Below are 123,162 nucleotides of genomic sequence, written 5' to 3'. Positions count from 1 at the left end.
GAAAGAAAGAACTTTCAGAGCGAATAGAATAATCTGCTACTCACTAGTTCAAGGCCTATGTTTACAGAAGGGACACTTCCAGTGAGATACAGAGGCATGCCTGGAATGGCTGCTCAAAAGAACGTCAAGTGGCCCTAAGTCACACTGCCTCTCAAAGTCTCAAGCAGCCTGTAAAAATCTCTCCAGAGAAGCTGAATCCACACACCTGTTGGTGAATCTTTCACTCCTGAGTCATTAAGTTCTAAAAATAATGCAATGGGTAGAAGGAAGTGAAATGATTTTTTTTTGGTACATTATACTGTGTCACATTAAATATAGTTGTTAATGTGTTTCCCTGTTTCTTTTTTAGAAAACTGAAGGTAGCAGAAACACCTTCCCATTTTATCATTATTTTTATGGAGAAGAGTGATTTAAAGCTGCTTTTCTGGAAAAATAACCTACTGTTAGTAAAAGGGTGACAAAATACATGTCAGGAGTGAAGAATTATAGATCACAACAGGGAAACAAATGAAATGTTTGTCTTTACAAGGACACTGACATTTCTCAAAAGTACTGAGACTCTTAGAAACAGTGGAAATTTATAAGTTTTTATCTTAACCAAGAAATAAATGGGTAACAAATTCTCTAAAATAATATACCGGTGACCTGTGCATTTTAGCTGGGGTGAGGAGGAAAGGATACTCTGTCCCCATGCCTCACCTTTCAGAGCTCTGGAAATAACTGCATCTGTGGGGACAGACTCTAGGCCTCCAGGTGAGCAGTGACTTCTGTTGAAAGCTAAAATGGAAGTTCTTTTCCTCCCACTTTGTGTGATACTAGGCAAGTCACTTTTCTTAGTGGGCCTTAGTTTCCTCGTCTCTAAAATTGGGAATGGACTACCTTATCTGAAGGTCTCTTTCTACCCTGAAGTTCCACGATGCAAAAATAATGGATGAGAAGACATTTTGGTGACGTATAAAGCAAAGCACAGATGTTCAGCCCTCTGTTAACAAGTGGCACCTAGCCTGCCTGTCCATGGATCACTGCAGGAGGCTGCATGCTAAAACCTGGCTGTTTCTTTCAAAGCCAGACCACTTCTCTCCAAGAAAAGCACCATCAATCATACAGCAGCAAGCAGGGTGGTGGGTGTGATCGGGCACGAAGGAGGGAGATGGGGCACACTCCTAGACCTTTTCTGCTACCTCCTGGCTGACACACAAGTATCTCCTTGGGTGTTTCCTCACCGTGGGCAACCCCGAAGCCCCCTTTTCTAACTAGAGATCATTTCATTTCTTCAGCTACCATTATAGGTTGTGCAGATGTCTCCCACATCAACATCTGCCACTAAACATTTTCAGCAGCCTAGAGGCACGAAGCAGTACAGTTGAAGACTGACTTTCTCCTAAGCCAAACTCATCCTTATTCTTCGCTCCTACCTTCAAACCTAGTCCTGTTTCCTAATTTCTGTTACAGGCATCAGATCTCACCTATTCTCTGCTTCAGAAGCCTCTGCCCACTTTCCTTTGCATTTCGTAACTACAATGAAGTCCTACTGATTTAGTCTCTTGAATTTGTTCTCCATCCCACCTTCACAGTCCTCTCTAGGGCCTTGATCCAGCCACTCCACCAAAAAGACAAAACTACTATTGAAGTCATCTTGTCTCCCCAGCTTCAGTTCATTTTCTATCCTAAAATGTCTTACCACGTGGCTACCCCGCTGTTTGCCGCAAACTCCTGTTTCTTACGAGGTTTTCTGTGACTTTTCTGTTACTCACTAGAGCCTTTTATTCATCAACGAATTCATTCCACGTGTGCATGGCCTCCTGTTCTCCCTGCTTTCCCCCTTCCTTTCTGCCATCTGCAGGACACATGTTTCCAAGGTCTAGGTCTCACCATCTAAGATGAGCTTTTCCTGATCCTTCCAGTCTATATCTTTGCTCTGAGTTCTTTGCCTCATCTTTCTGACACACAACTTTTCTATTCTGTCACCAATTTAGTCACGTTTCTAACGTGTACTTTCATGTTTTGACAAGAATATACGTTCTTTGTGGTGAGGGAGCCCACGGGAGAGGGCTTTAAAATTTGCTAATCTGCTCTTGTCATGAGATAAGAAAAACTCTTTAACACCTCAATGATTGAACACAGCTCACAAAAGGAACAGAAGAAATATGCAGCCTCAACAGTTAAGACATCTAAAAGACTTAAGACACCATTTTTCATCTATTAGGTTTTTAGGGATAAAGAACCACAATACAGAACTGTGAGGGTGCAGAGAAACAGGCAGCCTTCTGGTGGAAACAGCAATTGCTACCACCTTCTGGAGGATAAAGAAGGGAAACGTTTTAAAAACCGTTTTATATTCTTTGATCCACCAATTCCACTTTTAGGAATGCATCATAAGGAAATAAAAAACATACACAAAGCTGTATGTTTAAGGTGGCCACCACAGTGTTAACTAATAGGGCAACAGGTAAATAAATTATGACCCAGTTGTACAATGGAATATCATACAGTCATTAAAAATAATAGCTGAAGAGCAGATCTTTTCTTTGACTCCCCCTGGCCCCCTTCTAGTATCAGCATCCTGGTTTTCCTTTAGGGAACTGATCTTCCCCTTTCAGTCCATATGGTTTGGGTGGGTGTCTTAGTTTGGGTTCCCCAGAGAAACAGACTCTGAGATGGAGATTTTCATGCAGAAAGTCTGTTGTGGAGTGTGAAGATCAACACCTGTAGGGCAGTCCAGGAACTGGGGATTAGGCAGAGGGAGGCACCGAACTGTGAGGCAGCTGCCATAAAGGCCTCAGATGACCCCAGGGGGAGCTCTGAGCTGCCATCATCCTTCACTGTTGTGCCAGCTTGAGGCAAGGGGGTTGGGGTGCAGATCTTATGCATCCCACACTTCCGTCATTGGATGAGAGATGACCCTGGGAGGGGTGGCTCTCGGGCTAAGGGCAGTTTCCAGAGGGACTCAGCTGAGAGGCATCAGCTGCTGCTACTCCCGGCAGGTGGGGCAATGAATGCCTTGGTCCTAAATGGGAAATTGGGTGGCACACCACAGGGCCCACTAGAGGTGGGGCTGACCCCAGCCCACATCCTGCTCTTGGCCAGGGGCAGCTAATCCGGGCATTCCAACACCACACAAACGCTTGCCTTCAAATCGACTGGTTCAGGGGTGGACACATGACTCAATAAGGTCAGTGAGGTCCATTATGGGGATTTTTGCTGCAGCAATTAGAAAGACAGAAAAGAGGTGCTACTGCTCCTGGGGTTCCTAGGCCGGGGCAATAAAGCTTTCCTTCGCAGCACTAGAGGGAGTCTATTTACCATTGAAAAAAACAAGGCCAACACTCAGAAAAAGCAGAGCCAAGAGATGGAGAAATGAGAGCCCTACAGCTATTATTTGGGCAATTAAACCCATTACTTTAAAGTCCTTGGGCTTTTGAGTTACACAAGCCAGTGTATTACCTTTTTGCATTACTCAATTTAAGTGGGTTCTAACAAATACAATGGCGCACAAGAATAATCAGGAAATATTCATAATACATTAAGTGAAAAACAAAATCAACAAAAACCACACGTTTGGGTCTTCCCTGGTGGCTCAGCGGTTAAGAATCCGCCTGCCAATGCAGGGGACACGGGTTCGAGCCTTGCTCCAGGAAGATCCCACCTGCCGTGGAGCAACTAAGCCTGTGTGCCACAACTACTGAGCCTGTGCTCTAGAACCGGTGAGCCGCAACTACTGAGCCCACCTGCCACAACTACTGAAGCCCACACGCCTAGAGCCTGTGCTCCGCAACAAAGGCAAGCCACAGCAATGAGAAGCCCGCGCACCACAATGAAGAGTAGCAATCACTCTCTGCAACTAGAGGAAGCCCTCGTGCGGCAACGAAGACCCAACGCAGCCAAAGATAAACAATAAAATAAAATAAATTAATTAAAAAAAAACAAAAACCACGTTTTACATATAGTAATGATGCCAGTTTTGTGAAACACACTAATGTCCACTATAAAAAAAATGCAGCACAAGAGAAACAATGGTTACAGTTGAACGGCGAGACGGGAGTGAGGGGGGCTGAATTTAATTTTCTTCTGTATGTTCTGCAAATATGTCAGGGCCTGCGATTTTACCCTTCTTACTTTACTGACCCTGCCGAACCGCTAGGATTCCCGTCACACAGTCACAGGCTAACGCAGAAACCTGTTTCTGTTGCACGGAAACCCCATCGACCGTCCTCACCTACCCGAGGATAACTCCCTCGCAGGGCTTCGAAGCCTTCACACGTGGCCCCTTATTTCTGCCACTCGCTCCACACCTTGCTCCATCCACACGCAGTCACAGTTCCGAGTCTCCAGGAGAGCGTCTTCTCCTTTTCCATCCCCCACACCCACTCCTGCTCCTCCTAGAAGCTTCGATGTGCAGGTGGGCGCCCTGTGTGGGCCCCGCGACGCGGCTCGGGGGCCAGGGGTAGACGCAGGCGCCCTCCCGGCTTAGAACGCAGAGTTAGGTGTCCGTCAGCTCGAGACCCCAAGGTTTCGCTTACCTGTTGCGCCTGCCACTGAGGGGAGCGGCTGCCGGGCGAGGCCGGGAGCAACCGTTGGGCGGCGGGGCAGGCGCAGCGGCCGGCGGGCGGCGGGGCAGGCGCAGCGGCTTCCCCGCCCCGGGGCGGCGCTGGGCCTCGGGGCCTCGCGTCTCCGCCCGCCCACCGGCTCGCTCACTCGCTCGGAGCTCAGGCCGCCGCCATGTCTTCCGGGGCCAGCGTAAGCGCCCTGCAGCGCCTGGTGGAGCAGCTCAAGCTGGAGGCCGGCGTGGAGAGAATCAAAGTGAGGCCCGCGCCGGCGTCTGGCCTCGGGGTGCGGAGACCGCCCGGCCGTCCGCGGGCCTGGGAGGAGGAGGCCGCGCCCGGGCGGACAGCTGCGGGGCCGGCCTGAGCGCGAGCCGGGTGGCCGGACGCTGTGGGCGGCCCTGAGGACGGCGCCCGACCAGGCTCGCGGCTCGGCCTCGGGCGGCGGGAGTCCGCGCAGGGCCGGGCCCGGACCCCGGCGCCCGGGAGAAACGCACCTGTCCCCGCGAGGGCGGTCCGGGACCGAGAGCCCCGGCGCGGTCATGTTTCAGTGATGGGGACAATGACTTGGGGTGCCCGACGGACGCGAGGACACCAGGAATGCGGGCGACGTGCTGGTGGCCCCCCCGGGCTTGGCTGGTGCGGGAGGATGGGGTCCAGAGCTGCGGAGGAGACTGAATGGATGGGCCTCGGTGATGGGTTGATAGGATGAGGGGGGAGGAGGGCGCTGCTCGGGTTTCTGGCCTGGTGACAGGATGGATGGCGTTGCCATTCGCTACGGTAAGGAGGAGAGATGATGCGAAAGTTTCGGATACGTGGACTTTGAGGGGATGCCCGGGAGGTGTTTGGCTACCTGGGCCGAAGCTCAGAGAACGAGGCTGAGAGAACGTATAGGAGTGAAAGCTGTAGGGAGTGACCAGAGTGTGGAACCCAGGGACCCGCCGAAAGAGATGCCCGCGAGAAGGGAAGCAAGGGAAAGCAAGGGTACTGAAGCAAGGAAGGAGGGGTTTTCGCAATTCTGAGGCTTAGTCAACGTGTCCAGTGTTTAGTCAGTTGATTAAAAAGCATCTGATGTGTAATTGTGTTTACCAACTAGTATATAGCATTATTTGTAGAATGTGTGTGTGAATGAATGGACACTGCTGCGATAGTCTGTGGACCTCAGTAGTGCCTTTTCTTTGTACCAGGCCCTATTCTAGGTACTGAGAAAACGTCATTCTAGTGGGGAAGATAAACAATAAACACACTAACCAATAAATAAAATAATTTCAGAGAGTAATTGATGTAATTGATTCTAAAACAAGGTAGAGAGAGAGCTGTGGAATGCAGAAGAGGTTTCAGTGACATGTAGTAGTAGGTGCCGAATCTAATTTGTAATAGGATAGAAAGACTTTTTAAAAAAAAAAAATCTGGTTTTAAAGAGGAAACCTTTTTTTTTTTTAATTTAGGAAATGAAAAGTTGTATTTTGAGGTTGAGAGGAAGGAACACACTGTATTTTTAGGTCGAGGGGGAGAAACAAATGGAGAAGGAGAACTGGAGGTAGAGACAGGTAGTCTGTCTAAGGGGGTCTGGGGTTGGAGGGGCACCTTCTGAGGCAGGAAGAAAGGAGGAAGGATATGTGTTAACAGATGTTTCCAGATAAGGCCTTAATACCTTGTATGATGACAATTTTCTTTGTGAAATAGGAGGCCAAGTTTTCTTTTAAGGCAGAAAAAAGGGAACTTATGGTGTCACAAGCGCTGAAGATGAGGGAGAGAGTGCTGTTGGGAATGGGAGAGGACCCCCTAGCAGGCACAATCATAGACACTTTGTGATTCTGAAGACCCAGCTACTGTGAGATTGATTGTCCTACTTTTTTTTTTTTTTGTCTCCAGCAGTATTTGGCTGCCCAGGAATCTGAGTGCCCAAGGTGAATGGTAGTTGATCCAAGTAGTGGGTTAGCGGGGGAGTTTTGCCAGAAAGATAGAAATGGGAGTGGAGAGCAAGGAATTTGAGCGTCTGGCCGGAAAGAGGCTGAACCCAGGCTGAATGGAGAAGGAACAGAGCCAGCCTCCCTGTGATGGGCCAGACAAAAAAGGAAGAGATGTTCCCCCTGAGGTCAAAGAGCAGGTGTAGTGAGGAGAAAGGAAGCAGCACCCTGGATGGGCAGGAGAGATTGTGATCGGAAGGCAGGATGTTGGAGTGTGAAATTACAGATGTGGAGCAGTTACAGGTATTGGCTGTAACTACTGCTGTTGAGGAGAAGGTTGTTTGAAGAGAGGAGCTCAGGGAAATGAAACTAGGGTTGTTGGAAATGTTTAAGATGATGTGGGGACCTGGAGTGGAAAGAAAAACTGTGAGCCAGACGCCTGCCTACCCTGTGCAGTAGCTGGGGAAGGTATTCTTATCTACATTTAAAAAGTAGTTACAGGTGGTGAAACTGAGACACAGAGAAGTCAAGTGAATAGCTCAAAGTCACACAGATAATAAGCTTATTTGCAGAGTGTCCTCATGGGAGTATGGTTTGGGGTGCTTGGCAGGGCTTTTCTCAGGCAGCACCTTAGGGAGTCACAACCTTCCAGGGTCTGGTTTGACTCATATCAGGGCTCAGTGACGGATGGAAGTTCTCAGCACACCCAGAGACGTCTCCTCTTTCACAGACTTGCTAACTGGTAAATAAACCGGAATACCAGTTTCTTAGCATATGATGGAGGGCACCCCCTCCCAGTGCTTCAGTGCTCAGTATCCTTCCAAGGACCCCTTCTTTGCTTTGGAGAAGTCTCTCAGAAGTTGATGGGTCAGCCTGGGCTCAAACCAAGGAAAGTCATATGATTTGGGTAGGGATTATCCCACCTCCATTGGGAGGATACAACTTCTAAGGGTTTGGGCTTGTATTCTCCCAGGCCAGAGTTTTCCCCTTCAAAGTGCTAGAGAAATGCTGACCACTTTACTCTTCTCTCATTTGCTTTGCATATCCCTCACCTTAACTTTTTGACATGTTCTTTAGGCTAGGGTGCAGTTAGTCCCATTTCTCTGGGAGTCCTGGGAGACAGTCTCTTTCCACCCATCATGTGTGGAGTTCACTCGTTCCCTCTGAAGCTGAGATAATAAGTATGAGCATAATTGGTTCCAAATTTCTTTTGAATTAATAACATATATATATATAATCAGTAATTCCAATTATAATTAACATGAAAATGTCAGAACTTCTGTTGAGGGAAAGGCAAGCTTAAACATTAGTTTGGCAACATTATATTACATGTTTATATGATATAAACTGTCATTACATTAATGAAACTAAAATTCCTAAAGTATTCTAGAAACTAGATAGTAACTGACACCTAAGGAATCGATTTTTTCAGTTATTTGGAAGCTTGGAAAATTAACACAAATTAGTAGTAATACTTGAACCGCAATCGGAACATTTTTGTACAATATGGGTGAGATTTTATACAAAACACTTTTTCAGTACAAGAAAAATGGAAAGCAAGGAAAGCCTCCAAGTACAAATATCCATCAAATGGACGCTAAGAAGAAAGGTAGAATAATATAGTGTCAATACTGCCTAATACATTCTTCAAAACTTAGTGGTTTAAAACAACCTTTATAAACTCGCAATTCTTGGATCAACAGTTTAAGCTGTGCTCAGCTGTATAGTTCTGTTGGCCTTTGCTGGGCTCTCTGTGCATCTGCCATCAAATGGAGGGTTAGCTGATGGCTGGATGATCTAGGATGGCCTCACTCATATGTCTGGAGGTTAGTAGGCAGGTGGCTGGGGTTTGGCTGACTGGTTCTCCTCCACAAGACCTCCAGTAGGCTAGCTTGGGTTCATTTGATGGTGGTCTTACGGTTGCAACCATAGCAAGAGAAGTAGCTGCAAAGGCTTTTGAGGCCTAAGCTTGGAACTTGCCCATTATTTCTGCCATTGTCCTGGTCAAAGTAAGTTTCAAGGCCAGCCCAGATTCAAGGGGTGGATAAAGACTTTACTTCTTGGTGGTAGGAGCTGCAAAATATTGTGACTGTTTCTGCAGTCTGCCACAAATGATTGCTAACTAGTGTCAACACTATTCTAAGTGTTTTACTTGCATTAACTCATTTAATTATTACATCAACTCAGGAAGGTAGGCACTGTTACTAAATACATTTCACAGATGAGAAAACAGGTACTGAGAAGTTAAGTAGCTTGTCCAGAGACTGCACTCTTAACCAATAAGCTGTTCTGCTTCAAAAACACGATAGAGGGCTTCCCTGGTGGCGCAGTGGTTGAGAGTCCGCCTGCCGATGCAGGGGACGCGGGTTCGTGCCCCGGTCCGGGAGGATCCCACGTGCCGCGGAGCGGCTGGGCCCGTGAGCCATGGCCGCTGAGCCTGCACGTGTAGAGCCTGTGCTCCGCAATGGGAGAGGCCACAGCAGTGAGAGGCCCGTGTACCGCAAAAAAAACAAACAAACCCCAAAACAAGACAAACATGATGGAGGGACCTCGTCACTTGTTTTGAGCAGACCAGATAAGGCTCCATCCAGCCTTGTAAACATTAAAATAGTCTGTTCACATGGCAGACCTGGATATATCAATGCATGCTTTATAAGTGAAAATTTGTAAAGGGCACACTAGGATAAGCTATTTCTTTCAAATTCAGTCTCAAAACTAGGATTCTAAATGGATGAAAGATACGGCTTTATCTTTCCTTTGTTGAGTAAGCCATTAAACCAAAAATACCCTAAATCAAGGTTATAGAAATTGTAACCTTTCCTCTTTGGAGTTCAATTATTAGAACTTTCAGCAAAAAAGACTATTGGAGGTTGCACAAAGTATGACCTTTGTCAGGTTGTATGATCATTTTTCGGAGTCTCAAGTGACTGCTGGATGGATCTGGCTGTGAGCAGCGTGTCAAGCTCTTGTCCCTTTGTTTCAGGTCTCTCAGGCGGCAGCAGAGCTTCAACAGTACTGCATGCAGAATGCCTGTAAGGACGCCCTGCTGGTAGGTGTTCCAGCCGGAAGCAACCCCTTTCGGGAGCACAGATCCTGTGCTTTACTCTGAAGACTGGTGAGTAATGATACACCAGGCCGTCTTGGGGCCATAGCATTATCATGGGGCTTCCCAAAGGACTTGGGCAACTGAGTTTTAAATATCTACCGTTCTTGGGGGAATTAAAATAAACGCAGCAAAATGCACAACTTTACCTGAAGGATGACTCTCATCTGCTGCTTGTGGAATATATCTAATTAGAAGAGTCTCAATGCTCTTTGCACTAACTCATGAGATGCTAATATCCTTGTGTACTTGAGCTTTTGAACTGAGCTGGCCAATAATAATTTCTTGACCTCAATACCATCTTCTCTGTCCTTACACCATCCTGGAGTTGTGATTTGTTGCTTGGTGCTATCAACTGACTTGTTACTCTTGGGACTAAGGACTCTCCAGAGGAGACTTGGTCCCATCACCAGCTGTGATTTCTTTCCTAGAAGCTTTCAGAATGTATTTCTGTGTTTTAATGGAGGAAGAAATGGAGTAACTGGGGAAAGTGTGAGTAGGGTTAAAAGAACCTTAAAAATTTATTCTTGAAATGAAAACACCTCTTTGGTGGCCTATAATAAATTTCCTGGATTCTAGTGTGTTGTATGGGGTCTCATTCACATTTTCACTGTTTTTTTTGGAGGTGGGGGAGCAGGGCAGGGCATAAATTATTAGAGTCTTTTGGGGCCAATATATTTCAAATTACATGTTCTAAGGGGTGTTTATACAGGAAGTAATCATCTTAGGTCTTTTTTCATATACTTGAAAAGGAAATTATTCACATTAACAAGAAGGAAGTAATCATACTATCAGGTACTATTGTACCTTTTAATGGAAAATGTTCATATTTATGGTATTAAAATAATAGTCTTCTGCTGGCATAGCATTTTTCTTTTTACAGAGCACTTTCATGGGTCCTACTTATTCAATGGTTGTAGTTTGGATTTTCTGGTATTAACATGTTACTTTCTTCTTTGAGAACCCTAAAGTGACCTATGAAATGATGACGTTAATTTTTTTTTTTTTTTTTTTTTGTGGTACGCGGGCCTCTCACTGTTGTGGCCTCTCCCGTTGCGGAGCTCAGGCTCCGGGCGCGCAGGCTCAGTGGCCATGGCTCACGGGCCCAGCCGCTCCGCGGCATGTGGGATCTTCCCGGACCGGGGCACGAACCCCCGTCCCCTGCATCGGCAGGCGGACTGTCAACCACTGCGCCACCAGGGAAGCCCGATGACTAGTTAATTTTATGTATAACTTTTACTAAATGAAAGCCTACCAAATTCTCTTTCCAATAGGGAAGAAGTCCGCTGAGGAATGCTTTCAAGCACCAAGTGATGAATGACTGCCTCCAAATCTCAAGAACGCACTTCTCCAGCCAAATGACTTTTAGATATTTCACAGGACCTTTCCTGTGGCCTGGTCCTTTAGCCAAAATTCTATGGAAATTTATGAGTTTCTACTCAAGGAAACTGGGTGAAGGAGTAGATTTTAAAAAATAACGGCCTGGTTCTTTGTTAAGTGCTTTATACTTAAACAAAAACCTTACCACCAAATATACCAAAATACACCTCTTTCATTAAGTGAATTACTAACGTTTCTATACCTGGAATGTTACATATGTTTTATTTACTAGATGTTTACATTTTTGGAAGGAAAACAGTATTGTTTGTTAAAAAAATTAAATATTTGTAATTTGTTGTTCCCGACTAAGATTTTTATACCATAACAAAATTTGTTCTTTTCTCATGAATTTATAATTTCTAAATGAAGACAAGCAAGTATAAAATTGGGGAAGAATGGGCTTTATTAATCAAATGATGTCTTGATTTTTCTAAATGAGAAGATTGTTTTATTTTTAACACTAAATATGGGAGCTGTTTCTTAGCAAACTTGTTTGAAAGGATTAATGTTGTGTTGTGTATTAGATTGCCCCATCCTGTATATGAAGCAGATTTGATCTTTGTCTTCTTAAGTTTCTCTATTTTATAATGGTGGTTTTACTTAAAAAAAATACTAAATTATTTCATGTCTTTAAACCAATGTTTAAATGTCATCTACAGAATATTGCAAATGATTAAAAAAAAAGTGATGGGAAAATATTACAACCTAAATGAATTCTCAATGTCACAAGTGTTTTACTTTGATGATGTGCCTTTGATTTAATTTGGGACACTTAAAAGAATACTTTATATGTGTTTGTTATAATCTTTGAAGAGCTTGGAAATAAAATTTCTGCTTAATTTCTGCTAATGACAGCAACATTTTGTGTCTGATTTTGTTTTAAGGCTTCATAGATTTTGTTTGCTTGTGAGATTGAATGCTGGTAGTGGGAGGTGAAATTTTTGTTTACAAGCCCTCACAGAATTTTGTGAAAGATAGATATATGTATAACATGCAGAAATATCTCAATTACTGGCAACATTTGCTCTTTGAAATAGCTATGTATAAATCCATAAATAAATAAATGAGAATATATTTGAACATAAGTAGTGTTATAGTAGAGAATGTAGAAGTCATAAGATGGAACTTCTTTTACTTCCAGCCACTAAACTTCCAAATCTAAGTGATCTGAATCCCTTCCATTCGGTCAAAATTCAGGTGTCATTTTTCTAACCCTCTTATTCTGTGGATCCGTTTCACCTCTGAAATGTCACACCATCAGTTAGCCCTTTTCTCCTTTATCTTCAACTTCTCTACTGCATCCTTTTATCAGCATTTAAACATGTTCCATTCTCCATCTTAACAACAAAAAGCATTAAAAAAAATCTCCATTAAAAAATAAATTTTCGGGACTTCCCTGGTGGTCCAGTGGTTAAGACTCCATGTTCCCAATGTAGGGGGCCCGGGTTCGATCCCTGGTCAGGGATCCCGCATGCTGCAACTAAGAGCCTGCATGCCACAACTAAAAGATTCCTGCATGCCGCAGCTAAAAGATCCCGCATACCGCGACGAAGATCCCGCGTTGCCGCAACGAGGATCCCGCGTGCCGCAACTAAAATAAAACGAAAAACAAAAACAAAAAACAAATTTTCAGCTATAAAAGATGAGTATATCTTAGAAATCTACTGTTCAGCACAGTGCCTATAGTTAACACTGCTGTACTGGATACTTTAAAATTTGGTAAGAGGGTAGATTTTATGTTAATTGTTCTTATGACAAAAAATAATAAGGCAGGAGGAAACTTGGAGGTGATGGGTAAGTTTATGGCATAGATTATGTTAGTGGTTTCATAGGTGTATACGTATCTCCAAATTCATTAAGTTGTATACGTTAATTATGTAGAGCTTTTTATGTGTCAAAAAAAATCTCTTGATTTCACTTTCCATTTGGCAAAAACTTGGTAAGATAGTACAAGAAAACTATAGATATCTCACTTATGAGTATAGATACGTCTTAAATATAAGCAAGTCAAGTTCTGTAGTTTATCAAGAGAAGATACAGCCTTACAAAGCTAATTCAACATAAGCAAATCAATGTCATTCATTACATGAAGGGTTTAAAGGAGAGAATGTTTACATCATTTCATTTTTTCATCTTACTGCATTAGCTAAGACTTCCAAAGTAGTGCTGAATAATAGTGGTGATAAAAAGTATTTTGTTTGTTCCTAATATGCTGAATGCTTCCACATTTCACCATGTAATATGAAATTTGCTGTTGATTTTAGTAAACTGTCTTTATCATCTTTAATTTCCTTCTCTTATTTCACTAATTCACTTAGTTTTTATTCAGAACAGCTATTGGATTTCATCAAATGACTTGCTGGCATAAACATTTAAGAAGAAATAATATCTGTATTTATGGATTATATAATTTTACACTTTGAAAACTCAGTTTAGTAAAAGAAATACTTAAATTTGTAATATTACAATTTGGGAGGCTGGCTGGATACAAAGTATATATAGAAAAATAAAAAGCATTTTCTACACTGACAATAGCTAGTTAAAAATGGAAATGGGCACAACTTTGTAAATCAACTATAATTTTAAAAAATAGAAATGGAAACTATCCCATTTCCACTTTAATGACAAAACTATAAAAAATACTTGAAAATACATTTAACAAACGTGCAAGAATCATAAAAGATTTTACTGATGTTTATAGAACAGGGTCCAAATAAATTTCAGGATATTAGGACAATTTCATTAAAATGCAATCTTACTAAAATTTCTATAAATTTAGTGGAATTCCTATTTTATTTTTTAAGGGAAACTGGTTAAAATATCTAGAAGTTTATATGGAAAATCAAGTGTCCAAGAATAGCTTTTAAAACTGTGCATGTGGACTTCCCTGGTGGTGCAGTGGTTAAGAATCTGCCTGTCAATGCAGGGGACACAGGTTTGAGCCCTGGTCCAGGAAGATCCCACATGCCACAGAACAACTAGGCCCATGCGCCACAACTACTGAGCCTGCGCTCTGGAGCCTGTGAGCCACAACTACTGAGCCCATGCACCACAACTACTGAAGCCAGTGGGCCTAGAGCCTGTGCTCTGCAACAAGAGAAGCCACCGCAATGAGAAGTACATGCACCACAGTGAAGAGTAGCCCCCATTTGCTGCAGCTAGAGAAAGTCCGCATGCAGCAATGAAGACCCAATACAGTCAAAAATAAAAAATAAATAAATTAATTAAAACAAAACAAAATCGTGCATGTGTGTGTATGAAACGTGGGAGGGTGAAACTTGCCTTACCAGATACTAACTTACTTTGAAGCTGCTGAATCACAACAATATGACTTAAAAAAACAAAATATTCAAAACAAAAAATTCAAAATAAACAATATTATTGTAGTATAGGACTAGACAAATAGATGATTGGATGGATCATAATAGTTCGGAAATAGACCTGACTTTTTTTTCTATTCAGTGGAAAGTATAGTTAATTTAACAAATAGTGCTGGCATTATTGGCTATGCATTTGGAAGGAAATAAAATTGGTCCTGTATTATACTATGCAAAAAAAATTCCATAGGTTAAAGAAAGGTGATAAAAAAGCATTAGAAGAAAAGTTAGGAGAATAGTTGTGTAACTTCAGGGTAAAAAAGGGCTTCGTAAGCAAGGCAGGAAACCCAGAAATCAAAAAAGAGAAGATATGTATACTTGATGATCAAATTAAATTTAAATAAATAAGCAATTTAAATACATAATTAAGTATGGAATTTAAAATTCTTGTACGGTAAAACTGATAAACCAAATAAAAAAGCAAAAGACAGAAAACGTATTTTTTTCAGCTTTCATTTTGGATTGCTACAGTTTGCACTCCCCATCCCCTCCAACCTAGGCTACTCCATTTATTAAAATTGTTGGATACTTTGCTTTAGGGCAGGCTTGTTATTTGGGGAGAATAACTGGGCTCTTACTGTGAGAGGCAAGGCGTGCGACACCCTGGTGTTGATCCCCAGTTGTACGCTGAGTCTCACTGACGAGGGAAGGAGTATCTTATGTCCACCCACAACTGGAAGGGACAGCTGATGTTCTGATGAGTCCTACAGTGTTTGGGCTGGGCCTAGGAACTTGGGGGTAAGGCCACTCAAAAGCCCTCAAAGGTGAGCATCACAGCTACCAGTCGTAGATCTAAGGGCAAGTAACTCCCCTTAGAACATGAAAAACCTCATGGGGAAACACTCTCAGATAATCGAAGTTTCCATGGCAAGAGCCAACCTGGGAAGCTGGGCCTATTCTAAATAATTCCATGTGATATGGTGTTTGGGAGAGGATCTTGGAGGCTGGACTGACAATTCTGACCCCCTAACAAGGACCTATCCAAACCCTTCAGGCTTCTCCTATGGACCAACCCAATCGGTCATGTGACAGTCGCTCCCTGGGAGTGCTCTGCTGAAGCAGAACTCATTTACTTTATCCTCTGTTCCCAGGCTACCAACACAAGACTTGCCTCCCAGTAATACCTCTGATGGGCAACAGCACTAGAGGCTGCTCCAGACCCAGGCAGAATGAATGTGTCCTTAAACACCGAGCATCGTTGAGAAATACAGGCAGGAGGACTCAGACGCTTTCACTCTATTTGGTGAGGAAGCAGGGGTGTGGGTGTTGATAGCTTGGCCTAAGCTTGCCCCAGTCTAGGGCCTATAAAGAAACTCCTCTCCTCTGCAAGCTGATTAAAGATGGGATCAAGGGACTTCCCTGGTCGCGCAGTGGTTAAGAATCTGCCTGCCAATGCAGGGGACACGGGTTCCACCCCTGGTCCAGGAAGATCCCACATGCTGCGGAGCAACTAAGCCTGTGTGCCACAACTACTGGGCCTGAGTGCCACAACTACTGAAGCCTGTGTGCCTAGAGCCCATGCTCCACAACAAAAGAAGACACCACAATGAGAAGCCTGCGCACCACAACAAAGAATAGCCCCTGCTCGCTGCAACTAGAGAAAGCCCAGGTGCAGCAATGAAGACCCCATGCAGCCAAAAATAAATAAGTAAATAAATTTTTTAAAAAAGTTTTTTTTTAAAAAAGTTTTTTTTTTTTTTTAAAAAAAGATGGGATCAAGGAGATCCGCAAACTGGTAAGACAGCCTTACCTTAGTTTAGGAGAAATCCTGCCAAAACTTTAAGAAAGCACAACAGAAATTCCAATAAAATTTCCAGAAATACTTTCCTTTTGAAGTCTCCACCCTCCACACACCCAAGCAAAACCAAACATCCTATAAATAAAAGTGTAATAAAAGAGTAAGAGAGTTGGTTTAAAGTCAAGTTAAGCCAGTTTCAAAAAGGAGGACGTGATTAACAGTATCAAACACTGAAGAGAAATCAAGTGAGGTGATGTCTGAATGTCCTTTGGGTCTAAAAAGGTAGAGGTCAATTTTGGTAGTAACAGGGTGATAATTTTGGAAGCCAGGAGAGAGAGAGAATGCTTGTGGTCTTCAAACATTTTTGCAAAAAGATGTCCCAAATCCATGTACCTCCATTTTAGAGTTGACATGTAAAAGTTTCATCAGAACTTTGAATAGTTGCAAAGAATAAAATTTTATTAGAAATATTGACATTTTAAAATAAAATTATTACATCTTTCTTTTAAATGTATTCAATGGAATACAAATACTAATTAGAAACCTACAATCATCCATGTAAAAATATACCAACTCTCCTCCCCAAATGTTGTACCAACAATACACGAAAGCGTTCTTTCTCCCATATGCTGACACTGGAATTCTCAAAAATTTTGCTGATCTGATATGTGAAAAAGCAGTAATTTATTGTTTTAATTTGCATTTGCCTAATAAATAATGAAGATACATATTGTTTCAAATGTTTATTGGCTATTTTTGTTTCTTCTGTGAAATATCTATTCATATATTTTGCCCATTTTTCTATTAGGTTGTCTTTTTTCCTATCAATTTGTAGGAATTCTTTGTATATTAGGAATGTGTGCCCTTTTTCTGTCATGTGGGTTGCAAATATTTTCTCTCAGTGGTTTGTTTGAAAATTTTGTTTACGAAGACAGCATTTAAATTGGAAGTTCTTTAACTTCAATTTTGCCCTAGGTTTTAACTTTCTTGGTGGTGGAGGGTTGACTGTGGTGATCTTCACTTCTGGACTCAAGAGGGTCAGACTGAGATGGAGGCTCATTTCAAAGGCTTTTTGCTGGAGGAAAGGTGGAGGCAGCAGGCCCTTCAGGAGACAACAAACAACCCTTTGATATACATCGGCAAGGTTTTCTATTTATCTTAAAAAGAAAAAAAGGCTTTTCATGTTTCGGTGAATCTGGGAGCTATTTGGATCTTATAACAATATTATGTTAATTAGAATACTTACAAAGATATAAACTATAAGGCAAGATATATATTATGAAAATTTAATGTAGAAACACCGAGAACATCGAAGAACAAGTGCATTTTCGTTGATTTATGAGCAAACCTAAATCATTTTATTACTAGTTTATCATAAAAAAGAATGAAATGTGGCATGAAGCACTATCGTTTCTTTCAAAAAAACCTCAGACGAGTTTGTCCATCACGTCTACCAGGGACTTTTTCATACACTAGACGTCGTTTTTTGAATGGTGGTAGTTGTGAGCACGTGAAATCTGTTAAAAGGAGAAAAACGAAAACCATTTTATTGCTGATAATAATACATATAAGTATTTTTTTTCCAGCTGTTCAAGTGGATCCTGTCTCTTCATCATCTATTTACAAAGTGTTAAAATTTCCAAACTGAGATAAAATAATTATTAAAAATTACATTTTTTAGCATATATGTGCTTGTTCTTAAAGGCCCAATACTGATTAGTGTTAGATACATGTATTTGTATTTGTATGCTCATGCCTTGTACAAACAATTAAATCTCCCTGGATTTAAGACTCTTGCTTTTAAGTTTTCCTTCATTAAGCCTGTTTCTTAATGCATATCTGTAATGTTGTGAAATTTATCCTGAGCTCTGATATATGATAGGTAGTGATCATGTATAGACTCATCTTTTATGATTGTATTTTATATGACACATTAGCCTGAAATATTCTAGATTTGGATACTTATGGATATTGATTCATTAAATCAATAAAAAGGGAGGCTAAAATATTTAAAACAGTAGTAATTATTCCTGGCCATATAATCTCAATGGCAAGAGTTGGATGCCTTTATAAGCAAATTCGAAAGGGAATGCAAGGCTCCCCTGGTGGCGCAGTGGTTGAGAGTCCGCCTGCTGATGCAAGGGATGCGGGTTCCTGCCCTGGTGCAGGAAGATCTCACATGCCGCGGAGTGGCTGGGCCCGTGAGCCATGGCCGCTGAGCCTGCGCGTCTGGAGCCTGTGCTCCGCAACGGGAGAGGCCCGTGTACCGCAAAAAAAAAAAGATTCTTGTTAACTGTTTGAATTAAGTTATAAAAATAATTCCAAAGTGGAAAAAAGCAATATTTTTAAACGAACATTATTTATATGATATATGATTTTAAAATATATTTATAACTAAATTAATGAATTAAAATATAGGTAGACATTGACTATTCCATCTATATCCCTAAAACCTTAAATAATAAAATTTATTAAAAAATAATTTCTGAGATCTTCTTATTGAAAAATTGGGTTATCTCATACACTGGGATGCCCTATGTTAAAAAAATATACAGTAATTCACATGCTTAATTTGTTCCAGGGTGGAAAAAAGATGAAATTTTCATCCAGTTCATTTATGAAGCCAGAATTACCTTCATGTCAGACTGTTACGGAGTACAAATAGAGCACAATAAATTAATTTCATTATGAATGTAGATATGAAAATCAAATAAATATTAGCAACCATATTTAATAGCATATGTTAAAAAATCATTCCTTAAAAGCCAATTAGGGGGATATGGTGATATATGTATACATACAGCTGATTCACTTTGTTGTACAGCAGAAACTTTAACACATTATAAAGCAATTATACTCCAATAAAGATATTTTTTAAAAAAGCCAATTAGGTTTATCACAGAAATGACAAAAATGATTATTAGTAAACCTGTAAACATTTACATTAATGTCAACAGAGAGAACATGTTTGATTTTCCCCAATAGGGACCAAAAAGAGTTTGAATAAAATTCAGCATCTATTCCTCACAAAAGTTCTTACAAAACTAGGGATAGAATATTTTCCCTTAAAATCAGGGACAAAACAAATTATGACTATTAAATGGGACCAAATCCAAGTTTTGTGAGTCTGGGACTTACATAGTTTGAGTGTTCCTCTTTTAATAAAACAAAGAATATAAGATTTTCTGGGCCCCTTTTGGCCTCACAAAATGGCCTGGGCAAAAGAGGAGTTTTTTTTTTTTTTTTTTTGCGTTACGCAGGCCTCTCACTGTTGTGGCCTCTCCCGCTGCGGAGCACAGCCTGCGGACGCGCAGGCTCAGTGGCCATGGCTCACGAGCCCAGCCGCTCTGCGGCATGTGGGATCTTCCCGGGCCAAGGCACGAACCCGTGTCCCCTGCATCGGCAGGCAGACTCTCAACCACTGCGCCACCAGGGAAGCCCAAAAAAGGAGTTTTGAAGCTTCCAGCTTCTCCTTTCTTTTTGTTTTTTCCCCATCATAGTAAGGCCACCTTTGTATGACCATCAGAACTTAATATTTTGTTCTAAATGCTTAGGCCAAGGCAATAAGAAATAACACAGAAATAAAAGGTATAATTACCAGAAGTGAGAAAATAAAATTGTTTTAAAAAATTGATATGACTAAATGTTCAGAAACATCAATTGTAAAATAGATAGCCAATAGTAGTATCTATTTAATAGGATTGTCAAAATTAAATCCACATAAAGGAAATATAATAAGTTCTTAATAAATGTTAGCTCATTAAATATCCCCGCTTGACAAAGAGGCTACTTTCCTAATTCACTAATTTCTTTATTTAATCTTTGTTAATTTTAGTCTTCTGCTTGACTTAGATTTGTTCCATGTTTTTACTTGTAACTTCTTAAGTTAAATGCTTAGTTCATCTAAAGCTATGAGAATTTGACATATTTTCTTTGCCTTTATTTTCTTAAAAGTCTATAATTAGAATTTTGATTTTTTTTGATGCCAAAGTTATTGAAGATTCTTAAGTGTAGTAATTAAAACAAAAATTTTTTTAACTTGGAGATGAGTCTATCTTTAAAAATTACACTAGAGAGTAGTTTTATCAACTATAGACAGTATTACCTGTTAATGATTTCTTGTCTCCTGAGTTAGATGAAGATACAGAGTGCCTTTTCTGTCCTAAACATTTTCCAGCTCTTTGGTAGAAATAAAGACTGTTGAATTCTTTTTGACTTACATTAGAATCAGAAGCACAAAATAAATCCAAACTGGGGACGGATGGTAATTCTTTCCAGAAAGTCTTTTTAGTCTCAGCATTTGAACTTTCACATATGAGGCCTTCTAACTCATCCGATAGACATTTTTGCTGATTAGTGAATAAATTATCTTTCTGAGAGGACCATTTGTCACATGTATTCTGCTCTGCACCATATTGTAAGTTGAATGAGTGATTCTGTTGTTGCCATACATTTCTTTTAAAGTTCCAATGAAGCGGAGATTGAGAACTCTCTAGTGAAAAGACAGGGGCAGACAATTCTTTGTTTGTAGGTCCTTTTGCTTCATGTGTTTCCTTTTTCTGATAATTTATAAAGTTAGGGGTAACTCTCTTCTGAGTGTCAATTGGTGATATCATGGTTTCACAATTCATTGCTGTTAGACCCAAAGAAAAGACATCTGACTCTGAATCATTCTGGTTCAGAAAGGAACTACCAGACACATTCCTTGCTTCTATATTAGTCAGGAAAGAATTATTCTGCATTATGTTAGGGTTACAACTGGACACTTTCCAGTAGCTGGTCTGATTGTAAGAAGTCACAGGTGGTAAAATGCATGGCATTTCTTTTAGTTTCATAAGGGAAGAGTTATAATTTGAAGTGGCGTTTGTGTCTTCGTGCACTGTCTCTCCTAAGTCTGAATATTGGTAATATTCATTATGTTCTTGAATGACAGAATCTGAAGAGCCAGAAGCTGAAGTCTGAGAAGTAAAGGCACTAGTTTGATTCCTATTTTCCTGAGGTGATGAAATTTGAGGTGATTTTGTTACAGAAGGACTAATCTTGAATAAGGAAGTGATGTCACAAAAATGCTAAAAAAATTTTAAAAATTAATTAATATAATAAAAATACAACATAAACATCAGTCAAGTAAATATAAGTGATGACACTTATCTAAATGGAAATAAGAAAAATATAAATAAGTAGTCCATCCAAAGGTATTATATTGATCCATGTAGTGAGAACATAATTAGGCTCCATTAAAAGAAATACATTGTAATTTGCATCTATTTTCTAATCACTTAAAATAAAATTTTTAGTTACACAATTTACATGAATACCATTTCCTTCATAAAAATTAAAGAAACTTACTGATAAGGCTAAAGTTCTCTTTAGCTACTACTATAAAGAGGGGCTTCAGGATTATTTGGAAGAGATAATGTAAACACGTATGAATAGAGTGTGTAATTGAATATCTGTGGGCAGTATAACACTTCAAAATGATTTGAAGTGTGATAAATGATCTGTACAGAATTATCTATATAAGATAGCTTTAAAATATATAATGTGACTGATGACCAATGAGAATTCTGTATGAAATTTAGTTTAAGTAAATCATTTCTTTGCTCTGTGAAGTCCAAAACAAACTTGGATAACTTCATTTTGAAAACCCTTATGGTAAAAATAGATACTCAAATGCAAAGGAAATAAATTCATAGAAGAATATGGATCTTAAATAGCTAACCTTTAACACTTTTTCTGGAACTTCAGGTAGGAGTTCCTGAAGTTCACAAAGAGTTGCTAATAGTATCCAGTTCAGTGAAGGTCCTTTATTTAACATGAGCTGAGCCACCAATGGATTAACACTTGGAAAATCAAGTAAGTACATTTCTTCCTAGAAAAAAGTGTAAGGAATAATCAGCCAGTGTTTTTTTCTTACTCTACTCACTCCAGCAGATTAAAATTTTTCTTGTTGCACCTACCACTCAATTTGAGATGCTTGGGGGAAAAAGTATGGCCAGGAGGAAGGAAACTTTTTTGTCAGTAAAGATTCATACACCCAGAATTGGGAAGGATCTTAAAGTTCATTCAGTCTAATCACTCATCCAAAGAGACTCATTACAGTCCATTTCCTTCAAACGACAATCGTTTTATCTAATGACAGCTCTTCTACCTTTCAGGGCAGGGTTCCCCAGCCCCCCGCCCGCACAGCAGGAGGTGGCAGAGGGCGGAGCAAAGCTTCATCTGCCGCTCCCCATCGCTCGCATTACCGCCTGAACCATCCCGCCCCACCCCAGTCCGTGGAAAAACCGTCTTCCACGAAACCGGCCCCTGGTGCCTAAAAGGTTGGGGACTGCTGTTTTAGGGTACTTAGTTATATAGCTCAAGATTTCTTTAGCTCTCCCTTTGTAGACCATATACTATCATGGTTTGGTTAAATGAACCATGTTTATGATATCTAACAGATGTTATAATTTCAGGAAAGGCTTATTGTGAAAAGTACAGGAAGAATTACTATCAACCAGAACTGACCCTGACAGTCTAAAAATACACATTTTCAGAGAGATCTCATAAATGTCTAGAAATGTAGCAGCCATCTTTATTGCCAAATTTCTTTCTTTCTTTTTTCCTGGGTTACACTGGCTTTTTGCACCCTCTTTTAGTTTATCAAACGACAGACGTGAGTAGATTGGACGTGCCTTTGTAGGAAGGAAATTGCACATACATATATGTCATAATTAATTATACCCATATTGTTGATAGTGTTATGTTCTGTTAGGCATGTAAAAGTCCTGTGATTTAATATATATGACTATTTTATTTATTTGTTTTATAATTTTATTTTTTCCGTAGGTAAAATTCAAAAGGCACTAAAAGGTATACAGTGAAAAGTCCCATTCCTACTCCATTACCTCAGTTCTCTCTAGAGATAATTAATTTCTTGGTATCCTTCCAGAGATATTTTATACATTTAAAAACAAATACATATAAATATTAATTTCCCCTTGTTTTACACAAATGGTAGTGTACTGCATGCTCTGCACTGCAACTTTCATGTTTCACTTAATATATTTTGAAGGTCATTCCAAGTTAGTACATAACGATCTTCATCATTCTTTTCTCATGGCTTCAGGATTTGAATATATTGAAAATAAAGGTAACAGAAACACTAGGTTGGTATGAAAGCCTGGAAATATTTATGCTTAAACAAAAGGAATTTCTAAAAATTAACTATTTAATCTTATAAGTATTTCATAACTCTACTTTCAATTATATAATTGAGTTACTGACAAATCACAGAATGATAGAATTTTGCTATTCTCATACCTACTATTCTTGAATGCTGAAATGTAGGAATTAGAAAAATTATTATATTTTTAAAAATATTAGACATTGAAGCCATTAGATCACCTTATAATAAGTTAGATTTGAAAGTTCATTATAAAAGATCCCATTAAAATAGTTCTATGAGGGACTTCCCTGGTAGTGCAGTGGTTAAGAATCTGCCTGCCCTCAAATCAACTTCAGGATTTTAATGTACCTGTTTACCTTTTAACAGGCCAAGAGCTAAGGACGGTTTTTACATTTTTAAATGGTTGGGGGGGGGAAAAGACTATTTTGTGACATTTGAAAATTATATTGAAATCAGATTTCAGTGTGACCAAATAAAGGTTCTTGGAAGAATCCGCCTGCCAATGCAGGGGACAGGGGTTCGAGCCCTGGTCCGGGAAGATCCCACATGCCACGGAGCAACTAAGCCTGCGAGCCACAACTACTGAAGCCCGCCTGCCTAGAGTCCATGCTCTGCAACAAAGAGAAGCCACTGCAATGAGAAGCCTGTGTGCCACAACGAAGAGTGGCCCCCGCTTGCCACAACTAGAGAAAGCCCACATGCAGCAACGAAGACCCAACACAGCCAAAAGTAAATAAATTTATAAAAAAACAGTTCTTTGAGATTGAAAAATACTCATAATTCTGGAAAACTGTCTAAATAAATGCTGTGCATTATGGCTATTGTTACATATATTCATGCAAGCATGATAGAACAAGAAAATGCTACCAGAAAAAGAATTCAAGTACATGTATTTATATTTGCTTTGCAAATATCTAATTTATATATTAGGAAATAAACCTTAGATGGTGAGATTTCAAGCCAGGATTTATCCAACCATTCGTGAGGATCCCTCTTCGAGGTCATTAAATTGTGGTCAGCAATTTGTCGAATTAGCAGTGCAGTCTCTTCCACTCCTGGGGCAATTAGAAGCTAAAATATATTTTTTATGTTAGATTATAGGAAATACTAGGAAACAAAATATATCACTCAAAAATTGTTTGCAATTAGGAGAAAAAAACCCCCAGAAGATTCTAATCTTTGTACACTATTTTAGATATAATTTACTAATTTATCTATGTGAAATCCAGGATGTTTTATTTGTGAGGATAAACAATTTACTTTCCTTCTTTAAATATGATATCCTTGTAGTTTCTAATTTTTGGATCTAAATTGTTATTCTTCACTTCCATTTGGCATTTATTAATAAAGTCTTTTAAACGTATTTGGTGTTTTATTTCATCTGTATTAGAAAAAAAGCAATTTGGATGTCACTAGCAATAATTAATATTTTGCTTTTTCTAGGTTAAACTTAACAGTTCTCAAATAAAAATAAGAATTAAACAATAGTGCAAGATTTTTCAAAAACAAAGTTGAAAAATAAGGATATTTACAGATGAATTTGATGCTGTATTCAAAAAGAAGAATATGTTCTGATTTAGAGTATTCTTGGAATTGTTCATCCAATCTTGGCTTATTTGATGGTAAGATACCCCTGACAAAAATGTGTGATGTGTGTGTTAAACTTAACTCTAAAAAGAATTTCTTAATATGTCCTACTTCCTGTCTGTCTCTTGTGTTTTCCTCTATGCCCTTCCCTCTTCTGCAATGCCAGCCTTTTCCTTCCCCTTTCATTTCTATTTTTATCTTATTCTTCGTCTTTTGGCTTTGGTTGAAGGAAAGATAGTTCATGGGTTAGCAGTTTAATGTGGATAGAGAACACTGCCCTAAACAATCACATCTTAAAAATATGAATATTCTGTCCTGTAGTGGACATTTAAGAAACAAAGACTGTACAAACCTCACAAAATAATTATGACATTTTTTTTCTTCCACAAGAATAACAAATACGAAACTGCTAGCATATACCTGGGGGTATATGCATGCTAAAGAAGGATTTTCTTTTTATATGAAATATATAGAGTACACAGAAATACACTGTTTGATTCCAAATTTATTTTATTAAAAGTTTTGGACGTTTTGAGAAGATTTGAGACTTTTATTTAAATATAAATTTTATTTTAAAGAGCATAATTTTATAATGGTAATGAATATTACCTTAACTTAAGGGTAAGGATTCTGGAGCTCATGGCTAGACTTTGGGAGATTCAAGAACCCCTGCTAACATTGTTTTCAAAAATTTGCATATGTGTGTATCTAAGCATTTTTCTGCAAAGAGCATTCATAAGAAATTTATAGAATTTTTTTTATATTAAAGTAAAATATGGCATGACACTACTAGCTGTATTTTCTTTTAGTTTAAGAAAATGTACTTAAATTTCTTAATATTCCCTTTATGGCTAGGCTCTCCAGATGCTTGGAAATAAAAAAATAATCCAACCTGATGGATTTTTTTGGCCTAAGAGGCCAAAAGCCATATTACTAAATGTATTCTAAAATAATACGAGTCTAGGGAACCCCCTTTAATGTCATAAGGTCATCAAGTTAGGAGAATGGGAGACTTGAGTATTGGTGATACATTGATACAAGAATTAGAGCAAATTAATCATCTTGTTTCTCAAATTCCATGGAAAAGTGGACATACTTTTAAGATTATCATGTGAACTTGAAAAGCTTTTGGAGTAGTTAGATCCAGGTGGGAACAAACAATCCATTCCATTTCATTTGGAATGGATTGTGCCTGAGCAGTACCTCCTATTTCATCTCCAAATGCCTTCCTTGGAACATGTCCTCTGTGGATCATGTCACTGTACCTGAATAGGGTAACTTTCTGGTATCAGATACCCCATGTATAGATTTTTAAAATGATTTTCTAAAGCATATTTTGTATATGACTGCTTTCTATTAGCTGAAGAGAAAAGAGGCTGATTAAGTGGTAAAACCTCACTTGAATGAATAAATGAGACAAATTTATATTTATTTAGACAACTTTTCTAAGAATTTTACTTCTATGTTTAACATGCATCACAGGATCAAAATTATCTGGATTCTATTTCAAATAGATCATTTGTTGATTTTCTTAACAGGTTCTGCTTTCACTGAATTCTGTTTAGTAGATGTTTGTTGAATATTTTTACTGTGTACAAAACACTGTGCTAGATGTTATAGTTTTACAAAGAAAAGGGCCTAGTTCTCACCATCCAGGGTGGAGGATATATGAACAAACACCTCATATTATAATAAAGGTATAAAGCATTATTAGGAGGATGGGAGGAGAGATTCATCTTGAGAGAGTATAACTGGTGCAAACTTTTTAAAGGAGGTGGTATTTGAGCTGGGTAGAAAAAGTCAGAACTATGAAGACTGGCAGTAAGGGGATGGGGAATAGTATTTCTGGGGGAAGACAGGACAGAATCAGATGGCTGAGAGGTGGGGGCATATTCAGGAAAAGGTGAGTAGAATGATGTTAAAGGAAGGATTACTAGGGGTCAAATCATAGAGGAGTTTGAATCCACCTGAGGTTAACTCTATTTTGATGAAGTAGGAAGCTACAGAAGGTCTTTTGAGCACAAAAATTCAATTCAACAACAAATATTTATCAAGAGGCTACTACGTAGGCTCTGTGCTTGGTGCTAGGAAGACAAAAATGAAAAGCATGTTCCCTTTCTTTTATGCTTACAGTCTAGGGAGTGAAATATTCACAGCTGTATTTCAGAAATGTAATTGGTGTCAATATACATGATGCACGGGAGTGGGAAAAGAGTAGAAGTAAAGAGATTAATTAGAAAGTTACCTTAGAATGCCAAGTGAGAGGTGAAGGCCTGAATTTAGGGAAATAGCAATGGGAGTAGAAAAGAGAGGCATACTCTAGAGACACTGCAGAGTTAAAAGGAAGATTTAGCTACTGATTAGATTAGAATAGTGATGCCATAAAGTAGGTGTAAAAAACTAACAGAAACCTTAATTAAAATAGAGTTGGGAGACCAGCAGGAGGAGCTCTCATGCCCTACCATGATAGTAGAATTCAATAGGAAGAAAGACTTCCTCTTCTTTCCTAGCAAGAGCTCAGCCAATAAGAGGCTGTCACAACTCAGCCAATGAAACTCTCAACTCCTCCAATGGACTCTTTGTTTACTATATAACCCTCCCAACTTCCTTTTCCCCTCTTTAAAAGATTTCACCTCACCTTATTGTGCCCAGACTTGCATATGGCTTGCCATGGTTGCAGGCCCTGAGTTGCAATTCTTTGTTGATCCCATATAAACCCATTTTTGCTGCAGAAATAACTGGCAGTCTATTTGTTTTAGGTCAACATCAAGTTTGGGGGAGGATGAGAAGTTGTGTTTTGGATATGCAGAATTTGAGGTACCTGTGGGATATTCATGTGGGGATTTCCAGAAGAATTCTAGAATATAGGTGCAGACCTTAAGAAAAGTTAGAAAAATTTTAAGGATTTTCTTAAAAATGAAAGCTAAATTTGTGGGAATGTCTGAGTTTATTAAGGAAAGAATATAAAGTGATAATAGTAGAGGACTGAGCCCTGAATTTTGGGGAAATACATAAACTTCAGAGTGGGACATTGAAAAAAAGCCAAGAAAGGAGACTGATTAGAGATCACCAAGATATTGCTCTATTCATATGTCATAAGATTTCCATTTTACAGCAGATAAAAACAGTATGTCTCTCATAAGTGAACATTTTTGATCAAGGGATATTTATTTTTATTCATATCCTGACCTGTTTCAAAAAATCTAAGTAGTAATGAAGAGATAAAATATGAATTTAAATTCATTAAAGGCTTTTAGAGCAGAAATTTAAGTGGAAAGAATATTTGTTAATTTGAAACTGTTCTTTATATGGCTTTTAAGTGTTTTTTAGTTTAACCATTTAATGTTTCTTCTCACTGGGCAGTTGAGTTTCAGATTTCATAAATTTTGGCTTATGAAAAATACAAACAAACATATAGAAAAAGAATACCTTTACATCCAGTTCTTCTGATTTTAGCCCAGATGAAACCAAAGCTGCATAAATCAAAGCTAGGTGATGAAGTGTCTTTTCTGTAAGACAGTACCTAAAAAAAATTATATTATTATATTCTACTCATTTGATGTCTGACTATACTTATTAAAATTCATTTTATTTTTCACGTTTTATAAAGTTTTTAGAATAACCTGGCTAAAACAATGCTTGTGTGGCAGACTCATTTTTTTTGTCCACTCAGCACTCTTTTGTAAGAGCAGTTCCACCGCCATTCTTCAATAGTACCGTTAAATCTAGGAGATGCTGAGTGTGTGTGTGTGTGTGTGTCTGTGTGTGTGTGTGTGTGTGTGTAGAAAAGTTTAATTCATCCCCTTACTAGCCCCAGGGATGGCTATGTGACTGAAGCCTAGCCAACTACCTGGCCAAGGTATCAGGTTCAGATATGAACATATAACCAGAGCCAGGATAACTAGAATCCTCCCTGGGTCTTTTCCCTGAACTGTTAGAAAAAACACTCTTTTAAATGATCATTATATGACATGATAGAGGTGTTAACTAACACTAAGGTGGTAATTATATTACAATATATAAATGTATCAAATCAACAGAGTGTACTCCTCGAACTTACACAATCTTATAACTCAGTTATATCTCAGTAATTTTAAAAAACACTGCTATTTCCCTGTCTATAGTTATTAAGCACATCAGATGTGACTCGAGCTGTGGGTGGATATTCCTACTATCTTTATCCACTTTAAGTATTCCAAGCAACGAAAAAGAAATTTATTGGCTTATATTACTAAGGGGTCCAGGAGAAGACATTTTTGGACCCAGGGACTCAAACAATGTCATTGAGACAATGGCTCTCTTAATCTCTTTGCTCTTCTTTCCTCTGTTGGCTTCTTTCTCAGGTAAGCTCTTTTCAAAAGAGTGGCTGATAAGAGAGACACACTGTGCTTAAACTGTTTGTTCAAACGATATGGTTTCTATTGAACACCTGCTTTCTTTTTGGAATCTAGAGTTTTGATTCGTGACTAGCTCTTAATAAAAGCCCTGGGCACTGAGTGTCTGGCGAGTTTCCCTGGTAGACAACATTTTACAAACGTTATCACAACTCGTTGCTGGGGAAGTTAAGCATGTTCTGTGTGACTCTCCTAGTAGAGGACTCTTGGAAGCTTCCTCCTAGTTTCCTCTGGACTTTGATCCACGCCCTTTCTCCCTTTGCTGAATTTGCTTTGAGTACAAGAATATTTTCAGTGCTGTGAATACTCCTAACAAATCATCAACTTGGGGTTGTCTTGGGGACTCCTGACACATTTCCTCAAACAGGAACTAATGGCATGAACTACTAAAGTAATTAAAAAATTTTATTTTGTATTTTCAATTCTCCTCATTTGGTCAGTTGATTAAGATACTTTAAAAATGTTCCAATGATCTAAAAATATGAAACCAAGATACCTAGAAGTCTGAAAAGAATTACATTTTATAATAATATATTATTGTGAATAAATGATAATTCTATCCTGAACACAAAACAATCTCAGAGTGTTACATAATTAATTTTTTTCATGAACATCTGGATAAAAATAAGTGTAAATCTCCTATTATTATCTCTTGTACTTCAATTGCACCTCTAGGTGGATACCAATCTAAAAACAACTTTAAAAAATTTCACATCAATTATTTATCCAGAATACTTCCAAGTTCTTGATAAAGCTTAAAATGCTTTACAGCCTTTATTAATCTTCAGAATGAAGATTTTAGACCTGAATAATTTTTAAAAGTATCTTTATTGGAGTATAATTGCTTTACAATGTTGTGTTAGTTTCTGTTGTACAACAAAGTGAATCAGCTTTAAGTATACATATATCCCCATATCCCCTCCCTCTTGAGCCTCCCTCCCACCCTCCCTATCCCATCCCTCTAGGTGGTCACAAAGCATCGAGCTGATCTCCCCGTGCTATGCAGCAGCTTCCCACTAGCCATCAATTTTACATTTGGTAGTGTATATATGTCAATGCTACTCTCTCACTTTGTCCCAGCTTTCCCATCCCTCTGTTAGAACTGAATAATTATTTTAATTTTTCAGTTCTGATAGAAAGGAAAAACTATGTTAAGTGACTACTAGAGGTTATTGTTAATAGACGAAGGAATAAGAACCAAGTTGTTTGTATACTTAGATTCTAACTTACACTTATCCTCACATGATAATAATTTTATACAAAGAGCTTGGTACAGTAAGATAAACAAAAATGGAGTCAAACAAGAAAGTCAATAAAGGAAAAAAATCACACAGATAATGTAATGTTAAATAAGATAAGATACCTGTACCTTATCTAATAACTAAAGAATATTTTTGAAACTTCTACTGTGATGTGTGTGGTATGTGTAATGTAGTATTGTAGAGATCAAAAAAGTGAATAAGTCTAGTGTGCAATTTAGTTGGAAAGATTCATTCATTCAATCAAACAGTATTTACCAAGCATCTGTCATATGAAAGCAATGTGGTCATTGATATAGGGCAAGTGCCCCAAAATGATAATACAAAACAAAATACGATAATATCAAAGATGAGGAAAAAACAGGGAGCTAAGGAGTTGGAAGGTTGGAAAGGTTACAACTAAATATCTGTTTATATACAAGAGTGGGAGATACTGAAGAAAGGTTGAATAGAAAAAGTAGATAGGTCCTGAAAAATAGGCACAATTTCACCAGATGGAATAGCTGGAGGAAGGAAGGAATATCGTAGGAAGAAGAGAACTGTATGAGCAAAAGTAGAAGTAGGAAAGCAAGGAGGATGTTTGCAAGCCAATGAGCAGAACTTTTGATTGAAATGGAAAGCAGTGAAAAGTAAGCCTGAAAATATAGGTTAGGATTATATGCCAAAGACTTTGAATATTAGGGTGAGTAGTCTGTATATATTCAGTAAATAACGGGGAAGTCAGTAAAGGTGTTTCATCAGAGTGAAATAATAAGAGCCTGATTTTAGGAATATTAATTGAGTGTATGACAGATTATGAAGAGTAATGTTGAGAGTCATCTGGAGGTGTGAAAACCATTTGTTATAACAGTCCACATAAAATAATGAGAAACTGAACTAAGATGTTGGTAATATAAATGGAGCGAGGGGAGAGATGAAAGTCCAGTGGTTGAATCTATAGGATTTGTTTTCCAGTCTTGATGACTAAAAGAAAGGCAATGGTCATAAATAGCTAAAGGGCAGAAAAGAGGAGATACAGTTTTGGAGGGAATAGAGAATAAAATGAACTCACACTATGTTAACTTTGAGAGCCGGCGGAATATCAGAGTGTAAATATTATATAGAAAATTAGAGATATTAGGTCAGGAAATTCAAACAGAGACTGCAGCTGCAGATAGAAATATAATAATTATATGCAGAAAGACGATAACTGAAGCTAGCGGAGAGGATAAGATTTTTAATGGACAAAATAGAAGAAAAAAAGAGATTTCATATCTATCTGGAGACTGGGACCAGAAAGAAGAAGAGGAAAAGACAAGAAGTAGAGAGGTAGAAGATCAAAAACATTGAAGTGCCATGGAACTGAAGAGTTTCAAGGCGGAAAGCACTGACAATAGTCTTAAATACTTCAGAGCAGTGAAAGATAAAAATATTTTTGGATATGATCATAAGAAAGTCACAAATGATGAGTGACATCTGAGAGACAGAGATCAGAATAGAGATAGAGAGAAAAGCCAGATTGCAAAGAATAAAAGGAGAAAGTGAAAGCAGTATGTTCATAAAATTTAGAATGAGGGAAAGGAGAGACATATAATGATAATTTGAGCCAGTGTCTTGGCGTGGATTTGGGGGCAATTTTTCAGTTAAGCACATCAATGAAAGAAAGTATAGTAAGATGCTAGTTAGTTGGTATATCTAATAAAATTTTAGAGAGAAGTGATTTAAGAATGACATTTTTTAACAGACGAGTCCAGAATTAAAAATTAATAAAATATGAAACACTCACAGCAGCAATTCTTAGTGAGGTAGAGGTGGGGAGCATGATTTGCACTGACTGTCCAGGGGAAAGATATCATCTCCAAAATTCCGATTTGTTTTCCTATGGGCATGCCTTCACCTTGAGAATCCCTTACTTAAAGCAAACTAGATGAGCAAAAAGAAAATTTACATACCTACTTTTATTCGAAGAAGAAGATGGGATAACTTAAAAGATATATATGTGACTTTGGATGGAGACGTGTTTACTTACTCTGAGTTTAATGGTTTTTTGGCATATAAAATTATCCAACAATAGCTGTACTGGAATGATAATGCCATCAGTCTCATAATGATATTGTCTGATGCCTTCTCACAGTTTAATTCTTCTAGGTCCTACCAGAAAATAAATAAAATAAAAAGATTCACTAGGTTGACCAGTTGTTACAAAATTATTGTTGCCATATTTCTAGAATCTATGATATATAAATTATAACTTGAGAAGAAGCATGGGTATGGGTTCCCATTTTATGGAAAAATTAAAGTCACACTGGAAGTAGTAGGGGAAAAGCTACAGTAGTTGTAAAACGGTTAATGATAGACTCAGCAAGGGGGGTTCATGAATCTCCCAAAGTCCTAGACATGAAGCAAGCAGTCTACAGAGTGCTCCTATCTGGGCAGTTCTTTGTAGACAGGGATCTGGCTACTCTTAAGGACAAAAACCCATGGGATAATCTGCACTTAATGCTTACTTAAGGAAGATGAAAAATCAGCAGTTAATGAACTTATAGGAATGTCTTTCTAATGATCTAGAATCTCTTTTTTCCTTTAACAATATTAATTTTTGATAGAGTGAATAATTCAAGAAGTATTTTATTCTAACAGTAAGTTATGTAAGCATGGATTAAAACAGTTTTCCCAAACAGGATTTCCCTCCCACAAATAACTGTTATTTAATAACCTTAAATATGCAAGATACAATATTCCATAAGAATCTTTCTAACAGAGCTTTTTTGTTTCCGTCATATAATTCTTATAGTATTAACATTTGCTTATTAAATCAGACTTCTACCTTACCATAATATGTGCCATTAATTTATACTCCATACCATCAAACTGCTTTCTGCTCTCCACTCCCACACTATTAAATTAATTTCTTTGTAATTTGTACTCCAATCAAGCAAACATATCAGGGAGATTCATACATCTTAAATTCTAAAATATATGGATTTTTGAAGAGATTTTCTCTCTCTTTTTAAAAACTGACTAATTTATAGGCAATCCCCACTTACTTTAGAGGAAATCCCGTATTACCAATTACAGATTAATATGTTACCTCCTTTTAAGAAACACAGTGGCTAGAATTTGATTTTTAAAGTTTTCAACACTATAATTATTCTATAAATGTATTTAAAAAAAGGTCAATACATAATGTTAAAGATACTATATTTGCTCTATCTTCTTAAAGTACGTTAAAAATTACAAGGCATTGAAAAAGCTTGGTAATAGCCATTTTCCACGGTGATGATTTTAGCACTTATGGCCCATTTGCAAAGTTTTGGAAGAAATCATGAGTAGATTATAGTTAAGCTCTCTAAAGCTAATAGATTACATGGTTACACATGTATTTTAATATATTTGATTTATATTTTTTATTGTATAGTTTTACCTGCAAAATTATGGTGGTGTCCTCATCAATTGTCACCACTACATAATGCTCTGTACCTCCAAAAAGTTTCAGTGACTCACTGCAGCATCTCTCCACCAATGTGATATTATACCTGTAAAATATAATATTTTGGGGTGACAGATGGCTAAGAAAAATTCTTTAAGAAAAACTGTATTGTCCTCCTGCATATTAAATTATTTGAACTACTGTTCAAGTTTCATACCTCAATTTATTCCACTTAAGAAATTTGAGGAATGAAATTATGAATTATTCCATTTATGACAAATTAGTTGAGATATGTGTTGCCTTAGATATTTTGCTAAATATTACTGTACATGATACTATTATAAATGTCTTTCTTTTGTTTGTTTGTTTTTTGGGGTTTTTTCTTTTGCCCACACCCACGTGGCTTGTGGGATTTTAGTTCCCCCACCAGGGACTGAACCTGGGCCCCCGGCAGTGAGAGTGTGGAGTCCTAACCAATGGACTGACAGGGAATTCCCCTATTATAAATGTCTTGACCAATTTATTCTGGTTCTGTAAGTAATAATTCATGAAATTAAACATTGTGTTATGAGACTAAAACATTCTGCATTTATCAGAATTTTCTTTTTTCTCCTGAAAAGTTGCCTAGATTTAAACTATCTTTTATAAGCTCAAGTTTTCTGTGAATGCCCCACAGCCTTAAGATATAAAAACAAAAGTATGGAAAATAGATCTGCATTTTAATGAAGGTCACAGCATAATTATCCTTCCTTGATATATAGCCCAATGTCTAACCTTCCTGTGACAACTTGTACGCTATGATAGTGTTTTAGATCATTTAAAAATGCTCCGTGTTGGTATGATGTTAGAACTAAAGGTCTAAAAACTTGAGAATTCATTTAGAACTTCATAATCTTGCTTCCTAGTCAGTATTTAAAGTCCTCTAAATAAGAATACTCATTCTCAATAATATCAATGACCCAAAGACATGACCATGTAATTCACAGAAAACCCCCCCACGTAAAATCCTCATATTTGCTGGTAACAAAAGAAATGCAATTAAAAATGAATTGAAATAATAATTAACTATTTTTTCTCCACAAAATTGATATATAACCAAAAAAAGACAATATTCAATAATTATGATGGTGTACTATAGGGAGAGAAGTATAAGTTGACATAAACTCTATGGAAAACTATTCCTATGTGATATAATTCCAGGCTTGAATCAGAAAGAAATAGTGCCACATATATAGCATAATATTTAGCCAATTAGGGTATATACATCTTTCCTAAGTTATGAAGTCAATAACTTACTTGGTTTCTAACAACTGAAGTATTTCTGGAGTATTAAGAAGTCCTTCAGATGCAAAAAACACATATGGAATCTGAATTTCCAAAAGAAAACCACCAAAACTATCCAGCAAGGTGCTTCCTAAATATGAAAAAATTTATAAATATTTCTCTTTTTTCTCATCCCTCGGTTCTTTCTCTTTTTACTAAACATGAGAATAACAGGTGTATGCTCAAGGAGTAGTATAAAAATAAAACATATTCATTGTAAAAATATGAATTCAGAATAAAGAAAGGTCTGAAGAATAAAATAAAAATCATGTTATTCTACTCCTAGAAATAATAGTTAATAGAATTTATTAAAACTACTATATACTAAAAACAGAGTTTAACACATACTTCCACACTTTTTTCTGTATGTTTGCTTGTCTATACTTACACATGTACATTCACTTGAAAAAATAAGGAAAAGAAAAAACAGGATCATACTCTACCTGAATGTTAATATCTGCTTTATTCAATTAGTACATATTGGACATTTCCTGTATAAATATATATACTGATTTACATCAAAATTTAAAATTATGCACAATAATCCATAGGGAATGCTACAGATCAATAGGAAAAAGATCATATACCTCAACAAATAAGTGGACAAAGGACATAAACTGGCCATTTATAAAAGAATGGCTATACAAGATCAATTCACTTATGAAATGGTATGGATAATCAAAGAAATGCAATAACACAACTATAAAATATTATTTGCCTCTAATCCTTTCAAAAATTTAAAAGATTAATAATACCTACTTGTAGTAAAAATATGAGGGAAAGGATTCTCTCACACTTTCCACGTAAATATAAATTGGGATAGAATTTCTGGAAAGCTATTGGCAATATATAAATGTGTGTATACCTTTGAACCAGCAATTCATTTTACCCTGGAATTTTTACTTCTTACAACAAGTACATAAAGATATATAAGATATATAAACTACTATAAATCTTGTGGTATAATAGTAGAAAATTGAAGCATTATAAATGACCCAAATAAGGAATTGGTTGAATAAATTCAGTTTAAAGATGAATGTTTACCTTTTATCCTTTCTTGAACCCATGTTTTAATTATTTAATGAAGTTAATGCTTAAATTTCTGTATCAAAGATTCCAAAGTAATAATTATGGTTGTATTTTTAGAATTGAGTTGGAATGTCTCAGAATTCAAACTTCCTACTCATACTTGAGGTGGATGGAAAGTGACTTATGGCAAGTTTTGAATGAGAGATGCACTGGGACTAAAAATATACAGGATTTTTAATTTAATGGATCTGAGAATTCACAACCTTAGTCATGTGAAGCGTTACTGAGAAATACAAAGAAACCAAATGCTATGCAAAGTGGTTTAGACTCTTTGCCAAGCATTTGTGCATAATTTTTTGTTGTGTATTAAAAGTTCTCTGTGTCAGTCAACATACTATGACATATTTTTCCCTAAAATTCAATAAAAATATTGTTGCATAAAAGTCAGTTAGGATTAGATATAATTATAATTTAATAGTGCTATTATAAGTAAAATTTAGAAGCTAAACAGATGAAGACAAATAGAATCAGTAAAGGCTATTTTACAAAAGAGGCAAGAGATAGTTAAAGGTCTTGCTCAAGGTCACACAGTTGGTGGTGAGGTTAGAGCTTGAACTCAAGTCTTCTAATGCTATAGTTTATTCTCTTTCCATAGATCAGAAATAGAAAGCAGCAAATTTTCATGCTAATGGAACAAAAAAGGAATTTTGGTTTATATCCTTACTCTTTAAAACTGTGTCTGGAAGAATCACTTTAAAGGCCAAGTAAGGAATATTCAATTTTTCACAATGTTCAGCCCAACAAGAGTTTTCTACAAAATTGTATTCCACCACAAAAGAGAAATTACTCCAGGGGAAATCTGCTCCAATATATTGATTGTGTACAACTGCACAGAAACTTGTACTGAAGACAAAAGAAAGCCAAGAAAATAGAATTAGTCTTGGGTCATTATACACTTGGAATGCTAAAAGATGACTGTTTCTGCTATTTTATTCTTCTCTAATCTATGCCTACTTATCTTGGAAGGACACTGGCGTATTTTCTGTTGACTTGTTTTCCAATTGTGCTAATCTTTTTATCTTTCTTTTTGATGGTCATACTTAAAAAAAAAACAACAACCAGGATATAAAAAAACTGTGGACTATTTCACATCCTCATATGCAAGGGACCCTATTTTATTACCTGAGTCTTATCAGTAATACACAAACCACCATGAGAAATCAACCTCATTTTCTTATAAATGTGAGATTTTAATCTTTGAGAATCTATATAGTAGAATATTACCTGATTACTTTGTTTTTTATTTATTTATTTTTATTTATTTATTTTTGGCTGTATTGGGTCTTCATCGCTGCATGTGGGCTTTCTCCAGTTGTGGCGGAGGCTACTCTTCGTTGCAGTGCGTGGGCTTCTCATTGCGGTGGCTCCTCTTGTTGCGGTGCATGGGCTCTAGGTGCACAGGCTTCAGTAGGTGTGGCACCCGGGCTCTAGAGCGCAGACTCAGTAGTTGTGGGGCACAGGCTTAGTTGCTCTGCGGCATGTGGGATCTTCCCAGACCAGGGCTTGAACCCTTGCCCCCTGCATTGACAGGCGGATTCTTAACCACTGTGCCACCAGGGAAGTCCCTTCCTGATGACTTTGAAATGGCTTTTTTTTCCTCAATGGGCTTCATAAGTGATTTAACAACAAAAAGGTGGGTACTTAAATATCGTAAGTTTATCTTTCCCATCTTCGAATTTCATATAACATAGAATTTACTATAATTAAAATTCTCTACTGCTGCTTTCTATCTAGAAATAATTTCTACATAAAATAAGGCAAAATGAAAACATTTTTAGACAAGCCAACACTAACTTTATTATTAGCAGGCTCTCACTGAAAGAATTTCTAAGTGATGTACTACAAGAAGAAGGAAACTCAAAAGGAATGAAGAAAATATAAGAGACAATGCTGAGCAAAAACACTGGTTAGAAAGAAACAAGTGTAAGTCTAAATAGGTACTACTTGTACTGACAATAACAATGATAATTTGGAGATATTAAAGAAAGAATGAACTAAAATTCTGGACGACAGTAATACATAATACACAAGGCAATAAACTTAGTTAAAGCATTTTTCAGGAAGAGAGTGGAGACACTGATTAATTTCAGGTTTTATTAAACCTTTTTTGGGACTTCCATGGTGGTCCAGTGGTTAAGAATCTGCCTTCCAATGCAGGGGATGTCGGTTCAATCCCTGATTGGGGAACTAGGATCCCACATGCTGCAGGGCAATTAAGGCTGTGCGCCGCAACTACTGAGCTTGTGCGCTCTGGTGCTCACATACTGCAACTAGAGAAGTCCACGCGCCTCAACGAAAAGACCCGCATGTCACAACGAAGATCCCATTGCTGCAACTAAGACCTGACGCAGCCAAACAAGTAAATAAATAAATTTTTAAAAATTGGCTAAAAAAACTTTAAAAAGTTAAGTTCTAGGAGAAACTGCACTTTTCCCGCGGAACTGGTATGTCTCCTCCCCACAGATGAACAAATATGTTTTTACCCATTTAAAACACCTTTGGATTCCAGAAAATCTTTTTTGTTCGAATGTAAGACAGTCAGTGTCAAACCTGTTGGAAAAAAGAGTAATACAAAAAGTTTTTTTCAATATTTTGTTCATATATATTTTTAGGTGTGTCATATATTTCACTACCATAGAAATGAATTAAAGACCTGTGAACAAGGATTATTTTTCTAAGTCTAGGGAATCAGAAAGTTTGAGCCATGGGCACTGTTTCTGGTGTGTATGTATGTTGTGTGTATATAAGCCTGGAAATTCTGAATTTATTATGTAAAATAATAAAAGAGATCAAAAACTTAATGTTAAAATAACTAAATACTCACCAATTCTGTGCAGTTCATTTTATTTTGCTAAAAATTACGGTAGATTTTACCTTTTTTCTAGCCAAAAATTTAAGTACATAACTAAACAGCAAGAGACTATATTTCAGTGCAGTAGGAATTTTTTTTTCCTTTCTCCTTGCTGTATAAGAAAAAGAAGACTTCCTGGACACTACCTGTTTCATAGATTCACTCCTGCTTCTCAATTATAATTTAAATTACTTATTTATGTTATATTTTAAACCAAATATAATAAACTTAAAAATTTTATTATACCCACATATACAGTTTATTTTTGGTACACATAATTGATTTAAGAGTAGCTAATTCTAGTAAAAATAAATTCTATACTCTATTAGTGAACTTTTGTCAACTGTAGAGTTCCCAAAAGTGTGATATAATAATGGCAGAGTAATGTTTAATAATTTCATGTTTACTTGATATGACAGTAGTTTTGGTGATGATAAGAACGGACTTAGTAGTATTTCTCTTTTATAATTTATGAGGTCATATTATTTAAAACCTAATCTCCTTAAGTGGTTTGTACTAGCTTTGATCCCAAAGCAGATTACTTGCTGAGCACATTACTAGGATCTTTCAAACACGTGGAACGATGGAACCACATCTTTATTTTCTAACACTAGACAGAAAGAAAAGGCCTAGCTTCTAGATACAGAGGATAGTTGCCAGTTACAAACAGAGTAAAAACATTTTTCAGTATATAGAGTCAATATTTTTGTGTCAGCAGACCTTGTTGAAACAAAACAATAAGAGTAGTAATGATATAATCCCAAATGTCAGGAGAAATAGGAATGTTCGGCATGAAGCCTACATAAGAACCGATATATATACAGCAATAATTTGCCACTATATCTTACGTGACATCAAAGGAAAATGTGTCTCATTAAGTAGGTTTAAGTATTCTTTTCTGTGGGGCAGGAATATTTCCTCAGCTTCTTCACAAAAATATTCCTTTGGTTATCCAAATCCCTTTGTCTTATTAATATTTTAAAATTTATTTTTTAGAATTTTTATTGGAGTATAGCTGATTTACAATGTTGTGTTAGTTTCAGGTGTACAGCAATCAGTTATACATATACATATATCCCCCTTTGTTTTATAATGCTAACATTGGTCAGCGCAATATACACTACTATGTATAAAATAGATAACTAATGAGAACCTGCTGTATAGCACAGGGAACTCTACTCAGTGCTCTTTGGTGACCTAAATGGGAAGGAAATCCAAAAAAAAGAGGATATATGTATATATATAGCTGATTCACTTTGCAATACAGCAGAAACTAACACAACATTGCAACTATACCCCAATTAAAAAAAAAAGTTTCCAATTACCCTGATTGTCTAGACAACTGTGGCAGCTTCAGCTCCTCAATTGTTAAGTATTGCTCTAGCATTTTGGCACTAGTAAGGATCTTGTGATTTGGTAAATATGAATTTATCTTCCCAGGACTGGAAAACTGAATGAAATAATAAGATCCAAGCTTGAAAATTTGGACTCTAGCACATGATAACATTGTCAAGAAATAGCACCGTATAAGGCTCTGCTTAAAAGAGCTTTCCAGGGGCTTCCCTGGTGGCGCAGTGGTTGGGAGTCCGCCTGCCGATGCAGGGGACACGGGTTCGTGCCCCGGTCCGGGAGGATCCCACGTGCCGCGGAGCGGCTGGGCCCGTGAGCCATGGCCGCTGGGCCTGCGCGTCCGGAGCCTGTGCTCCGCAGCGGGAGAGGCCACAACAGTGAGAGGCCCGCGTACTGCAAAAAAAAAAAAAAAAAAAAAAAGAGCTTTCCATTCTCACATTACTATTGATATGTTTTAATAGTTTACTAACTTCACAGAGTAGCAGATATTCGTCACAATACTTGCATATATTTCAGTTAAATCTTTCTCACTAGTCTTAGTCTAAGTAGGGTATATAGGGAGGTATTCATTAGCTTATTCATTTATTCAATAAATCTTTATGAGGTGCCTTCCATGTTCCAGGCATTTTTGTGGGTGCTGGAGATACAAATCAGGGCATGGTCATTACCTTCCAGAAGCTGAAATTTTAGTGAGGAAAACAGACAAGATAATCAGTTATTATAGCCCAGGATGGTAAGAAGTGTCTTAGAAGGATGTACATAATACCCTGAGAGTAGAGAGGGAAAGTATTTAAATCAAGGTTTCCTAAACAAATGTTTTAACTAATTTTTAAAGGATGTGTAGGAGTTAGCTTCCTAAAGAAGAGAGAAGAGCATTATGATAGCAGGAACAGGAAGGGTAAAGGCATGGAGATAGGAGACAGCAAGATAAATAGTTTGGTAGGGTTAGAGCAAAGAAATATTTTGGGAGATGACAAAAGATGCAGTTCATAGAGGGAAGAGAATAAATAAAGGTTGACACAGTTTGAGGGTGGTATTTTATTTTATTTTATTTTATTTTTAAGACTGGAAGCCTTAAAGATTAAGAGAAAGAGTCATTAGAGAAGAAGGCTGGCTGGGAAATAACTGATGGAATAAAGTTGAGACTGCATGAAGAGATGGGATCCACAGCACAAGTGATAGATTGGTTCTCAAAGGGTGGAGATTCACCTCCTCTGTAGAGAAAGGAGGAAAGATAAAACAATAGAAGAAATAAATATAAGTTTGTAGATGGTGGGGAAGATGAAACTGAGGAGGATTATTACTGGACTAAAGGATGTTAGAAGGCATAATTCCCTTCTCAAAATGAGGGGACGAGTGGCATGTTACGGGTTTATGGTACAGCCATTAGTATGATAGGAATGGGAACTAAGAACATATAGAAAGATTGTTAAGAATTATTAAAAGCCCTTATAAGTTCAGAGAACCTGATTTTGTAGTGGTACCAATCTATCTGATTTTCTCCAGTAATGCTCAGCAGCTCAGGTGTAGGAATAGAGAGATTAAATCTTGATTGATTGAGGGCTGAAGTTTAAATGGAAGGTATCAATACAATAGAAGAACAAGACTGATTAAAGTGATGGCCATCCCCAATTCTGGAAGTAGAAAAAAATGAAAAAAGGAGTTGACAATTTATAAATCTCTAGAATGCTGAAGATCATGAAAGAGCTAGAGGTAGCTGTAGACAGAGAACAATGTATCAGAGTTTAAAGTTTAGAGGCAGGACAGCTCTGTATTATCACAAGGTCGATAGCAAAGTGAAGGAGTGAATATCATATTTGTTGTGAAGGTCAACGAAACTAAGAGGTCAGGGTATTGAATAAATCATTCACATTAAAGACACCTAGGATAATGGCAGGACCAGGACTAAAGAGAGTACCATGAATCAGGTGCAAAACTGTCCATGGATGATTGTGGGGTAGTAGAGAATGACATGGCAATATGGCATAGCCTCAAAGGACGGAGGAATAAAGTTCTGGAAAGGATAATGGAAAGCAAGAAATGGCCTTCTCATCCCTATACACAGAGAGAGAAAATTATCAGCTTCTATATGAAAGGGATACAGGGGAAGCATTATCATCTAGGGAAAGTTGGGTTTCACTTAAGACAAGGAGATGAAGAAGGAGAAAAGTTTACATCTTAGCAATGCGTTCCACATCACAAGGTGGAAAGGGTTGGCAGAGGGGGCAGTAGTGGGTAGAAGAGTTGAAAAATGACCCTGGAACAAGAGAGACTTAGGTTCAAATCCTGATTCCCTCACTTACTACCTGTGATTTTGGCGTGATACATCACTTTTATGAATTTTAGTTTCTTCATTTGTAAAAACTGACTTAATAAAACCTATTCATAGAGTTGTAAGTACTCCATAATATTAGCGATTAGTAGACAATAAAAGGTGTCAATTGGTAATAATAATTAACAGTAATGATAATGTACATATAAGTACATTGTAGTATATTTATATTGCAGACTAATATAGTCCACATTGATTTAAAAACTGATTAGATCCCACTGAATTATATATTTTTAAAGTATGAATTTTATGGTGTGTTAATCATATCTTAATTAAAAACTTGGTTAGATCAGTACATTTTTATATATTCAAGCATTTGTTATCAAATGAAGCATAATTTAAAACTCCCTACCTTCTATTTTGTTAAGGATTTTAATAAGTAAATGTTTTTCACCATCTGAATCCATTCTTATTATAATCAGCACCTGTTCAAAAATAAGAATTTCATATACATGTATATCTGAATGATTCTTTTTCATATTCTTTTGCTACAGTGACAAAAATAACAAACTTAATTGGTTACATGAAACTAACGACAATAAGGTGGCAAAGTAAATATTTGTGTTGCAAAAGATATCAGTGCTTGAACACAAAGGAATAAATTCTGGTAAGATCAAATATTAATGAGGAAAGTATTTTGGAGTAGGGCATTCTTAGTATTCCTCAAGAATTCCAATATAGGTGACTATATATAAGTTGTCTCTGCCTGTACTGTAAGTGTTAAATTTAACCCAGGCAGGTTTGAATTGCTGGAGAAAACCAATGATTTGCTGCTATACTTTCCTACTTACCATTACAGTTTTGGGGGCGTGCAGGGTGGAGATAACAAATCAACCATAGGTTGTTTCCGTATCTTGGCTATTGTAAATAATGCTGCATGAACATAAGGGTGTATCTTTTCAAACTAGTGTTTTTGTATTCTTCCGTCAAATACCCGGAAGTGGGGTAGATGGTTCATATGGGAGTTCCATTCTTAATTTTTTTTTTTTTTTTGCAGTACGTGGGCCTCTCACCGTTGTGGCCTCTCCCGTCGCGGAGCACAGGCTCCGGACGTGCAGGCTCAGTGGCCATGGCTCACGGGCCCAGCCGCTCCGCGGCATGTGGGATCTTCCCGGACCAGGGCACGAACCCGTGTCCCCTGCATCGGCAGGCGGACTCTCAACCACTGAGCCACCAGGGAAGCCCCATTCTTAATTTTTTGAGGCATCTCTATACTGTTTTCCATAGTGGCTGCACCAACTTATGTTCCCACCAACAGTGTATGAGGGTTCCCTTTTCTCCAAATCCTCACCAAGTTATTATTTCTTGCCTTTTTGATAATAGCCATTATGATAGGTGTGATGTGATATCTCATTGTGGTTTTGATTTGCATTTCCCTAACAATTAGTGATGTTGAACATCTCTTCATGTGCCTACTGGCCATCTGTATGTCTTTTTTGGGAAAATGTCTATGAAGCTCCTCTGCCCATTTTTAAATTTTTTTGTAGTTGTTGTTGAGTAGTATGAGTTCTTTATATATTTTGGATATTAACACCTTATTGAATATAGTAATTTGCAAATATCTTCTCCTATTCAATAAGCTGTCTCTTCATTTTGATGATGATTTTCTTTGCTGTGCAGAAGCTTTTTAGTTTGATGTAGTCCCATTTGTTTATTTTTGCTTTTGTTTCCCTTGCCTGAGGAGACATAACCAGAAAGATATTGCTCAGACTGATGTCAAAGAGTGTACTGCCTATGTTTTATCGTTTCAGGTCTTACATTCCAATCCTTAATCCATTTTGAGTTGATTTTTGTGTATGGTGTGAGACAGTGGTCTACTTTTTTTTTTTGTATGTGGCTGTCCAGTTTTCCCAACACCATTTATTGAAGAGACTATCCTTTCTCTATTGTTTCTTCTTTGTTCCTTTGTTGTAAATTAATTGTCCATATATGTGTGGGTTTATTTCTGGGCTCTCAATTCTGTTCCACTGACCTATGTATCTGTTTTTCTGCCAATACCATGCTCTTTTGATTACTATAGCTTTGTAATGTAGTTTGAAATCAGGGACTGTGGTGCCTCCAGCTTTGTTCTTTTTTCTCAGGATTGCTTTGGCTAGTTATGGTCTTTTGTGGTTCCATATAAATTTTAGGATTTTTTGTTCTATTTCTGTGGAAAAATGTCCTTGGGATTTTGATAGGGATTGCATTGAATATGTAGATTGTTTTAGGTAATATGGACATTTCAACAATGTTAATTCTTCCAATCTATGGGCATGGAATATCTTTCCATTTATTTGCATCTTTAATTTCCTTCAACAATATCTTATACTTTCAGTGTACAGGTCTTTTACCTCCTTGGTTAAATTTATTCCTAGGTATTTTTTGTTCTTTTTGTTGTGATTGTAAATGGGATTGTCTTCTTAATTTCTCTTTCTGCTAGCTCATTTTTAGCATATAGAAATGCAATAGATTTTTTTTGTGTGTGTGCTACGCGGGCCTCTCACTTTTGTGGCCTCTCCCATTGCAAAGCACAGGCTCCGGACGCGCAGGCTCAGTGGCCATGGCTCACAGGCCTAGCCGCTCTGCGGCATGTGGGATCTTCCCAGACCGGGGCACGAAGCCATGTCCCCTGCATCGGCAGGCGGACTCTCAACCACTGTGCCACCAGGGAAGCCCACAATAGATTTTTATATGTTGATTTTGTACCCTGCAACTTTACTGTATTTGTTTTGTTATTTCTCATAGTTTTTTGGTGGAGTCTTTAGGGTTTTCTACACGTAAAATCATGTCACCTGCAACAGTGACAGTTTTACTTTTTCCTTTCCAATTTGGATGCATTTTATTTCTTTTTCTACCTAATTGCTCTGGCTATAATTTCTAATACTATATTGAATAATTATGGTGAGAGTGGGCATCCTTGTCTTGTTCCTGATTTTAGAGGGACAGTTTTCAGCTTTTCACCATTGAGTATGATGTTAGCTGTGGGTTTGTCATATATGGCCTCTATCATGCTGAGATACACTCCTTCTACACCCATTTCATTGAGAGTTTTTTTTTATCATAAATAGGTGTTGCATCTAGTCAAATGCTTTTTCTGCATCTATTGAGATGACCATATGTTTTTTATCTTTCATTTTGCTAAGGTGTATCACACTGGTTTGAGAATATTGAACCATCTTTGCATCCCAGGAATAAATCCTACTTGATAATGCTATATGAACGTTTTAATGTATTGTATTTGGTTTGCTAATATTTTGTTCAGGATTTTTGCATCTATATTCATCAGAGATATTGGTCAGTAATGTATATTTTTTGTATTGTTTTTGTCTGGACTTGGTATCAGGGTAATGCTGGCCTTGTAAAATGAGTTAGAAAGTGTTCCCTCCTCTTCAATATTTTGGAAGAGTTTGAGAAGGATGGATATTAATTCTTCTTTGAATGTTCGGTAGAATTCACTTGTGAAGCCATCTGATTCTGGGCTTTTGTTTTTTAGGAGGTTTTTTTTTCATCACTGTTTTAATCTCTTTACTAGAAACTGGTCTATTAATTTTTCCATTTCTTCATAATTCAGTCTTGGAAGGTTACATGATTCTAAGAATTTCTTCATTTCTTCTAGGTTGTCCACTTTGTTGGTTACTAACTATTCAGAATATTCTCTTACAATCTTTGTATTTTTGTGGTATCCATTGTTATTTTTCTCCTTTATTTTCTAATTTTATTTATCAGAGCCTTCTCTCTTTTTTTCTTAGTGAGTCTGGTTAAAGGTTTGTCATTTTTGTTTACCTTTTCAAAGAACCAACTCTTAGTTTCGCTGATCTCTTCTATTGTCTTTTTAGTCTCTATTTTATTTATTTTTGCTCTGATCTTTATTATTTCCTTCTTTCTACTGACTTTGGGCTTCATTTGTTTTTTTCTAGTTCCTTTAGGTGTAAGGTTAGATGATTTATTTGAGACTTTCTTGTTTCTTGAGATAGGCTTGTATTGATATAAACTTCCCTCTTAGTACTGCTTTTGCTGCATCCCATAGATTTTGGTATATTGTATTTTCATTTTCATTTGTCTTAAGGTATTTTAAAAATTCTCCTTTGATTTCTTCATTGACCCAATAGTTGCTCAGTAGCATGTTGTTCAGTCTCCACATATCTGTGATATTTTCAGCTATCTTCTTATAGTCTCATAGTGTTGTGGTTGGAAAAGATGCTTGATATGATTTCAATCTTCTTAAATTTATTGAGACTTGTTTTGTGTCCCAACATACGGTTTACCCCGGAGAAAGTTCCATGTGTGCTTGAGAAGAATGTGTATTTTGTTGCATTTGGATGGAATGTCCTATACCAATCTATCAAATCCATCCGGTTTAATGTTTCATTTAAGACCACTGTTTCCTTGTTGACTTTCTGTCTGGATGATCTATCTATTAATGTAAGTGGGGTGTTAAAGTCACCTCCTATTATTGTGCTGCACCAATTTCTCCCTTTAGGTCTGTTAATAATTGCTTTATATATTTTGGTGCTCCTATGTTAGGTGCATAGATATTACTAACTATTATGTCTTTTTTTGTTGTTTGTTTTACTATTACATCTTTTTGATGAATTATCCCCTTTATCAGAATATAATATCCTTCCTTGTCTCTTGTTACCTTTTTTAAGCTTAACGTGTATTTTGTCTGATATGAGTATGGCTACATCTGCTTTCTTTTGTCTGTCGTTTGTTTGGAGTATCATCTTCTATCACTTCACCTTGAGCCTATGTTTGTCTTTAGAGCTGAAGCGAGTCTCCCAGAGGCAGCATATAGTTGGCTCTTGTTTTTTAATCCATCCAGTCACTTTGTGTCTTTTGATTGGTGAATCCAATCCATTTACACTTAGGGTGATTATTGATAGATGAGTACTGCCATTCTATATTTTGTTTTCTGGTTGTTCTATATCTCCATTGTTTCCTTTTCCTGTGTTTCTGTCTGCCATTTTGGTTTGGTAGTTTTCTATGATGTTTTTCTCAGTTTCCTCTTTTTTTTATGTTTTGTGTCTCTGTTTTAGATTTATGCTTGGTGGTTACCAAGAGGTTTGTGTGAAATGTATCATAGATAAAGTAGTCCTTTTTCTGCTGATAGTATCTTATCTTCATTTGCCTATATGGGTTCCCTTCTTTTCCTCTTCCCCTTTTATGTTTTTCTTGTCTCAAATTATTCCTTTTTATATTACATTTGTTACCAAATTGAAGTGGCTATTGTTTTTTTCCTGATATTTCTCCCTTTAACCTTTATGTTGTAATAAAGTATTTAAAAACCTATTCTGATACAGAGTTGCAATTTTCTGATTCTGTTCATCTATTTATCACCTTAAAGTTTTGTGTACTTTTGCCTTTTTTTTCTGGCAGCAGAGCTCCTTTCAACATTTCTTATAAGGCAGGTCTAGTGTTGATAAAAATCCCTCAGCTTTTGTTTGTCTGGGAAAGCCCTTATTTCTTCTTCGTATCTGAATGATAACTTTGTTGGATAGAGTATTCTTGGATGACAGTTTTTATCTTTCAGTATTTTGAGAATGTCATTCCACTCCCTCCTGGCCTGTTGAGTTTCTGCTGAGAAATCTGCTGATCTGCTAATAGGGATTCCTTTGTAGGTTGCATCCTTTTTTCACTGACTGCATTTAAAATTCTTTTTCATTGACTTTTTTTTTTCCCCCCGGTACGCAGGTCTCTCACTGCTGTGGCCTCTTCCATTGCGGAGCACAGGCTCCAGACGCGCAGGCTCAGCGGCCATGGCTCACGGGCCTAGCTGCTCCGCGGCATGTGGGATCTTCCTGGACCGGGGCACAAACCTGCGTCCCCTGCATCAGCAGGTGGACTCTCAACCACTGCGCCACCAGGGAAGCCCTTTCATTGACTTTTGACAGTGTCTTGGAGAAGATCTTTTTGCATTGAGGTGATTAGGTGTTCTTGTAGCTTCATAGACTTGTATATCCAGTTCCTCCCCCAGGTTTGCGAAGTTCTCAGCTGTTATTTCTTTAAATAAACTCTCTGCTAACTTCTCTGTTTCTTCTTCTTCTGGGATAACCATTACCCTAATGTTGCCCTTCCTAAAAGAGTCAGATAACGCTCATAAAATTTCCCCCTTTTTTATATCTTAATTCTTTTTCCTCTTCTACCTGTACCATCTCTAGATTTCTAAATTTGAGCTCAATAATTCTTTCTTCCATATGGTCTTCTCTATTTCCAGTGCTTTCTAATGAATTCTCAATCTCATTTATTGAGCTCTTCAGCTTCAGAATTTCTGTTTGGTTCTTTTTTAGTTTCAGTCTCTTTGGTAAAGTATTCCTTCTGTTCATTAATTTTACTCCTGAGCTCATTGAACTGCCTTTCTGAGTTTTCTTGTAGCTTGTTGTTTCTTCATGACAGCTATTTTGAATTCTCTATCAGTTAGATTGCAATATTCCATGACTTTAAGTTTGATTTCTGATGAATTGTCATTTTGTTTTTGTGATACAGTGTTGCTGTGGTTCTTCATGGTGCTGGATAAGTTGTTCCTCAGCTGACACATCTGAAGTAGCGAACACCTTTCTTCTTTAGGTAAAAATAATTTTTTCTACTTGATTTTAATGAACCAACAAGTTATAAACTAGAAGCCATTCTCTTTTTCTAAAAAAACATAAGACGCTGTTAGGAGATTTATTTATCACAAGGAAAAGATTTATCCAGCAAAAAAAATCTACTGAGACACAGCAGTTCCCTTTTCAGAGGTGCTGCAATAAAGAAGACAATAGCAATATCTTTACTGTTTAGGTCAATACAATTATTGGATGGGTGAAAGCAAGAAGCAAAAAATATAAATTTCACACTCAGTGACCTAGTAATTTGTCAGTCATTTTTCTTCATTAAACCTAATGCATCCTCTGGGACTGGGGCAGAGGATTCCAGAGAAATTGCACTCCTGGCCTGGCCATGCTCCAAATTCCATACCATCTTTTCTATTCCTTTCTTTTTTAAATTTTCATTGAGGTATACTTGATTTACAATGTTGTATTAGCTTCAGTTATACAGCAAAGTGAATCAGTTATACATATATCCATTCTTTTTTTAGATTCTTTTCCCCTATAGGCCATCACAGCATATTGAGTAGAGTTCCCTGTGCTATACAGTAGGTTATTATTAGTTGCCTATTTTATATATAGTAGTGAGTATATGTCAATCCCAATCTTCCAATTTATCCCTCCTCCCTTATCCCCTGTTAACCATGTTTGTTTTCTACATCTGTGACTCTATTTCTGTTTTGTAACTAAGTTCATTTATACCATTTTTTTAGATTCCACATATAAGTGGTATCATATATTTGTCTTTCTGTGTTTGACTTACTTCACTCAGAACGACAATCTCTAGGTCCATCCATGTTGCTGCAAATGGCATTATTTTGTTCTTTTTTATGGCTGAGTAATATTCCATTGTATATATGTGCCACATCTTTATCTATTCCTCTGTTGATGGACATTTAGATTGCTTCCATGTCCTGGCTACTGTAAATAGCATTGCAATGAACACTGGGGTGCATGTATCTTTTCGAATTATGGTTTTCTCTGCGTATATGCCCAGGAGTGGGATTGCTGGGTCGTATGGTAGTTCTATTTTTAGTTTTTTAAGGAACCTCCATACTGTTCTCCATACTGGCTGTACCCCTTTACATTCCCACCAACAGTGTAGGAGGGTTCCCTTTTCTCCACACCCTCTCCAGCATTTACTGATTGTAGATCTTTTTTTTTTTTTTTTTTTTTTTTGCGGTACGCGGGCCTCTCACTGTTGTGGCCTCTCCCTTTGCAGAGCACAGGCTCCGGACGCACAGGCTCAGTGGCCATGGCTCACAGGTCTAGCCACTCCACGGCATGTGGGATCTTCCCAGACCGGGGCACGAACCCGTGTCCCCTGCATCGGCAGGTGGACTCTCAACCACTACGCCACCAGGGAAGCCCTGTAGATCTTTTGATCATGGCCATTCTGACCCGTGTGAGGTGATACCTCATTGTAGTTTTGATCTGCATTTCTCTAATAATTAGTGAATTTTTTACAGACTTATTTATTATTTATTTATTTAATTTATTTTTGGCTGCATTGGGTCTTAGTTGCGGCACTTCGGGCTCTTTGTTGCAGCGCATGGGCTTCTCACTAGTTTTCTCTTCTCTAGTTGTGGCGCACGGGTTCCAGAGTGCGTGGGGTCTGTAATTTGGGGCCTGCAGGCTCTCTAGTTGAGTCGTGTGAGCTCAGTAGTTGTGGCACGCGGGCTTAGCTGCCCCGCGGCATGTGGGATCTTAGTTCCCTGACCAGGCTTTGAACCTGTGTCCCTTGCATTGTAAGGTGGATTCTTTACCACTGGACTACCAGGGAAGTCCCTATTAGTGATGTTGAACATCTTTTCATGTGCTTTTTGGCCATCTGTATGTCTTCTTTGGAGAAATGTCTATTTGTATCTTCTGCTCATTTTTTGATTGGGTTGTTTGTTTTTTTGATATTGAGTTGCATGAGCTATTTGTATATTTTGGAGATTAATCTCTTGTCGGCTGCTTCATTTGCAAATATTTTCTCCCATTTTAAGGGTTGTCTTTTTGTTTTGTTTATGGTTTCCTTTGCTGTGTAAAAGCTTTTAAGTTTAATTAGATCCCATTTGTTTATTTTTGTTTTTATTTTCATTAGTCTAGGAGGTGGATCAAAAAAGATCTTGCTGTGATTTATGTCAAAGAGTGTTCTGCCTATGTTTTCCTCTAAGAGTTTTACAGTATCTGGCCTTACATTTAGGTCTTTAATCCATTTTGAATTTATTTTTGTGTATGGTGTTAGGAAATGTTCTAGTTTCATTCTTTAGCATATAGCTGTCCAGTTTTCCCAGCACCACTTACTGAAGAGGCTGTCTTTTCTCCATTGTAAATAGAAGCCTTTCTCTTATTTTCCAGTAGGTGGCACTATAGAACATTGTTTTCTCTTACCTGTGCTGCCTCTGGTTGTGTTTGAGTATTGGCACTTTCTACCCTCCGTGTCTACATCAGAGGGGTCACCCAAAGCATTTGTTGTCACTGCTTGTGCCTCTGGGGTTGTTGGTGCCTTGCTGTTTCTGGTGTTATTGATGTCACTGCCTGAGTACTAGGACGGTGGCCTCATTTGGGATCCCTGAGTCACAGGCTCTGCCACTGCAGGAGGAGCAGGAAGGCCGGGAGGAGGAACTGGGGTCATGTGTGCCGTTCCTTTTCTGGTGCTCTTGGGTTTCTGGGCTCACTCACTGCTGATGGAGGGTGGGGCGCCAGAGCTGTGGGTGGCTCTGAGCTGGAGGGACAGGGTCATAGGCCTCGTGCCACGGCTGCTCCAGCTATCTGTGGCTGTGGGTACCAGTGCAAGTGGGAGGCCGGGGTCATGTGGGATGCCGCCCTCGCTGCTACTGGGTTCTCTGGACTGGGGTTCAGCTGCTACAGCCCAGGGTCCAAAATTGCAGGCACTGCCTATGCTGATCCTCCAGTTCTGCCTCTTCTATGGGTTCCATTCCACCTATCTTTACAGGTACAGATGGGTGGAACTCTCCAGTGTTCTGGTGTTAGGCAAAGGCCCCTTTGTTGAGTTGTGGATGTTTTCCTGGTTGCAGATTGAAGGGGAGAGCCGAGAGAGCATCTCTTCCTGCCATGATGCTGACATCACTCCCCAATTTTAAATTTCTTACTGATTGATTTAATTTGTTTTAATGACAGGCAAGTTACCCAAGTAACCATAGAGTTGGGGATAAGAATATCCCCAGCAGGGACAGAGGAAAACGAAGAAAAAGGCCAAATTTGTTTCCAGATTTAGTGTAAAGATTTTGAGATGCTTTTCTGCTTGAAAATATTTTTTAAAGTATTTTCTCTTAAATCCTTACTTATGCAAACTTTGTTCAATGCTTGATGTAGAGTGGGCAAAAAATTTCCAACATAATCCAAGAAATAAACAAGTGCTTTTTTTTTAGAATTATATAAGATGAGATTCTGGCTCAATATCTAAAAATTAATTATTGTAGTTCTATTGTTGGTATGTGTTCATGAACTTACAAGTAGAAAACAAAATTTTTGAGATTTAAAGGATTAATCCACAGAAAACTATGTATAATAAAAATTAAAGTATTAAAAAAATTCAAGACATATAAATAATGATGCCAATGATCCTTTCTCTGGGTCTGATTCTGTCCTGTTAACTTACTCAAGGAGAAAACTGTCAAGGGACCAAATAGTATATACTATACTGTTTCATAATTTCAAATTAAATGCAAAAATTTATCTTACATCCAATTCTTATATAAGCTGATTGCTGTTATCTGCTTTATTTCAGTACTTACCTTAATTTGCTGTCCACTTTGCATCCAATTTAGTATCTGACATTGCAATTCTTGTATCTTGTAGCTGGTTTCAGGCTTTTTTTCCCTAATAAACTGTACAATCTCCAGTTGTCGCCAAATGTCATCCAAATAGGAGCCTAAAATGCTTTTGTAGATATCTTTTGCATTTGACAAATATCCTGTTAAGAACAAAAGTGGGAAAAAAAGCATGTCTTTTTGTTCTTTTAGAAACTGCATGGTAAAAACCTAAAAGGAAATAAGGGTCATAGCAGAGACAGTTAAATTTCCCTTTACTACTTTTCTGATTTTGATCAAAGATAGAAACTAATGAAAACCTTAAGTTTAAGTGAAGCTGAGAAATATGTAGCAAATGTTTATTTTTAAGCTACATAATACCAATATAACTGGATATACTCTACATATTCTCTGAATATTTCTCATCCTTTCCTGCCTTCTGGCTTGTTAAATGCTATTGCCTTCTTCCTAAACCCTAGAATCTACACTTACATGCAAGTCCTGTGGTAATGCATTTCACTGAGATTTTTCTTGGTATGCTATCGATACAGCTTTGCACTTGATTTCTGGTTATTTATGTATACGACTTAACAACCTCACTAGTCTATAAGCTCTCATAATCCATGATATTTAAGCATAATTAATTTATGTAGCTGCTAAAACAGCAGTGCCTAAATTCAGACTCACTAAAAGCAATTTTAAACACAGAATCCTGAGACCTATCCTTGAAGGTTCAAATTCAAGAAATCTAGATTGAGTCCCAGGGATTCCTATGTGTAAAACTTCTCCCAGTGATTCTACTGCACAGTGAATTTTGTGAATTACTGAAGTAGAGCACCTGGTAGAGTAACTTATGTAGATCAGGTATTCAATGAATATCTAGACAATAATAAATCAAAAAGTTAATGTTCATGTTCATATTTTTATACTATGTACATATTAATTATAATTTTATATTAATACAGCTAGAATGATGGGCAATTTAGAGACTGACTTACGTTCTTTCTGCTTACTAATCTCCAAACTTCCCACTGATTCTCCATACTGCCATTAGACGTAACCTTCTGAAAGACAAACCTAATCCAGTAGCTTCCCTGTTTCAACAGCTCCCTATCATTTACAGAGTAGTGACTGAACTCTTTTGTGTAGCTTAAAAGGCTTTTCATGATTTGGCTCTGTCTTACTTCTTCAGGCTTAGCTCTCTTTGCTTTCCACCTTGTACTCCTCAATTTAGCCACATGGAACTGTTTGTCATACACCCACTAAGTCATTCTTCTGGGCTCTTAATTCTGCCTACAATACCCTTTCATATTTTATTTACTTGGCGAACTCCTACTTATTTAAAAAAAAAATTCAGCTTGAAAGGGTAACAGTCACCATCCTTTGTGCCATTACTCTGTATCTCTACTACAGTACCCATTACACAATACTGAATTTATTTCTGGGTTAAAGCCCAGAAGTGAAACTCTATACTTTTAACCTTGAAACTAATTACCTTGCTAGTTTGGGAGAAGAAGCAAATTGGAAGCTAGGAGAAAATACAGAATTCTGGGTCCAGGGTAGGCAGTCAGACCCACATGGACCTTTCTTCCTCTGTCACTATTCACAGAGAAAGAAAGGAGGACAACCTAACTTGCTCTTTGATTTTGAGAGGTTTAGAGGAGTGAGAAAGCCTTCTACTAAAAGTGTCCAAGGCAGCAAGGTTACTCATTATGGCTTAGTACCTAGGGTTTAAGAAGTTATGTTTTCCAACAAGGATTTTACTTTTATAAGTATTCCTCAAGGTAGCCAAATAGTAATGCCAAAGTTTGATTTAGTAAAGGCATTTCTTTGAGGAACAGAAACAATTCAGTTCAAGTATATAGCTCTCAATGGTCTCACTTAATCCTAGGGTAAAATATAGAGTACTTAAAGGTGAATATACTTTAAGCAATCCTCCATAAATATTATTTCTCTAATGCAAGATTTTGATAAGTATTGAGCACGAGTGAGTCACAACTGTACTCTCCCTGGAAGTCCAAATATTCTAGATTCTGACATTCTGCCTTACTATTATGCTTTTATAGTTAGCTTAGTTGTTGGTAGGACTGACAATCTTCTATGGCAGCTGAAAATTATAATGAAGACAGGTGACTGAACAGAAGCATGTGACACTACACCATTATACTAGCTACAGATACTGTAAACTAGGGCTATAGTTGTCTGGGAATGGAGACAAGACAACTTGATCCAGCATCAGCACTCAAATGCTTTAATTGGAGAAGAAAGGAAAAGCACCATGTTGGGCTTTCTAAAGGTAGCTGTAACTTAGTTACAATACCTGGCCAGATAATACTAATATAATGCTTGGCCAAGTATTACAACTCCCAGTGATGTAGAGGGAGTACAGTTGTAACTCGCTGCTGCCCAGTACTTATCCAAACCTTGGATTAGAGAAATAATATTTGTCTGAGTCACAGATAAGAAAAAATGTCTGCATCACAGATCAGAGAAAAAATATTTTCACTGTGTATATAATGGGTTCTAGAAACTTTAAATTATAAAACATAATCCTAAAAAGATACCATTACTAAACAAGTCTAAACAACCTGCAATAAGGGGCCTAAAACAGTAATGCAGTAAGACAGATACTTTAAGGATTTTAATAGTTTAGAAAAAATTTCCAAAATATTTAAAATTTTCAATACATTCAAAATAGTTTGATTTTTAATACTCAAGTAATTCATATCCTAACTTACATGCACAACTAAAAAGGGAAATTGCAGAAGATCTTGCTATATAGCTATATTGCATCTAGCAAAGATTCGAAGACACAGATATTCAATGAGGACCTAAAATGTATATGTCAAAGTGTCAAAGTGTCATCTTACATTAAAAAGCAGTGCATAATAAAAAGAAACAAAATTGAGTTATTTGTAGCAAGGTAGATGGACCTAGAGACTGTCACACAGAGTGAAGTAAGTCAGAAAGAGAAAAACAAATACAGCATGCTAACACATATATATGGAATCTGAAAAAAAAAAATGGTTCTGATGAACCTAGGGGCAGGACAGGAATAAAGATGCAGGTGTAGAGAATGGACTTGAGGACACGGGGAGGGGGAAGGGTAAGCTGGGACAAAGTGAGAGAGTGGCATGGACATATATATACTACCAAATGTAAAATAGATAGCTAGTGGGAAGCAGCCACATAGCACAGGGAGATCAGCTCGGTGCTTTGTGACCACCTAGAACGGTGGGATAGGGAGGGTGTGAGGGAGATGCAAGAGGGAGGAGATATGGGGATATATGTATATGTATAGCTGATTCACTTTGTTATACAGCAGAAACTAACACACCACTGTAAAGCAATTATACTCCAATAAAGATGTTGAAAAAAAATGCAGTGCATAATAATGATTACACAGTCAAATCCCTTAAGGCCATTAGGAGTCTGTAATTCAGGCCTAGAATAGAGAATCTTACACCTATTTTTCTAGGTGATGATTGTTGTTACAGAAAATTTCTTTTAATGAATATAAGGAGAATAAAATATATATTCCATGATAATTATGTCTATATATATAATGTTTAATGCAGGAAAAAAACTACATAATTTCTTACAAAGTGCATCTTTTTCAGAAAAGTAAACGTTACTTCAGACAAAATATTTCAATAGGAAGAAAAGGGGAAATAAAAAATTTTCACACCAACCCAATGCTGTGTCCAAGCTACATGTTAAAAGGACATCTCTAATTGTTACCAAAAGGTGTAAGAGGGCAGCATACTTGAATGTCATTTCTCTTTCAACATTTTTACCTAGGTAAGCAAAAACATATTTAAAGACAGAATATACATTAGAATTTTAGAATATATATCAGAATGCTTAACAATAATAGATAACATTTATTATTGAGTGCTTACTATGTGCCAAGCTGTATATAATCTGTTTATTTCATTGAATCTCTAACAATAACCCTATCAGACAAGTTTACTATGATCTTGATTTTATGGATGAGAAAACAGTCTTAACGAGGTTAGGTAACTGCCCAAGGTCTATTTGTGCATAAATGATGGAGCTGGCATTCCAACCCCTACAGCTAACCTCAGAGTTCATACTTTGCTGCTTCCAAAGAATGTTCAATTATTTCTACTCTTGGTGGGAAGAAGGACAATGATTCCCAGTTATGAAACAAGAAGAAAATTAAACTCATAACTTGCCAACTGGTTTAGATAAAGGTGGAGGATCATAACGTAAAGCAATACATTGAAATGGAGGTAGACACCTGGGAATATTTGTCCAAAGATATGACTCAAACAAAAGAGGTACTTACAGAGACAAGACAATTATCTAATTAATACATTCCATGTAGTTCCAAGCTTATTGAAGATGATAGATTGGATTTTACTACATGCAAAAGTGGGGCCACGAAGACCAGATTCCAGGCCTAATTTATTATAAAGCAGAAACTAACACACCATTGTAAAGCAATTATACTCCAATAAAGATGTTAAAAAAAAAGTATGAAAACTATTGATTTAAGCAATGAAGATCAAAGCAAATAATCAGTGGTCACTGGGAATCAAGGAGCAACAGAAAAACCAGTTATGGGTAGTACCTCCAGCCCCTGGAAGGACTTGTGTAAACAAGTCAATCATGACCAGGAAGGGAAAAGAAGAGAACAGAGAAACCAAATTTGGTATCATTTTCCTCTGTCTTTGGGAGAACATTTCTTACAGTGCAGATCCGCAGCCGATGAATTCTTTCAGCTTTTGTATGTCTGAAAACACCTCTATTTCCCCTTTGTTTTTGTAATGTATTTTTGCCTAGTACAGAATAGGTTGGTGGTTTTTTCTTTCAGGTATTTTAAAGATGTTATTCCATCTTCTTTTCACTTGCACTATTTATTTTTTTAAAATTTTTTTAACATCTTTATTGGAGTATAATTGCTTTACAATTGTGTGTTAGTTTCTGCTTTATAACAAAGTGAATCAGTTATACATATACATGTGTTCCCATACCTCTTCCCTCTTGTGTCTCCCTCCCTCCCACACTCCCTATCCCACCCATCCAGGTGGTCACAAAGCACCGAGCTGATCTCCCTGTGCTATACGGCTGCTTCCCACTAGCTATCTATTTTACATTTGGTAGTGTATATATGTCCATGCCACTCTCTCACTTTGTCACAGCTTACCCTTCCCCCTCCCCATATCCTCAAGTCCATTCTCTAGTAGGTCTGTGTCTTTATTCCCATCTTACCCCTAGGTTCTTCATGACCTTTTTTTCCCTTAGATTCCATATATATGTGTTAGCATACGGTATTTGTCTTTCTCTTTCTGACTTACTTCACTCTGTATGACAGACTCTAGGTCCATCCACCTCACTACAAATAACTCAGTTTCGTTTCTTTTTATGGCTGAGTAATATTCCATTGTATATATGTGCCACATCTTCTTTATCCATTCGTCTGTTGATGGACACTTAGATTGCTTCCATCTCCTGGCTATTGTAAATAGTGCTGCAATGAACATTCTGGTACATGACTCTTTTTGAATTATGGTTTTCTCAGGGTATATGCCCAGTAGTGGGATTGCTAGGTCGTATGGTAGTTCTATTTGTAGTTTTTTAAGGAACCTCCATACTGTTCTCCATAGTGGCTGTACCAATTCACATTCCCAGCAGCAGTGCAAGAGTGTTCCCTTTTCTCCACACCCTCTCCAGCATTTATTGTTTCTAGATTTTTTGATGATGGCCATTCTGACTGGTGTGAGATGATATCTCATTGTAGTTTCGATTTGCATTTCTTCTAACACATGAAAGAATGCTCAACATCACTTGCACTATTTCTGACAAGAAATTTGACGTCAACCTTGTCATTGTTTCTCTTTTGCAGCATATATTTTTTTCCTCTGGCTGCTCCTACAATTTTCTCTTTATCACTGGTTTTGAGCAACTTGATTATAATATGCCTTGGTGTAGCTTTATTATGCTTCTTGTGCTTAGGGTTCATTGAGTTTCTTGGATCTGTGGGTTTGTAGTTTTCACTGAGTTTGGCAAAATTTCAGTCATTATTTCTTCAAATATTTTATCTGTTTACCCCCTTTTGCCTCTCCTTTGAGAACTCTAATGCTAGTATATAAGGCTATTTGAAGTTGTTTCACAGCCCACTATGCTCTTTTCTTTCCTTCTTTTTTATTCTTTTATCCACCTGGGTTTTATTTTAGATAGTTTCTATTGCTATGCTTACAAGTTAGCTAGTCTTTTCTTCTGCAATATTTAATCTGCCATTAAATCCATCCAGTGTATTTTTCATCTCATGCATTGTAGTTTATTCTCTAAAACTACGATTTGCATCTCTTTTATGTCTCTAGCTTATTGAATGTATGGAATACAGTTATAATAAGTTTCAGTGTCCTCTCTGATAATTCTAACATCTTTGTCAGCTCTGAGTTTGTTTTGATTGATTATTCTCCTTATGGGCTGTGTTTTCCTGTCTCTTGTTATGCTTGACAATCTTTGATCAGATGTCAAACATTGTGAATTTTACCTTGTTAGTGCTAAATATTCCTGTATTCATATAAATAGTCTTAAGCTTTGTTCTGGGATGCAGTTAAGTTCCTTGGAAATAGTTTGATAACTTTGAGTCTTGCTTTTATGATTTTTTTAGGCAGGTCCAGAGCAGTGCTAAATCTAGGGATAACTATTCCCCACTACTGAGACAAGACTTCTCTAAGTATGGTGATCAATACTCCATGAACTATGAGTTTTTCTAGTCTGGCTGGTGGGAACAGACATTATTTCCTGCCCCGTGTGAATTCAGAGTACTATTCCCTCTAATCCTTTCAGATGGTTTGTTTCCCAATCTCTTGTAGGTTAATTCCTCACATATACATTTATTTTTTTTGAGATGGCTGTTCTTTTTTTTTTTCCATATTCTTTTCCATTATGGTTTATCACAGGATATTGAATATAGTTTCCTGTGCTATACACTAGGACCTTGTTGTTTACCCATTCTCTATATTATAGTTTGCATCTGCTAATCCCAAATTCCTAATCCATCCTTCCCCCACCCCACCCCCTTGGCAGCCACAAGACTGTTCTCTATGTCTGTGAGTCTGTTTGTTTCATAGATAAGTTCATTTGTGTTATCTTTTAGATTCTACATATAAGTGATATCATATGGTGTTTGTCTTTCTCTGTCTGACTTACTTTACTTAGTATGATAATCTCTAGGTCCATCCATGTTGCTGCAAATGGCGTTATTTCATTCTTTTTTTATGGCTGAGTAGTATTCGATTGTATATGTGTACCACATCTTCTTTATCCATTCATCTGTCAGTGGGCATTTAGGTTGTTTCTATGTTTTGGCTATTGTCCTCACATATACTCTTGGATCAGTACTCTGCTGAATACTTCAGGGAGACTCTCTGCAAATTTCTAGGACTCTTCTTGTGAAGCTCTCTGTTCTCTAACCTTCTATCTTTTTTTTTTTTTTCCTTCTATCTTTTTAAAAAAATTTATTTATTTTTAGCTGCATTGGGTCTTCATTGCTGTGCGTGGGCTTTCTCTAGTTGTGGCGAGCAGGGGCTACTCTTCACTGCGGTGTGCAGGCTTCTCATCGCAGTGGCTTTCCTTGTTGCAGAGCACGGGCTCTAGGTGCACAGGCTTCATTAGTTGTAGCACGTGGGCTCAGTAGTTGTGGCTTGTGGGCACAGCAGTTGTGGCTTGCAGGCTCTAGAGCTCAGGCTCAGTAGTTGTGGCACACGGGCTTAGTTGTTCCGCGGCATGTGGGATCTTCCCAGACCAGGGCTCAAACCCATGTCCCCTGCATTGGCAGGCAGATTCTTAACCACTCTGCCACCAGGGAAGCCCCTAACCTTCTATCCTTTGAACTTTAGTTGCCTTGGTCTCCCTGGACTCTTAGCTCTGCTTCTTCAACTCAGATTGTCCACTGAGCTCTGCCTCTGGTACCTCTCCCTGTGCCATGGCCTGGCATTTCTTTCAAGGCAGTAAGCTAGGGCAATGGTAGGGCTCACCTCACTTGTCTCCCATCTCTCAGGAATCATTGTGCTTCGTTGCCTGATGTCTAGGATCTTAAAAACTGGTTTCATCTATTTTGTCTTTGTCTTTTTGTTTGTTGTTGTTATTTCTGGAAGGAGGGTAAATTCAATCCCTGTTACTCCATTTTGGCCAGAAGCAAAAGTCCAGGATTGACTTTAATCAATTTACTTGTAGACCTCCCCCCACCTATTTGGGAGGGACCTAAGTGGTTCAGATGCTAACAGTAATAGGGTTAATTTGGTTTCTGCAATAGGAATCTGTCAAGTAATATATATGTCAACTAGGAGCTTTACTGAGAAGCAATGCCAGATGATACAGGTTTCCTCCACTATCTGAAAATAGAGAGTTCCTATGAAACCTTTTGTAAGCTGAAATGGAGTAAAGAAGCAAATACCTTTTTTCATAAAAACGAAAATCCTCTTTGATTTCTTTCAGTTAGTGAAAACAGATTAATGTAGGTCTTCATAAAATCAAAGTGACATAAAGCAAACATGAAAAGCAGGCGACACTTGTATTTCTTACCTTTTTATCCTTGCTTAGCTGATTTTCCAGCATTGGTCTGTGGGTGTCATATGCTGAATTACAGTTATGCCTCCATCTATGACTAATTTCTGCATTTTCTAATAATCCATAAATTTATGTCCTTTAAAATAATGTGACTTTTATTTGTACTCACCTTGGTGAATAGCATCACTTATTACTTTTTCTTGTTGTTTTAAGAGGAACCTTGTTTGGTCAAAAATGACAGTGTCAAATTTCCAGTTAGCAGCAGGAAGAGTACAGAGGCATACAAGTTTTTTTAAGATAGGAGAAGCTGCTGCTTCTAGGAGACAGTATGCTTGGCACTGGCTATCTGCAAAAATAAAAGCATTAAAGGCAGTGTTTTTATAAGGATGGTATGTTCTTTTTGACAAATCAATCATACATGTTACTTCATGGAAACCTGAACTCTATCCAAATTCTTTTCTGAGTTAAAAATCATTAGATTCTATAGAGGCTTATTTTAGGATATTTATTCTAAATAAACTAGTAAAAACACAACCAAAAAAACCCTCTGTAGAATTAATATAATTTTATGGTTATCTTGTTTATTAGAAATGATTTATTCAGTGACTAATTTGGCAGGGCAAGTATGAGGAAGAGAATCACAATTTTTTTTTCTTCTCCCTCCACTATTAGCTTACAACCTTAAGATGAACACATTTATAACAATGACAAATTGTTTTTAGTTTTCACTAGAATATCAATATTTAAAGATCTGCATTGTCATCTAAAGGTCATAAATGAAATTTAGCCAAAAGAATGAAATGATATTCAAGAACTAGTGTCATATTTCCTTATCGATTTTAATAGTGAGCATGATGTTCTTAAGGGGTCAATGTAAAGAATATTTTTCTTTACAGCAGAACAAATAATTTTAATTGGTATAGGAATCAATAATAACTTATTTACACCACCTTGATGGTGGGTAAGAGAACGGAGAGGGCAACCATCAACAGTTCATTTTTCCAGACTGGGAAGAAAAGTCTGAGTGAGGAGCTGCAGTTTGCTGTTCTCTGATGCATGTAGGGAAGCAGCAGTTTAAATGAAGGAAGAAATAACACTTAGTGGACTGGAATAGGGCGATGGGGAGGGAGGGGCAGAGGCAGTGAATAAGGCACTCCAGGTTTGGAAATAACCTGAAAGTAGGACTGGAATGAAGAAATATCTGAAACAAGTGAAGAAAATTACATGGAAAATAAGGTGTGTCCTAGATACCCAGGAAAGTGCTTTCAAATTTACTTAATTTGAATGTATTTAAAAAGCATAATGCATACCTGATGCTTGAATTTCAATGACATTATCTGCTCTCCTTTCCTGATTTGCTTTCTCTAGTGTTTCATTAGTACAAACAATAGGATTTTCTTCTTGAAGAGTTAAAGAATGTTCTTCTTTGTCTTGAAGTTCTAATAAAAATATTAATTTGCATTGTTCAGGGAAACTTAATGTTGATTAAAATGCTCTCTTGTAATATGATCATAATTGTTAAAATTCTTTGAAATGCATCAGTATTAAATTGAGCAACTATTCAGGTCAATGGACTTACTGTACTGGGTAGGAAGCTGAATGGTAATAAAGGAAGGAACTTTGGCATCAGATCAGTGTTTCAATCCCAGTTCTGACACTAGCCTCAGTTTCCTCATATGTAAAATATTGATTAATATACCTATTTCGAATATTGTTATAAGGTGTTATAAATACCAAGGATGATTCCTGACACCTAAAGGGCACATACTGTTCTACATCTTTTCTCTGTGACTGTCCACAGACTCTTCCTCTGTTACTAATTCTCTCCTATGCCCCAAACCCTACCTGTCTCCATCCTTTCTTAATAAGGTCATTTCTTACTACTTACCCTTTAGCTCCCAGGCATTTTCTACAGGAAGCCTTATAAAACTGCCCACTTGGGGCTTCCTTGGTGGCGCAGTGGTTGAGAGTCTGCCTGCCGATGCAAGGGACGCGGGTTCATGCCCCGGTCCGGGAAGATCCCACATGCCATGGAGTGGCTGGGCCCATGAGCCATGGCCACTGAGCCTGCGTGTCCGGAGCCTGTACTCCGCAACGGGAGAGGCCACAGCAGTGAGAGGCCCGCGTACCGCAAAAAAACCCCAAAACACTGCCCACTCTACTTCCAGGCCAGCAAAGTGCCGCTCCTTTTTGTTTCCTCAGCACTTGGCATAGTCTCCTGGCACTGACAATGTTGTATGGAAATTATCTGCATGTCTGGTCCACTGTAAGCTTCTCATGGTCAGCAACGTTATCATATTTATCTCTGATATGTGATTTAGTGCCTGGCACACAAGGTTCAATAACTGTAGTTTTCTTCCTTCGTTTGTAAGTATTGTAGAGGATTAAAAAATATATATATATATAATTTATTTATGATTAGAGTTATATTAACTAGATTGCAATGTTATCCATTAATAATATGATTACAAGATAATTTTAGAAAAACATTGCCATCTTGAAACGTTTGAATATATGAGCTTTAAATACACAGTGAATAAAAAGAGTAAAATATCCTAAACTAGCTTTTTATTATTTTCAAGTGTACTTTTTATTAACTATAAGTAATCTAAATAGCTATGATTAAATACTACAAATTATTAGAGTTTTTGAGGGGGCCTAATAAGTTGTAGCATTCTTTCTCACCCCTGTATCAACAAGAAGTAAAATATATATCAAAATATTACCTCTGTTACTAATAAAAACTAAGTTGGAGAAAGGAGATTAGTTTGAGAGTCAAAAGAGCTTTTTAATTAAACAACAGAATTAGAGTTACCTACCCTGCCCCAGACTATACTGTACTGGGCCAGGATTCTGCACTATTGGGGAACTGCTTGGGAAAGATTCATGACATAGAGAAGCAGAGGAGAATGCCTGTTACTTGTGAGGCAGCTCATTCCTACAAGCTTATGCCCAATTTATTCTTTTTCAAATTTACAATACAGATAATTAATTTCAGTGCCTCTGGGGAGAACACATTAAAGGGCAAAGAGGCCAGGAACATAATACTATAGAGAAAAAATCAGGAGTACAGAGCATTCCCACCTAACATCAGTATTCCTTTAATTGTTTAATTAATGGCTAACTTTTAAAATAAGAAAATATTCTTTTTATCTTTGTCTACTTTCTTGTTGCTTTCTCTCATTTTCTGTTGCCAATATACCTTGTTACAAGACATCATCACAAGTATGAAAACCAGAAAAGGGTGTCAGTGCTAATTTTGGATTGGTTTCCTTTTTTTGTTTGTTTTTTGGCCTCAAATATGAATAGAATCTGAAAACATTCACAAACCTGAAAAAAACAAATCTTTAACAAATTCCTATTTATGCATCACATTCATAAGATAATTCTTTATATTTTGCTCATTCTTTCATGTAGAAATTATACTCTGAATTATGGTGCAAATTGGTTAGAAAGATCTGTTACATATAGAATTGTCACCTAACAAGGTAAGTTATAATGCGGTCAAACAATTACACAAAAAGAAACTTTATGACAAATATATATAAACATAAAGGGTCACAAAATTCTGAGATCTTTAAATACTTTTCTGAATTTTTGTTGAATTTTTCATTGTGAAAATGCACTGATGGACAAAGTAATATAACTTTATATAGATCTATAAGAGGCTGTCATATCATGCTGCACACAAAGAACAAGCATTCTTTTCTGCTTTTCTATGTCATGACTTTTTCCCAAGCAGCTCCCCAACCATGGGGAATCCTGGCCCAGTCCAGCATAGTCTGGGTCTGGGTAGGTACTCTGCACAATTCTGGTGTTTAGTGAGCAAGCTCATTGGACTCTCAAACTAATTTCTGGTATATATTTTACTTCTTGTCTTATTTTATAGTTTATTCAGGGGCAAGACCTTGTGTATATTAACAGTATCAATACATAGGACAGTAAGACCTAGGTATACTCTAACTCTCACAAATAAATATTTTTGTACTTATTTCATTTGGGTAAGCTGTGTCAAACACATTCTAGAATACTAGAATTTTATTTTTTTACCAGAAGTGAAATGATATGACGCATTATACTACTTTGATATGTTTATAAGCGATGAATGTAAAACAGTTACAACTCAAACAGAAACTCTTTGATAAAGTTAAAAAGAGTAATAGGCAATCAAACAGGCAAAAGGTTCTTAAGTACACATTAAAATATAAGTTAAAATATGGAGGTAGAACTGTGAGCTAAAAGAGAAAAAAGAATGGCAGAATGATCAGCAAAAGTTAGAAATGTTATGAATCTGTATGACCAAGTTGTAGAAAGTGAGTTTTTACAAATACTGGCTTTTCTTAAAAGTTCAAATGCACTTTTAAATTTTTTGGAAAATACATATCTACATCTATATCTGTATATCCCATATCTATCTCCGTATATAATGTGTCATGAATCAATGACATTTTCTTTGAAGAATAATGTGTTTTATCTGAAGAGCTTTATTTCTTTACCTTCTATAATAAATTATACATTTAGTCCTTGAAGCTATCATACCTACACCAAAATATTAAATTACTCACCGTCTTTTCCATCATTGTCTGTGACTTCAGTCTTTGAGGTGCAAGTCTTATACTTATTTCGCAGCATAATAAAGTCATTCAAAAGGTCCAAATTATTCTCCTGTTTTTTACCATGTTTAAAAGATGCTTCTTCAATTTTGGAAGAGGAAGATGATTCAGTAGATGGTACTGTGCTGTCAAGTTCCAAGTAATCTTTATTTTCTTTAGTTCGGATTATTCTATAACCTAGTTCTAGGTCAATCTTTGGCTTTTCTTCTTTTCGTGGTCTTTCAACAGCAACATATTCATCAGAAAAATACGAGTCTGTTACTGCTTTTGACAGAGGTGGAGTCTTTTGTGAAGGTGATAAATGATCGTTTGTAGATATCTCAATAAGTTTAATAGGTGAGGAACAACTTTTATGTTCTAGCCATACTGAAAACAGAAAATGAAAATATCCAATGACTTTCATGCCTAAATGAATGTTCTACTAGGGTATTAAGATAACCTTTAGTTCTGGGTTCTTATTAATATAATTTGATCCTTACGAGTACTTTGTTTACTGCTTTTAAAATCAATTTTTCGTCTGAATAAAATAGATTTTTAAAGGATAAAAATTCAGCACCTCTTTTTCCTATTACTGGAGCTAAGGTTACTGAGCAAAGAAAGAATTCCAGACTATTGTCAATAGTCTAACAACAAGTCATAGCCTTGGAGCTATCATACCTACAGTTATTCTAAGGGTCAAAAACTTACATACAAAGCAAGCCACAGACTAGAAGAAAATACTTGTAATACATATACTTTAAAAAAGACTGTATCGGGCTTCCCTGGTGGCGCAGTGGTTGAGAGTCCGCCTGCCGATGCAGGGGACAAGGGTTGGTGTCCCGGTCTGGGAGGATCCCACATGCCTTGGAGCGGCTGGGCCCGTCAGCCATGGCCGCTGGGCCTGAGCGCCAGGAGCCTGTGCTCCGCAATGGGAGAGGCCACAACTGTGAGAGGCCCGCATACCGTAAAAAAAAAAAGACTGTATCCAAAATATTTGAAGAACTGTTATAATATTTTAAAAGAAAGTCAATTAAAAATTTGACAAAATATTTGATCAATACTTCATATAAGATATGCACATGCTGCAATATGGATGAATCTTGAAAACATGCTAAATGAAAGCAGTCACGAAAGACCACATATTGTATGATTCCATTTCTATGGCGCATACAGAACAGACATATCTATAAAGACAGAGAATGGGAGTGACTGCTAATGGGTACAAGATTCCTTTTGGGGGAGGATTAAAATCTCCTAAAATTGATTGTGGTGATGATTATACCTCTCTGTGAATATACTAACTTTGAATGGTAATTCAATGGTTTTTAGTGTATTCACAGAGAGGCATATACTTTTTTTTTTTTTTTTTGCGGTACGCGGGCCTCGCACTGTTGTGGCCTCTCCCGTTGTGGAGCACAGGCTCCGGACGTGCAGGCTCAGCGGCCATGGCACTCGGGCCCAGTTGCTCCGCGGCATGTGGGATCCTCCTGGACTGGGGCACCAACCCGTGTCCCCTGCATCGGCAGGCGGACTCTCAACCACTGCGCCACCAGGGAAGCCCGAGAGGTATATACTTTTAATGGGTGAATTATACGGTATGTGAATTACATGTCCATAAAGCTATTATATATTTTTTAAAAGAAGATATAAATATAGCCAATGAGCTTGTAAAAAGATGGTCATCGTCATTAATTATCAGGAAAATACAAATTAAAACCACAATGAGATACCACAACATACCCATCAAAAGGGCTAAAATTTAAGATTTTCAATGCCAAGAGTTGGCAAGGATATAGAGTAACGGAAACCCTCACACATTGCTGGTGTAAATGTAAAACAGAGCAACCACTTTGGAAAAAAGTAGTTTCTTAAAGAGTTAAACATACACCTACCATAAAACCTAACAATTATACTCCTAGATATTCACTGAAGAGAAATGATAACAAATGTCCACAAAAAGACTTCTACAAGAATATTCATAGCAGTTTTATTCATAACAGTAAAAACCTAGAAAAAAATCCAGAAGAGTTGATAAACAAACCTTGGTACATCCATATAATGAAAAATTCCTCAGTAATAAAAAAGAAATGAACTACAGATACACACAACATCATGAGTGAATCTCAAAAATGTTATTCTGAGTAGAAGGCAGACGCAAAAGAGTTCATACTGTATGATTCCATAAATGAAATCCAGAACAAGGGAAACTAATATATAGTGACAGAAAGTAGACCAGTGGTTACTTGAAGTCAGGGGTGAAGGTTGGTAGGGGAGAAGGGTGGGATAGAAGGAGAATCACTATAGAATGCAATGGAGCACAAGGGAACTTCCTGGTGATAGAAATATTTTATATCTTAATGGTGGTGATAGTTTCATGGTATAAAAATACATGTGTCAAAATTCATTAAACTGTACAGTTAGAACAAGTGCATTTTATACTTCAAAGTTTATTTGAAAAAAACATAAGTGCCTTATAGGCCAGCTAAATATGTAAATGAGTGAAGTACAGGGCCAGTGCTTAAATCATCATCTTTGGGAAGATAGATTTGTTTTTTTCTTCCATAATGTGGTCTATAAATTTTTTTGCTTTTGCTTTTATTAGAGATACTGGTATCGGAAACATTTTACTTTTCTCTTAACTATTATAAATATAAGACAAAAGTGCAAGAGTAATGCTAAATACCAACCAATACCTGGCCTCAATTTGTGAGTGCTGGGAACTACGGTGAACTGGAGGGTGCATGGTCTGTCTAAATGGTGAGCTACTACCAGCCCTAACCAGTTGTTGCCATGTGAGAATCTGAGTCTGATTTTTGGAATTTTAAAGACAATTTCAAAATACAGATCAGTTTCGTACAACCCTCCAAATTTTAAATGCTGGTAACTAATTAAAATACCATATGGGTCAACAGTATGTGGGCTGAACAGGATCTGAGTGCTACCAATTTGCAACCTCCAAGATATTTTCTAGAGATATTCTGGAGTGTTTAGTAGGTAAATAGGAACTGTTTACTATTTCACTTTTCTGATTATTTTCCTCTACTACTCTCTTTAACCACCCCTATCCTGACAACGTGGCCACGGGCTCCTGATAAAGTTATTGCTTTTTAAACTTCAGGATGAAACTTAGGGATTCATAATTCTACTAGATAACAAGATGAGTTATATGTTTCATTTTAACCTCAATATAGTTATATATCATAATAAAGATTATACATAATTTTATAGATTTAATACATTATTAAGGATATTGGAAGACTCCATAAAATCATCTTCTCTCTTTTCTTTGTCTCACAATCTGACCTCATCTCTTTTAAAATTCTTCTTCTACCATGGGTAACCATCTGGGTCTTAGGATAGACTGGTGTGCATTTGCTTGACATAGTCTGTTTATCTACCCTCTTTTCTACCACATCCAAAGCCCTCTGTCTTCTGTCTTTGAAACATCCCTTGATAACAATTCTCACCCCAATTCCTATCCCCTTAGAGCAGTCTTCCAACGTACACAATAATGTCTAAAATTCACTTCTTAAAAAAATTTTATTTACTTATTTTTTTATTTTTGGCTGCGTTGGGTCTTTGTTGCTGTGCGCGGGCTTTCTCTAGTTGCGGTGAGTGGGGGCTACTCTTCGTTGTGGTGCACGAGCTTCTCATTTTGGTGGCTTCTCTCGTTGTGAAGCACGGGCTCTAGGCACGTGGGCTTCAGTAGTTGTGGCATGTGGGCTCAGTAGTTGTGGTGCACGGGCTTAGTTGCTCTGCGGCATGTGGGATCTTCCCAGACCAGGGCTCGAACCCGTGTCCCCTGCATTGGCAGGCGGATTCTTAACCACTGCACCACCAGGAAAGTCCCTAAAATTCACTTTTAAATATACTTATTTACTCTGTAATAAAATAAAAGTAAACTTCCCCAGCTCCTTTAAAAGCTAAATTTATTAACTATTGCACAAACTGATTTTAAAACAATACGTATTGAAAACAATACGTATTTAAAACAATACATATTTCAAAGAGGTATAATTGAGTCTAAGTATGTTCCATTTACTATAATGGCACACATAGCAACCAAAATAACTCAAAAGAGGAGGGGGAGTGGCCAAGATGGTGGAGCAGGAACACCCTGAGCTCACCTCCACCCATGGGCACACCAAAATTAGTACAACTATTTGCAGGGCAACTATTGATGAGAAAGACCTGAAGACTAGAAGAAAAAGATCTTCTACAACTAAAGATATAAAGAAGAAACCACAACGAGACAGAGAGGAGGGGTGGAGACAGAGTATAGTCGACACCCATACCCCCCCGCCGGGCGGGTGACCCACAAATGGGAGGATAATTACAGAGGTTAATTGCAGAGGTTCTCTCCAAAGAGTAAGGGGTCCGAGCCCCACATAGGCTTTCATGGCTGGGGTCATGCACCAGGAGGACGAGCCCCCAGAACATTTGACTTTGAAGACCACAAGGGCTTAATTTGGGGAGAGCAGGAGAGCTATAGGAAAGAGTCTCCACTCTCAAAGGAGGCACACAAAATCTCACTCACCCTGAGACCCAGGGCAGAAGCAGTACTTTGAAAGGAGCCTGGATCAGACCCACCAGCTGATCTTGGAGAGATTTCCAAAAAGGCCAGCGGCAATTGGAGCTCACTGCGGGGACACAGAAATTGGCAGTAGCCATTTTTAGGGAGCTCATTCTGCCATGTGGATTCTGGTGATGGCAAGTGCCACTTTGGAATCCTCCCTCTAGCTTATTAGCACTGGGACTGGCCCCGCCTATCAGCCTGTCGACTAGTACTGGGATGCCTCAGGTCAACCAGCTAGCTGCGTGGGGACACAGCCCCATCCACCAGCAGGCACCCCTGAACCCCTAGCCACCCTGGGACCTGGTCCTGCCCACCAGAAGGCCCAGGACCCATTCCTGCCCACCAGTGGCTGGACAACAGCCCCAGAATCTCCTAGGCCTCAGCCCTGCCCACCAGCAGGCCAATACCAGCTATGACACCCCAGGACCCTGCAGCCAGAGACCCCAGCACCTGTCTCCACCTATAAGTGGGTGGGCACTAGCCCTGGATCCCTTGAGTCCCACTGCCACCCCCCAGTAGGCTAATGTCAGCTCTGGGACACCTTGGCCCCTCAGTCAGCCACCTCAGGGTCTGACCCCACCCACCAGCTGGCAGACATCAGCTTCAGGACACCCCAGGCCCCTGAAGTGTCAAAAACCAACCCCACCTACCAGCAGGCTGACACTAGATCTGTGACCCCCAGGTCTATAACCAGCCATCCTGGGACCTGGCTTTGCCCATGAGTGGGCCAGCAGTAGCCCCGGGGGCCCCCAGAGCTCCAGCCACCTTGTGACCCAGGCCCGCCCACTAGTAGCCCGCAGCCTCCACACAAGGGCAGGGCTTGGCAACCAACTGGACAAGGGGCCAGCCACGCCTATCAGACCACTCACATTAGTCAGTCTGCCACAACAGAAGTGCCTAGACAGCCCACATAAGAGGCACCCCTAGTGCATATAGCTCTGGTGGCCAGAGGGGAGTGTGCTGCTGGGACACATACGACATCTCCTACAAAAGACCACTTCTACAAGACTGGGAAACATACCCAACCTATCACGCATATAGAAATAAAAACTGTGAATCAGGCAAAATGAGGGGACAGAGGACTATGCTCCAAATGAAGGAACAAGATAAAACCCCAGAAGAAGAACTAAGTGAAGTGAAGATAAGCAATCTACCCAATAAAGAGTTCAAGGTAATAATCATAAATATGCTCAAAGAACTTGGGAGAACATAAAGTTCCTAGAAGAAGAAAAAAAATTAACTCAAAAGACATTTTTGTCTTCTTAAATTATACAAGTAAAAAACCCTTAATAAGTAAACTTTTTGGTAACAAAGGAAGATTTTCTATTGTTGAAGAGAGATTACTAGATATGATTGAACACTTAAAGCTCAGCTGTCAGGCTGAAAAATAACAGTGCTGGTTTGTATCTAGGCTAATGTAAACAGAAAATGGGCTAGAAATTAATCATTTATAAAAGAAAACAAAGACACTAATTGAAAATGGCTAGACATTTAAAGCTGAGACTATAGAATTTTAGGACAGAAAGAGATTTAATGATTAGCTAGTCAAACTTCCTCATTTTTTCAAGGAAGAAAATGAGGCTTAGTGAAGGTCGAAGTTATAAATTCTGGCGGAGCCAGAGCTATATTTAATGTTGGAATTTAGTTTTATTTTCCCAATAACCTAGCGGAAAGCCAGTATCTAACATCTCATTCTGAAAATGTTTACACAAGTGATATTTACTATTACATACTTACATTTTAATTGAAGCACATTGGTAGGCAAAAATGTCTCCAGTTTACTATCATCAGAAGATAGATTATGATACAGATATGTACTTAGATGTTCCAAAGTTTCTGTCATTATCAGATTTAGTCCTGCTTGTTTCCACCACTCTGCATTTTCAGGATTAACCACAAGGCTTTCTCCTTCAATAGAAAATATCTTTTTAAAATCTACAACTGAATATAGACTGTTGGGCTCTCCAGTTCTTGGCACTTAAAAAACCACAACAAACCAAAAAACAAATAGTGAGAAACAGTCCACAGGGCAAAAAAGATTAAAAAAACACAATAAACAGAACCACACTGGAAATTTCTTACAAAATAGATTTTTACAAATTAGAAAAAAACTAAAATAAAGTTATGTCTAGTATTTCATCTTCAAGATGCTAATATTTGTAAAAGTCCAAAATATTATAGCAATAGAAGTTACATAAAGGTTTATTTCAACTTACGGAAATATCATGAAGTTAAAATTATTCTACTATTTAGTAGGAGATGGAACTATTATTTTGTTTGACCATTTTAGTAATTACTAAATTAATACATTCGACAATATTTTGAAGAGTTAACGTAAGATTTATTAAATCAGAAATTCCAATTCATTATAATGAGCCTAAACAAGATGATATATTTTATCAGATTTTTATGATGACTATCATTTTAAATATTTTGACACAGAACCCTCTGCTTCATTACTTTTTAGCCTAAGTAGGGACACAGAATATTGTGTGGAGGAACTGAAGTAGCACAACTACTTAATATTATTAACTGCATTACAAGCCTCAACCCAAAATTAGGATTATAAATTTTGAAATCCTAATTTTGGAATGGTGCCTTTTATAATGACAGTATTTTCAATAATAATAATAATAATACTGACAATACATTTCTACTGATTGTACCTTTTATCTATACTTTCTATTTAGCATTCAAAATCAATTAACCTTTACCTCTAAACAAAAATGGATTCAAAGAGCTTCTGCAGCTTTCTGATTGCCACACCATACAGTATTTGTTAGCTGATTCTTCAGCAATAAGCAAACTACTGAAAAAGAAGAGTTAAAGTTTAATTTATTAATTATATTGTCTTTTTGCATAATAAAATTTCAAGAAAAGTATTTTTCTAAGTATTTTCTACACTCAAAAGCATGTCAAAAATGAACTCTATTTTAGGGCTTCCCTAGTGGCGCAGTGGTTAAGAATCCGCCTGCCAGTGCAGGGGACACGGATTCCAGCCCTGGTCCGGGAAGATCCCACATGCCGCGGAGCAACTAAGTCCATATGCCACAACTACTGAGCCCACGCGCCACAACTACTGAAGCCTGCGCGCCTAGAGGCTGTGCTCCGCAACAAGAGAACCACCGCAATGAGAAGCCCACGCACCGCGATGAGGAGTAGCCCCCGCTCATCACAACCAGAGAAAGCCCACGTGCAGCAACAAAGACCCAATGCAGTCAAAAATAAAATAAATAAAATAAATAAATTTATTTTAAAAAAATGAACTCTATTTTATAAATGTGTAAACTGAAGTAGAGAGTTCCATAGACCAAACTTCAAATGCTTACTTCCTCCTACCCTAGGAAGGTTTGTCAGTTTGTCAGCTCCCTAACTGCTCCTGCTTTCCTGTAACTTACTTCTACTTCCTTCCATTTCCTTCAGTGGAAGCTGGAGCCAGAGGGGGCTGACTTGGGAGGGTTTTAGCATTTCCTTCCGTAAAACATGCTAGCACCAACACTATAAGCCACCCAAAATAAAAATGCGATTTACATAAAATTATCTTGCTTACCATACAAAATGGTAGCTTCAACACAAATTTTTATAAAATCGCTGTCCCCACCAAGTCCATTCTAAACAGAATTTCTGGAGCTTCTACTGGCTGAGGATCAGAACTATGAAAAAGTTCTGTCTGCTCTATCTTCTCAGGAAGTGACAGGTCCTAAAGTTTAGTTCAAGTCCTTCAGTCTTGTGTGTGAGTGAGTGATGTCTGTCTGTTTGTGTGTTTTGGGTGCTGAGGAGAGAAGGAAGTATGTACGACGAGCAGTGTAAATCAGTAAATACTGCTTATTAGTAGGTATGAAGTTATTAGCCTTGGTAGGGAAGAGACCATTAATTCACGAACCCTTTAATCTATGCCCCAAACCTCCCACTCCCTCCTAAGTGAGAATTGTATTTTGTTTCTCTGTTCATATGGAGCATACATGAGCATGCTAATTGTAGGTACTGCTAGTTAAATTGACAGTTCTGAGTAGTAGCAGACAACTAAGTCTTACGTCTAAACCATCCAATTTACCCACATAATCAAAAAATCTGGCATGTGGTGGCAATATTTGAGAATCTAGACAATTCTTCAACCTTACCAAGGTCTCTTTGACAACTAGACACCTCATATTGTAGGCGATTATTTTAAAGTGAAAGGAAGAGAAAATATTTAGGCAAGCCATGTTCAGCAGAAGACAATAATATAGACAAATATTCTCATTCCTTTTTTTTTGGCTGCACTGCGTAGCATAAAGCTATCTTAGCTCTCCAACCAGGGATGGAATCCGTGCCCCCTGCAGTGGAAGCGTGGAGTCTTACCCACTGGACCGCCAGAGAAGTCCCTATTCTCATTCTTAATGGAGCTTTTTGAAGATATGTCTGAATTTGATATCTTCTTTGTTCATGTATAGAAATATATTCACGATTCAGTAATCAGTGTGGAAATAAAGACATAATGCCACACAGACTTTTCTTTTTAGCACCATAAAATCTAGCATAGAGTTTTACATGTAGCAGGAACTCAGAATATTTGTTAACTGGGCATACCTCCAGCCAAAATGTTGTGTTCTGAAATAAAAGTAATTAGGGCCATAAAAGCAAATTAAGAGTATAATAACATTACATATTATTTTTCCTTTGTTTTTTTTTAAAACACTTTTTCTCTTTGTTTTTAGTTTCACAGTTGAGGTGTAAATCTATTTTTTAAATAGGGATTTTTAAGTTTTTGTATTCATGAACCAATGGAAACTATTTACATTTCGCCAGTGATGAGACAATTCCTTTAAGTTGTTTCAAATGGCCCTGGAACCTTTGGCTAATCTATTTATTTATTTTTTAGGTTCACTAAATTTATTTTAAAAATCATAAAACGTGTCTTACAAAAGAGCATTACATTCTGCACACTGCTCTGACTAGATGCCAGGGACATGTGGACTATTTCCTCCCTGTCCCACCCCGCAAATGTTACAGTGACCACAAAGCAAAGTGTTCGCAATAATTACATGGGGGGATTTTTTTTTAAACCACCACCAACAAGCAAAATTTAAAATTCACTCACTCTGCTGCTGTTTCAAAATTTCAGGGTTTTTGCACACCCTCCCCCACCCCCCATCCGTTTGTAAGGAACTGAAACATTACATCTGGTGAACAGCAAAGATTTCACTACACCTCAAATGCAGAACACCTATGAAGCAGAGGAATGTTGGCTTTTTAAACAAAAGCAGATAAAAAAAAAGATGCAGGACTCCTTCAGTTCTTCACTAATCTTAGAAAAACTTTCCAGAATACTGCTTCACACTGTTCTGCAGCAAATACTGTGCATTCTGTATCTGGTCCCGTGTTCCTGTAATGGTAATGATCTGATCTTCGGACGCTTCTAAAGGCTCATCAATTTTGATCGAAGCTCCTGACTCATGACGGGTTTGTTTAATCCACTGACTACCTTTGCCAATAACAGATCCAGCCAGATCTTTGGGAACAGTTACTTGTGTAGTTATAATAGGTCCACCAAGATCACCATATGAGCCACGACCCCCAGCATAGGAATAATCACATCCAGAGCCACCTTGTGGTTCATAAGCCATCTGCCACTCTGATGGGCTCCATGTATCTACTGCAGAGTCCCAGGTTTCATCAGCACTGAAACCAACCACGCCATCATAACGGTCTCCAGGTCTCCCTCTTCTGTCATAGGCCATTAGATCTCCTTCTCCAGGTGGTGGTGGTGGAGGAAGAAGAAGATTCTGAGCTCTGCCACCACCCGGGCCCCCTCGTCCAGGAGGAGGTGGAGGAGGTCCTCGGCGAGGGCTCCTATCATCATCATCTCTTCTGGATGGAGGCATGGGATGCCCACACTGACCAGGAGGTATTCTGTCAAAACCACCTTTTCCCCACATGGGAAACCCACGGGACATCCACAGCGGTCATCAAACATCATTGTAAAACCATCATAATCATAGGTTTCATTGTAAAAATTGGGATCATAAGGCTGAGCACGTCCTTTGATGGGAGACTCTGATATAAGATCAAGGATGATCTTTATGCACTCTACAACCATATCAGGTTTTCCTCCAATAAGAACGACTCTGTCAGTGGAATGAGGACAACATTCCTGGAAAAGCTTGATTGTTGTCTGAGTGTTCTCTCGAAGTTCTTTGATTTTAGCACCTTTGACCTCAATAATTCCTCCAGCCAGACTCTGATGGATCAACAGTCTCAATTCGCAGTCAAAGTCACTTCCTTTATAGTGTTGGTAATTTAAGCATTACACAGCATCAGATTCGAGCGGGAGCTGGCTGGTTGCAGTGGGTGATGGCAACTGCAGGCCCTCTTCCAAGGTAGGGATGATTTTCTTCAGAATTTCTCCAATTGTTTCAATATCAGCACTGATACTCAATATGCGCTTGGGGCCAGTGCTGTCTGGGACTGAAACACTGGCATTGTAGTCTGTACGGAGAGCCTTAATATTCTTGCCTCCTTTTCCAATCACTTCCCCAGGATTCTTGCTCTGAAGCAGAATGCGTAATTCAACCCTCTCATCAGTGTTTCTAGATCTTTTAAAAGCTTGTTCATCTTCCATATCTTCAGCAGGGCGTTTACCAAATTCGCCATTGGTTCCGGTGTTGGGAAAGGTTTCCTCTGGCTGTTCAGTTTCCATTTTCTTGTATTAAAGGGACACAACAATCAGTTATTAAATATATCCTTGCAGGGCAGAAATGAAGTGTTCTGGGCGGGACCAACTGACACCCTAGTGCTGCAGTAGCCAGGCAAGGCTACTGTCCCTATGCCGTCCCTATGCTGCCTCAGCCGGTCACAGCTAGACAGAGAACGAGTGTAGGGTTTTAAGAAGCGTAACGCTTTGAACGAGTGTAACGCTTTGAACGAGTGTTAGAAGTCTTTTTGTTCGTTTCTTTTTATGGCTGAGTAATATTCCATTGTATATATATATGCCACATCTTCTTTATCCATTCATCTGTCAATGGACACATGTTGCTTCCATGTCCTGGCTATTGTAAATAGTGCTGCAATGAACATTGTGGTACATGACTCTCTTTTTTTTTTTAAACATCTTTATTGGAGTATGATTGCTTTACAATAGTGTGTTAGTTTCTGCTTTATAACAAAGTGAATCAGTTATACATATGTCCCCATATCCCTCCCTCCCACCCTCCCTATCCCACCCCTGTAGGTGGTCACAAAGCACCGAGCTGATCTCCCTGTGCTATGCGGCTGCTTCCCACTAGCTATCTATTTTACATTTGGTAGTGTATATATGTCCATGCCACTCTCTCACTTTGTCGCAGCTTACCCTTCCCCCTCCCCGTACCCTCAAGTCCATTCTCTAGTAGGTCTGCGTCCTTATTCTCATCTTGCCCCTAGGTTCTTCATGACCATTTTTTTTTTTAGATTCCATATATATGTGTTAGCATACGGTATTTGTCTTTCTCTTTCTGCCTTACTTCACTCTGTATGACAGACTCTAGGTCCATCCACCTCACTACAAATAACTCAGTTTCGTTTTTTTTATGGCTGAGTAATATTCCATTGTATATATATGCCACATCTTCTTTATCCATTCATCTGTTGATGGACACTTAGGTTGCTTCCATGTCCTGGCCATTGTAAATAGACATGACTCTTTTTGAATTATGGTTTTCTCAGGGTATATGCCCAGTAGTGGGATTGCTGGGTCGTATGGTAGTTCTATTTTTAGTTTTTTAAGGAACCTCCATAATGTTCTCCATAGTGGCTGTATCAATTTATATTCCCACCAACAGTGCAAGAGGGTTCCCTTTTCTCTACACATGTACATATATACACTACCAAATGTAAAACCGATAGCTAGTGGGAAGCGGCCGCATAGCACAGGGAGATCAGCTCGGTACTTTGTGACCACCTAGAGGGATGGGATAAGGAGGGTGGGAGTGAGGGAGAAGCAAGAGGGAAGAGATATGGGGATATATGTATATGTATAGCTGATTCACTTTGTTATAAAGCAGAAACTAACACATCATTGTAAAGCAATTATACTCCAATGAAGATGTTAAAAAATAAAATAAAATAAAATAACACTGCTATTTAAAACACCAAAAAAAAGTCGTTTTGTTCTAACTTTGGCAAATCATAATACACAGATAAGACAAGTTTCATAAATTCTCATTAGATATTTGAATTATAACAATAAGTAGGTATATGACTTGTGTGATTAAAGAGTTTACTGCAGTTTAAGTAAATACTTTCAATATCAGATTGAAATTCAAGATTATACTAATTTCAGCTAGTTTTTGTTTCTAACTGCCAATCTGCCTTAACAGATGGATTAGGGTATATGGAGTAAAAACAAGAGTAAAAGAGCACACAAAAAAAGAAGTACACGTCCTGCAAATAAACGCCTTGCACCTTAACAAAGGGATTAAAAATATTTAAACCAATTATAGATAGTTTCTGTACTCATCCCATGCTATTTTTTTAGAGTTCATATCTGATATGGGCAGTTCTAGTTCATGGTAGAGTTCTGTATAGCACAAATTTACCCCCCAAAGGAAATACCTCTTTGCCAGAAGATGAAGATAATTGGGGCCCTCAAAGTCAGGCTCCTCCATCTTATGCTGTGACACCTTCCTGAGACCATTAATAGAAGCCTGAGCAGCTAGTGATGAGATGCTCCAGTTGCTTCCAGTAATCCAAGAGCATTCTCCTCTGGCAGATCAGCCAATCACAGCTAAGAACTCAAAACCCAGCACACAGTGTCCACTCTGGGAATAATTTATTAGAGACTTGGAGATGTTCCTTAAAATGTGTTATTTTAGGACATACTAAGTTCCAGGATTACAGTGGGGATAAAGGGGGTTGTACTGGTTATGTTCTTAGTTGTGTAACTAGCATAAGAAGTAGGGGAATGAGGTGACTTTATTCCAGGATGGCAGACTAATCTAACATAAAAAACATTAAATTACAGGTATGCTGTATGGTATAAGATAGCAGTCAAAGCTATCTCAGACTCAGAGGACAAAGATGCTGGGCTATTAAGCTATGCAACTTTGGCTCAAACTAGAATACAATGATCTAACCCTGCAGTATAAATTCTGAGAAGATTACAGACCATCCTGGGCTGTACTGAACAGATTTGTGGCTCAGTATTTGGTTCTACGTATCTGGTTTCCCCAACACCAGTACCACATTGATACAGGTAAAGAAGGTCAGTGGATGTCCTCTGTTAGAGAGGGGATGTGATCTCTGGTACTCCTAGGGAAGTAAGTTGAAAGCCAAATCTATTGTTCAACCACTGAACACACTGCTCTGTTATCCTTGGCTCTTCCTGGTCAGAGAGGTATGACAAATCTTTTGGAAGACCCCAAAACAACCCTATGAGGTATGTACAATTATTATCCCAATATTACAGATAAGGAAACTGAGGCACAGGGCAATGAAGATCACAGAGAGTTAATGATACAGCCAGGCAATCTGGCTCTAGTTCAGGGCTCTTAACTACTTATTATGGGCTGAATTTGTCCTCTCCAAAATTCATATGTTGAAGCCCTAACTCTCTGTACCTTAGAATGACTGTATTTGGAGCTAGGGCCTTTAAAGAGGTAATTAAGTTAAAACGGGGTGATTAGGGTGGGCTCTAATCCAAATAACTGGTATCCTTTTAAGAAGACGGGATTAGGACATTGACGTGCATGGAGGAAAGACCACATGAAGACAAAGGGAGGGGCTTCCCTGGTGGCGCAGTGGTTGAGAATCTGCCTGCCAATGCAGGGGACATGGGTTCAAGCCCTGGTCCGGGCAGATCCCACATGCTACGGAGCAACTAAGCCCGTGCGCCACAACTACTGAAGCCTGTGCGCCTAGAGCCCGTGCTCCACAAGAGAAGTCGCGATAGTGAGGCCCGCGCACCACAATGAAGAGTGGCCCCTGCTTGCTGCAACCTAGAGAAAGCCCTCGCACAGAAACGAAGACCCAACACAGCCAAAAATAAATAAATTAATTAATTAAAAAGCAAGTTTAAAAAAAAAAAAAGACAAAGGGAGAAGACAGCTATCTACAAGCCAAGGATAGAGGCCTCAGAAAGAATCCAATCCTGCTGATACCTTGATCTTGGACTTCCAGCCTCTAGACTGTGAAGAAATAAGTTTCTGTTGTTTAAGCCAGCCAGTCTATGGTATTTGTTATGGCAGCCCTAACAAACCTATATACTGCTACACTGTATTTCATGGTAGTGAGTGACAATAGAGGCAGTGTCATTGGTAAGCATCCACTGGCAATGTTCTAAGCAGATTATTTAAATTTTAAATTTAAAATTAAAATTTTTAAGTTGTTTATATTTAATGGTAATATATTCACATTCGAAATACTAAAAGTATAAAAGAGCCTAGCTTGATCACTTACTACCTCCTATATTGCCAGGTTACCCAGTTTCCTTCTGGGCTCAACCAACAGTACCTGATTTTTGTGTGCCCTTCTAAAGATATTCTATGCATATAAAAACAATTATGTACATATATATTCATATATTCCCTTCAGTTGCTTACTATGAACACCATTTAATCTCTTACATTCTTTTTCACAGAGCTATCTGGGAAATTGACTTTACATGGAGAGATTTAATTAAAGATTGCTTCTTCTGAATTGCAATTTGAGTTCTAGATTTAATCTTTACTTACATTTTACAAGCAGGAGAAGATGGAAATTTCTGAAGTTCTGCACATAATGAATTCACTGAAGAATGTTGGTTTGTTAGGTGTAGATGAGTTAATGGCATTTCTAACTCTACTAGAATATATAAAAATTAAAAAAATCATGTTACATAAACATTGAATAAAATTATGTATAATTCATAACTTTTTGTAAGCAACTATTATGTTTGATCATTGTGTTACAACAGAAATTTTCAATCAAAAGAAATTTGGGTTGTTTGAAACACAAAATAACAGTTTTAAATTTCCATCTATATAAAGGATTACACATATACCACATGGTGTCTCAACTATATACTAGTGATTTTTAAAAAATACATTGGCAACTAAACTTTATTGTTTACTATATAAGATAAATTCTAAGACTTTATGTGTAATAATGTTTACAATTCTGACAACTTATGTTGTCAGTACCTAAGAGGTAGTACTATTGTTGTCAGTACTTAAGAGGTAGTACTATTTTTATCTCCATACTAAATACTGGTGATGTTAAACAAATAGTATTAATAGACAGTAATTTTTTACCTTACAAAGTATGGAGTCTAGGTGGCCTAGCACAGAGTTATATCTTTTATAGGGTGGGCTTGAAAAACTAATCCTCATTTATCATAAGTAGTCAGTGTGTTTCTGTCACTTTCATAAATAAAGCAGTATACTTCCAAATAGATGATTAACATGATCAGATATAAATGTAACTAAATAACAGCATCATCAACATAGTTAGGGAGCAATACAATCTGGCATTACACTGGAACAAGAGATGATTCTGAGATTCCAAATTTGGTAGGATAGTGATAGTAACAATAATGATGGGATTGCTTTGGGGATTAAAAAGTTAAATTTACAAAAGTATAACAAGGGTCAGCAAGACTGCTAATACTGAGGTAAAATATAAAGTTCTTTTTAACTGAGCTATAAAATTACAAGATTTCTATTTTTAATATTAATGCTATTTCCTCCATTCCTCTTCCTCAATCTTTGTAAATCTCCTCTTTTGATGCTAGGATGTTAATGATAGTAACAAATGTAAAGGGGTAGATAAAAGAACAACTTGGCTTGCAATAATCAAATTTTAAACATGAAAACTGTCTCATAGTAGACTTTATATGTGAATGTATTGTACTTTTACATCATATATAGGTATCCCCTGATAAGCTTCATGATTTATTCAAAATTTCTACCTGGTTCCTTGTACTCTGATTCACATTGACTTTGAATGGCCAAAATTTCTGTGGAGCTGCATTTTATATCCTCAATGTAAATTCCATGCTTGATAGTAAGATCTGGGGAAAAAAAAAAAAGGAAAAAGCCTACTACCAGCAAAAGTACTATGATATTAGTTTTTCTGTAGTCTTGTTCATTCTTCAGTGGCAATGATTCTGAGGAGTCATTTAGTACACCATCAGGGCCAAGTGAAGGCAGGGAGTGTAGCACCACAGTCATTCAGTACATTCACCTGTCCTTTTCCATTACCATGCATAGATTTGTGTCCTTCTAACAAGCCCATGGGCCACCTGCAGTTTTGAGCTCTGCTAGACTTTCAAGTTCTGGTATAAATTTGATCTATTTACTTAGGTTGGCTTTTCATTACCTTGCTTGACTTGTAGGCTCATCAGTAATCCCCTGATTTACTCTTGTCTGCAAGAATTCCTTCAAGTCTGTTGATGGCAAGCATCCCTATTCTCAATGGATATCACAAATCCCCCTTCACTCCTCCCTAATGTTATTTATCTTCGATTATTTCAACTGGAATGTATGAGAGGACAGTTAAACATTTGGGCTCAAATTATATTAAAAGACTTCGACAATATTTACTAGTTTAACCGGGAAGAAACCATCTAAATTCTAGGTTATGACTCTCCCAGTCATCTGATTCCATGAATCATAACCTTACTCTGAGCTTCTAAAGTCAGCATAGAAGTTGTTAGTGCTTTGTCACTATGTATAAGAAAATAACTCAAAAAAATTAATACAGTCATACGTGTTTTAGCTCTATTTTTATAATTATCTTGAAATGTTAAATTAATTTCAGAGACATTTTAAGCTTGCAAGTGTATAAAGAGGAGACAATGAGAAAAGTGTCTTATCAATAATAATTTTGAGATTTCGTTGTGCAAATTTACGGGACACTTAAAAAATCTGAAGGTTCAGAAAAAAGTTTAATGAACAAGAATTTTTATAACAAACATTATTAAGTAGTTCTAACAAGTAATAGATTTTAAATTTAACTCTCACCTCTTCTGAAAAGCTTTTCATTTTCATCTACATAATTTATCATTTCTGGCATTAAGTTTAATGACTCCTTCAGTTCTGAGAGTGATGGAATATCAACTTCTTGTTTGAGGCTTGCAGATATTAAGAATTCACACTCAGGAAAAACGGATGCCTGAAATAACATATAGGTAAAACTAGTTTTTAGTGAGGTTTTCCAAATAAATATTTCTGAGTTCATAAATAGATACATTTGCTTAATTGGTGTACCAAATTTTAAACTAAACCCACACTCAAAAACTTTAATGCTCTGCATACATTTTATTTAAAAAGTAAGTGTAGCAGCCAAAAAAATATATTACAAGCAATGTTCTCTCTGAGTAATATCCTTCATGGCCACCGATTACATTAGTGACATACAATATCCCTAGATGCAGAAGTATCTTCTTTCATGTTAATAACAAATTTTCAAAATTCTAAATTAAAAACAATCACTGCAGCAAATGAGAGCTGGTGAATGGAGAAGTAAAAAGAGCAGATGGAATGGAATGGATCTTTACTGCATTCCACAGAATTTATTTCTCTTTCATTCCTACAGAACTGGATTCTTCAACAAGTGAGACTGTATGTGCATAACTCTCAGAATTAACAGGGGAGGAAGAGGGAGACTGGAGAAAAGGGGCTAATAGGTGAATTAATTTTTTTACCATGTGTGTTAAAGTTTTTAGTAAAAAGAAAAAAAAACCTTTAAATGCCTTAAGACCAATATGTATATGACCACTTAATGTCCCATACCAGGTATATTGATTAAAATTACAAAACAATTCCCTATATCTGGGCTGTACACCAGACCAATTAAATCAGAATATATCTGAGTAGGATCCAGGCTTCAGAATTTTATTAAAATTTATCAAGTACTTCCAATGTGTAGCCAAGGTTTAGACCACTGTCTCTGAAGTAAATTTGACTCTTTAATTGATACACGCTCAATCCGTTATCAAGTCTTTTTAACTTGACAATAGTAAATGGCCAATGTATATTACTACATCTTGTAAAAGTGTGATTTACTAACTTTTATTTAAAAATTACTGAAAGCAAATATTACAGCTTCATTTAAACCTACTGTATCTTCTAGCTTCTCCTGACAAAAGTTCTCTTTATCCATGTAAAAATCTTCCACAAAACCTTTCATATCTCCTTGAAAAGAGAAACACTCCCTTAACAAAAAAATAAAACATTAAATTAGTGTTTACTAAAAGCAAGGTACATACCAAATGTAGTTAATCAAAATACATAGTGATTAAAATTAGAGTTGAGGTAAACAATGATAAAATACTATGATTGATAACATCTAGACTTGTGAGCATACAAAGAATATTTTCTTCTCTTAAAAATATTCACAACACTGGGCAACTAAGTACCTGAGAAAATCAGCTTCTGTGAACATCTGTCCTTTGAAATCCAACAGGGGATCCTTTACCAAAAATAGTTTTAGCCTACTCAACAGAGTATGCGAAGTTGGTAGCTGACTTCTATAGGTCATCAAATTATTTACAAAAATTATTTCTTCATCATCAATATACAAATCTGAAAATAAATAAGAAATATAAAGGAAGAAGAAGAAATCTAAAAGTTATACAAAAGGATCTAGATAGTTACTGTAGTCAGCCATTGATACAGTCGGGGTTTTCAAACGCATTTTAAAAATTTATTTATTTATTTATTTAAAGTATAGATGATGTACAATATTATATAAGTTACAGGTGTACAATATAGTGGTTCATAATTTTTAAAGGTTATACTCTATAGTTATTATAAAATATTGGCTATATTCCCTGTGTTGTATAATATATTGTTATAGCTTATTTTATACATAATAGTCAAACACATTTTAAATTCTCTAGTTCCTCACTGTACCGTGCAAATAAATCATGTAGCATAGTACTGGTACACAGGCAGAAGCTCAATAAAATGTAACATTATTTAGTACACTGAGTAGTAACCAAATGTCCTGAAAGAGTTGTAAAGGCTCATATTTTTTTCCAACAAAATTAATGTAATCAATGGAGGAAAACATCTTGTGGTCTTATGCCTCAAAACAGCCAGGGTTAGCCTCAGCAAGATTGTAAAGAAATAAAAGCATTTGACTTCTGCTGACCCTAGTGTTTTCTTCTCTGTAAGATTTTATCTCTTAAGGTCTCCAATTCATCCCCAGAGACTGACATGTAGGGAATGGAGATGGTCTAAAAAGCCTATAAATGAGGCCAACTCTGATTCTAGCACGCTAAGGTTGTTCAAACATGTTTGTTATAAAATTAATTACAATGGAAGCTGTGTAGTGAAGTATCTACTAGAGAAGTGTGACACAGCTTGCATATTAGGAAACACGACTGCTAACAGTTAATTGTTGGAAAAGCTTTCTCCTCTCTATCCCCACCCTATCATGTTTGGGCCACTTTAGAATCTTAGCTAACAGTGTCAGTGCTTTAGCAGTTTCTAGGCCCAGAAGAGAACATAAAACCTACTCCCATTCCTCAATAATCTCTGAGTGGAAAAAGAAAGAGGAAAATATAAACTCAGATGAGGAACTACTCAGAAAACCAAGCTCCCCAAAGCGAAAGCCACCTTGAAGGGGAAGCAATGGTCTCTTGTTTTGGGCAGTGGCCTTTCAGTTAAGTAATTTTAGAATGGTATGAGAGAAGGATAGCATGAAGTGATGTCTCCCATGACCAGTTACATCACTGGTATACATGTGCTTAATAAATATGTGGTGTAGAGTAGAGAGGCAGGGACCATCTCTTTGCCTAGTGCTAACTTAAAATACCAAAAGAGAACTTGTTGTGTAAGCTAGCCTCCTAAGAGATTGTTCATCTGTTTATTGGAACCTGTTAAGTTCTTGACAATCCTGTGGCCAAGAGCTTCCCACGCATGATACACAGCAGAAAGCTATCCAAAATCAGGTCCATGTCTAAGCAGGGTTTAGCTGAGACGATTTAAAGACGGTTTGTTCGTAAATCCATTCCGTAAGTGCTAATGAAGTCATGTTAACAGTAAAAACCCAAACAGCATTCATTTATATCCCCATCTCCACCTTCCACTTTCAAACACAGCCCCTCTAGCCGTCTTTCCTTCCTACAGGCTCATCCTGGTATTTCTGGGAGTCCATGAGGATGCCTCATATCAGTTATGAGGTCTTGTTTTCTAACCACCTTTTTTTTTTTTTAACATCTTTATTGGAGTATAATTGCTTTACAACTGTGTGTTAGTTTCTGCTGTATCACAAAGTGAATCAGCTATACGTATACATATATCCCTCTTGTGTCTCCCTCCCACCCTCCCTTTCCTACCCCTCTAGGTAGACACAAAGCACCGAGCTGATCTCCCTGTGCTATGTGGCTGCTTCCCACTAGCTATCTATTTTACATTTGGTAGTGTATGTATGTACATGCCACTCTCTCACTTTGTCCCAGCTTACCCTTCCCCCTCCCCGTGTCCTCAAGTCCGTCCTCTACGTCTGCGTCTTTATTCCTGCCCTGCTCCTAGGTTCTTCAGAACCATTTTTTTTCTTTTTAGATTCCATATGTATGTGTTAGCATATGGTATTTGTTTTTCTCTTTCTGACTTATTTCACTCTGTATGACAGACTCTAGGTCCATCCACCTCACTACAAATAACTCAATTTCTCTTTATGGCTGAGTAATACTCCACTGTATATATGTGCCACATCTTTATCCATTCATCTGTCGATGGACACTTAGCTTGCTTCCATGTCCTGGCTATTGTAAATAGAGCTGCAATGAACATTGTAACCACCTTTTTCTGTTGGAGCCACTTGAGGGCAGCATCACACCACAACTAATGTTCTTTATAACTATCAAAGGTTTTACTAGGGGTGTTACTTCCTTATATTCTATGAAATCCAGCATACCCTGGATTTCTTACCTTATTACCACTAGTATATGTACCAACACAGATATGAGGAGACTGTTTTCCTCTATTGTAGAGGAGTGTTAAATTGTCATGAGGAAACAAAATTTTGGCTAGTTAACTATGAAAAAAAGCAGAAGGAAAGAGGTCTACTGACAGGAAAGAAGATAGGGTTATTCTTTGCAGAAGATACTTTTTTCTACTTAGAAAACCCAAGATAACGAAATGAAACAACTGAGTTCACTAAAGTGTCTGATAAAAAATTATAAAATCAATGGTTTTCAAATATATATATATAAACCTAGTCAAAAATTAACGGAAAAACTCGTTCATGACGGCCACAAATATGCAAATATTGAGGAATAAACATAACAAAAATGTGCAGAAAGTATATGGAGGAAACCATAAAATGTTAGTGAGGAGCATTATCAATCAATCAATCAATCAATAAACTTGAAGAAAAGGCAAGATAAACCGTTTTCCTGGCTAAAAAGACTAACTATGGTAAAAATTCTAAAAGGTACCAATAACATTTCGATATCTCAAGTGGTCTGTCTTGGAACTTGGAAAACTGATTACAAAGTAAGTCTGGAAGAATATAGACGTGAGACTAGGAAAAAAATGAGGAGACTATTAATACATGTTACACTAGTGTATTAAATAGTTAAAACTGTATGATACTGACACAGTAATAGGTAAATCAATAGAACATAATAGAAAATCCAGAAACAAACAGTAATGTGGATGAGGATTTGGCATATGATGTAAGTGGTATTTCTAATCAGTGGGGAAAGGAAAGAGTATTCCATAAACAATATTGGGAAAACTGCCAAAACATTTAGGAAAAAATTTTTTTATTTTTACTTTTAAACATATGCTAAAATCTTGAAGAAAACCTCAAACAAAATATGAATAAATATTTATTTAATCCAAGGAAGAATTTTCTCAGTATTAAAAACAATGAAAGAAATCATAAAGGAAACACTGACAGGACTGGTTAGGTTCAAATTAAATATATTTGGGGTTATTGATATCTTTGATACATAAAGATAAAATATAAGAATAGAAAAAGAGACAAAGAAGAGAATCATCTCACAACATAAAAATATGCAAATGAACACTAAACACCAGTAATTTTAAAAATGCAAGTAAAAATATAATTTTTTGCCCATCACATTGGATAAATGTATTACAACATCAATAGTAATGATGATAAGGCTGGCATGAATAGGGTATTCTCATACCATGCTAGTGGACGTATAGCCAAAAAATGCTTACATCAATAATTTCATTTCCAGAAATTCACTCTAAGGAAATAATTGGAAGTGGAAACATAATGCAAAAAATTAAGAAACAGAAACCTCATTAAATAGAATTGGGAGATGATCAGGGGAAGCTCTCATGCTCTGCTATGATAGCAGAGCCCAACAGAAGGAAGACGCCTCTTTTTTCCTGGCAAGGACTCAGCCAATGAAAAGCCATAGACTCTTTGTTTACTATAGCCCTCCCAACTTCCTTTTCCCATCTATAAAAGAGTTCCCCTGTTGCTGGGCAAGGACTTACATGTGGCTCACCATGGTTGCAGACCTGGAATTGTAATTCTCTGCTGATCCCAAATAAACCCATCTTTGCAGGAGAAATATCTGGCAATCTATTTATTTCAGGTCAACAATACATTTAGGAACGTACTTTAAATTAAAAACAACATTAATTGGGAAATCTATAATACATGAATAAGATTAAAAGCTGCAGTAATTAAAAGCCATGATTTGGAAGAAAACTTAAATATATGGTGAAATGTTTCCAAAATACTGTTAACATTTAAAAATACTATAAGGCATATACAATAAGATCACAATAGTAAAACAATTTTGTTTAGATTATAGAATTATAAGTTTTTAGTAAAGGGACATTCTATATACTTAAGATGTAGGAAAACATAAAATTCATTAATAAAATTTTAAATGAATGAGGACTGATAAAATTCAGTCCTCATTCATGATCAAAAGCTTAGCAAACTCGGAATAGAAGAAGCTTCCTCAACCCAATAAAGTATGTAAGTTTTTCTAACGTTTCGCCATTGAAAATGATGTAAACATTGAAATAATATTTATATCATTTTTAATGGTGAAACAAAGTATTTCCTTTACTATCCAAACAAGACAAGGATGGCAACTATTACTGCTTCTATTGAACAATGTACTGGAGATCCTAGCCAGCATAGTAATACCACAAAAGATATAAATGTCGTAAAGGGAGAAACAGATGTCTAATGAAATCACTATCTCAAAGAGAGTCTTCCCACGTTCACTGCAGCATTATTCACAATAGCCAACAACCTAAGTGTCTGTTGAGAGATGAATGGGTAAAGAAAATGTGATACACACACACACACACACACACACACACACACATGCACACACACAGGGAATATTGTTCAGCCTTGAAAAAGGAAATCCTTCCATTTGCAACATGAATGAAACTGGAGGGCATTATGCTAAGTGAAATAAGTTAGAGAACAACCAAAACTACCACATGGTATCACTTATATACAGAATCTAAAAAAATTTTTTAATTAAAAAATAAAAAGCCAAACTCATGGAAACAGAGAGTAGAATGGTGGTTGCCAGGGTCTGGAACTGGGGTGTGGGGGAAATAGAAAGAGGTTGGTAAAGGGTACACACTTGCAGTTATAAGTAAATAAGGTCTGAGGATCTAACGTATAACATGGTGATTATAGGTGATAATACTGTAGCGTTTAAATTTGCTAAGAGAGTAGAACTGAAGTGTTCCCACCAAAAAAAAAGAGTAGAAAAAATAAGGTAAATATGTGAGGTGATGGATGTGTTAATTAACTTGATGGTGGGAATCCTCTCATAATGTATACATATATCAAATCATTACATTGTACACTTTAAATACATTACAATTTTATTTGTCAGTTATACCTCTATAAAGCTAAAATACATGTGGGTGGTTGATGAAGCTAGGGGGCTGCTGCTTTTTATTATAAACATTGAATAACTATTTGACTCTCTAAACTATGTACATGTACTATTTTTAAAAATTAAAAATTTGTATTTATTTATATATTCCTGGGATGTCTAAAAGGATATTCATAAAAATGGTTACATTTATTGACAAATAATATGTGAATATTATAGAAAAATTAGTACATATGAACAAACCAACAAATAATAAAAAAAATACCCACTGTTTTTATGTCTTAAAGAAATATGTTTGGAATTAACTTATTATTTAGTAATAACTATATTTCTTATAAGACAGAGCAAATTTACAGTATCAATTGAATCTCAAAGTATAATACATTCCTTTAAATTTAGACAGTGAGACCAAAGTATCTATAAATCTGGTAGCAATCAATATAACTGCAAGGAAAATAAACGGAATTGTAAATTTAAATTTATTAAGTGACGTCAAATGACACAGGACCCTTAAGGAGATATAGGATATGGACAATTCATATGTATTTGGGAAACTCAAGCATATTTTCATTCAGTGTATAATAGTTAAAGAAGCTTCTGGTTCTAGCTGATGACAGATATTATGAAATTTGCCAATAGATGCTTCTAGCTTGACACATTAATATAATAACAGCTGTGGTTGGGTAGCCTGTTATCTTTTACAAATCATATCTTTACATGTATGTATATATAATTTGATCCCCACAAAATTGTTTATAAGAAATTAAAAGAATGAACTAAAAGAAAGAAATTATAGAAGAAAATTGAAAACCATAAACTTTTTAATAACTGTCAAAATTGTACCACTTTTTAAGAGTAGATTTAGACTATGATCAAATCTTCTGACTCCAAATTCAGGCTCTTCCTATTATAGCATGCTCTCAAGTTTAGTCTTTAATGCAATCTCTATCTTCTCAAACTATAAGAGGGATTTAACTCTCTCTATATCACACACATATTTGCCAACACTAAAAATTTTATACACCATTTATGTATCTACATAAAAACAATACTAAAAGAACCAAATTATTTTTCATGTTCAAGCTAAAGCATATCTTAAATGATAGTAGCAATTATATAATGGAGACATAAGTTTTTCAATATAAAAAGGGAATAGGTTGTTATACATACAAGAAAGGTAGTTCTCAGCAAGTTTTTACACAGTTGGAAAAATTTATCACCCTTTAGTAAGATGAGAGATTTGGCATATAGTTTGGATAAAATGTATCTTTAATTATTACTTACTGTAAATTTGTAAAAACAGAGTGAATTTCTTGACCTAATTCTGCAACTTTTCTATCTCCACTTTGAATTATGGTTTCATATAAATTAGGTAAGATTGAAAATGTTTAGCATATTTGGGGAAATAAAATATAACTCTCACTTAATAATCTACTACTTTAATGTTACACCAGACTGCTGTGTCATCAGATCTGTACATAGATGCTAATATCGTTATAGCAATATGTTGTGAGCAACCTATAATCAAACCTCTGAGGCTATTCTCAAGCTCAGCACACTTAAACTCCAAAAACAACTACATTTACAAAAAGGGGATTAATATGAAAGAAAATATTTCACTAATGTGAAACTCAGAATTACAATTTTGTGGGTGAATACCCTTAGCAAAATAAAAAATTTAAAAATCCGATAAAAGAAAAAAATCACCGAAATGAAAATTTGTATATTAGTAAGAAATGTTTTATAACAATGGAAATAACAAATGTTTTACCTTGCTTCTGTGCTTGAAGTAATGGACATTCTTCTAAGCAGTTGACAAGTGTAAAGAATTCATTGTAGTCCTTATAGTTATATAAGCTGGCTTCTTCTACTTCAGTTTGGGAGTCTGGGTTTGAACTTGGAACAATTTCCTCAAATTCACAGCTAAGCTCGGTCATCATTCCTGTAACTGTTTTCCTGTGACATTAGAAAATTACTGATTTTGTGTATGTCCTATTTTAAAACATCTTTATTAACAAGTAGTATATGTTCACTGTAGAAAATTATCAAATTCCAACAGATCCAGAGAAAAATTACCCATAGCTCCACCATTCAAGAGATGAATTTTAAAATTTTGTATTTTCTCAATTATTTTGGAATATTTTAAAATAAAAGTGGATTCAAGTACATAGTATTCTGTAACCTGTTCTTCTCCTGCTAAACAATGAAGCATGAGCACATTTATATGTCAATCAATGTACATTCATTTCATTTTTGAGTGGATGAACAAGAACCCATTGTATTGGTAAATAATAATTTATTCAACCAGTTCCCTAGTATTGGAAATGTAAACTTGTTGTAATTGTTTGCTATTATGAGCAGCAATGCAAGGAATATCTTTGTGCACTTGTCTAATCGTTTTCTCAAAATGTAGTTCCTAAAAATGGAAATGATGAGGTTAAAGATACATAGATTTTTAGACTTTGCCATGCATTGCCAAAATGCCCTTGTGCTGGATATTGAATGTCTGCTTTTCCATGTCATTATCCAACCTTTTACATTCTGTTCTACAACCTCGGAGACTGATCTCTGTGAACCAACTAGGCTCCCTTGCTCCGTCTTCTGGTTGCGTTCAACCAGTGGAAGCACTGGCAGGAGATCAAAGGTGGGAAAACAAACAGGTTGAAATATTATTCTTTCCAAATCTTTCCCTCCTGGGCCACAGTTTGGAGAAGTGGCTGCATTCTTCTACCAACAGTTATATCTTTTATCAGACAGCCTCTCTCCCATAGCTGCAGTTCTTACTGTTTTGGTTACTGCTCCTTCAAGCTTAGGGTGGTAACAACTTCCAGCTGTTGTTAGTCCTGGGAACTTTTTTTTTGGCTCCCTTGACACCCTGCCTGTACCTTGCCTGTTTCCTGATTGATCCAGGTATATCTGCCATTGTCTATATCATTGGGGTATTTGGACTTACAAGAGATCTTTCCACTGATTTTTGCAACAGATAAATATATTATTGGCAATTGAGCTACACGTTCTGATATACATTTTTATGATATCCTAAAATATTTTAGCCTTAATAATTCTCTGTACAGACTGAAAGAACCAAAATCAATATAATTCCCCAATGTAATTAGAGAAAAATAATGAACATGTCATACCCAAATCATATATAGAAAAATCTCTAAAGTTTCTGCTTTACTCTTTAAGAAAATACAAGGTACAAGAAAAAATATTTCAACTCACCGAGGTCCATATTACTCGTAAGAACACTGATTCCTATGTGGATCTCTATAGACTTCTAAATTTAGTGCTTAGATAACTGCTTTTTAAAAAAATAAATATTACTGACAGAGTCAGTACTTTATAAAAATCCTTGGTACTATAGTTTTGAGAAAACCCCATCAATTCTCTTTCCCTAGATATAAGTGAACTGTAAAGACCAGTATTTCCTGGATCTCCTCCTTGTCCAATATTATCTATTCTTTGTTCATTGGTGCCACTCCCTCTGCCTAACTTGTAGTGCTGATGTTTCCCAGGCTTCCAGTCTATATTGTCTTTGCTTTCTTTCCATGTCATTCTTTTTGAGTAAATTCATCCACTGCAGTTCACTAATTCCTTAACTTAAATGAAATATTTATTGAGTGTCTACAATGTGCTAACACCTCTTTAGGCACTGGGAGTGGAATGGTGAACAAAACAAAGTTCTTGCGCTCATGAAGTTTACCTGCTAATGGGACAACAGACAAATATATAAATAAGTAAATAACATAATGTCAGGTGGTGAAAAACTGTTATGAGTGAAATAAAAAGAGATATTAGAACATCAAGTAACAGCCAGAGGGTTGACAAAAGGTATATTTTAGAGAGTGTAGTTAGTAAATGGCCTTCTGAGGAGCTACAGATACCTGAATAATGGTAGGGAGTAAGCCATACAGAGGCTTAAAATAGGGGAGCAAGGTTGGCATAGTCTAAGAAAAGCAGAAAGGTCAGGGTGACTGGAACTGAGTACCACTGATGAAATGGATAAACCACCAATAACTGAGACATTTCACGATCTGATTTATGTCTTTAAAAATATATATCACAGGCAAACTCTTAGAAGAAAATATAGGAGTAAATCCTTGTGATTTTGATTTAGGTAAAGGCTTCTTAGACATGACACCAAAAGCACAAATAACAAAAGAAAAAGTAGATAAATCGAACTGCATCAAAATCTAAAAATTTTGTGCTTCAAAGGATACCACCAAGGAAGTGAAAAGATAATCCACAGGAGAAAATATTTGCAAATCACATATCTAATAAGGGACTTGTATCTAGAATACATAAAGAGCTCTTAAAACTCAATAATAAAAAGGCACATAACACAATTTAAAAATGGCAAAGGACTTGAATAGACATTTCTGCAAGGAAGATATACTAAAAGCCAATAACTACATGAAAAGATGCTCAACATCATTAGCCATCAGGGAAATGCAAATCAAAACTACAATGACATGCAATGAGCCAACTACCAGGATGTCTATAATCAAAAAGACAGATGATAACAAGTATTGACAAGATGTAAATAAATTGTAACTTCATATACTGCTGGTGGGAATGTAAAATGACACAGCTGCTTGGAAAACAGTCTGGCAATTCCTCAAACAGTTAAACACAAAGTTACCATATGATCCAGCAATTCCACCATTAGAGAAATAAAATCATATGTCTGCACAAAAACTTGTCAACAAATGTTTATAGCAGCATTACTCATAATAGCCAGAAAGGGGAAAAAATATCCATCAACTGATGAATGGATAAATAAAATGTGGTATATCCATCAAATGGAATATTATTTGGTCATAAAAAATGAAGTGCTGGGAATTCCCTGGCAGTCCAGTAGTTAGGACTCCACGCTTCCACTGCAGGGGGCAAGGGTTTGATCCCTGGTCAGGGAACTAAGATCCCTCATGCCACGTGGCCAAAAAAAAAAGTGTTGATACATACTACCAAATAGATGAAACTTAAAAACATTATGCTAAGTGAAAGAAGTCAGTCACAAAAGATCATATATTGTATGTATGATACTGTGATTTATAACATGAGATATATATTTGGTCTTCATATCTGTTTCTGGCACAGATCTCCTAAAGCCATTGGAATTTCCTAAGTGATGAGAGCGATAAAGTTATCTTTGGTTATGTGAATAAGGTGACTTTTGGAAAGCACCTAAGGATGGGGACTGGTTGCCACGAGAAACAATCATGTGAGTAGAAGATTGGAACTTTCAGTTCTACCCCTCTGACCTCCAGGAAGGGGAGAGGGGCTGGAGGTTGAATCAACTGCCAATGACCAGTGATGTAATCAATCATGCCTATGTAATGAAGCCTTCCTAAAGACCCAAAAGGACAGGGTTAAGAGAGCTTCCAGGTTGGTGAACACATGGAGGTGCTGGGAAAGTGGGGTGATGGGAGAGAGTATGGAAGCTCCATGCCCTTTCCCCATGCCTTGACCTATGTATCTCTTTTATCTGACTGTTCCCTTTTGTAGTAAACTGGTAATCCAGTAAGTAAAATGTTTCTGTAATTCTGAGTCTATCTAGCAAGTTGATTGAACCCAAAGAGGGAGTTGGAACCTCCAGTCTATAGATGGTCAGTCAGAAGCACAGGTGATAACCTTGCAAACGGCATCTAAAGTGTGGGGTGCGGGGGCAGTCTTATAGAACTAAACCCTTAACTTGTGGTATCTGATGCTATCTCCAGGTTGATAGTGTTAGAATTGAGTTGAACTGTAAGACACCCAGCTGGTGTTAGAGCATTGCTTCATGGTGTGGGGAAATCACCACCACCGCCCCCCCAGCCCCCGCTGGGATTGGTGTATGATTTTAGTTAGATTCCATTTAAAAGAAATGTACAGAATAGGCAAATCTGGAGAGGTAGAAAGAAGACTAGTGGTTGTTTGTCCAGGGTAAGGGGGAAAGAATAGGGAGTAAGTGCTAATAGGTACTGAATTTCTTTTGTGTTGATGAAAATGCTCTAAAATTGATTGTAGTGATGGTTGTACAACCCTGTGAATATACTAAAAACTGCTGAGCTGGACACTATTTTTTTAATTTTTTAAAAAAATTTTAAAGATTTTTTTGATGTGGACCATTTTTTAAGTCTTTATTGAATTTGTTACAATATTGCTTCTCTTTTATGTTTTGTTTTTTGGCTGCAAGGCATGTGGGATCTTAGCTGCCCAACCAGAGATCGAACCTGCACCCCCTGCATTGGAGGGCAAAGTGTTAACCATTGGACCACTAGGGAAGTCCCAGAGTTGGACATTTTAAATGGGAGTTATATGGATATGAATTTTATCTCAATAAAGATGTTATATAAACCAAACCAGAGTATAGGGTCATACAGACTAGGGTTTGAGGGTTTGAATCCTCACTCCAACTATTGACTAGCTACATGTCTGTGGGCAATTGACTTAATCTGAGCCTTAGTTTCTTACATGTAATCTTGGGATTGTAATACCCATCTCACATAGTTATTATGAGGTGTACATGAACTAAATATATGTGCAATGTCCTGTATTCAACTGCATTCATCTGAATGCAGCAAGCCACAGAGGAATAGAGAATGTTGTTATATGTTCTTCCTCTTGCTCTAGTTGGCCATGAGCTCTGTCCTGGAAGCTAGGAAGCTTACTGCATGGTTCTCCATGATCTTTTTGCATTTTGCCCTTGTCTCCATAATTCAGTAGCCTCAACTCCTCCTTTAGCCTGCCCATTAAGATATCTTCATTTTTTTCAAATTTCTATATTTACCCTAATATGTATTTATTTGTTAGGAATTTAACATGTCTTTTCAAGTATGCTGGTGGTCTTTTTTTAAAACAAGTTAGAATAGTTATTATTTTTATTAGTGCTCTGTTGCAAGTAGCATAGCTGTGACTACAGAAGCTAATTTTCCTGTATGCCCTGTTATTTTTAGTGTGCAGTTTTGAAGAACATAAGGTTTTTCAGGACACATGACAGAAAATGCCTATATATGTTAAAACAGTGTACCAACAAATTAATAAAAGTAAAAAAACTGAGATCTTAGAATCAATATTAAGAAGTAACAAAACAGGAGGAAGAAACAGAGGTGAGAAAGAGAGGAAAAGCAAGGTTTAGGAAATCTAGGTAGTGCTAATGATCAGAATGTTTATTCTTAATTTCCATTAGGTAACAAAGCTCCCGAATTTAAAATTAAATTTTGATGTGGGAAATCTCTAAACCTTCTGCTCAATTTTGCTGTGAACCAAAAAGTGATCTAAAAAGTAAAGGCTATTAAAAATTAAATTTCACTTCATGAGACAAACTTGAAATTAATGATGACTAAAACATACACAAAAAGTCTCGAGGCTAGCAGGTCATGGCTAGTGAGACAGTTTCAATTCATCAGGGGCTGAGGCTTCTTTTGTTCCACTCTGCCATTCCTAGATTTAGTTCTTATCCTGTATACTCCAAGGTGGTTGCTGGAACCAATTGTTACATCTGTAATCTATCATAACATCAGAAAGGAGAAAAGTGAGGAGAAAAACACACCATTTCCTTTTAAGGACATTCTTCAGAAATTGCATAAGCGTCTTTTGATTATATGCTTTGGGAAAAGCTCAGTCACGTGGCTACAGGGAGGCAGAGAAATATAAATTTTATTCTACGTGGTGCCACAGATTCCACCTTCTTTGCCATGGACATGATCTTGGTACTGCAAAATGGAGGGTCGGTTATGATGGGGTGCCCATTGCTTCAGGGCCTCGCATTTCTCTCATACAGGAATCCTTTGTTTGAGCCTGATCATTGCCTTTGTTGAGTAATTATTGCACATTTTTGCTTCTATTCAGACGGGCTGTTTCCTTTGCCTGAAATGCTTTCTCTCAACTTAGTTTATCCTTCTTTGTCCAGCTCAAGCTCAGTTCCTACTTCTTTGTGAAGCTGATCTCTCCTGCTTATAAAGGCACAGCCCTACCAATCTAACTCTTAGGGTGAAAAGAAATTTTAGAGAGCATCTTGTATCTTGTAACTCAAAGTAGGCTCCTGGACCAGCAGCATCAGCACACTTAAGAGCATATTAGAAGTGCAGAATCTCAGGTCCCAACACAGACTGACTGAATCAGAATCTCCATTTTTAATAAGATCCTCAGCGATTCATATGTACATTAAAGTTTGAGAAACACTGACTCATCATCATTATACTGATACAGAAAGTGAGGATCAGAGAGAGAAAATGACTTGTTGAGTCACTACCTGACTTTTCAAATCAAGTCCACATCTTTTATTTCATAGTGCAGAGCTCTTTTTACTACACTTTTCTGCTTCCTCCCTGCTCTAGAGTTTAGTCATGTGATAGATACTTTGTAGTGACCTTATACCTTGTGATAGACCTTTTGATGGTCATTTTATATTATCATTTAATTCTTAACATTGTTAATTTTTTTCTGCTCATATATTATCTTCCTAATCTGATTTTCAAATTCCTAGATGACAGAAATAGTAAATTGGGCTTCTCTGTATTTAGAGGCTGGACACATTTAAGTTGGTTATTTGTTTCTTTCAAGAGTAACTGAGGAAAACTTAAATTACTAAAACTGGAAATCTGAACAATAACTAAATCCTTCCTGGGTCTGATCAGTACTCTTTGCATGAAGTGAAGCAGCAGAGTAAATTATTTACATTTGCACTAAAATCTCTACTTTATGTCTACCTGAACATCATAGAATGGGTTAGATGTTCTTCCTCATATTATGCTCTGTGTTCCTATCTCTGGCATTGTACTTCCCACATTCTATCGTAATTATTTATTTATAAATCTCTATCCCTCTTTTCTTGTGTTCTTTGAGAGTAGAGACTGTATCTTATTCATTTTTTATCCTGTATCCAGCATACAGAATAGTATGCAATAAATATCTGATGAATGAGTGAACTAATAATAAATAACATTTTGACAAAGTATGTTAGAAAATAGCCTTAATCTGCATTTCTACTACAGGGATTAAAAAGACTGATTTTAATATAAAGGATTTTTTATAGACACTTTCCACCAAAAGTTTACTTATTGTTAAAAGCATAATACCGTCTTGGCTTTATTTCTGTCTTTTCCAATACAAATGCATAGAAAACTGTTAATATGTGACAAATGAGGAAAAGATAGAAAAGAGGCTGTAAATCATTTCGATTAACCCCTCCTTTGTGGTTCAGACTAGGGCTTGTTTTTTGGATAAAAGAAGAAAACCTGTGAGGATGTAAAGTAAAGGATCTTCTCTCTTAGCTGTCTGGAGAATTTACTATTCATCTTCTAGATGTAAAGGGGAAATTTGGGATTAAGGATACATACTTCGCAGGGAACTCCTCCACAAAGAGACTTGCTTTCCATTGATCCAAGAGTGAGATTTCTGTCATTTCACTAACTGAAACAGCTGAAACTAGAAAGGAGAATGGTAAACGTTAGCTTCTGGAATTTTCTTTTAAACTTAATACAAGGAAGCCAAACATTCACCTTTTACATTATGGTGTTATCTTTATTTGTTCACAAATGTAATTTTTTCAAGTTATACCAGATTCCAAATACTTAAATAATCATTCTCATTATTACAACACCCACTTAAAAATTTAAAAAAAACCCGCCTCACCACAGTCAGAACAATATCACCTGAACAGAGCATTCTCATTTATACAGCCTCTCTTTTGCTTATACAGCACTACCATCCCAGATAATCCTGTTCAACAGCTCATGTAACTTCTCATAAAGCCTTTATTTACCATTCCAGCTCACTCTGATACATTCCCCTTGAAGGGCCATAATATTGTCAGTGGCACTCACTTCAGTACTTAATCATATACAGTCATAGTTTAAAATTTTATTTGTATCTATAGCTTGTCTCCCAAATTAGACCCTTCATTCCTTGAGGAGAGGAACCACGTCATATGCTAGTGTCAGAAGCAGCAACTGAGTGAAGAGGCAAAGGACCTGTATTCTACCTAAGAGTTAGCTCTTACTATTCTTGTTACCTTGAACAAATAACTGAACATCTGAGTCTGTGCCTCACTGAAAATATAAAAGTTTAGTGGTTAAGAATACAGGTTCTGGAATCACCCTGCCTAGATACTTATACTGCTACTTTATTAACTGCATGATTTTGGGTAAATCTCTTAACCTCTTTCTACCTCAGTTTACTTATCTACAAATTAGGAACAATAATGGCCTTTTCATAGTGTTGTAAAGATTAAATGTGATAAGACATGTAAATTGCTTAGAATGGTGCCTGACATGGTGTAAATGCCTAATAAATTTTGGTGTTATTGTTATTATTATTTTTAAAAAGAAGAAAAGGAAAAGAATTAGGAAAAATAATTAACTCATTTTTTTCCTTCTATAGTTTTAGAGAAGCATTTGATGAAAGCTACTCTTTACTTTATTTCCAACCTGACTGAGACCTTCAATCCACTGACCCTTCCATTTTTACAATATATTCATCCTCCCTCATGTCCTCACTTCCTTTCTCATACAGCTTAGGTTCCATGGCCAGTCTCACAATCACTCCCTCACAAAGACTCTTAATTCCCTTGCCTCTCTTTCCCTTATACCAACTTAGGAAACCCCCTACTCTTCACTTTGTATATGTACACTAGAACAGCTGAAAATTATTTGGGAAAAAAAACCCCCAGCCATTCTGAATAAGCTCACTTGAGATTTTGACCATAACTTTTAAATGGGCATCCAACATTGACAGATGATAATGGTAATTCATCTTAATATCCTTCTTAATAAAACTGACTTTCTCATTCTTCAGGACAACTATTTGACACTCCCCCCACCTCAAATTTTTGATACTCATCCCCCTACCCACTCTCTATGTCCTTGCCTCCACACAAAAAGTTAGTATAAATAGAAAAGAACGACCTCATCTTCTACCACCAATTCTAACATCTCACTACCATAAGTACCTACAAACCCTGCCTTCCTATCGTCTCATAGTGGAAGAACCATCCTGGCTTCTAATACCAACTCCTCCCATTGTGCTCTTGATATTATCCTCTTTTACTAAGTTATCCTTTTTATTTCCTGCATCATCATTTTCTTTCTTTTTACCAAGATTATTTCCATTGGCGGACAAACATTTTATAGTCTCTTTCCTTATCACACATATATTTTTTTAATTCGCACATCTAAAAAAAAAACTCTTTACCCCATTTCTCCCTTCAGCTAATGCACCTCTATTTTTCTATTTACCGTCATAGCAAAATTCTTCAAAAGAGTTGTTTATAACTACCATCTCACATCCCACTTCCCATTCTCTTCTCAACATACTCTGATCAGGCTTTCATACACAATATTCCAGTGGAACTGCTCTTACCAAGGTCATCAATGATCTACATTTAATTAAGCTAATGGTCAACACACAATTCTCATCTTACTTGACACTTTAACAGGGACCAATGCTTTTGACCACTTCTTCCTTCTTGAAACACTTTCTTCTTTAGACTTCTACAACACCACACTCTTCTGGTTTTTCTACCTCACTTGTCTTCTTAGCTGGTTTCACCTTCTATATCAGCCTTTTAATGGCTGGAGTGTTCTACCGCTTTGTCCTAGGTTCTCTGCTCTATCTATACTCATGCTCTCAGTGACTTCATACAGTTCTACAAATTAATGTGCGTCTACATATCAATGACCCCAATTTGAAACTCCAGCTGTGCTCAAGATTAATATAACCAATTGCCTCTTGATGTCTCCACTTAGATGCCTAATAGGCATTTTAACCTGGCCAAAGCAGAGCTATTGACTCCAGCCACGAATAGGCTTCCCCACAAGCCTTTCCCCATCTTAGGAAATAGCACTGCCATCCACCAGTTGCTCAGGTCAAAAACCTAGAAGAAACTCTTTATTCTTCTATTTTTTTTTTTAACCCTCTCACTGTTGGCTGGACCTCTAAAATTATCCCAATCTCAACCACTTCTCACATCTTTATTACTATAAGCCTAGTTTAAGGTACCATCTTTTATGTAGAGTATAGATTCACCTAGTAGTCTAGATTCTGAACCATACAGTAGCTTCCTGATTGATTTTCTCGCCTCTACCCTTGCCTCCCAATCCCTACCCCTTCCAACCTCCAAACAACAAGAATGGTTTTTCTAATGCAAAAATCAGGTTATGCCACTTTTTCTTAAAACTGTCCAATGACTTACCATATCAGCCATAATATAAAAAAACAAACAAACAAACTCCATCTTATGGCCTTCAAAGCCTCATATCTTTCAGAATCTGCCTACTTGTCAGATCTCCCCTTTTTCATTAAGTAGTCACGATGGCCTAATTTTCTGGTCCTTACACACATCAAGTTTACTCCTGAGTCAGGAACTTTGCATTTGCTTGAAAGGCTTCTCCCCTATATCTTTTTATGGCTGCTGCCGTTTTATTACTCAGATCTCAACTCAAATGTCCACCTCTTCATTGTAGTCCTACCCTAACCATCTTAGGAAATAGCATTCCCTACTCCTGAAATTTCATGTAACATTACACTATGTATCTTCTCTATACATTTATCAATACCAAATATTAGTTTACATGTTTAATGGTTTTATTGTTGCATCCTCCTTACCTGTCTGAAAACCCAGTGAAGGCAGGGACTATTTCTATGACTTATTCATAACTGTGTTCTTAGCACCTGTAACGGTGCCTATACAGAATACAGGGTAAATAAATGTCGTTAACTGACTTGTATCCTCCAGGGAGGCTAGTCTTTCTTAAGTCTATGACGTGATAAAAGCAAAAGATGGTATTTTGTACATATACATTTAAAAATAGTTTTATATTCAGTGTATTATTACAACTTAAAGTAGCCTTCCTACAGTTGAACAAGATCCTATTATAGTACAACAAATGTTACAATGTTAGAATATTTTAAGACTTCATCACCTACATATCTTTTATTTATTCTATTCATATCTAGTATAAACTTTCCAATTCCTTACTTTGTCACCTAAATTCTGTCATAAAAATATTAATTTGTAAACTTCTTGGAATTCTGATATGAATACACTTTTATATAATGAGAAAATCACTGCATTTTCTTAATAATTTATTATGCTAAACTCTGAAACACTTTTAAAAATAAATTTTTAAAAAATAAAAATAAAACATACCTCTTGTCCATGGCTTCCTAAATTTATTATCAGTAATTCTTGCAGGATAATTTTCATCTTGATATAAACATGAAGGGATTCGAAGCAATAAAGCATCTCTGCAAAACTTCTTTCTAACTACATTCTATGTAAGAAAGTAAGATTATAAAATCTTTTAATATATAGTGGGTTTAAAATACTTATCTGTCAATATTCAGAATACTAAAATTCTCTCAAATTTATATTATTTTTATTTAAAGGTAATACATGCTTACTATAAAATATCTAACACAGAACCACATAACTGAGAAAGTCAAGGTCCCTAGTCATATCAGTAATAGTTTGGTGTATTTTCCTAGATACTTTCTTTTCTAGATTAGGCTAAAATATGTGTGTGTGTGTGTGTGTGTGTGTGTGCGCGCGTGTGACAAAAAAAATGGGATCACATCATTTATATACCATTTAGCAGTGTGCTGTTTTTCACTTAACAGTATAATATGGCTATCTTAACTTTTGTTTTCTACATCTTTGCACAGTTTCACTTGTGACATCCAGCAAATATGTTACTAATTTTTTAAAAAATCTAATTAAACCTTAAAAGGATGTTAAATCAGTTAAGTAAGCTTATAAATCAAAATTCTCTATACTTGGGTCTGCCTTTAGTTTCCTGCTTTATTTCCCATTACTCTTTAATACTAACTGTAGTCTTTAAATAGATCAATTACTACCCCGTTAACATTTAGTGGTCACTTCCTCATCAACACTGTGGTCTACACTGTGCCTCTGAAAAATGCCCTGATACTCTTCTCTAGCTATCAAAATTCTATTCATCTTTCAAGGCTCATCTTAAGCAATATTTCCTCTATGAAGCCGTCCCTCAGTGACTCTCAACTTCCCACAGAATTCATTATTCTACGTATTTGGACAAATAATAGTTTCTTGCATTACTTCCCAAGAGTTTTATGTTTGCTGAAGGTATAATAACATATTAAATAAGAGGTCTTCATTATCTAAGAATAAATGGTACAAAGAAAAGCTCAGTTAAAGTAATTTATATAAAATGAGGACCAAAGATTCATAGTAAAAAGGAAAGAAAAGCTTGATTAGAACTTTGTCTAAAAAATGAAATAAAGTTATAAAAATTAAAATTTATATTTAATGAAATTTTGTTCATAGTTAGCTTATATTTATAACTGATTTTTTGTCATAATTTCCCTCAAAACCGTGTTATATGACGATATGCATGATACTAGTCATTACTTCACCTTTGATCATAAATATTTCTAGAAAATATTTGAAGATTTAATCAAATTTTCCCAAGGCATCTCTGACTCCTTTGATATTCAAACCATTCTCTTTCTCTTGTCTGTAATCTGGTCTAATTTTGTAAAATCTTCGTCTGATAATAACTTTACCTGTTATTTGAGTGGTTCTTCAACACACTTTTCACGAACTTTACAAAACCCAGTATCTTTTGCAAGATTTGCCATTGATTAGTATATCTGTATTGTATCATGGCAAGAAACTAAGATACCAGCAAGAAACTAAGATACCATTGGTGAGGATGAAAGTGTGAGGATGTTTGAGTATAGACTAATTTTGCAAGTGGATAATACATTCATAAATATTTGTGTAACGATGACCTCTGATTCCCTACCATATATGTGTTATAATGATACATTTGCCTTCCTCGGTTATGAGGGAATACGAAAACCTGAAGATACCTATATACCTTTTTTATTTCCTATAAAATATAACACAGTTTTAGTTATAGTGGAGCAATTTTTTTCCTGATTGATGGGGGTCAAGGTTATAAAGAAAACCAAAATTTAACTTGTTAATTAAGATCATAAGAACTATGAACTGTTGTGTGACAACTATTCTAATTAGTTTCTTTTTTCTTTCTTTCTTTTTTTTTTTGCTGCGTGACATGCGATATCTTAGTTCCCCCACCAGGATCGAACCCATGTCCCCTGTATTGGGCGCGCAGAGTCTTAACCACTAGACTGCCAGGGAAGTCCTTAATTAGTTTCTTAACGATGTGCCTGTTTTGAATTTCAGCTTTGTACAAGCTATTTAACTTCTCTAGACACCATTTTTCTAACCTGTAAAACTGTAAAACCTGATAAGATAATAGTATCTTCCTCATGGAGTAGTTATGATCATCAAAATGACATAATCCATCAAAAGAGCAAGTGATCAAATGATATAATCCATCAAAAGAGCGAAGTATCTGGCCCATAGTAAGTGGCCAATACATATTGTTACTGTCATTTTATCATAAAGATAACTGGGATTGCTTTTTCCCCACTCCTCTCAAGATCGCTCAAGATCATTCATAAAAGCAGTCCAAACTTGTCAAGAGTTTCTATATTTTTTTCCTGCTGACAGCTTCAAATTCATGTTAAATTGTCAATAATTTCCTTCCCAAAGTAGCATTTTTAAGGTATATTAAAAGTGGAAAGTAATTTTAAATGAATTTCAAAGTAATTAGACTAAGGATTACTCTAAGGACTACTGAAAAATAATCATAATCATATAGTGAATGTAGATAACATTTTTATATCATAATTTTTAGTAAACAGGTAGTGATCCAGTAATACTCTACCTCATATGAATAGTCTATTGCGCAATATTTGAATGCTGGAAACATGTCTTCTTTCTTTGGAAGCAGTACAAATTACAACGTCCGGAAATATAAAAATTAAAAGTAAATGTTGGTAAAACAGCAAAGCCAGGAGCAGAAAACCATTCTTAATCACAAACCATTGGTTCATTCATTTTAAAAAAGGCTCTGAATGATAAAAATTTAACTATGAAAATAACATTTATTACTGTGATTTAAATCTAATATGAAAATAATATATATTGGTATAAAATTGTTCATATATTTTTCATACTATTTTATCCATACAACTCCTAGCTGGTGGATTGCAATATATTTAATGTGATCATTTTGTTGCAAAAGAGGCTGGGGTTCACAAGACTGATAGTGATTTTCTCAGGATAACTGTATTTCCTAAGTGATCTTGAAAAAGGGCAAAACTGTGCTCAGTGGAGTAGGATTTGGAAAATTCCACTCTCTTAGAAAATAAAAAGCCTGAGTTAGAATTCCCTACTAGCTCATTTGGAATAAAGCAACTATAGTATATTATTTTTAGGTCATTGGGTCATTATTAGTAAATCAACAAATTCACCTAATGAAGTAAATTTTTTTTCTTTTCCATTATGGTTTATCACAGGATACTGAATATAGCTCCCTGTGCTATACGATAGGACCTTGTTGTTTATCCATCCTATATATAATAGTTTGCATCTGCTAGTCCCAGATTGTCTCAATAAATTTTGAATGCTGAATGAGTCCAAAATGGTTCTCATTTACGTGAGAATCAGAGGAATTACAGCTTAGAATATTTACTCTAGGACACAGTCCAGTTTATCAGAAAGTTCTTAGCATTTTGATCAATCATTTAAAATGTTTTTGGGAATTCGGATATAAACTAGAAGTTTCCATACAGTAGTAGTTTGTCAGTAAGCTTTCAGTGAATGAAATACACATTTTAATCCAAATGGTCTTGCTTAGTTTCATTATCATTTAAAATCTGTTTGAGGTTTACCTATTTCCAAATAGTAAAACTGCTCTCCAGAAGAACTGAAGATCTCATTTACGTTAATTGGCTATGAATCTATTCCTATTTTCAGTTATCGTCAAGTGAACATTCTTAACTACTCAATTACTGGGTTAAAAATCTAAGTGCAAACTTCTTAATATAGAGCACAATTATTTTATTTCACTAATGAATCAGAAGACATTTTGGATATTATAATAAGCATTCCAATGAAAACAAACCCAATAAGTTATGTGAAAACTTTTTAATGTTGTTAGATTCTGTGATATCAACAAGTGTGGGGAACACATAGTGTTGGTGCCCTCTTTCACTCTTAATGCCAACATAAGCATCTTCTAACTGGTGATTACTTCTCTGGAAATATTTCCAATCATTGTACTTCCATACCTTTTCCATACAGAGTATGACTGATCTTTGAAGCAAATATTGATTCTAGAATTTCTACTTCTTGATATTGCACTTTCAGGAAAAATTATTTGAATGTGCCCGATAGTAGAAAAAGTTAAAAATCAACCACCTCTACCTAGTATATCCATTCAGTTTATTGTCAGCGTTTATCTTAAATTTTCCTTTCTTGTGAAGCCTAATATTCTATCAGCTTTGGATTCATCACTCTCATCAACTTCATTAAACAATAATTACTGTTGTATTGAAGTTAATCATTTAAATTCATGCTAAATGTATAGTACTTAAATAAGATACCGGACATCATATACATTCATAAAATTTCTTTCATCTGTCAACTGTATTTCATTGCATTATAGATATTTGAATCCATCTCATAGCGGTGGGTGGACATGAAGAGAGAGAAACTGGCCTTACTTCTAAAATCCAAGACAAGGGGGAAAACAAGCAAAATCATGGTTAGAGAGAAGGTATCTTAAAATAATCAACTTCTGAATTGCAGCAATTCCTGAAATAGTTTTCCTTACATATTCCTAAAAATTTTATTGCTCCTGTGCTACCTCCTGACAGGACTCTGTTGGGTCAGAATAGAAATGCATACAAATCATTAGGTCAGGCTCTTATGCACAATGCTAGAGAAGTTAGTTTTTTCCACCCAGCTTTATTGAGACAGAATAGATACAATAAAAATTGTATCTATTTACAGCGTACAAATATAAAATGGAATATTATTCCCAAGAGTACTTAAGATCACACAGAGGTGAGGGTGGATTGCAGGCTTCCCATCTCCTTCCACCAGCCTCAGGCATCGGGAGATTTCTTCCCTTCCTCACTTCCTTGCACAAAAACCACACTTTCACCATTGTCAAATCGCAGAGGCGGTAAGGTTCACGGATATTCTCAGGTTGTTTAATCTATACAACCTAATAGTGGCTAGAAATCCTATTGGCCTTTCTGTTCCCTTCACACCCTCTATTCTTGCCCAATTAGGTTAGGTGGGCGCTGGTTCTGGGGTCTTGTCCCCACAGAACCACATCAGCCGGGCCTCACAAATCTGTTTTCTAGAGATTTCGGAGCCGCCATACTCTAGCCCCAGCCCGACCTTTTCTTCCCCTCAGCTCGAGAACACCTTACCTCCCTCCTCTCTCCAGCCTCTCAGAGTTTTCACCAGAGGTGAAATCGCGTCCTCCCGCTCTTCCCAGGAGAAAATTCCCGCCCACTGGACACGTGACCTCTGACCGTGCGCTCAGTGCTTTCATTGGCCAGCCGGGCCTGGCGTCGCCCCACCACGCCGTCTTGCCCCGCCCCTCGGTATGAGGGCACTTCCGTCTGCGGTGGCCCACGTCTTGGGACGCCCAGGCAGGAGACGGCCCAAGCACGTGACGTGGTCAGCGCCGAGGTTCTCACAGGTGAGCAAACCTTCGCGGCACAAGATGGACAGTGACCGTGGGGATGGTGGCGGGAAGCTCGGAGGAGCCAGTGTGAAAAGTCGCGACGGCCACAGGAGTCTGAAATTCTTTGGTGTGGCTGCGCCGAACGCGGAGGGACCAGATGAGGACAAGGGCAGAGGCGAGCCGGAGGGCAGATGAGAGGATTTAGCAGCCAGATTCAGGGGCAAAGGAAAGCAAAAGGGAGGAGGCAAACGTGACTCCAGACATTTCTGGCTAGATGATGGTCATGCCTTAGCAGAAGAACCTTCGAGGAGGGGCAGGAAAAGAACGAGTTAGACTGGAGAAATGCAAATTGTATACCTTGATCACAGCCGCCCTTTCACCGGCAGACTCATTTAGGAGTCCCTAGATCCACCCGAGAAGGAAGGAGACTTGTCCCTTTCTTTCCATTTCCTAACTCCTGCCTTCCTGACATAGCTTGGCCTTTGATTCCTTCCCAGAGGATTGCAAGAAGTAACATAGACTTATTTATTTTACTAACACATGGGTTTCTTTCAAGTTAATTATTAACGAAATACTAATTATGAAACTCAGTGGTTAAGCCACAGTAAGTTACCTACTTCATTCTACGTTGTAGAGGTTTGTGCAGTTTGCTACAGCGGTACGGATTTTATGTTTAGCAAGAATCAGTTGTAAAGGTGTTCATCTGGCATTGAAGTACATTAATTATTCTGTGTTCTTGGATGTATACCTTTTTTTAAACCAATTTTAATTTAATTTTGCAAAAATTACAAAAGTAACACGAAGTAGTTATACTCATCCTAACCAATAAAACCATCCCAAGATGGATACAGAAAAAGTAATCTCTGTTACCACCCCAACTCCCAGGTAGATGATGTTAACAATCTGGGGTGTATCTTTTCACACTTTCCTGTATGTTCATACAAATTTATACAGGTATGCATGCACGAAATAGTTTGGCCAATTATATAAAAATGGGTTACTTAGTTCCCTCACTAAACAATACATTCTGAACAACCTTCCAGATCAAGACATACAGATTTAACTCATTTTTAAACAGCCACATATTTCATAGTAAGGATGTGCCATAATTTATCCAAACTTTCTACTACTGATGGATTTTAACAGATTGTTTCCAGCTTTTTACCTTGAAAATAATACTGCAGTAAGAATTCTTGGACATATGGTCTTGAATATTATTGCTGTTATTTCTATGGTATATATTTTGTTGTTTTGCTGACTCACATAAGTGAGAGCATTTCAGATTTAATAGCTATTACCAATTTACCTCCCCCAAATTTATGCATTTTATGTTAACAGTGCCTGAGAGGAACCATTTTCCTGAATACTCAACAGAAATGAATATATTGCTCTTTAAATATTTTTGCTGATCTGATACGTGAAAAATACTATCTTGTTTTAATTTGCATTTCTCTGATTGCTGCTGAGATTAAGCACTTTTTAGAAGTTTATGAGCCCTTTGGATTTCTTCTTCCAGGAACTAATTGCCCAGGAATTGTGTGTGTGTGTGTGTGTGTATGTGTGAGATCAGGCAATTTTTCTATTGAGTAGGTTGTCTTTTTGAAGATCTTGAGTATAAATATATTAGTTAATATCAAGTTTGGCTGTGTAAAAAACAGAATATTCCAAAATAATATAAAATTTATTTCTCTTTCGTGTAAATGAAGCATAGAGGTAAAAGCTTCAAAACTGATATGGCAGCTGTCCTCACAAAGTCCTCAGGAACTTACCTTCCAGCTCATTACTCTGATATTCCTAGGTTGTGATCCTTGTTTTCATGGTCTCAGGTGACAGTATCTATATTTCAGGCATCAGGATGGAGGAAGGAATGAAAAAGAGGAGAGACCAAGAGCACAATGTTCCTTTATATAATCTGTAATTAAAATTGTGAAATACAATGTGCATGTAGAAAAGTCCATAAGACAATGTATAGTTTAAAAATTATTTTAAAGAAACATCCATGCAAACTCTACTCAGAAACAGCATTACAAGAATTTCAGGAGCTCTCCATTTCCTTTTCTAATCATAACTCTCCCTAGAGGAAGTCTCTTCCTAGATCTAGAGATTACTGTAATCCTGACTTTATGATAATCATTGCCTTGCTTTTCTTTAAAGTTTCACCCAAGTATGCATTTATAAATGATAGAGTTTTGCATATTTTTGAATCCTACTGTTTGTGTTCGTTTGGTTCTTGCTTCTTCCATTCAGTGGATGTTGTTGTACGTATATATGTTAATTCAATTTCATTGTTGAATTACTCCCTTCGTATAAATATACGTCAACTTGTTTATCCATTCTGTTATTGATGGATCTTTGGATTATTAGTTTTGGGCAATAACAAATAATGCTGCTGTCAATATCCTTGTACATGTATCTTAGTACACATATACCATTCTCTAGAATATAAATTTCGGAATGAATTTCTTGATTATTGAGAAATGTGCATATTTTTACATTTAATTAAAGAATGCCAAATTGTTTTCCAAAATGATTATACCAGTTTACATTCCCACCAGCAACGTTTGAGAGTTCCTATTGCTCTACATTCTCACTGACCCTGATCAATTTCATTCTATTTAATTTTGAGAATATGGTATCTAGCTGTCTCTTAAGGAAGGTTCCCGTAAGCTTCCATATGACACTTCTGCTTACCTCTCATTGGCCAGGCCCTAGTCACATGGTCAGTCCTCTCTGTAATAAAGATTAGAAGATTCAGGTTTTATTCTGGACAGTCATGTGCATAGTTACAACTTGGAGATTCTATTACTAAAATAGTAAGGAGAGAACAGATCTGGGGGACATACATAGTAAGTGTCTGCCACATTAAGAATAATAGTTTAAAAACAGCTAACTTTTATTGAGCATTTACTATGTGACAAACACTATTATAAACACTTTGCCACTCTTTGTAAACTAGATACCATGTTACAAACCCCAGTTTACAGATAAGAAAACTGGGACATTGAGAACTTAAGTATCTAATTTAAGTAGTGTTAAGCTAGAAAGTATGAGACAGAATTGCAAACCCAGACAGTCTGGTTCAGAATCCATGCTTTTAGCTAGGCCATACACTCTTTAAAAGGAATATTTGTTCTTGGTCTGCTGTATGTTTTGCGAATATCTTCTCTTTGCTTATCTTTGGAAATTTCTAAAAGTTTTCTTTATATATCTACAGTGAATTTTATCATATCTAAATCATCTGTATTTTTTCTCAGTAATGTTTCTGCATAATTTCTAAAATTATGCATTTAAAGAGAATCTTAGGACAATTACTTTTCCCCATAAGTTTTAATTCACCATTATTTGCACCATTATTATTTTGAATCTAGGTGGAAATAAATGTTTAGATACACTTGAATATAACTAAGTTGAGGAGCCATAAAAGAAGGGGGAAAGCTCCCTTTCTATCCAGATTAATTCCACACATTTGGGGAAATCTCCTGTGATGATGTTAAGCTTCATTGTTATATTCACATGCTGTGCTGTCGAGGCCATAGTAATAATGTTCAATGTTTTTGAGAACATACTTTGTGCCAGGCACAATACGAAGCACTGACGATGCAAAAATAAGGAAAACAAATCTTTACCTTTAGGAAGCTCACAAATCCTCGTCTGAGGTAGTTTTTCATCTCTTCAGACAATTCTATACACTGCTGCCAGGATGATATTTCTAAAACAACTAACTGAGAATATCATTCTGCTGCACATTCTTTCATCTTTCTCTCACATACAGGATAAAATCTGAAATCCTTACCAAGGAACAATTACTCACTCAACCCCATTTACTTTGGAACCCTGAACCACTAACCATTCTCTGAACATCTCCCAGGTCCTCCCACTTCCAAGTCTTTGTTCCTGCTGTTTTATTTTGTTTTCTGATCACATGTTGAAACCCTATTTATTCTATAAGGTTCAGTTCAAATGTTTCCTCCTCCCACTGATACTTTTAGAATTAGTTGTTACCTTTTCAGCACTCTTAGAGTTTTTGTCAACATCCCACTTTGGGAAATTTTCATGCTTTGCATTGTAATTGTTTTGTTTGTGTCTGCTTCCCCCACTAGACTGCAGTCTTCCTGAGATGGTAGACCATGGACCATGTCTTAATTATATACTTTGTAACTAGCACAATGCTTTATCTAGAATAAGCTCTGAAATGAATATTTAATTTACTTAAAATCTGGCACTAGGTCACTTTGAAATAATAGCTATCAAAAAAAATTTTTTTGGTATTTTTAGGTTTTTGATGTTTTTGCAAGAGCACTAATGTGTATGAAATATTACACACACACACACACACACACACACACACACATCAGCCAAAGGGAACATGGCATGAATATGGCAGATAATCATCTTGAAACAGAATTGCAGATTAGTCTGAAACGGATAATGGAGAAAATCTGGATATATAAAATGAAATAATATTGCACAAATGTGTTGCATAAGTAGCTTATTGTCTTGTTTGCTAATTTATGGGTGTAGCCTCACATACTATCTTTTGACCAGTAAGGGACTATTTCACATAAATAGATTGAGAGCAAACATTTTAGCACAACATATTTAATCTAATTAACCTAGATAATAGTGCTAGAAAAGAGCTGTGGTAGCATCAGCATGTAAAGAAATTTTCTCAAGTATAGAAGAGAAACCTAACATTTCATATTCATGGAGTTTACTTTTTTTTTACATGAAGAAGCCAAATGTTATTGTAGCTTATTTTTGCAACATTTGTCTCTATAAACACTATCACTTTTCTCTGTTCCACATGTCCAACCCCTCAACATTTTCCAATTATGAGCCATCTCATACCTCACATGTTTATCAGATCTTTCACACGCATTGAAAATTCACATAAGTGAAGTTTCTGGCCAGGATGAAAACTTTATCCATGCTTATATTTGACTCTGTACCCACCAAAGAAAACACAGGCTGGAATAAACAGTTATGCTTGAGTGTCCATTTCCTTAGGAAAAATGAAAAAGCCAGCTCTACACTTTAACACTTCCCTGGGTAACATTTACCCTAACACCTTTCATATTGTTACCAAACCAAACTTGGGTCCACTCACCCTTATGCAGTAAAGCCAATCTACTGACACCAGGTTGTGGTAAAGGAAGGTGCAGCATTTACTGCAGGGCACCAAGGAAGGAGTTCAAGACAGCTAGTGCTCCAAAAAGCCAGAACTCCCCCTATGGGTTTCAGCAAGGCATTTTAAAAGGCAAGGTGAGGGAGGGACATCCCAGGGTATGTGATCAGCTCATGCACAATTCTCTGACTGGTTGATAGTGAGGTAACAGGGCATGTGACAGGGGCCAACATTATCAATCCTTAGGCGCCAGTAGGTCTGGGGGCTACGTGCTTATGATCATCAAGTAGTTCATTTCTTCCATTTGGTGGTGGTTTTACCATCTGTAAAACAACTCAGGAAATATGCATCAGATACTGTTATGTAGGTACTTCAGAGAGGAGTTAAAGCAGAGGATATGGAGGAGAAGTCTGTCCTGGGAAGGCCCCATAAGGTCCTGCTCAGTTACAGTACTTCATGGTCCAGTGAGGTTAAGCGATTTGCCCAAAATTACATAGGTGGGTCTAGAACACAAGTCTTCTGACTTCAACCAGTGAGGTGTAATTGTTCAGTCACTGATTTATCCATCAATTATTTTTATTTTTAAATTTTTTTTATTATTTTATTTTTTGCAGTACGTGGGCCTCTCACTATTGTGGCCTCTCCCGTTGCGGAGCACAGGCTCTGGTCGTGCAGGCTCAGCGGCCGTGGCTCACGGACCTAGCCGCTCCGCGGCATGTGGGATCTTCCCGGACCGGGGCACGAACCCGTGTCCCCTGCATCCGCAGGCAGACTCTCAACCACTGCGCCACCAGGGAAGCCCTCCATCAATTATTTTTAAGCATATATTATATGGAGGAACCATGCTAGTTGGGTGAGAGCAGATGATTCTACTATGTCACTGTGTCAGGGAAAAGAAGACGTTCACATAAATAACTAGTTATTCCCTCAGAAAATTAATGTCATGAGAGTTATGGGAGTATAAAAAGGAGAAAATGTTGTATTATTTTAACAAGTAAGTTGTAGAGATACAGAAGAATAATTGATTAGGTAACTCATTTAGATATTTCACCAGATTAACCACAACTATAGGAAATCTAGCTGTTTGAACCACAAAAGCAGTAACAGTACTACTATGTACCTAATGAAAAATGAACCAACATAAAATAAATAACTTCCTAAGGTCTAAATTTGCAAATTCAAACTATAATTAGTTATAACAAATGTCACAAATATCTAAGGTAGCCAATATCATACTTATAAAAGGTGGGAAAACTATTACTTCTGTTTTTCTCTCCAAAAGAAGTCTTAATATTGTTTGAGGCATCCTTGATTGTATTTATGCTTTATATTTTTTAAATGGAGGAGATTAAACTAAATTTGGGAAGAGGATATTACATTAATAGCTACATTTCCAAATGCAGGAAAAATAATTATATGAAAAACTGAGGGAGTGCTTTTCCCATAAATCAAAAGATTTGAATTGTAAACAGCAATTCTCACCACTTCATACTTTATCCTATTTTATTTTATTTTTCCTTATTTTTCTATTTATTTGATATTTCATAGATATTCCCACCATCCAGAACTAACAAATATTCAATTTTTCTATTATTTATTTCAACTAGGTTTTGTTTTGTTTTTTAGTAACAAAGGATGTAATTAAGGTCTACTTTTTAACCTATCTCTATCCTATTTCTCAACTTCCCTTTCAGACCACTTCATATTTTGAATTTAGACCCAATCTTGTACTTTAGAATATAAATTAATTTAACAAATAATTTTTTAACAACTACTATGTGCTCAGTATGTACAAAGTTAATAGGAAGTTAAACAACTTGTATTGTCTTTTACAGGAAAAAAAAGAACAAAAAGAAAAATAGCTGGAAGCAAAAACAACTAACACTTCTCCTTTAAATACTTTCCTCTTTTTTTTTTTCTTTTTTTTTTTTTTTTTGCGGTACGCGGGCCTCTCACTGTTGTGGCCTCTCCCGTCGTGGAGCACAGGCTCCGGACGCGCAGGCTCAGCGGCCGTGGCTCATGGGCCCAGCTGCTCCGCGGCATATGGGATCTTCCCGGACCGGGGCACGAACCCGTGTCCCCTGCATCGGCAGGTGGACTCTCAACCACTGCGCCACCAGGGAAGCCCCAATACTTTCCTCTTTTGACTTCTAGCTTTCTGGTTTCTCTCACCTCTTCTGGACCTGGAACCTCCATAATTTTGGGAGAAAATATTAACTGTAAAATCAGTCTCATTGGTTCCACTACAAATATATGCTATGCAACTTCATCTAGTCCTTCAATGCCAATTATCAATCATTATTTTCCTTCATTTTCTTCCTATCTATCTACCTATCTATCTATCTATCTGTCTATCTATTTGGAGAGTCAGTATGTGCCAACAATGTCCTAGATGTGAGAAATAGCTTCAAACAAGACAATGTCTGTATCTTTAGGCCCCTTATCATATTCCAACAACACCTAGACGAGTGGTTCTCAAATGGAGGTATTTTTGTCTCCCAGGGGGCATGTGAGTATGTCTGCAGACATTTTTGGTTGTTGCAGCTGGGGGAAAGGCTGCCACTGCCATCTAATAGGTAGAGTCCAGGATGCTGCTAAACATTCTAAAAAGGAGAGGAAAACCCCACATCTTCCCTAAAAAAGATTGAATTATCCAGCCCAAAACATCAATAGTGCCAAGGTTGAGAAATCCTGATATTAACTAACTAAAGACTAAACTATTTCCACACTTTTCTAGTCTTATATATAAAACCTACCGCATTCCTTGCAGATGGCTTCACATTCTTCTTGAATGAGAAGTTGTGTTCCTTCACTTTTCTCTTTTTGTCTCAAAATGTCTATGTATCCTCATTTGGCATTTTCTTACTGTCTTCTTTCTATGGATAAGTATTTCTCTTTCTTTTCAAGACTATTTTCGTTCAATACTTATGCCCTACCTTATTCCCCAAATTATGCCACCTACAAAAATACATTATCACAGAATAAAAACAGATAAGAAATCAGGCAAAGAGTACTATTCCCCTTGGATTCTTATTTATTTATATTATTAATTTTTAAATTTTTTTTTTTTTTTTTTTGTGGTACGCGGGCCTCTCACTGTTGTGGCCTCTCCCGTTGCAGAGCACAGGCTCCGGACGCGCAGGCTCAGCGACCATGGCTCACGGGCCCAGCCGCTCCACGGCATGTGGGATCCTCCCGGACCGGGGCACGAACCCATGTCCCCTGCATCCGCAGGTGGACTCTCAACTACTGCGCCACCAGGGAAGCCCTAAAAATTTTTTTGATGAATATTTTTTTATTAGAATGAGACAGTTCAGCATCAAGTCTTTTTCTTTTAATTTTATTTATTTTTGGCTGTGTTGGGTCTTCGTTGCTCTGCGCGGGCTTTCTCTACTTGTGGTGAGCAGGGGCTACTTTTCATTGCAGTGTGCAGGCTTCTCATTGTGGTGGCTTCTCTTATTGCGGAGAACGGGCTCTAGGTGCGTGGGCTTCAGTAGTTATGGCATGTGGGCTCAGTAGTTATGGTTCACAGGCTCTAGAGCACAGGCTCAGTAGTTGTGGCGCACCAGCTTAGTTGCTCCACAGAATGTGAGATCTGCCCAGACCAGGGATCGAACCTGTGTCCCCTGCATTGGCAGGCAGATTCTTAACCACTGTGCCACCAGGGAAGTCCCTTCTCTTCGATTCTTTATCTCATCCCCACTCACCTCCTCCAGACTTTAGTTCATAGCTTGTTTCCTCTCGTGTACATCGTCATTCTCTCTGCTGTACTGTATTTTCACTGTGTCCAAAGTCTGCTTAATTATATTCTATCCTAAAATATTCTCTAAAACTTATTTTGATCCTTCTACTTTTTAACTTTTCTGTATCCCCTAGGACTCCTAGACTGCTGTAATTTTCTCCTAACTGTTCTCCTAAGCCTCTAATGTAGTCTGCATAGTGCTGTAGAATTTAGATTATGTCCACTATTTTCATCAGAGTCCTTCAGCAGTCAGCCAATGCTTATACATAATAACTATGCCATATCAAGCATCTTCTATATACAAGGTGCTGTGCTTGGAACTTGACCCAAGTTAGTAGTATCTCCATCATATAGAAGAGAAACAGGCTTAGAGAGGTAAGGTGGCGTCAAAACTATATGGCTAGGAAGTGCAGAGCCAGGTTTCAAATCCATGGCAGTCTTATACCAAAGTCATACATTTTACTGAACTCTTCATTCCCTAAGGAATCAAGTCTAAGCTCCTTAGTTGGGCCTTCAGGATTCTTTGTGATCTGGCTCCAGACTTTTTCCAGTTACTGCTGACCTTCATCTACCCCACACTCTTGTTAAAGTGCTGTTGTTTTCTTCATATTCTCTTTGCTTTCTTTTCTTCTATTTGCCCTCATTTGTATCATACCCTCTGTCTATGTTATCCTTCTCATACAACTCTAAAGGTCCAAATACACACCCACCTTTCAAGCCCAGCTCAAACTTCCCAGATGAATTCTCTAATCTTCTCTGATCCTCCCTTCCTTCCTTCCTTCCTTCTTCCTTCTTCCTCCCTCCTTCCTCCTCCCCTCTTCCTTCCTCCCTCCCTCCCTCCTTCTTCCTTCTTCCCTTCCTTCCTTCCCTCCCTCCCTCCCTCCTTCCTTCCTTCCTTCCTTTACCCCTTCTTTCCCCCTTCCTTCCTTCCTTCTTTCCTTTTATCCCCCTGGTGGAGCTTTCCTCACTTTCAGACTTTGTTATTATTAATCATATGTATGCTTTTTGCCCTCCTTTAGAGCAGGGAACTTGTTATGTAATAATAACATACTTTTGTGTAGAATTTTACAAAAACTCTTTTATACATGCTAAGAACCTGGCAAAGAGTAGGAGCTCAATAAATGTTTGTTTGATTCTAATCTGCATAGCAATTCTCCAAGGTGTGATTATACTTTACAAAAGATAAGGAAACTGAGGCTCAGAGAGATCAAGAGACCTACGAAAGAGCAAAATTGTTCTAAGCTCTAGCCCAAGAGTTATGTCTCCAGTTAAGTGCTCTTTCTACTACACTACCTATGGCTTCTGAGTTTGGTTCCCCCCATATATTCTAGCACTTTACCTTGGTCTGAGTGGTTATTGAATATGTTCTGAATGAATGAGTAAATGTCTGTTAAGAACATATTCTTTCAGTTTGAGAATCATGAGAGATTTATTGGCCACCAGGAATAAGAGCACTTCAGGATGTGACTCATCCCCATACATGATGTTTATTGTTCATTTAGGCAGAAGGAAAAACAAACCCTCCCATTCTGATAAAATATCTTAGGCAACATTAGGTTGAAGTCTGTATTATCCAGTTAAAAACACCAGTGCCACACACCTTTAACAAACGAGTTTTTTTATGTTATTTAAAATCAGTGAGTAGGAAGAAAATGGGAGAGTAATTTTTCAATTTTTGTTTTTCATTTTTATGTAGCCAAATTTATCATTCTCTTTCTTACTGTTTCTGCTTTTAGGGTCATGGTTAGAAAGGCCACCTCCATTCCAAAGATTCAAGTATGTCTTCTTCTGTTTTAATCATGTCATCCTTTATGTTTAGAATCTCTGGGATTATGTGTGTGTGTGTGTGTGTATGTGTGTATGGCATAACATAGGTTTATAATTTAATATTTTTCTTATATAGTTTAGTGAGTTATTTATTGATTTACCCTTCTGACTTTAAATTACATACTCCCATAAGCTAAATTCTCATATGTGTATAAATATATCAACTTTCTAGATCTGTCATTTTTTCTATTGATGGTTTACTCCTCAACTGTTTTTATTTATTTATTTATATTGTTTTAATTATTAAAGTTTTAACTTCTGGCTGGCAATCTCATTTACTACTCTTCTTTAAAAGAAATATTCCTGGCTACCCTCTTAAAAATCAGCATATGAAAAAAAAATCAGCATATGAAAAGTTTTTGTCAAGATTCCACATTTTTAAAAAAACTGGGATTCTGATTTAGATGGGATAAAAGTTACAGATTAATTTGGAGAATTGACATATTTAATACGTCTGATTTTGAATCTTCAAAATCAGAAACCCTGATATGGTTTTCCATTTACTCAAGCCTTCTCTCATTTCTCCCATTACTTTTATAATTTTACAATTTTTGCATAGCTGTGTGTATATGCATGAACCCTTTAGTAGAGCATAGTGCTTTAGAGCATGTATGCAAGAATCAGACCGCCTGGGTTCCAAACTCAGCTGTGCCATTAACTAATCATGTAACCTATTCATTCACCTTTGTGTGCCTCATTTTTCCCTCCTGTAATATGGGAACAATAATAATAGTGCCTCCTAGACTTATTGTGAAGATGAAATGGGTTAATATACATAAAGTACCTAAAATAGTATCTAGCACATAGTAAGTACCATATAAGTACTACCTAATGATTTATGTGTTTATATACTGTATGCATTTCATGTTACATACTAAATTTAATTGTGTTTTATACATTGTTATTACAAATGAGATATTTTTTTCTATTATCTTCCTGTTGGTTTTTACTTTATTAATTGTGATTATAGGGTATAGTCCCAATAAAATGCTAAACTGAAATTTCAGCCTCCAGAGGGCTCCGCTTTCCTGTGAATTACTGTCATTTTCCTTTCTTACCTCCCTTCCTTCCTTCCTTCCTTCCTCTCTCCTCTCTCTCTCTCCCCCTTTCTCTTTTTTTTTTTTTTTTCTTTTTTTTGCGGTACACGGGCCTCTCACTGTTGTGGCCTCTCCCGTTGCGGAGCACAGGCTCCGGACGCGCAGGCTCAGCGGCCATGGCTCACGGGCCCAGCTGCTCCGCGGCATGTGGGATCATCCCGGACCAGGACACGAACCCATGTCCCCTGCATTGGCAGGCAGACTCTCAACCACTGCGCCACGAGGGAAGCCCCTCTCTCTCCCTTTCTTTCTTTCCTTCTTTCCTTCCTTCCTTCCTTCCAAGTTTAAGGTGGACAGCATAATGATTTGACTTACATACATCAAGAAATGATTATCACAATAACTGTAGTGAACATCCATCATCTCATATAGATATAAAATTAAAGAAATGGAAAAAAGAATATTTTTCCTTGTGAATGAGCACTCAGGATTTATTCTCTTAACAATTTTCATATGTAACATATAGCAGTGTTAAATATTTATCATGTTGTACATTACATCCCTAGTATTTATTTATCTTCTAACCGAAAGGTTGTATCTTTTGACTGCCTTCATCCATTTCCCTCTCCACTTACCCCCTGCCGCTGGTAACCACACATTTGATCTCTTTTTCTATGAGCTTGTTTGTTTTGAAGTATAATTGACCTATAACACTATGTTCATTCCTGTTACACAATATAGTGATTTGATATTTTATACATTTCAAAATGATTAATGCAATAAGTCTTCTTACTATATGTCACCATACAAAAATGTTACATAGTTATTGACTATGTTTCCCACACTATACATTCCATAACCATGACTCATTTACTTTGCAGCCAGAAGTTGGTACCTCTTAATCTCCTTCACCCCCTCCCCTTTGGCAATTACCTGTTTGTACTCTGTATTTATAACTCTGTTTCCGTTGTTATTTTTGTTCATTTATTTTCTTTTTTAGATTCCACATATAAGTGAAATCATACAGTATTTATCTTTTTCTGTCTGACATTTCATTTAGCATAATACCCTGTAAGTCCATCCATGTTGTTACAAATGGCAAGATTTCATTCATTTTTATGGCTGAATAATTTCATATATATATACACACTTATGTTGCTTCCATATCTTGGCTATTGTAAATAATGCTGCAATGAAATATGGGTGATATATCTTTAAGAATTATAGTGTTTTCATTTTCTTTGGATAAATACCAAGGAGTGGAGTTGATGGATCATATGGTAGTTTTATTTTTAATTTTTTGAGGAATCTCCATACTGTTTTCCATAAAGTATGCACCAATTTATATTCCAACCAGCAGTGTATGAGGGTTCCCTTTTATCAACGTCCTCACCAATATTTATTATTTCTTGCTGTTTTGTTAATAGCCATTCTGAGATGTGTGAGGTGATATCTCATTGTGGTTTTAATTTGCATTTCTTTGATGATTAATGATGTTGAGCATCTTTTTATGTGCCTGTTGGCCACCTGTATGTCTTCTTTGGAAAAAGATCCTCTGCCCATTTTTTATACCAGGTTGTTTGGTTTTCTGATGTTGAGTTGTATGAATTCTTTGTAAATTTTGGATATTAACACCTTACTGGGTATATCGTTTGCAAACATCTTCTCCCAGTCAGTAGGTGGCCTTTTCATTTTGTTGATGGTTTCCTTTGCCATGTAAAACTATTTAGTTTGATGTAGTCCCATTTGTTTACTTTTGCTTTTATTTCCCATGCCTGAAGAGACATATCTAAAAAAAATTACTAACCAATGTCAAAGAACTTACTGCCTATGTTTTCTTCTAGAAATTTTATGGTCTCAGGTATTTTATTTGAGTCTTTAATCCATTTTGAATTTATTTTTGTGCATGGAATAAGAGAGAAATCCAGTTCAATTCATTCGCGTGTAGCTTTCCAACTTTCCTGACACTATTGAAGAAGCTGTCTTTTCTCCATTGTATATTCTTGCTTCCTTTGTCATAGAATAATTGCCTGTATAAGTGTGGGCTCATTTCTGGGCTCTGTGTTCCATTCCATTGATCTATGTGTTGGTTTTTGTGCCAGTACCATACTGATTTGATTACCGTAGCTTTGTAGTATAATTTGAAATCAGATGGCATGATACCTCCAGCTTTGTTCTTCTTTCCCAAGATTCTATTGGCTATTTGGTGTGTTTTGTGTTTCTGTTAAATTT

General features: G+C 36.9%; 2 protein-coding genes and 1 pseudogene across 2 annotated transcripts; 1 reads left to right on the top strand and 2 right to left on the bottom strand.

The window, feature by feature from the left end:
- Positions 1–4,640: 4,640 nt before the first annotated feature.
- On the top strand, positions 4,641–11,792 carry GNG10 (G protein subunit gamma 10). The gene is made up of 3 exons (XM_067743668.1): positions 4,641–4,800; positions 9,435–9,566; positions 10,829–11,792. The coding sequence occupies exons 1-2, from the start codon at positions 4,720–4,722 to the stop codon at positions 9,558–9,560; spliced, it is 207 nt and encodes a 68-aa protein (XP_067599769.1). The 5' UTR covers positions 4,641–4,719; the 3' UTR covers positions 9,561–9,566; positions 10,829–11,792.
- A 5,561-nt stretch (positions 11,793–17,353) lies between these two features.
- On the bottom strand, positions 17,354–106,424 carry SHOC1 (shortage in chiasmata 1). The gene is made up of 27 exons (XM_067743661.1): positions 106,380–106,424; positions 103,793–103,916; positions 99,984–100,071; positions 92,429–92,613; positions 85,207–85,372; positions 84,891–85,002; positions 83,810–83,960; positions 82,756–82,857; positions 81,542–81,650; positions 73,568–73,662; positions 72,591–72,830; positions 66,251–66,664; positions 62,996–63,115; positions 61,855–62,031; positions 56,831–56,935; positions 53,124–53,302; positions 43,167–43,239; positions 38,765–38,831; positions 36,946–37,124; positions 35,166–35,283; positions 33,864–33,975; positions 32,469–32,590; positions 28,237–28,330; positions 24,160–24,291; positions 21,772–21,921; positions 20,155–21,118; positions 17,354–17,566 (listed from the first exon to the last, which is right to left on the bottom strand). The coding sequence occupies exons 1-27, from the start codon at positions 106,422–106,424 to the stop codon at positions 17,466–17,468; spliced, it is 4,524 nt and encodes a 1,507-aa protein (XP_067599762.1). The 3' UTR covers positions 17,354–17,465.
- On the bottom strand, positions 75,993–77,707 carry LOC137227564 (heterogeneous nuclear ribonucleoprotein K pseudogene; annotated as a pseudogene).
- Positions 106,425–123,162: the final 16,738 nt, after the last annotated feature.

Source organism: Pseudorca crassidens, chromosome 7 (genome assembly GCF_039906515.1).
Source record: "Pseudorca crassidens isolate mPseCra1 chromosome 7, mPseCra1.hap1, whole genome shotgun sequence".
Classification (NCBI taxonomy): Eukaryota; Metazoa; Chordata; class Mammalia; order Artiodactyla; family Delphinidae; genus Pseudorca; species Pseudorca crassidens.
Note: the sequence above shows the minus strand (reverse complement) of the source record. Positions and strands in the feature narration are given on the sequence as shown.

Coding starts and splice junctions, on each gene's coding strand:
- GNG10 (XM_067743668.1), top strand. CDS start 4,720: ATGTCTTCCGGGGCCAGCGTAAGCGCCCTGCAGCGCCTGGTGGAGCAG. Junction 4,801..9,434: donor CCGGCGTGGAGAGAATCAAA/GTGAGGCCCGCG, acceptor CCTTTGTTTCAG/GTCTCTCAGGCGGCAGCAGA.
- SHOC1 (XM_067743661.1), bottom strand. CDS start 106,424: ATGTTTCCAGCATTCAAATATTGCGCAATAGACTATTCATATGAG. Junction 66,665..72,590: donor CAATGTGCTTCAATTAAAAT/GTAAGTATGTAA, acceptor TTCTGTTTTCAG/TATGGCTAGAACATAAAAGT. Junction 21,119..21,771: donor TTCCAGAAAAAGTGTTAAAG/GTTAGCTATTTA, acceptor AAATTTTTTTAG/CATTTTTGTGACATCACTTC.